Here is a 141,005-nt window from a genome sequence, read left to right on the forward strand (position 1 = left end):
GCCGCGATGTGTCAGCCCGAGCTTTGGCTGGGGATCTCACAGCTGCACGGCCTGGACGCAGCACTGGAGTTTAGTGTGAACTGTGAGGGAAGGACACAAACACATAAGGTGTGTTCTTTCTGTGGGGCTACTTTCAAATGTCCCCGAGGCAATGTTTTGCAATCTTCATTTTACAACATTAAGCATGTAAATCCAAATCGATTAACCCCGATTATCAAGACACGTATCATTTCTGCCACAACCCACATAAAAAGAAAAAGAATGAGGACAGAATAGACAAAAGAACAAGAAAAGAGTTCTCCACCATTGTCATCTCTGCAAATCTATCACTCAGTATTTGATTAATTTGTGCAGAAACATGTCAAAACTAGAATGAAACTCGGCTGAGGCCCCTGATCCGGATCCACACCAAGGATTAATGGGTCTTTCCTGACCCATCCTTCTACCAAGTTCTGTTGACATTCTGTAAGCTGTTTTTGTGTACTCTTGCTAACAAATAAATAACCAAACAAACAAATAAACCAACAAACAGTGACTTAATGAAATCACTGCACGACCATGAGATAATCCAAGACATAACCCTAACACCCCCCCCCCCCCCCCCCCTAAAAAAAAGGATTCCTTTTTAACAACAAGGTGTCAAGAATTTTCTGGTCACAAAACGCATGATTGGTTTTAAACTAGCAAACCTTAGTTTAAACCAGTTGTTTGTTTTAATATAACAAATGTAAACAGAGCAAATACAAAGTGTAACACCATCCACTGCAGTCTTCCAAAGGCCAAGAGGCTTGACGTCACCTCACAACACTGAACCTTTCACTGCTCTGTTTATATCAGTGTGAACTTCGGACGCAGGCCGAATATACTTGTAATTTAATTACCTGGGCAGGCAGGGGCAATCAATGCTGTGACCTCCATAGTGAATAAATCATTGACACTGATGATAGAGTGCTTTTTTTTTTTCTTTTTTAAACCTTGTTTCCAATTTAACTCCACCCTTCCTGTTGGTGAGGGAGTCATAGTAATCAGCTGAGAGACTGTGGCGTCACATCATAACTTTACCATTGTGCTGTGAGTGAGCGTGAGCCACAGAAGGGAATTCCTTTCAGCTCAGAGCTCGGTGGAAAAGGAGCGAAAGGTGTCACTTTTTCAGAGGAGTTAGGGAGGTGTGGCTGAAGGTGGTGGAGAAATGTCAATGTGAGTCACGAAAACCAAAGAAAAGATATCTAGTAAGAAATAAGTAATTTTTCCTGGAAATGAGATCCTCTTTCATCTGTCATCTCAAACTCTCATCAGAGCTGCCTCTGGCTGAGGGTGCTTATCTCCCTCCCTGCCCTTTTTTTTTTCTTCCCTCCTTACGAACTTTATAAGGCGCTTCCTGTGACTGATGACATCACAATGCAGCTCACACGCAGCGCAGGGAGGGGGGCCGAAGTAGGAGGAGAGACGGTTTGGACATGAAGCCTGTGTACCCTCCTGAATGTGAGTGTTTGGTGGAACACAAAGACAGTTTTCAGAGCAGTAAAGCAGGAATATATTTTAAACACGAACTAAAAAGAACTTTAAAATTGAACTGGCCAATTTTTATTTTATTTCCCTTTTAAAAGTATGCTTTGTTGTTTCTTCTGCCACGGAAGAAATGTTTTCACTTGTGGTTTTTTGCTGGTTTATTTGTTTGTTTAAACAAAAAAAAAGATTTCAGGTGTAGTGTAGTGTGCACTTTTGGAGTTCCGGTTGTAAACAGCGCTGCACCCAAATCCAATACAATTACACACAAGAACTCGTGATAGCTGCAGTAACTGCTGCAGTAACTAGGAAGAGGACAGAGGACATTCAGGCAATAAACATGGTGTAAATAACCCTGTTTTGAGTCTTTCTGTTTTGTCTTTTTTCCGTTATTTTTTTTCATTTGAAGAAGGGGTTGCCATTTACCCTCAATTCTATTGGATTTGCCTGCAACACTGCTTACCCCTGAAACTCCAAAAGTGGTTTGTGGGGGGAACTATCCCCCTGAAGCTGTGACTCCAAATTAGGATAAAATAATCACAATTCTCGACAATAAAAGCAGAATTCAATATAACAAACACACAAAGCAACACAACATAAGTTTGCATTTTACATAAACGATAAGAATCAATGAGAGACCAACAAAACCGACAACAATGCTGTGCAGCACCTGCAGAGATTATAAATGAGTGTGTCCTGCACCAGTCGGGACTTGAAACTTGAGCTTGTCAGTTGAAAATAATGTTTGTGATTACTACTGTAAATTTCACTGGGGAAAATATTCACCCATTGCTCTGCTGGTCACATGGTCAGGCGGAATCCCAAAAATGTGCCTGTGAAATTATAAAGCGGGATTAGTGAGAGCCCGGTCCGTGCAGGGGCCAAATATGTAATGATAAGCCCTTTGGGTTTGGGGGGCCCCCGTGTTCAAGCTGTAAAGGATTTACGAACTCTGGCACAACAGCACTCTGTTCTCTCTCCTCACTCCAAACTCTGCATTCTCCATTGATTCAACATACGAGTTGTTTGTAGTTATTGTATCGGGGTGTTTGGTTAGTGTGCATGTCAGTGCTGGGTTTGTTCAGCTCAGTAGACATAGTTAATGCAACACCAGTTAGGGTCTAAGCTGGCTAAGTTACTGGGAATGGAGGGAGTGAGGGTTTGCACGTCCCAGATCTTTCTTACTTTAATCTGAAGTGAAAAAAAACAGGGGGATGTGTGTCTCAAACCTTGATGTTTCACATTGTGTCAGTCAAACAGATCTTGTCCAGCAAAAAGAAAAAAGGCCCAGATTGATCTGATAAGAAGGAAGCTGAGCAATCTGGGCTCCATTCAGTTGACGGCAGAATGCTGTGCAGATAAGAGACTTTCTGGCTGTGAGTCTTTGCCTGCTGTCTGCCTTATCGCCCCTGGAGCCATCCCCATTACTGCCTCTGTCTCCCTGCACATCTCGCTTCATGCATTTCACTTCTGATTACAGCGTGCATGCTTGTTATTTAAAAAGCCACACATTTAAAATATAACACTGGTTATATTTGAAAGGCTAAACTTGCAAGATGTCGCTTTCTCCTGCAAGGAGCAGCTGTAAAACATCGACCTGTTCTTTTTCGAGAATGATCCGGGAGCGTGCCTAGAATTTAACAGCCTCCTTGCAATGTACTTTAATTAAATCACAGAGCAGCTACTGTTTATGTGTCTGCTCTGCTGATCCCACTGGAACAGTGTGTCAGCTGAGCGTGTATCCTTGTGTTCACACTTCCTCTGACTGCAGGGTTAAAGCCGGTGATAAATGAAGCTCTGCAGACTTTGAACACATCAAGTCGACTCATGCTTAAAGTAGCCCTGCGTGTATGTGTTTAGTTTATTTCATTCATTTCCGTGTAATTTAAAAGCAATTTTGCTTAACAAGACAATACACTTATACACCTGTAGGCATTCCATTAGTGAACAAGAAACCGGAAGAAGAAAAATCCTATATTACTTTCAACTTTCATGAAAAATAACATAACATAAATACAGATTGCCAACCCTTTTTAAAAATATGTTTTGTACTTTTTCGTCACTCTAGCTGGGGGAAAGGCTAGAGGTTTGATTGGTTGACCATTATGTAAACATAACTCAATGAGTTCATACTGTCAATTTGGTCATTATTTTTGCTTTAATATGTTTTGATGACTAATTAAAAATTCCAGCTTCACTCCACATGCAGTTTTGGTGCCTGTGGCTCAGGTGAAAGAAGGGGTCGTCCACTTACCAGAGGTTTCGTGTGCCAAATAATCCTCCGGCAAAATACTGAACCCTAAATTGCCCTTGATGGCTGTGAGTTATGAGTTCTGTATGATATAGAAAGTGCTTCACGCAGATGCACGGTGTGAGTGAATGGGTGACTGGCAAAACTGTGCCGTCAAGTGTTTTTGAGTAGTAGATCATTTTACCAATGTCGATGAAATACATATTTGCTTTAGAGTAGTGCGTTTGTGGCATTTTACGCATGACCAATAATATCTTTACGTCAATTACTAGGTGACTCTGTGCCAGTCCATCCGAAATCCAGCGTGAGCGGTTAAAGAGACCCTGGCCGCAAAAATGCAGACTGCGCCTTTAAGGGCAAGTGCGCAAAGGCGGAGCCACGGCGCGTCTCCAGGCTTATAAAGCTCCGCTCACGACAATGCTCGACTTGTCTGAAAAAGTGTCACAGTGCAGCCGGAGCGTCAACAATCCGCTGGCGCCCCGATCCTGATGCAATAGGAGTCTGAAGATTAGAGACTCAAAGTGAATCCCCCTCCCCCCCTCCCCTCCTCAACCCTCCAGCACGTCTCCACAGAGGAAGGCAGGAGCGAGGATCTGTATTTACCACGGAGGAGTGTAGGGGGTCAGCCGGCGGAGGGAAGCTGGAGAGTTATTTAGGTGAGTCCACACAGTGATCTGAAATGTCCTGGTGGAGGCTGCTGCTGCTGCTACTGTGGGGATCCTGCCTGTTGTTTTGTATGTTGCTGCCAGCTCCACACATGGATGCAACTTCAGGCTCCTTTAGAAAAAAAAACGTTCTGTCCACGTTTTAAATCTTGCTTTTTTAATTTGTATACGCAGAGAGCCAGAAGCATGGATGATGAATTTGTCTTTCAACTTGAGATTTTTAGGATCTGAAAAAAAAAAAAATCTTAGGGAATAACAAGAAAAAGATTCAGACCGGCTCTAAATTATATATATATATATATAAAAAAGTGAGAATATGTTTGTTTGTATATCTTTGAGGCGCTAGTAAATTATAAACTGGAGTAATTTTCTATTTGGGTCATATCTCAGCGTGTCCTTTCCGCCTAAAGTAAAAGGAAATGATCATTCATTGTGTATCATCATCAGGTGGCCTTGCCAGATAGCTGACTTATGTGTTGTGGTGTGAGTCACCTGCCTGCTAGAGGGATTTTTAACCATTACATTATCTCAATCCGGTAAAGTGAGGGGGTGTGCGCGCTCTTCGCTTGCCGCACAGGTAGAGCGGGTATGGTTGCTCGGAAACCGCTGCAGGGGTGACATGAGCGGGGTGTGAACTGCTGCTCTCGAGGCCTGTGTGTGACTCCACCACCACGCTGCTATCTGCTGGGGTTTGATATCACCGCTCACCCCAGCAGACCTCCTCTCTCCCCAGCAGCCATGTGTCTTCTGCACACACAGATGGAGCCACTCCACCAAAGAACCAGAAAGGCCAGACGCCTATACTAATTATGATTATGATTATAAAAGAAATGGAGGCTCATTCTGTGTTCAAATGGTCAGTATTGGTGACTAACACAATCCCCCCTTAAGAGGGTCAATGCTCTGCATGACTTCACATCATTTGTTTAATCCTGTTGCCTGTAAATGCTCCTATGGTTAACTGCCAGGAAGAACTGTCTTTGCACCTGTTGCAAGAGGAAGCACGGGCCCCTGGGGATTCATTATCGAGGATCATGTTGCTTCCCGTCCCCCGGCCGAACCGAATCGACGGCCCTGGGCGACGGGGGGTGGCGTGCCTTGTTGGGCAGTTTGGCTCGGGCTGATGCCCCAAGCCTTCTTGTTGTTTTAGAGCTTTGTTTCTCGCCAGCTGTCAGGACAGCACATAAATATGGCTCATAGGGGACCAGGAGCGAGGGGGGCCGTGTTCTGCTCAGTCATCACTCCCACATTATAAGGAAGACAGCGTGTCCCCGTGTGTGTGCACACACCTCGTTTGTGGTCTCCAGCAGAGATAACCATGCACCAGGGTTATGGAGGCACCTGTTTCCCTGCATTCTGTAAAACAGGATTAATGCTGTTAAGACTACTGCTGGTCCACTCAAGTCATGAGATTTGCTTCAGCAATGCACGGCTGGTGTCACACTGGATTCAGAGTTGGTGTACGACAAACACACCTATAGTTTACCAATGATATAATATTACACTGTAGACTTGAACATTATATTTTCTGATTTTCCTGGGACATCACAAATGGGATATTCCCCCAAAATGTATCCGGTCTATTGCTGAACCCACAAATATCTCCATGCTGCAGAGTTTCATCCTTTCTGAATATTGTATACATTGTTTTGCTCCACTCCGACACATTCTTGACGTGTCACAGACATTCAGGTGATTTGACATGAGGAGTTCTTGCAACATCAGGTATATCTGTGGTAACAGGAGAGTCCCATCCTCTGCTGTTCTGGACAAGTGAGATTGCAGCAGCAGAGCACAGCACATTCAAGTTTTAAAATAAACCGTAAACCTGTATGGATTCGGCGCTACAGTGTGTAGAAATGCAAATCTGAAAGCTGCTAAAGCTGATTTCCCATCTTGAAATTGAGGTTTGTAAGGGAGTATAGAAATAATCGATTTACTCGATATGCACCTACACCTTTCGAATGGAATACCACATCACTTGAACCATGAATCAATTCACATTCAAGCCCTTCTTGCTCTCTGCATTTACGCCTGATGAAATGTTTCTTTCTCTTAAAGTGCAACAGATCCTAGCAACCGTTTTACTTTGTTGGGGACTTATTTTCGCTGTTGATCAAGTACTTTAATTCTCACTCAGAACATTATAAACAACTCTGTTCTGTCCTCAGGGCGCGTTGGGACACAAGTGTATAAAGGTCCTTTGAAACCAAGCTCCTGTCCTCCCTCTGTTATATGAGATTTGTGTCCTCGCTTGTCATACAAAGACAAGCCCATAACTAAACATTTGCCACCATGGTGGGCAGCAGAGCAGGGGGGGCTTTCTGTGCCTTGTTTTGTTTGTGTAATATCCGTATTTTGTTCTTTCTGGCTTCACTACAGGATGTTATCATGTTCTGCCACATCATCTGTGTCTGTCCATCTGCTTTTGCTTCCAACTTCCTTTAACAGTCATTTTCGGTTGTGTCTTGGCTATGTTGCAGTTCCACCAGAGGCAGGGGCAGCCAGCCGGGCGATCTGAGTGATTCCTGATTTTTGATGCGACCCGAGTGTACCTGGAGCATGTCCACAGTGGGCCTGACTGCCCAGGAGATCTCTTTTCCCATAGAAAACCCCTTCCTGCGGGGCAGCTACTGTCACAGCATGGCTGGATCCAAATCCTCCTGGAGCTACCGCACAGAGCCAAACAAGTGAGTGTTAAGAGGCCAGGACTAGGAGTAATCCATCAGGGGAAGATTGTCAAAAAGGAAAACATTTTCTTTAATTCTATTCTGCATGCCATGCTTAGGTTGTATGGTATGAGTCTGAGTTTATTTGTACATCCCAATCAAACTTTATTAGGTTGGAAAAGCATCTAAAAAGATAATTTTTTTCCCTCTTTAACAGCTTCTACTTCAGTATGGAGAGAGCACACACAGAACACAGCTCTCCAACCCAACTAAAGGGCCGGCCTCCAGCATCTCTAAGTCATGACAGTAAGTGCATGATCAATCACCTTTATATTAAAAGGTCCTCTGAAATAAATACAAATAGGACAGAATAGATTTTCCAGAAATGGAGAGAAAGTTAACAAGATCGCTTGAAGTTGTATAAGTAACAATTGTTGTTAAGGACTCTCCCTCAATTTCCTTTATTTTCCTCTGACAGGACACAGTCCCAACACACAGAGATTACCTCCAAAGAAATGCCGGCCCTCCCATCTCTCCCTGTCCTGCACTGCTGAACCCTCCACCCCAAGTCCTGCCGACGATGACCAGGTGGTCCCCTCATTCCAGAGGCTCTCGGTGTACGAGTGCAGCAGCCCACCGCAGACACCGGGCAGATGCTCCAAGCCTCTGCCCCCAATCCCCCCACAAACAGACTTCTCCCATGAGCAGGCCATAGACAATGAGGTAGAATTTTTCACGAGTACGGACGACAGCTTGTGTCTGGTGTCCGATCAGAGTCCCAAATCGTTTCCTTTTCAGTATAGAGTCCTTGGCCGACGGAGCTTCAGGGACTGCGGGCAGATAAACCATGCCTACTCTTACTACGAGGGCCCATTGAGACCACAAAGCCAGAGACAGCCCCAACAGCACCATCAGATGCATCCTCCACAGGAAGTACGGGAACAGTATGAGCAGCAGCAGCCCCAGCAGCAGCGTCAGGAACCCCCTCAGCCGGTGGTCTGTCAGAGACAGCAGGACAAGGCTCAGAGGAGGCTACGGCGCTCTCACTCAGGCCCGGCTGGATCCTTTAACAAAGCCTCGCTGCGCTTCGCTTGCAACAAACGCTACACCAACAGTATGGATAAACCTGAGGTGCCCCCCCCTATCCCTCCTCGAACAAAGACAGGAGACTACCGCCGCTGGTCAGCAGAGGTCTCATCTGGGGCTTATAGTGACGAAGACAAACCACCTAAGTTGCCCCCAAGGGAACCTTTTTCCAGAGGCAGCTCTCGTACCCCCAGCCCCAAGAGCCTCCCAACATACACTAATGGAGTGATGCCTCCTACCCAAAGCTTTGCACCAGATCCTAAATACGTGAGCTTTCGAGGTTTACGAAGACAAAACAGTGAGGGCTCCCCCTGCATACGTCCTGTAATGGAAAACGGGGAGAAGGTCAGCAACACACATTACTATATCCTGCCTCAGGAGACTCACTTCGTGTAGAGACATTTTCTTCAGAACATGGACAGCTCTGCAGCTCGCAATACAGTAATGTCGGACTGTGACTGCAACACCGGAGGATTTACTCTGATATGAAGTTTTGTTGGAAGTAGCAGAGGACTTTGCTGTACATGAGCAAAAACCACTTGACAAAATGGTGAAACTGGACACTAACAACCCTCAAATTGCTGCTTTTACAGTTAACATTTTGTATGAACCCCTTATGTATTCTGATCTCACAGGGTATGTGCGCACTGTATTCAGTTACTGGTAATGTTGGAGTAGCCGTCACAATCGAGATACCTTACATACAAATCGTATCTCTGATGAGGCTGTGGGCAAAATTCAACACTGTAGACTTTATTTTTGATATGATTTTTATTTTATTGGATGACATTCAATAATGTGCTGTTTTTGCTGATGTTGTGGTTCAGTCAGAAAGGGACAAGCGGGCCTTGGCCCTTGTGTGCTCAGTATTCTGTGTCTGTAAGGTTGAGGCTGTTTGATGCTGCTTACGTATCTCACTGGGGACAGAAGGTCAGTAATGTCACCACAGATCGCTTAATCTATGAAGTCTAAACACAAGGCCAATTACTTTCTAACAAAGTGAAGGATGTTAGTACGCGATTCTCAATTCTGTTTGCTATTATATATCGACACTGATGGCTTCTCCTGCCTTGATGAAGATTCAGTCTTATTCCGGCCTATACTATGTCTGTGTAAAATTGTGTTTCCCACATGGCACATTGTCATGGTACATTTTGTCCTGAGAGAGGGGTACATTACTGGTAGCTATGCATGTTTCCAATGGAATGTCTAGTGCAGCTTACATGGTATAGTTGTCTGAGTGTGTTTGTGTATATTATTTGTGCGTGGACGTGTTTGTACATACGTGCATGTGAACAACAGTCGGAAAAGTGTTGCGGTGATTTGTAAAGGAGTGACATTCTACGGTGAAGTAGATAATTGTCACCATATATGTTACTGTGCTCTGCTTGTTGAGCTCAGCCCTCCTCAAAGTGCACACATTTGTTTGCTTTGTGTCAGTCCCCAGGTCCGTTCTCTCGCACAGAAATCGACCTGTTGATCATAAATGAATGAATGTATGCTCTTCTTACTGAAATTCCGTCAAACAGTTGGTGGAGCTTTTTCTTTTCTTTTTTTTCTTTTTTTTTTTGGTTTTGTTCAAGCTGTGAGTCATTGCTTGGAATGAATTTGCCTCAAATACTACCTCCCTTTGATATTAAATCCTATACTTCATATACTCCCCCATTTTAAATTGTGTCCTATGGCAAAATCATGACATCGTGATCTACAAAACTCGAGGTAAAGGGCTCCAGACGTGACCCGGAATGAAGCTTAAATACGAAGCTACAAAGTCAAGTATCACAGAGTATCCTAAAACCAAGAGTTAGATCAGGCAGTGCTCAGAGATGTAAGGCTAACCTGTTAATACAGACACATTACAAAGACAGTGCAGGGTTTACCTACCTGACACAGACTTTCCTGTTCTGCTCATGCATTCCTGCCTTACATGATTGCAGTGGGTGTGGTCTGAGAGACTTTGGCTGCTGGCAGCCTAGAAAATATATGAACTTTTATTGTCGTAGATTATTCAAGAGGCATCAGGATGATATCGTAAATGTAGCATATGTATTGAAGTAACCCTTGGTGTTCAAATTGGGAAACATAACTGCTAAGGTCAAACGGTCACTGAAGTATACTTCTTCTCTCCCTCCTGCTCACGGACCCTTGCCAACACAATCTTGCTTTTGACTTAAACGTTTTTTTGAGATAAAAAAAGTTTACATCACACACTGATACTATTTAATCTTAAGGTATTCACATGTCTTATTAGAAATGATGAAACTGAATGAAGTTTATTGAGACATAACTTCTCTGCTGTGGTGAAGACATGCACTGGGAGAGTACAGTATGCTGTGTACAGTATTTAACTATTCCATTTGTTATTATGAATAGTCGATAAGTATATAGTCTTTAAAAAAAGAAAGCAAAATAAAGTGACTTATTTATGAGCATGCGTCGTTCCGTTTCTTGAATCTGTCGAGAGTGAAGTGTCAACTCAGCTGTCTGGCCTGTTTTATCACCCACACACACCCTCATGCTGTGCCTTATTGTGACTGGCCTCTATCCAGAGAAAGGAGAGTGACTTACAATGGCCGACTGACAGGTGTACAGTATATGGCCTTCCTCTTCCTTGTTTTTGCAGTCTCCTCTGTCATGACTGATTAGATGCTCTGTGGCAGCCAGTTTTGCGCCAACAAGTTTTTGAAGTACTTAACAATGTTACAAACATTTTACTCCTGACTTGAGTCCATGTGGTTAGGCATGGAGCCGAAACCACAGCGAACGACACATGGCATCAGAGGCCAAATAATTACTCAATACACTGCAATTCAGCTGGACTTACAGCTTCCACCGTCACCTCTCAGCAAGGAAATGACCATTTCTGTACGTTTGCTGTGCGGGTATAGCATTTGATTTTGCATTATTCTCCCATTGAAAACAAGAGGCAGCAGGCGGTACTATCTAGGCCACCTGGCTGCAAACCCTGTCACTTGTTTCCTTCTTCAGCGAGCTGCTAGGGGACAGCATGGGTGGTGACTATGGCAACTCAAAGAAAGACAGGTTGCTCATTTTAAATATAGCCAGCTGGAGGCAAGAAAGATCAAGTGCCAGATGAATTAACTAGGTGTGTGGTTTTCTAAAATTAATAGAAAAGCAACACACATTGTTGCAACCATATACAACTAAAAGGTGCTGTGATGCCAGATGGAAGAACTCATTAGGACTTCACTTTCACTATTTTCATGACCTCTGATCAGAAAGGCACTAGGGATCATAATGATTCTGCGTTAAAGTGAGACCTTTTCTACACCATCTGAAATGTGTGGCTGTTGTCTGTTCTTTCTTTGTCTTTTCAAAAGCCGCAGGTAAATAAAAAACCCTCCTGACTGAGCTTTTCCTCTCTGTTGACACAACTTGAATCTTGGCTGTGTGTTGGCGCTGACTTGTGTTCATCTCAGGTATCGAGGACGAGAGATTTAACTTCCAGTTGACGACATCAAATATATTTTTTTTCCCTCAGTTAATTACAGAGAAATCCTTGGTTGGCACTATTGATGGACTAAACTCATTTTAATTACAATGATTATTACAGTAATTATGATTACTGCATTTCTCATTAATTGCTCCACAGGCTCTGGAGAGTAGTCGGCAGGAAGAGAACATTTCTCTTTGCTGTTTCCGGCTCATAACACAAGTCTGCAGTGCTGCATAGATCTACAGAAAGATTCACTGGTAGAGGGAATACTGTTCAACCAATAACAACCTAATGTGTGACAATGAGAAGTTATAACTAAAACACCAATATAATAAAACTCATATAGTAAATTAGGTAAATGGAAAAAGAGGAGTGATAGAGATTGATCTATATCTGCACTGAAAAACTCAGTGATGAGAAATTGATTTCTGAGTTCTGATACATAGGAAGAGCAAACCGCTATCTTAAGTAAAATGAAGATAATAAAAAAAGAGTTTATGCTCAGATTATTGTTATACTGAAGGATCTAATTCTGAAAGCAATTTGAATTGGAATAAGAAGAATCAAACACAATATACACGCAACAAAAACCATAGTGTAATTTTTGTCTATGCCCCAGATTCACTTTTATTTATTTATCTTGTTAAAAACGTTTACGCTTGTATCTGTTATGTACACGACAGATACTGTGTGCTATATCCTAACCTGTCATATTTCCAACGAGTGGAAAAACTGGAGTTTATATGCTCTGTTGCTTTTATGTGGGATATTTCTGGGTCTTCTGATCTTCATCCCACTTTCCAAATATGCACCTTGATTCGAAAATATGCAAATTGGTTACATTGGTTGCATTGACCAGTTTTTCTGTTTATTTTGGTGTAACTTTTCATTTGCTGTGAAGGGTGGACACAGTTGTGAATATTTAACTCAGGATGAAGTCCTGCTTGTTAAATTTGACCCAGGTCAAAGCGCTTGTTTTGAACATATAGTCCTTCTGTGAACGTAAAGAAACTGGTCACAAATCTGTCTTTGGCCACTAGTTGGAGACAAATTTCCCTTTAGCCTTTCATACGAAAAGACAACGAGAACTCTTTATTTCTGTTATGGATCAGCAACAGAGATTTACAGACGCAGCTTAGGGTGCAGTGGCTGTTTTTTAAAACAAGTGGTCGCTAGGTATAATATTGGACTGCCGTTGAGCTGGGGAACCTGGTTTGCTGTCACTGCAAATTACCACTATTAAGGTTATTTAAGCATGAAGAATTTTCAGATCACTCTATCAAATCATTACAAATTCAATGAAACTCACTTGATTCCTCTGCCTTTCAATATTCCTCCCTCCTAACTTATTACAAAGGCAAAACAGCTAAAAATGTTAATCCATGTATGCCATCTAGTGACAGGGGATAGTAATGACTCAGCGGGACGTCCATAAGCAACCATAACCCATTTTGTGGATAACCAAGCTAATTTGATATGGATCCAAACACAAATCCCCTAAATCTCTCTGACACGGTTGACCTATTGCATGGCTATTGTGTTGACCCAATGTATCAGAATGCTACAAATCAGGGCTACTCGAATATAAGATCTGCACTGGGTCACATGGATTAGACTGCATGAAAATCCATATAATTTCCACTCTCGGGTTTTCACAGTTACGAGCTAATTCAAGTTGTCTGTGTTGTTTCCCATTTCATGTAATTCCTAGAAATGATTCTGTGCACTCTGAGAAGATGTAGACTTGAGGTAAAAACCACCAGACCAAGAATTTGACGATAAAATGTCTGCATGTTCCTGTGTGAAGACGACGTCGCTGAAACAACTCCAGGACAAGCGTTTGAGAAAAAGACAGAACGAACTGTCATGACTCTGGACTTTGCCTCCTGAATGAAGATTGTCTTGGTTTTGATTGTGGAGTGATCTTCTTTGTTTAGCCTGTACCTGGTTTTCCTCGTGATTGGATCTGTGTTCCCCTTGAGTTTTCAGTTTCCTGCTTTATTTTGAAGTTTTGCTCCTTGTGTGTTTCCCTACTTTACTTACAGTCTTTTTCCTGTTTCCTGGGCCCCTGTCATTGTCTGCACCTGTTCCTCATGCGTTTTACCTGTGTCCAATCATCCTGCCTTCCTTGTGTGTATAAGTCTCTGTGCTTCCATTTGTCAGTTTGTCATCTTACATGGCCGTCTCACATCCCTCTCTTGTAAATTATAGTGTTTCCTAGTCTCTTTACAAGTTGTGTTGGGTTTTTGAGTAATTTTGATCACCGCGTTTTTCTGTTTTGGGATTTTGCCTTTTTTTGTGCATTTGGTTATACTTTTGTCCCTGTATTTTTGGTAAAGTAAATGCAAACATTGAAAAACATTAATAAAATAGTTTAAATTAAAACACTGGAGTCTGAATTTGAATGCTCAGTTTTATAGGACACAAGACGCTACAGTCGATTAAAATTGATAAAGCTTAAATAAAATCATCATAAATACTAATAAGTCACTTCATGTGTTATATACACTTGACAACTCTAGCAAATATTCTAATAAAACTATAATTGTCCAGACTAAAGCCTTCATCAGGGGTTGATGTCCCACACCTGTGGATCGTCTGTTGTGACCTGAAGAAACAAGAAGGATCCCATATTAATATCAATATGTTGTATCATGAGCTTACATTTAGTTATAGCTGAGAAGTGTAATAGGAGAATAATAATAAAAAAAAAAGAATTACCTGCACTTGAGTGTCAACATTTCCTATATGTGGTCTATAGGTCTCTGATAAGTAAGGGTCTTTCATTCCCAAGTTATGGTATGCTGTAAAAAGAATGTGATCACGTTAAACCTTGCAAATTTGAAAGTCCTTGCTGGGAAAATTCTAAAATATGCAAACGAATAGAAGAAAGCAAGAACACACCTGAATTAGTGAAGTCAAAGAACTCATCCTCTAAAATAGACAGTCTTCTGTTAAAGGAGCAGCTCCTTTTCCTAAAATGGAGACAGGATGATTAGTTTTACATGTCGGTGTTTGCAGCGTTGACCATCAACATAACTGTACTGGTAAATGCATTTAAAGGGATGGTTCATCCAAATATGAAAATTCACTCTATCTACTCATCCCTATGCCTAACACTTCTGGAGTCTCAGTGGTAAACTTTGTAAGACTAGAATCCAATACAGTTTAAGTCAATGGGGAGTCCATACAGCTCGTGTTGTGTCATCCAAGTGTCCACAAGCCCTGTCATTCATATTCAACTCGATACTCCGTCACTAACATCGTTTTTTCAGCCTTAATGTCCTCTGATATCTGTCAGATGCTAACGTCTGCTAGCATAGCCACTTCTGTCTGACTTTTAGGCTTTAAAACATTTCGAGTCGAATATGACTGTCGGGGCTTCCGGACACTTGGGAGACACTCCACGAGCAGGATGGAGGCATGTTATGTTTTTTCTGTATTATTGTGTCACTAAATTGGGGCACTAATCAACTACGCTGTTTACCCCTGAAACTCAAAGTGTTTTGTGGACTCAAACACTTCACCCACCCTTCCTTGGCACAGGGGCGGGTAGATATTAAGTGAATTTTCATTTCAGAATGAACTATTCCTTTAGGTAATCATAACTCACCAAATTCCTGTATATTTCTTTTTGGCATACACAGCAATGATAATGCCAATCAAGAGCAGGAATACTGCTGCCAATGATCCAAACAGGGCTCCATAGAAAGCTGGACCCCGGCGGAAGAATTCACACTGTGGACCATAAAACTGCTGCAGGCTTGACTCATAGCACCTGGGATGAGAAGAAACAAGAGTGAATTGCATAGATAAAAAGTATATGTTACGAGAATTCAAGTATATTGAATAGAAGTAAATGTTTTGTCTTACCGACATATAGGCCCTTTTTGAATTTCATTGAGGCACTGTCCGTGATGATTGCAGTAATTAGGATCAGTTTTACAATGTCCAGCACACTGCCATTGACCATTACTTATCACAGCAGTGTAATTAGCAAATTGAGTGCAGTCAACATAAGGCTTCAGGTCTGTAATATCTAGAAATACAAAAAAGTGGTTTTTATTTTGTTTGACACTTTTAGTACCATAATGCAAATGTGAACAAATGAAACATATTAAATGAAAAAACTAAAAAGCAGCAAAATGTCAAAGGTAGTAACACACTTACTGTTAACTTCAGGTGATAGGAAGGTGATTTCCTTTAAATTCACACTTCTGTTATCAAAGGCCTGAGAAATCTTATTGAGGTTACTTGTGTTGTTCAAGATATCAGTCAACACCCGCTCAAGCTCAGTGTTGACAAACTGGATTTGTGTTTCATTATTTATATAGCTGTATTCTGCCAGACTCGCTGCAACAACGCTTCCGTTTCTAAAGGAGCAAAATAGATAGAAATTAACCCAAAAACTCAGACTGGATTGAATTAAAAGGTCAGTTAAATCGCTCTAAGTTCAAAGAAACTTACGATAACTTGATGATTTGTACTTTTTCAAAGCTTTGTGGGTCCGCTTCTTTGCATAGGGGTTGAAGCTGGAACATAGTACAAACAGTATTAAAGTTACACAAATTTATGGCAGTAAATAATTTATAGCGGCAGTCACTATAAAACAATTATCTGCAATTATTTTTTAACTCCACCACTTTAAAGGGTAGGATATGAACCAGGGAAGAAGCCATTAACCTTTTAATAAGATTATAATAAGGGGGCAGATCCAGAAAAAAAAAAATCTCTCCCATGGCAAGATATGGCATTAGCCTTGATGGAGGTATGCACTCTCTGAGTATCCTTCAAGTTACAAAAGGATATCATATATCAGAGGATTGTCTTATCTTTTATTTCAGTTTCAATTATTTAAGTTGTGCAGTTTCTGTGTAAAACTGCTGACAGATATCGATTAGTAAAGACAATAAAACCTCACTGGCAGACGTCATGATGATAACATTGTGTAACAATGAAAAAACAATATTTACCTGCAGGACTAATGTGTTGATGAATTCTTGTGATTGAGATGAGTTTAAGTCCTTAAAAGCAAGCTGAAAATCCATCTGGATTGACAAGGTAAAATTTGTTTTTCGTGTTGGTATTGCCGCGGTATCTGCAAAAAAACATGAGACAAGGGGCATTGAGGTTAAAATGCCATTAAATGGACAGTAAAATAGAATATTTCTTTTAATAGAACATTGGATGAAAACAAAAAGGCAAAACACAAAGTATTGCATTATGGAATGAAAAAATCTCACCAATATGAGCGGAGGTGTCATTGATTCCGAAAGAGCAGATATCACCGTAGACAGTATCTAGACATTGGCAATGACAGCGTCCAAGTGTTGAATTGTATTTACAGACACCCATGGCACACTGACAGTCCTCATCTCTACAATGAGGAGTTGTAGATTCAATTACAGTGGTTGAAGAAAAGGTTGTAGAGGTTAAAGCACTTTGCAGGGTTGTTTTTGTAGTTTCAGTAGTCTGCATGGTTGATGCTGGTGTTGAACTGGTAGGTTTGGAAGATGTTGAAGTTGCCAAGGATTCAATTGTTGTCGATTTAGCTGTCGTCTGCTTGGTTGAAGTAAATATGGTTGTTGATCCAGAAGAACTGTGCAGGGTTGTTTTTGTGGTTTCATTAGTCTGGGTAGTTGATGCTGGTATTGAACTGGTAGGTGTGGTAGATGTTGTGGGCGTCATAGATTCACTTGTTGTGGATTCAGCTGACGTCTGCATGGATGAAGTATTTATGGTTGTTGATGGAGAAACACTTTGCAGGGTTGTTTTTGTAGTTTCAATAGTCTGGGTAGTTGATGCTGGTATTGAACTGGTAGGTGTGGTAGATGTTGTGGGCGTCATGGATTCACTTGTTGTGGATTCAGCTGATGTCTGCATTGATGAAGTCAATATGGTTGTTGATGGGGAAGCACTTTGCAGGGTTGTTTTCAGGGTTTCATTAGTATGGGTGGTTGATACTGGTATTGAACTGGTAGCTGTGAAGGAAGTTGTTGGTTTCAAGGATTCACTAGTTGTTGATTCAGCCGATGTCTGCGTTGATGAGGTAAGTATGGGTACGGATACCGGAGCACTTTGCAGAGTTGTTTTTGTAGTTTCAATAGTCTGGGTAGTTGATGATGGTATTGAACTGGTTGGTGTGGTAGATGTTGTGGGTGTCATGGATTCACTTGTTGTTGATTCAGCTGACGTCTGCATGGATGAAGTATTTATGGTTGTTGATGGAGAAGCACTTTGCAGGGTACTCTTGGTAGTTTCAGTATTATGGGTAGTTGATGCTGGTATTGAACTGGCAGGTGTGGTAGATGTTGTGGGAGTCATAGATTCACTTGTTGTTGATTCAGCTGACGTCTGCATGGATGAAGTAAACATGGTTGTTGATGGAGAAGCACTTTGCAGGGTACTCTTTGTAGTTTCAGTATTCTGGGTAGTTGATGCTGGTGATGAACTGGTTGGTGTGGTAGATGTTGTGGGCGTCATAGATTCACTTGTTGTGGATTCAGCTGACGTCTGCATGGATGAAGTATTTATGGTAGTTGATGGGGAAGCACTTTGCAGGGTTGTTTTTGTAGTTTCAATAGTCTGGGTAGTTGATGCTGGTATTGAACTGGTTGGTGTGGTAGATGTTGTGGGCGTCATGGATTCGCTTGTTGTTGATTCAGCTGACGTCTGCATGGATGAAGTATTTATGGTAGTTGATGGGGAAGCACTTTGCAGGGTTGTTTTTGTAGTTTCAATAGTTTGGGTAGTTGATGCTGGTATTGAATTGGTTGGTGTGGTAGATGTTGTGGGCATCATGGATTCACTTGTTGTTGATCCAGCTGACGTATGCATGGATGAAGTAAACATGGTTGTTGATGGAGAAGCACTTTGCAGGGTACTCTTGGTAGTTTCAGTATTCTTTGTAGATGATGCTGGTGATGAACTGGTTGGTGTGGTAGATGTTGTGGGCGTCATGGATTCACTTGTTGTGGATTCAACTGATGTCTGCATGGATGAAGTATTTATGGTTGTTGATGGAGAAGCACTTTGCAGGGTTGTTTTTGTAGTTTCAATAGTCTGGGTAGTTGATGCTGGTATTGAACTGGTTGGTGTGGTAGATGTTGTGGGCGTCATGGATTCACTTGTTGTGGATTCAGCTGACGTCTGCATGGATGAAGTATTTATGGTAGTTGATGGGGAAGCACTTTGCAGGATTGTTTTTGTAGTTTCAATAGTTTGGGTAGTTGATGCTGGTATTGAACTGGTAAGTGTGGAAGACGTTGTGGGTGTCATGGATTCACTTGTTGTTGATTCAGCTGACGTCTGCATGGATGAAGTAAACATGGTTGTTGATGGAGAAGCACTTTGCAGGGTACTCTTGGTAGTTTCAGTATTCTGGGTAGTTGATGCTGGTGATGAACTGGCAGGTGTGGTAGATGTTGTGGATGTCATAGATTCACTTGTTGTGGATTCAGCTGATGTCTGCATGGATGAAGTATTTATGGTAGTTGATGGGGAAGCACTTTGCAGGGTTGTTTTTGTAGTTTCAATAGTTTGGGTAGTTGATGCTGGTATTGAACTGGTTGGTGTGGTAGATGTTGTGGGCATCATGGATTCACTTGTTGTTGATTTAGGTGACGTCTGCATGGATGAAGTAAACATGGTTGTTGATGGAGAAGCACTTTGCAAGGTACTCTTGGTAGTTTCAGTATTCTGGGTAGTTGATGCTGGTGATGAACTGGCAGGTGTGGTAGATGTTGTGGGTGTCATAGATTCACTTGTTGTTGATTCAGCTGACGTCTGCATGGATGAAGTATTTATGGTTGTAGATGGAGAAGCACTTTGCAGGGTACTCTTGGTAGTTTCAGTATTCTGGGTGGTTGATGCTGGTGATGAACTGGTTGGTGTGGTAGATGTTGTGGGCGTCATGGATTCGCTTGTTGTTGATTCAGCTGACGTCTGCATGGATGAAGTATTTATGGTAGTTGATGGGGAAGCACTTTGCAGGGTTGTTTTTGTAGTTTCAATAGTTTGGGTAGTTGATGCTGGTATTGAACTGGTTGGTGTGGTAGATGTTGTGGGCATCATGGATTCACTTGTTGTTGATTCAGCTGACGTCTGCATGGATGAAGTAAACATGGTTGTTGATGGAGAAGGACTTTGCAGGGTACTCTTGGTAGTTTCAGTATTCTGGGTAGATGATGCTGCTGATGAACTTGCAGGTGTGGTAGATGTTGTGGGTGTCATGGATTCACTTGTTGTGGATTCAGCTGACGTCTGCATGGATGAAGTATTTATGGTAGTTGATGGGGAAGCACTTTGCAGAGTTGTTTTTGTAGTTTCAATAGTTTGAGATGTTGATACTGGAATTGAAATGGTAAGTGTGGTAGACGTTGTGGGCGTCATAGATTCACTTGTTGTTGACTCAGCCGAAGTCTGCATGGATGAAGTTTTTATGGTAGTTGATGGGGAAGCACTTTGCAGGGTTGTTTTTGTAGTTTCAATAGTTTGAGTTGTTGATACAGGAATTGAACTGGTAAGTGTGGAAGACGTTGTGGGCGTCATAGATTCACTTGTTGTGGATTCAGCTGATGTCTGCATTGATGAAGTATTTATGGTTGTTGATGGAGAAGCACTTTGCAGGGTGGTTTTTGTAGTTTCAATAGTCTGGGTAGTTGATGCTGGTATTGAACTGGTAGGTGTGGTAGATGTTGTGGGCGTCATGGATTCACTTGTTGTGGATTCAGCTGATGTCTGCATTGATGAAGTCAATATGGTTGTTGATGGGGAAGCACTTTGCAGGGTTGTTTTCAGGGTTTCATTAGTATGGGTGGTTGATACTGGTATTGAACTGGTAGCTGTGAAGGAAGTTGTTGGTTTCAAGGATTCACTAGTTGTTGATTCAGCCGATGTCTGCGTTGATGAGGTAAGTATGGGGACGGATACCGGAGCACTTTGCAGAGTTGTTTTTGTAGTTTCAATAGTCTGGGTAGTTGATGATGGTATTGAACTGGTTGGTGTGGTAGATGTTGTGGGTGTCATGGATTCACTTGTTGTTGATTCAGCTGACGTCTGCATGGATGAAGTATTTATGGTTGTTGATGGAGAAGCACTTTGCAGGGTACTCTTGGTAGTTTCAGTATTATGGGTAGTTGATGCTGGTATTGAACTGGCAGGTGTGGTAGATGTTGTGGGAGTCATAGATTCACTTGTTGTTGATTCAGCTGACGTCTGCATGGATGAAGTAAACATGGTTGTTGATGGAGAAGCACTTTGCAGGGTACTCTTTGTAGTTTCAGTATTCTGGGTAGTTGATGCTGGTGATGAACTGGCAGGTGTGGTAGATGTTGTGGGTGTCATAGATTCACTTGTTGTGGATTCAGCTGACGTCTGCATGGATGAAGTATTTATGGTAGTTGATGGGTAAGCACTTTGCAGGGTTGTTTTTGTAGTTTCAATAGTCTGGGTAGTTGATGCTGGTATTGAACTGGTTGGTGTGGTAGATGTTGTGGGGGTCATGGATTCACTTGTTGTGGATTCAGCTGACGTCTGCATGGATGAAGTATTTATGGTAGTTGATGGGGAAATACTTTGCAGGGTTGTTTTTGTAGTTTCAATAGTTTGGGTAGTTGATGCTGGTATTGAACTGGTAAGTGTGTTAGACGTTGTGGGTGTCATGGATTCACTTGTTGTTGATTCAGCTGACGTCTGCATGGATGAAGTAAACATTGTTGTTGATGGAGAAGCACTTTGCAGGGTACTCTTGGTAGTTTCAGTATTCTGGGTAGTTGATGCTGGTGATGAACTGGCAGGTGTAGTAGATGTTGTGTGAGTCATAGATTCACTTGTTGTTGATTCAGCTGACGTCTGCATGGATGAAGTAAACATGGTTGTTGATGGAGAAGCACTTTGCAGGGTACTCTTTGTAGTTTCAGTATTCTGAGTAGTTGATGCTGGTGATGAACTGGCAGGTGTGGTAGATGTTGTGGGTGTCATAGATTCACTTGTTGTTGATTCAGCTGACGTCTGCATGGATGAAGTATTTATGGTTGTAGATGGAGAAGCACTTTGCAGGGTACTCTTGGTAGTTTCAGTATTCTGGGTGGTTGATGCTGGTGATGAACTGGCAGGTGTGGTAGATGTTGTGGGTGTAATAGATTCACTTGTTGTGGATTCAGCTGACGTCTGCATGGATGAAGTATTTATGGTAGTTGATGGGGAAGCACTTTGCAGGGTTGTTTTTGTAGTTTCAATAGTCTGGGTAGTTGATGCTGGTATTGAACTGGTTGGTGTGGTAGATGTTGTGGGCGTCATGGATTCACTTGTTGTTGATTCAGCTGACGTCTGCATGGATGAAGTAAACATGGTTGTTGATGGAGAAGCACTTTGCAGGGTACTCTTGGTAGTTTCAGTATTCTGGGTAGTTGATGCTGGTGATGAACTGGCAGGTGTGGTAGATGTTGTGGGCGTCATAGATTCACTTGTTGTGGATTCAGCAGATGTCTGCATGGATGAAGTATTTATGGTAGTTGATGGGGAAGCACTTTGCAGGGTTGTTTTTGTAGTTTCAATAGTCTGGGTAGTTGATGCTGGTATTGAACTGGTTGGTGTGGTAGATGTTGTGGGCATCATGGATTCACTTGTTGTTGATTTAGGTGACGTCTGCATGGATGAAGTATTTATGGTTGTAGATGGAGAAGCACTTTGCAGGGTACTCTTGGTAGTTTCAGTATTCTGGGTAGTTGATGCTGGTGATGAACTGGTTGGTGTGGTAGATGTTGTGGGCGTCATGGATTCGCTTGTTGTTGATTCAGCTGACGTCTGCATGGATGAAGTATTTATGGTAGTTGACGGGGAAGCACTTTGCAGGGTTGTTTTTGTAGTTTCAGTATTCTGGGTAGATGATGCTGGTGATGAACTGGCAGGTGTGGTAGATGTTGTGGGTGTCGTGGATTCACTTGTTGTGTATTCAGCTGACGTCTGCATGGATGAAGTATTTATGGTAGTTGATGGGGAAGCACTTTGCAGGGTTGTTTTTGTAGTTTCAATAGTCTGGGTAGTTGATGCTGGTATTGAACTGTTTGGTGTGGTAGATGTTGTGGGCGTCATGGATTCACTTGTTGTGGATTCAGCTGACGTCTGCATGGATGAAGTAAACATGGTTGTTGATGGAGAAGCACTTTGCAGGGTACTCTTGGTGGTTTCAGTATTCTGGGTAGTTGATGCTGGTGATGAACTGGCAGGTGTGGTAGATGTTGTGGGTGTCATAGATTCACTTGTTGTTGATTCAGCTGACGTCTGCATGGATGAAGTATTTATGGTTGTAGATGGAGAAGCACTTTGCAGGATACTCTTGGTAGTTTCAGTATTCTGGGTAGTTGATGCTGGTGATGAACTGGTTGGTGTGGTAGATGTTGTGGGCGTCATGGATTCGCTTGTTGTTGATTCAGCTGACGTCTGCATGGATGAAGTATTTATGGTAGTTGATGGGGAAGCACTTTGCAGGGTTGTTTTTGTAGTTTCAATAGTCTGGGTAGTTGATGCTGGTATTGAACTGGTTGGTGTGGTAGATGTTGTGGGCATCATGGATTCACTTGTTGTTGATTTAGGTGACGTCTGCATGGATGAAGTAAACATGGTTGTTGATGGAGAAGCACTTTGCAAGGTACTCTTGGTAGTTTCAGTATTCTGGGTAGTTGATGCTGGTGATGAACTGGCAGGTGTGGTAGATGTTGTGGGTGTAATAGATTCACTTGTTGTTGATTCAGCTGACGTCTGCATGGATGAAGTATTTATGGTTGTAGATGGAGAAGCACTTTGCAGGGTACTCTTGGTAGTTTCAGTATTCTGGGTAGTTGATGCTGGTGATGAACTGGTTGGTGTGGTAGATGTTGTGGGCGTCATGGATTCGCTTGTTGTTGATTCAGCTGACGTCTGCATGGATGAAGTATTTATGGTAGTTGACGGGGAAGCACTTTGCAGGGTTGTTTTTGTAGTTTCAATAGTTTGGGTAGTTGATGCTGGTATTGAACTGGTTGGTGTGGTAGATGTTGTGGGCATCATGGATTCACTTGTTGTTGATTCAGCTGACGTCTGCATGGATGAAGTAAACATGGTTGTTGATGGAGAAGCACTTTGCAGGGTACTCTTGGTAGTTTCAGTATTCTGGGTAGATGATGCTGGTGATGAACTGGCAGGTGTGGTAGATGTTGTGGGTGTCGTGGATTCACTTGTTGTGTATTCAGCTGACGTCTGCATGGATGAAGTATTTATGGTAGTTGATGGGGAAGCACTTTGCAGGGTTGTTTTTGTAGTTTCAATAGTCTGGGTAGTTGATGCTGGTATTGAACTGGTTGGTGTGGTAGATGTTGTGGGCATCATGGATTCACTTGTTGTTGATTTAGGTGATGTCTGCATGGATGAAGTAAACATGGTTGTTGATGGAGAAGCACTTTGCAAGGTACTCTTGGTAGTTTCAGTATTCTGGGTAGTTGATGCTGGTGATGAACTGGCAGGTGTGGTAGATGTTGTGGGTGTCATAGATTCACTTGTTGTTGATTCAGCTGACGTCTGCATGGATGAAGTATTTATGGTTGTAGATGGAGAAGCACTTTGCAGGGTACTCTTGGTAGTTTCAGTATTCTGGGTAGTTGATGCTGGTGATGAACTGGTTGGTGTGGTAGATGTTGTGGGCGTCATGGATTCACTTGTTGTGGATTCAGCTGACGTCTGCATGGATGAAGTATTTATGGTAGTTGATGGGGAAGCACTTTGCAGGGTACTCTTTGTAGTTTCAGTATTCTGGGTAGTTGATGCTGGTGATGAACTGGTTGGTGTGGTAGATGTTGTGGGCGTCATGGATTCGCTTGTTGTTGATTCAGCTGACGTCTGCATGGATGAAGTATTTATGGTAGTTGATGGGGAAGCACTTTGCAGGGTTGTTTTTGTAGTTTCAATAGTTTGGGTAGTTGATGCTGGTATTGAACTGGTTGGTGTGGTAGATGTTGTGGGCATCATGGATTCACTTGTTGTTGATTCAGCTGACGTCTGCATGGATGAAGTAAACATGGTTGTTGATGGAGAAGCACTTTGCAAGGTGCTCTTGGTAGTTTCAGTATTCTGGGTAGTTGATGCTGGTGATGAACTGGCAGGTGTGGTAGATGTTGTGGGCGTCATAGATTCACTTGTTGTTGATTCAGCTGACGTCTGCATGGATGAAGTATTTATGGTTGTAGATGGAGAAGCACTTTGCAGGGTACTCTTGGTAGTTTCAGAATTCTGGGTAGTTGATGCTGGTGATGAACTGGTTGGTGTGGTAGATGTTGTGGGCGTCATGGATTCGCTTGTTGTTGATTCAGCTGACGTCTGCATGGATGAAGTATTTATGGTAGTTGATGGGGAAGCACTCTGCAGGGTTGTTTTTGTAGTTTCAATAGTTTCGGTAGTTGATGCTGGTATTGAACTGGTTGGTGTGGTAGATGTTGTGGGCATCATGGATTCACTTGTTGTTGATTCAGCTGACGTCTGCATGGATGAAGTAAACATGGTTGTTGATGGAGAAGCACTTTGCAGGGTACTCTTGGTAGTTTCAGTATTCTGGGTAGATGATGCTGGTGATGAACTGGCAGGTGTGGTAGATGTTGTGGGTGTCGTGGATTCACTTGTTGTGTATTCAGCTGACGTCTGCATGGATGAAGTATTTATGGTAGTTGATGGGGAAGCACTTTGAAGAGTTGTTTTTGTAGTTTCAATAGTTTGAGTTGTTGATACTGGAATTGAACTGGTAAGTGTGGTAGACGTTGTGGGCATCATAGATTCACTTGTTGTTGACTCAGCCGAAGTATGCATGGATGAAGTATTTATGGTAGTTGATGGGGAAGCACTTTGCAGCGTTGTTTTTGTAGTTTTAATAGTCTGGGTAGTTGATGCTGGTATTGAACTGGTTGGTGTGGTAGATGTTGTGGGCGTCATGGATTCACTTGTTGTGGATTCAGCTGACGTCTGCATGGATGAAGTATTCATGGTTGTAGATGGAGAAGCACTTTGGAGGGTACTCTTGGTAGTTTCAGTATTCTGGGTAGTTGATGCTGGTGATGAACTGGCAGGTGTGGTAGATGTTGTGGGTGTCATAGATTCACTTGTTGTGGATTCAGCTGACGTCTGCATGGATGAAGTATTTATGGTAGTTGATGGGGAAGCACTTTGCAGGGTTGTTTTTGTAGTTTCAATAGTTTGGGTAGTTGATGCTGGTATTGAACTGGTTGGTGTGGAAGATGTTGTGGGTGTCATGGATTCACTTGTTGTTGATTCAGCTGACGTCTGCATGGATGAAGTAAACATGGTTGTTGATGGAGAAGCACTTTGCAGGGTACTCTTTGTAGTTTCAGTATTCTGGGTAGTTGATGCTGGTGATGAACTGGCAGGTGTGGTAGATGTTGTGGGCGTCATGGATTCACTTGTTGTTGATTCAGCTGACGTCTGCATGGATGAAGTATTTATGGTAGTTGATGGGGAAGCACTTTGCAGGGTTGTTTTTGTAGTTTCAATAGTTTGGGTAGTTGATGCTGGTATTGAACCGGTTGGTGTGGTAGATGTTGTGGGCATCATGGATTCACTTGTTGTGGATTCAGCTGACGTCTGCATGGATGAAGTATTCATGGTAGTTGATGGGGAAGCACTTTGCAGGGTTGTTTTTGTAGTTTCAATAGTTTGGGTAGTTGATGCTGGTATTGAACTGGTTGGTGTGGTAGATGTTGTGGGCATCATGGATTCACTTGTTGTTGATTTAGGTGACGTCTGCATGGATGAAGTAAACATGGTTGTTGATGGAGAAGCACTTTGCAAGGTACTCTTGGTAGTTTCAGTATTCTGGGTAGTTGATGCTGGTAATGAACTGGCAGGTGTGGTAGATGTTGTGGGCATCATGGATTCACTTGTTGTTGATTCAGCTGACGTCTGCATGGATGAAGTAAACATGGTTGTTGATGGAGAAGCACTTTGCAGGGTACTCTTGGTAGTTTCAGTATTCTGGGTAGATGATGCTGGTGATGAACTGGCAGGTGTGGTAGATGTTGTGGGTGTCGTGGATTCACTTGTTGTGTATTCAGCTGACGTCTGCATGGATGAAGTATTTATGGTAGTTGATGGGGAAGCACTTTGAAGAGTTGTTTTTGTAGTTTCAATAGTTTGAGTTGTTGATACTGGAATTGAACTGGTAAGTGTGGTAGACGTTGTGGGCATCATAGATTCACTTGTTGTTGACTCAGCCGAAGTATGCATGGATGAAGTATTTATGGTAGTTGATGGGGAAGCACTTTGCAGGGTTGTTTTTGTAGTTTCAATAGTCTGGGTAGTTGATGCTGGTATTGAACTGGTTGGTGTGGTAGATGTTGTGGGCGTCATGGATTCACTTGTTGTGGATTCAGCTGACGTCTGCATCGATGAAGTATTCATGGTTGTAGATGGAGAAGCACTTTGGAGGGTACTCTTGGTAGTTTCAGTATTCTGGGTAGTTGATGCTGGTGATGAACTGGCAGGTGTGGTAGATGTTGTGGGTGTCATAGATTCACTTGTTGTGGATTCAGCTGACGTCTGCATGGATGAAGTATTTATGGTAGTTGATGGGGAAGCACTTTGCAGGGTTGTTTTTGTAGTTTCAATAGTTTGGGTAGTTGATGCTGGTATTGAACTGGTTGGTGTGGTAGATGTTGTGGGCGTCATGGATTCACTTGTTGTGGATTCAGCTGACGTCTGCATGGATGAAGTATTTATGCTAGTTGATGGGGAAGCACTTTGCAGGGTACTCTTTGTAGTTTCAGTATTCTGGGTAGTTGATGCTGGTGATGAACTGGCAGGTGTGGTAGATGTTGTGGGTGTCATAGATTCACTTGTTGTGGATTCAGCTGACGTCTGCATGGATGAAGTATTTATGGTAGTTGATGGGGAAGCACTTTGCAGGGTTGTTTTTGTAGTTTCAATAGTTTGGGTAGTTGATGCTGGTATTGAACTGGTTGGTGTGGTAGATGTTGTGGGTGTCATGGATTCACTTGTTGTTGATTCAGCTGACGTCTGCATGGATAAAGTAAACATGGTTGTTGATGGAGAAGCACTTTGCAGGGTACTCTTTGTAGTTTCAGTATTCTGGGTAGTTGATGCTGGTGATGAACTGGCAGGTGTGGTAGATGTTGTGGGCGTCATGGATTCACTTGTTGTTGATTCAGCTGACGTCTGCATGGATGAAGTATTTATGGTTGTAGATGGAGAAGCACTTTGCAGGGTACTCTTGGTAGTTTCAGTATTCTGGGTAGTTGATGCTGGTGATGAACTGGTTGGTGTGGTAGATGTTGTGGGCGTCATGGATTCGCTTGTTGTTGATTCAGCTGACGTCTGCATGGATGAAGTATTTATGGTAGTTGATGGGGAAGCACTTTGCAGGGTTGTTTTTGTAGTTTCAATAGTTTGGGTAGTTGATGCTGGTATTGAACTGGTTGGTGTGGTAGATGTTGTGGGCATCATGGATTCACTTGTTGTGGATTCAGCTGACGTCTGCATGGATGAAGTATTCATGGTAGTTGATGGGGAAGCACTTTGCAGGGTTGTTTTTGTAGTTTCAATAGTTTGGGTAGTTGATGCTGGTATTGAACTGGTTGGTGTGGTAGATGTTGTGGGCATCATGGATTCACTTGTTGTTGATTTAGGTGACGTCTGCATGGATGAAGTAAACATGGTTGTTGATGGAGAAGCACTTTGCAGGGTACTCTTGGTAGTTTCAGTATTCTGGGTAGATGATGCTGGTGATGAACTGGCAGGTGTGGTAGATGTTGTGGGTGTCGTGGATTCACTTGTTGTGTATTCAGCTGACGTCTGCATGGATGAAGTATTTATGGTAGTTGATGGGGAAGCACTTTGAAGAGTTGTTTTTGTAGTTTCAATAGTTTGAGTTGTTGATACTGGAATTGAACTGGTAAGTGTGGTAGACGTTGTGGGCATCATAGATTCACTTGTTGTTGACTCAGCCGAAGTATGCATGGATGAAGTATTTATGGTAGTTGATGGGGAAGCACTTTGCAGGGTTGTTTTTGTAGTTTTAATAGTCTGGGTAGTTGATGCTGGTATTGAACTGGTTGGTGTGGTAGATGTTGTGGGCGTCATGGATTCACTTGTTGTGGATTCAGCTGACGTCTGCATGGATGAAGTATTCATGGTTGTAGATGGAGAAGCACTTTGGAGGGTACTCTTGGTAGTTTCAGTATTCTGGGTAGTTGATGCTGGTGATGAACTGGCAGGTGTGGTAGATGTTGTGGGTGTCATAGATTCACTTGTTGTGGATTCAGCTGACGTCTGCATGGATGAAGTATTTATGGTAGTTGATGGGGAAGCACTTTGCAGGGTTGTTTTTGTAGTTTCAATAGTTTGGGTAGTTGATGCTGGTATTGAACTGGTTGGTGTGGTAGATGTTGTGGGCGTCATGGATTCACTTGTTGTGGATTCAGCTGACGTCTGCATGGATGAAGTATTTATGGTAGTTGATGGGGAAGCACTTTGCAGGGTACTCTTTGTAGTTTCAGTATTCTGGGTAGTTGATGCTGGTGATGAACTGGCAGGTGTGGTAGATGTTGTGGGTGTCATAGATTCACTTGTTGTGGATTCAGCTGACGTCTGCATGGATGAAGTATTTATGGTAGTTGATGGGGAAGCACTTTGCAGGGTTGTTTTTGTAGTTTCAATAGTTTGGGTAGTTGATGCTGGTATTGAACTGGTTGGTGTGGAAGATGTTGTGGGTGTCATGGATTCACTTGTTGTTGATTCAGCTGACGTCTGCATGGATGAAGTAAACATGGTTGTTGATGGAGAAGCACTTTGCAGGGTACTCTTTGTAGTTTCAGTATTCTGGGTAGTTGATGCTGGTGATGAACTGGCAGGTGTGGTAGATGTTGTGGGCGTCATGGATTCACTTGTTGTTGATTCAGCTGACGTCTGCATGGATGAAGTATTTATGGTTGTAGATGGAGAAGCACTTTGCAGGGTACTCTTGGTAGTTTCAGTATTCTGGGTAGTTGATGCTGGTGATGAACTGGTTGGTGTGGTAGATGTTGTGGGCGTCATGGATTCGCTTGTTGTTGATTCAGCTGACGTCTGCATGGATGAAGTATTTATGGTAGTTGATGGGGAAGCACTTTGCAGGGTTGTTTTTGTAGTTTCAATAGTTTGGGTAGTTGATGCTGGTATTGAACTGGTTGGTGTGGTAGATGTTGTGGGCATCATGGATTCACTTGTTGTTGATTTAGGTGACGTCTGCATGGATGAAGTAAACATGGTTGTTGATGGAGAAGCACTTTGCAGGGTACTCTTGGTAGTTTCAGTATTCTGGGTAGATGATGCTGGTGATGAACTGGCAGGTGTGGTAGATGTTGTGGGTGTCGTGGATTCACTTGTTGTGTATTCAGCTGACGTCTGCATGGATGAAGTATTTATGGTAGTTGATGGGGAAGCACTTTGAAGAGTTGTTTTTGTAGTTTCAATAGTTTGAGTTGTTGATACTGGAATTGAACTGGTAAGTGTGGTAGACGTTGTGGGCATCATAGATTCACTTGTTGTTGACTCAGCCGAAGTATGCATGGATGAAGTATTTATGGTAGTTGATGGGGAAGCACTTTGCAGGGTTGTTTTTGTAGTTTTAATAGTCTGGGTAGTTGATGCTGGTATTGAACTGGTTGGTGTGGTAGATGTTGTGGGCGTCATGGATTCACTTGTTGTGGATTCAGCTGACGTCTGCATGGATGAAGTATTCATGGTTGTAGATGGAGAAGCACTTTGGAGGGTACTCTTGGTAGTTTCAGTATTCTGGGTAGTTGATGCTGGTGATGAACTGGCAGGTGTGGTAGATGTTGTGGGTGTCATAGATTCACTTGTTGTGGATTCAGCTGACGTCTGCATGGATGAAGTATTTATGGTAGTTGATGGGGAAGCACTTTGCAGGGTTGTTTTTGTAGTTTCAATAGTTTGGGTAGTTGATGCTGGTATTGAACTGGTTGGTGTGGTAGATGTTGTGGGCGTCATGGATTCACTTGTTGTGGATTCAGCTGACGTCTGCATGGATGAAGTATTTATGGTAGTTGATGGGGAAGCACTTTGCAGGGTACTCTCTGTAGTTTCAGTATTCTGGGTAGTTGATGCTGGTGATGAACTGGCAGGTGTGGTAGATGTTGTGGGTGTCATAGATTCACTTGTTGTGGATTCAGCTGACGTCTGCATGGATGAAGTATTTATGGTAGTTGATGGGGAAGCACTTTGCAGGGTTGTTTTTGTAGTTTCAATAGTTTGGGTAGTTGATGCTGGTATTGAACTGGTTGGTGTGGAAGATGTTGTGGGTGTCATGGATTCACTTGTTGTTGATTCAGCTGACGTCTGCATGGATGAAGTAAACATGGTTGTTGATGGAGAAGCACTTTGCAGGGTACTCTTTGTAGTTTCAGTATTCTGGGTAGTTGATGCTGGTGATGAACTGGCAGGTGTGGTAGATGTTGTGGGCGTCATGGATTCACTTGTTGTTGATTCAGCTGACGTCTGCATGGATGAAGTATTTATGGTTGTAGATGGAGAAGCACTTTGCAGGGTACTCTTGGTAGTTTCAGTATTCTGGGTAGTTGATGCTGGTGATGAACTGGTTGGTGTGGTAGATGTTGTGGGCGTCATGGATTCGCTTGTTGTTGATTCAGCTGACGTCTGCATGGATGAAGTATTTATGGTAGTTGATGGGGAAGCACTTTGCAGGGTTGTTTTTGTAGTTTCAATAGTTTGGGTAGTTGATGCTGGTATTGAACTGGTTGGTGTGGTAGATGTTGTGGGCATCATGGATTCACTTGTTGTTGATTCAGCTGACGTCTGCATGGATGAAGTATTTATGGTAGTTGATGGGGAAGCACTTTGCAGGGTTGTTTTTGTAGTTTCAATAGTTTGGGTAGTTGATGCTGGTATTGAACCGGTTGGTGTGGTAGATGTTGTGGGCATCATGGATTCACTTGTTGTGGATTCAGCTGACGTCTGCATGGATGAAGTATTCATGGTAGTTGATGGGGAAGCACTTTGCAGGGTTGTTTTTGTAGTTTCAATAGTTTGGGTAGTTGATGCTGGTATTGAACTGGTTGGTGTGGTAGATGTTGTGGGCATCATGGATTCACTTGTTGTTGATTTAGGTGACGTCTGCATGGATGAAGTAAACATGGTTGTTGATGGAGAAGCACTTTGCAAGGTACTCTTGGTAGTTTCAGTATTCTGGGTAGTTGATGCTGGTAATGAACTGGCAGGTGTGGTAGATGTTGTGGGTGTCATAGATTCACTTGTTGTTGATTCAGCTGACGTCTGCATGGATGAAGTATTTATGGTTGTAGATGGAGAAGCACTTTGCAGGGTACTCTTGGTAGTTTCAGTATTCTGGGTAGTTGATGCTGGTATTGAACTGGTAGGTGTGGTAGATGTTGTGGGCGTCATGGATTCACTTGTTGTGGATTCAGCTGATGTCTGCATTGATGAAGTCAATATTGTTGTTGATGGGGAAGCACTTTGCAGGGTTGTTTTCAGGGTGTCATTAGTATGGGTGGTTGATACTGGTATTGAACTGGTAGCTGTGAAGGAAGTTGTTGGTTTCAAGGATTCACTAGTTGTTGATTCAACTGATGTCTGCATGGATGAAGTATTTATGGTTGTTGATGGAGAAGCACTTTGCAGGGTTGTTTTTGTAGTTTCAATAGTCTGGGTAGTTGATGCTGGTATTGAACTGGTTGGTGTGGTAGATGTTGTGGGCGTCATGGATTCACTTGTTGTGGATTCAGCTGACGTCTGCATGGATGAAGTATTTATGGTAGTTGATGGGGAAGCACTTTGCAGGGTTGTTTTTGTAGTTTCAATAGTTTGGGTAGTTGATGCTGGTTTTGAACTGGTAAGTGTGGTAGACGTTGTGGGCGTCATAGATTCACTTGTTGTGGATTCAGCTGACGTCTGCATGGATGAAGTATTTATGGTAGTTGATGGGGAAGCACTTTTCAGGGTTGTTTTTGTAGTTTCAATAGTCTGGGTAGTTGATGCTGGTATTGAACTGGTTGGTGTGGTAGATGTTGTGGGCGTCATGGATTCACTTGTTGTTGATTCAGCTGACGTCTGCATGGATGAAGTAAACATGGTTGTTGATGGAGAAGCACTTTGCAGGGTACTCTTGGTAGTTTCAGTATTCTGGGTAGTTGATGCTGGTGATGAACTGGCAGGTGTGGTAGATGTTGTGGGCGTCATAGATTCACTTGTTGTGGATTCAGCTGATGTCTGCATGGATGAAGTATTTATGGTAGTTGATGGGGAAGCACTTTGCAGGGTTGTTTTTGTAGTTTCAATAGTCTGGGTAGTTGATGCTGGTATTGAACTGGTTGGTGTGGTAGATGTTGTGGGCATCATGGATTCACTTGTTGTTGATTTAGGTGACGTCTGCATGGATGAAGTAAACATGGTTGTTGATGGAGAAGCACTTTGCAAGGTACTCTTGGTAGTTTCAGTATTCTGGGTAGTTGATGCTGGTGATGAACTGGCAGGTGTGGTAGATGTTGTGGGTGTCATAGATTCACTTGTTGTTGATTCAGCTGACGTCTGCATGGATGAAGTATTTATGGTTGTAGATGGAGAAGCACTTTGCAGGGTACTCTTGGTAGTTTCAGTATTCTGGGTAGTTGATGCTGGTGATGAACTGGTTGGTGTGGTAGATGTTGTGGGCGTCATGGATTCGCTTGTTGTTGATTCAGCTGACGTCTGCATGGATGAAGTATTTATGGTAGTTGACGGGGAAGCACTTTGCAGGGTTGTTTTTGTAGTTTCAATAGTTTGGGTAGTTGATGCTGGTATTGAACTGGTTGGTGTGGTAGATGTTGTGGGCATCATGGATTCACTTGTTGTTGATTCAGCTGACGTCTGCATGGATGAAGTAAACATGGTTGTTGATGGAGAAGCACTTTGCAGGGTACTCTTGGTAGTTTCAGTATTCTGGGTAGATGATGCTGGTGATGAACTGGCAGGTGTGGTAGATGTTGTGGGTGTCGTGGATTCACTTGTTGTGTATTCAGCTGACGTCTGCATGGATGAAGTATTTATGGTAGTTGATGGGGAAGCACTTTGCAGGGTTGTTTTTGTAGTTTCAATAGTCTGGGTAGTTGATGCTGGTATTGAACTGGTTGGTGTGGTAGATGTTGTGGGCATCATGGATTCACTTGTTGTTGATTTAGGTGACGTCTGCATGGATGAAGTAAACATGGTTGTTGATGGAGAAGCACTTTGCAAGGTACTCTTGGTAGTTTCAGTATTCTGGGTAGTTGATGCTGGTGATGAACTGGCAGGTGTGGTAGATGTTGTGGGTGTCATAGATTCACTTGTTGTTGATTCAGCTGACGTCTGCATGGATGAAGTATTTATGGTTGTAGATGGAGAAGCACTTTGCAGGGTACTCTTGGTAGTTTCAGTATTCTGGGTAGTTGATGCTGGTGATGAACTGGTTGGTGTGGTAGATGTTGTGGGCGTCATGGATTCGCTTGTTGTTGATTCAGCTGACGTCTGCATGGATGAAGTATTTATGGTAGTTGACGGGGAAGCACTTTGCAGGGTTGTTTTTGTAGTTTCAATAGTTTGGGTAGTTGATGCTGGTATTGAACTGGTTGGTGTGGTAGATGTTGTGGGCATCATGGATTCACTTGTTGTTGATTCAGCTGACGTCTGCATGGATGAAGTAAACATGGTTGTTGATGGAGAAGCACTTTGCAGGGTACTCTTGGTAGTTTCAGTATTCTGGGTAGATGATGCTGGTGATGAACTGGCAGGTGTGGTAGATGTTGTGGGTGTCGTGGATTCACTTGTTGTGTATTCAGCTGACGTCTGCATGGATGAAGTATTTATGGTAGTTGATGGGGAAGCACTTTGCAGGGTTGTTTTTGTAGTTTCAATAGTCTGGGTAGTTGATGCTGGTAATGAACTGGTTGGTGTGGTAGATGTTGTGGGCATCATGGATTCACTTGTTGTTGATTTAGGTGACGTCTGCATGGATGAAGTAAACATGGTTGTTGATGGAGAAGCACTTTGCAAGGTACTCTTGGTAGTTTCAGTATTCTGGGTAGTTGATGCTGGTGATGAACTGGCAGGTGTGGTAGATGTTGTGGGTGTCATAGATTCACTTGTTGTTGATTCAGCTGACGTCTGCATGGATGAAGTATTTATGGTAGTTGATGGGGAAGCACTTTGCAGGGTACTCTTTGTAGTTTCAGTATTCTGGGTAGTTGATGCTGGTGATGAACTGGCAGGTGTGGTAGATGTTGTGGGTGTCATAGATTCACTTGTTGTGGATTCAGCTGACGTCTGCATGGATGAAGTATTTATGGTAGTTGATGGGGAAGCACTTTGCAGGGTTGTTTTCGTAGTTTCAACAGTTTGGGTAGTTGATGCTGGTATTGAACTGGTTGGTGTGGTAGATGTTGTGGGTGTCATGGATTCACTTGTTGTTGATTCAGCTGACGTCTGCATGGATGAAGTAAACATGGTTGTTGATGGAGAAGCACTTTGCAGGGTACTCTTTGTAGTTTCAGTATTCTGGGTAGTTGATGCTGGTGATGAACTGGCAGGTGTGGTAGATGTTGTGGGCGTCATGGATTCACTTGTTGTTGATTCAGCTGACGTCTGCATGGATGAAGTATTTATGGTTGTAGATGGAGAAGCACTTTGCAGGGTACTCTTGGTAGTTTCAGTATTCTGGGTAGTTGATGCTGGTGATGAACTGGTTGGTGTGGTAGATGTTGTGGGCGTCATGGATTCGCTTGTTGTTGATTCAGCTGACGTCTGCATGGATGAAGTATTTATGGTAGTTGATGGGGAAGCACTTTGCAGGGTTGTTTTTGTAGTTTCAATAGTTTGGGTAGTTGATGCTGGTATTGAACTGGTTGGTGTGGTAGATGTTGTGGGCATCATAGATTCACTTGTTGTTGATTCAGCTGACGTCTGCATGGATGAAGTAAACATGGTTGTTGATGGAGAAGCACTTTGCAAGGTGCTCTTGGTAGTTTCAGTATTCTGGGTAGTTGATGCTGGTGATGAACTGGTTGGTGTGGTAGATGTTGTGGGCGTCATGGATTCGCTTGTTGTTGATTCAGCTGACGTCTGCATGGATGAAGTATTTATGGTTGTAGATGGAGAAGCACTTTGCAGGGTACTCTTGGTAGTTTCAGAATTCTGGGTAGTTGATGCTGGTGATGAACTGGTTGGTGTGGTAGATGTTGTGGGCGTCATGGATTCGCTTGTTGTTGATTCAGCTGACGTCTGCATGGATGAAGTATTTATGGTAGTTGATGGGGAAGCACTTTGCAGGGTTGTTTTCGTAGTTTCAACAGTTTGGGTAGTTGATGCTGGTATTGAACTGGTTGGTGTGGTAGATGTTGTGGGTGTCATGGATTCACTTGTTGTTGATTCAGCTGACGTCTGCATGGATGAAGTAAACATGGTTGTTGATGGAGAAGCACTTTGCAGGGTACTCTTTGTAGTTTCAGTATTCTGGGTAGTTGATGCTGGTGATGAACTGGCAGGTGTGGTAGATGTTGTGGGCGTCATGGATTCACTTGTTGTTGATTCAGCTGACGTCTGCATGGATGAAGTATTTATGGTTGTAGATGGAGAAGCACTTTGCAGGGTACTCTTGGTAGTTTCAGTATTCTGGGTAGTTGATGCTGGTGATGAACTGGTTGGTGTGGTAGATGTTGTGGGCGTCATGGATTCGCTTGTTGTTGATTCAGCTGACGTCTGCATGGATGAAGTATTTATGGTAGTTGATGGGGAAGCACTTTGCAGGGTTGTTTTTGTAGTTTCAATAGTTTGGGTAGTTGATGCTGGTATTGAACTGGTTGGTGTGGTAGATGTTGTGGGCATCATAGATTCACTTGTTGTTGATTCAGCTGACGTCTGCATGGATGAAGTAAACATGGTTGTTGATGGAGAAGCACTTTGCAAGGTGCTCTTGGTAGTTTCAGTATTCTGGGTAGTTGATGCTGGTGATGAACTGGTTGGTGTGGTAGATGTTGTGGGCGTCATGGATTCGCTTGTTGTTGATTCAGCTGACGTCTGCATGGATGAAGTATTTATGGTTGTAGATGGAGAAGCACTTTGCAGGGTACTCTTGGTAGTTTCAGAATTCTGGGTAGTTGATGCTGGTGATGAACTGGTTGGTGTGGTAGACGTTGTGGGCGTCATAGATTCACTTGTTGTGGATTCAGCTGACGTCTGCATGGATGAAGTATTTATGGTAGTTGATGGGGAAGCACTTTGCAGGGTTGTTTTTGTAGTTTCAACAGTCTGGGTAGTTGATGCTGGTATTGAACTGGTTGGTGTGGTAGATGTTGTGGGCATCATGGATTCACTTGTTGTTGATTCAGCTGACGTCTGCATGGATGAAGTAAACATGGTTGTTGATGGAGAAGCACTTTGCAGGGTACTCTTGGTAGTTTCAGTATTCTGGGTAGATGATGCTGGTGATGAACTGGCAGGTGTGGTAGATGTTGTGGGTGTCGTGGATTCACTTGTTGTGTATTCAGCTGACGTCTGCATGGATGAAGTATTTATGGTAGTTGATGGGGAAGCACTTTGCAGGGTTGTTTTTGTAGTTTCAATAGTCTGGGTAGTTGATGCTGGTAATGAACTGGTTGGTGTGGTAGATGTTGTGGGCATCATGGATTCACTTGTTGTTGATTTAGGTGACGTCTGCATGGATGAAGTAAACATGGTTGTTGATGGAGAAGCACTTTGCAAGGTACTCTTGGTAGTTTCAGTATTCTGGGTAGTTGATGCTGGTGATGAACTGGCAGGTGTGGTAGATGTTGTGGGTGTCATAGATTCACTTGTTGTTGATTCAGCTGACGTCTGCATGGATGAAGTATTTATGGTAGTTGATGGGGAAGCACTTTGCAGGGTACTCTTTGTAGTTTCAGTATTCTGGGTAGTTGATGCTGGTGATGAACTGGCAGGTGTGGTAGATGTTGTGGGTGTCATAGATTCACTTGTTGTGGATTCAGCTGACGTCTGCATGGATGAAGTATTTATGGTAGTTGATGGGGAAGCACTTTGCAGGGTTGTTTTCGTAGTTTCAACAGTTTGGGTAGTTGATGCTGGTATTGAACTGGTTGGTGTGGTAGATGTTGTGGGTGTCATGGATTCACTTGTTGTTGATTCAGCTGACGTCTGCATGGATGAAGTAAACATGGTTGTTGATGGAGAAGCACTTTGCAGGGTACTCTTTGTAGTTTCAGTATTCTGGGTAGTTGATGCTGGTGATGAACTGGCAGGTGTGGTAGATGTTGTGGGCGTCATGGATTCACTTGTTGTTGATTCAGCTGACGTCTGCATGGATGAAGTATTTATGGTTGTAGATGGAGAAGCACTTTGCAGGGTACTCTTGGTAGTTTCAGTATTCTGGGTAGTTGATGCTGGTGATGAACTGGTTGGTGTGGTAGATGTTGTGGGCGTCATGGATTCGCTTGTTGTTGATTCAGCTGACGTCTGCATGGATGAAGTATTTATGGTAGTTGATGGGGAAGCACTTTGCAGGGTTGTTTTTGTAGTTTCAATAGTTTGGGTAGTTGATGCTGGTATTGAACTGGTTGGTGTGGTAGATGTTGTGGGCATCATAGATTCACTTGTTGTTGATTCAGCTGACGTCTGCATGGATGAAGTAAACATGGTTGTTGATGGAGAAGCACTTTGCAAGGTGCTCTTGGTAGTTTCAGTATTCTGGGTAGTTGATGCTGGTGATGAACTGGTTGGTGTGGTAGATGTTGTGGGCGTCATGGATTCGCTTGTTGTTGATTCAGCTGACGTCTGCATGGATGAAGTATTTATGGTTGTAGATGGAGAAGCACTTTGCAGGGTACTCTTGGTAGTTTCAGAATTCTGGGTAGTTGATGCTGGTGATGAACTGGTTGGTGTGGTAGATGTTGTGGGCGTCATGGATTCGCTTGTTGTTGATTCAGCTGACGTCTGCATGGATGAAGTATTTATGGTAGTTGATGGGGAAGCACTTTGCAGGGTTGTTTTCGTAGTTTCAACAGTTTGGGTAGTTGATGCTGGTATTGAACTGGTTGGTGTGGTAGATGTTGTGGGTGTCATGGATTCACTTGTTGTTGATTCAGCTGACGTCTGCATGGATGAAGTAAACATGGTTGTTGATGGAGAAGCACTTTGCAGGGTACTCTTTGTAGTTTCAGTATTCTGGGTAGTTGATGCTGGTGATGAACTGGCAGGTGTGGTAGATGTTGTGGGCGTCATGGATTCACTTGTTGTTGATTCAGCTGACGTCTGCATGGATGAAGTATTTATGGTTGTAGATGGAGAAGCACTTTGCAGGGTACTCTTGGTAGTTTCAGTATTCTGGGTAGTTGATGCTGGTGATGAACTGGTTGGTGTGGTAGATGTTGTGGGCGTCATGGATTCGCTTGTTGTTGATTCAGCTGACGTCTGCATGGATGAAGTATTTATGGTAGTTGATGGGGAAGCACTTTGCAGGGTTGTTTTTGTAGTTTCAATAGTTTGGGTAGTTGATGCTGGTATTGAACTGGTTGGTGTGGTAGATGTTGTGGGCATCATAGATTCACTTGTTGTTGATTCAGCTGACGTCTGCATGGATGAAGTAAACATGGTTGTTGATGGAGAAGCACTTTGCAAGGTGCTCTTGGTAGTTTCAGTATTCTGGGTAGTTGATGCTGGTGATGAACTGGTTGGTGTGGTAGATGTTGTGGGCGTCATGGATTCGCTTGTTGTTGATTCAGCTGACGTCTGCATGGATGAAGTATTTATGGTTGTAGATGGAGAAGCACTTTGCAGGGTACTCTTGGTAGTTTCAGAATTCTGGGTAGTTGATGCTGGTGATGAACTGGTTGGTGTGGTAGACGTTGTGGGCGTCATAGATTCACTTGTTGTGGATTCAGCTGACGTCTGCATGGATGAAGTATTTATGGTAGTTGATGGGGAAGCACTTTGCAGGGTTGTTTTTGTAGTTTCAATAGTCTGGGTAGTTGATGCTGGTAATGAACTGGTTGGTGTGGTAGATGTTGTGGGCATCATGGATTCACTTGTTGTTGATTTAGGTGACGTCTGCATGGATGAAGTAAACATGGTTGTTGATGGAGAAGCACTTTGCAAGGTACTCTTGGTAGTTTCAGTATTCTGGGTAGTTGATGCTGGTGATGAACTGGCAGGTGTGGTAGATGTTGTGGGTGTCATAGATTCACTTGTTGTTGATTCAGCTGACGTCTGCATGGATGAAGTATTTATGGTAGTTGATGGGGAAGCACTTTGCAGGGTACTCTTTGTAGTTTCAGTATTCTGGGTAGTTGATGCTGGTGATGAACTGGCAGGTGTGGTAGATGTTGTGGGTGTCATAGATTCACTTGTTGTGGATTCAGCTGACGTCTGCATGGATGAAGTATTTATGGTAGTTGATGGGGAAGCACTTTGCAGGGTTGTTTTCGTAGTTTCAACAGTTTGGGTAGTTGATGCTGGTATTGAACTGGTTGGTGTGGTAGATGTTGTGGGTGTCATGGATTCACTTGTTGTTGATTCAGCTGACGTCTGCATGGATGAAGTAAACATGGTTGTTGATGGAGAAGCACTTTGCAGGGTACTCTTTGTAGTTTCAGTATTCTGGGTAGTTGATGCTGGTGATGAACTGGCAGGTGTGGTAGATGTTGTGGGCGTCATGGATTCACTTGTTGTTGATTCAGCTGACGTCTGCATGGATGAAGTATTTATGGTTGTAGATGGAGAAGCACTTTGCAGGGTACTCTTGGTAGTTTCAGTATTCTGGGTAGTTGATGCTGGTGATGAACTGGTTGGTGTGGTAGATGTTGTGGGCGTCATGGATTCGCTTGTTGTTGATTCAGCTGACGTCTGCATGGATGAAGTATTTATGGTAGTTGATGGGGAAGCACTTTGCAGGGTTGTTTTTGTAGTTTCAATAGTTTGGGTAGTTGATGCTGGTATTGAACTGGTTGGTGTGGTAGATGTTGTGGGCATCATAGATTCACTTGTTGTTGATTCAGCTGACGTCTGCATGGATGAAGTAAACATGGTTGTTGATGGAGAAGCACTTTGCAAGGTGCTCTTGGTAGTTTCAGTATTCTGGGTAGTTGATGCTGGTGATGAACTGGTTGGTGTGGTAGATGTTGTGGGCGTCATGGATTCGCTTGTTGTTGATTCAGCTGACGTCTGCATGGATGAAGTATTTATGGTTGTAGATGGAGAAGCACTTTGCAGGGTACTCTTGGTAGTTTCAGAATTCTGGGTAGTTGATGCTGGTGATGAACTGGTTGGTGTGGTAGATGTTGTGGGCGTCATGGATTCGCTTGTTGTTGATTCAGCTGACGTCTGCATGGATGAAGTATTTATGGTAGTTGATGGGGAAGCACTTTGCAGGGTTGTTTTCGTAGTTTCAACAGTTTGGGTAGTTGATGCTGGTATTGAACTGGTTGGTGTGGTAGATGTTGTGGGTGTCATGGATTCACTTGTTGTTGATTCAGCTGACGTCTGCATGGATGAAGTAAACATGGTTGTTGATGGAGAAGCACTTTGCAGGGTACTCTTTGTAGTTTCAGTATTCTGGGTAGTTGATGCTGGTGATGAACTGGCAGGTGTGGTAGATGTTGTGGGCGTCATGGATTCACTTGTTGTTGATTCAGCTGACGTCTGCATGGATGAAGTATTTATGGTTGTAGATGGAGAAGCACTTTGCAGGGTACTCTTGGTAGTTTCAGTATTCTGGGTAGTTGATGCTGGTGATGAACTGGTTGGTGTGGTAGATGTTGTGGGCGTCATGGATTCGCTTGTTGTTGATTCAGCTGACGTCTGCATGGATGAAGTATTTATGGTAGTTGATGGGGAAGCACTTTGCAGGGTTGTTTTTGTAGTTTCAATAGTTTGGGTAGTTGATGCTGGTATTGAACTGGTTGGTGTGGTAGATGTTGTGGGCATCATAGATTCACTTGTTGTTGATTCAGCTGACGTCTGCATGGATGAAGTAAACATGGTTGTTGATGGAGAAGCACTTTGCAAGGTGCTCTTGGTAGTTTCAGTATTCTGGGTAGTTGATGCTGGTGATGAACTGGTTGGTGTGGTAGATGTTGTGGGCGTCATGGATTCGCTTGTTGTTGATTCAGCTGACGTCTGCATGGATGAAGTATTTATGGTTGTAGATGGAGAAGCACTTTGCAGGGTACTCTTGGTAGTTTCAGAATTCTGGGTAGTTGATGCTGGTGATGAACTGGTTGGTGTGGTAGACGTTGTGGGCGTCATAGATTCACTTGTTGTGGATTCAGCTGACGTCTGCATGGATGAAGTATTTATGGTAGTTGATGGGGAAGCACTTTGCAGGGTTGTTTTTGTAGTTTCAATAGTCTGGGTAGTTGATGCTGGTATTGAACTGGTTGGTGTGGTAGATGTTGTGGGCATCATGGATTCACTTGTTGTTGATTCAGCTGACGTCTGCATGGATGAAGTAAACATGGTTGTTGATGGAGAAGCACTTTGCAGGGTACTCTTGGTAGTTTCAGTATTCTGGGTAGATGATGCTGGTGATGAACTGGCAGGTGTGGTAGATGTTGTGGGTGTCGTGGATTCACTTGTTGTGTATTCAGCTGACGTCTGCATGGATGAAGTATTTATGGTAGTTGATGGGGAAGCACTTTGCAGGGTTGTTTTTGTAGTTTCAATAGTCTGGGTAGTTGATGCTGGTAATGAACTGGTTGGTGTGGTAGATGTTGTGGGCATCATGGATTCACTTGTTGTTGATTTAGGTGACGTCTGCATGGATGAAGTAAACATGGTTGTTGATGGAGAAGCACTTTGCAAGGTACTCTTGGTAGTTTCAGTATTCTGGGTAGTTGATGCTGGTGATGAACTGGCAGGTGTGGTAGATGTTGTGGGTGTCATAGATTCACTTGTTGTTGATTCAGCTGACGTCTGCATGGATGAAGTATTTATGGTAGTTGATGGGGAAGCACTTTGCAGGGTACTCTTTGTAGTTTCAGTATTCTGGGTAGTTGATGCTGGTGATGAACTGGCAGGTGTGGTAGATGTTGTGGGTGTCATAGATTCACTTGTTGTGGATTCAGCTGACGTCTGCATGGATGAAGTATTTATGGTAGTTGATGGGGAAGCACTTTGCAGGGTTGTTTTCGTAGTTTCAACAGTTTGGGTAGTTGATGCTGGTATTGAACTGGTTGGTGTGGTAGATGTTGTGGGTGTCATGGATTCACTTGTTGTTGATTCAGCTGACGTCTGCATGGATGAAGTAAACATGGTTGTTGATGGAGAAGCACTTTGCAGGGTACTCTTTGTAGTTTCAGTATTCTGGGTAGTTGATGCTGGTGATGAACTGGCAGGTGTGGTAGATGTTGTGGGCGTCATGGATTCACTTGTTGTTGATTCAGCTGACGTCTGCATGGATGAAGTATTTATGGTTGTAGATGGAGAAGCACTTTGCAGGGTACTCTTGGTAGTTTCAGTATTCTGGGTAGTTGATGCTGGTGATGAACTGGTTGGTGTGGTAGATGTTGTGGGCGTCATGGATTCGCTTGTTGTTGATTCAGCTGACGTCTGCATGGATGAAGTATTTATGGTAGTTGATGGGGAAGCACTTTGCAGGGTTGTTTTTGTAGTTTCAATAGTTTGGGTAGTTGATGCTGGTATTGAACTGGTTGGTGTGGTAGATGTTGTGGGCATCATAGATTCACTTGTTGTTGATTCAGCTGACGTCTGCATGGATGAAGTAAACATGGTTGTTGATGGAGAAGCACTTTGCAAGGTGCTCTTGGTAGTTTCAGTATTCTGGGTAGTTGATGCTGGTGATGAACTGGTTGGTGTGGTAGATGTTGTGGGCGTCATGGATTCGCTTGTTGTTGATTCAGCTGACGTCTGCATGGATGAAGTATTTATGGTTGTAGATGGAGAAGCACTTTGCAGGGTACTCTTGGTAGTTTCAGAATTCTGGGTAGTTGATGCTGGTGATGAACTGGTTGGTGTGGTAGATGTTGTGGGCGTCATGGATTCGCTTGTTGTTGATTCAGCTGACGTCTGCATGGATGAAGTATTTATGGTAGTTGATGGGGAAGCACTCTGCAGGGTTGTTTTTGTAGTTTCAATAGTTTCGGTAGTTGATGCTGGTATTGAACTGGTTGGTGTGGTAGATGTTGTGGGCATCATGGATTCACTTGTTGTTGATTCAGCTGACGTCTGCATGGATGAAGTAAACATGGTTGTTGATGGAGAAGCACTTTGCAGGGTACTCTTGGTAGTTTCAGTATTCTGGGTAGATGATGCTGGTGATGAACTGGCAGGTGTGGTAGATGTTGTGGGTGTCGTGGATTCACTTGTTGTGAATTCAGCTGACGTCTGCTTTGATGAAGTCAATATGGTTGTTGATGGGGAAGCACCTTGCAGGGTTGTTTTCAGGGTGTCATTAGTATGGGTGGTTGATACTGGTATTGAACTGGTAGCTGTGAAGGAAGTTGTTGGTTTCAAGGATTCACTAGTTGTTGATTCAGCCGATGTCTGCGTTGATGAGGTAAGTATGGGTACGGATACCGGAGCACTTTGCAGAGTTGTTTTTGTAGTTTCAATAGTCTGGGTAGTTGATGATGGTATTGAACTGGTTGGTGTGGTAGATGTTGTGGGTGTCATGGATTCACTTGTTGTTGATTCAGCTGACGTCTGCATGGATGAAGTATTTATGGTTGTTGATGGAGAAGCACTTTGCAGGGTACTCTTGGTAGTTTCAGTATTCTGGGTAGTTGATGCTGGTATTGAACTGGTTGGTGTGGTAGATGTTGTGGGCGTCATGGATTCACTTGTTGTGGATTCAACTGATGTCTGCATGGATGAAGTATTTATGGTTGTTGATGGAGAAGCACTTTGCAGGGTTGTTTTTGTAGTTTCAATAGTCTGGGTAGTTGATGCTGGTATTGAACTGGTTGGTGTGGTAGATGTTGTGGGCGTCATGGATTCACTTGTTGTGGATTCAGCTGACGTCTGCATGGATGAAGTATTTATGGTAGTTGATGGGGAAGCACTTTGCAGGGTTGTTTTTGTAGTTTCAATAGTTTGGGTAGTTGATGCTGGTATTGAACTGGTAAGTGTGGTAGACGTTGTGGGCGTCATAGATTCACTTGTTGTGGATTCAGCTGACGTCTGCATGGATGAAGTATTTATGGTAGTTGATGGGGAAGCACTTTGCAGGGTTGTTTTTGTAGTTTCAATAGTCTGGGTAGTTGATGCTGGTATTGAACTGGTTGGTGTGGTAGATGTTGTGGGCGTCATGGATTCACTTGTTGTGGATTCAGCTGACGTCTGCATGGATGAAGTATTTATGGTAGTTGATGGGGAAGCACTTTGCAGGGTTGTTTTTGTAGTTTCAATAGTCTGGGTAGTTGATGCTGGTATTGAACTGGTTGGTGTGGTAGATGTTGTGGGCGTCATGGATTCACTTGTTGTTGATTCAGCTGTAGTCTGCATGGATGAAGTAAACATGGTTGTTGATGGAGAAGCACTTTGCAGGGTACTCTTGGTAGTTTCAGTATTCTGGGTAGTTGATGCTGGTGATGAACTGGCAGGTGTGGTAGATGTTGTGGGCGTCATAGATTCACTTGTTGTGGATTCAGCTGATGTCTGCATGGATGAAGTATTTATGGTAGTTGATGGGGAAGGACTTTGCAGGGTTGTTTTTGTAGTTTCAATAGTCTGGGTAGTTGATGCTGGTATTGAACTGGTTGGTGTGGTAGATGTTGTGGGCATCATGGATTCACTTGTTGTTGATTTAGGTGACGTCTGCATGGATGAAGTAAACATGGTTGTTGATGGAGAAGCACTTTGCAAGGTACTCTTGGTAGTTTCAGTATTCTGGGTAGTTGATGCTGGTGATGAACTGGCAGGTGTGGTAGATGTTGTGGGTGTCATAGATTCACTTGTTGTTGATTCAGCTGACGTCTGCATGGATGAAGTATTTATGGTTGTAGATGGAGAAGCACTTTGCAGGGTACTCTTGGCAGTTTCAGTATTCTGGGTAGTTGATGCTGGTGATGAACTGGTTGGTGTGGTAGATGTTGTGGGCGTCATGGATTCGCTTGTTGTTGATTCAGCTGACGTCTGCATGGATGAAGTATTTATGGTAGTTGACGGGGAAGCACTTTGCAGGGTTGTTTTTGTAGTTTCAATAGTTTGGGTAGTTGATGCTGGTATTGAACTGGTTGGTGTGGTAGATGTTGTGGGCATCATGGATTCACTTGTTGTTGATTCAGCTGACGTCTGCATGGATGAAGTAAACATGGTTGTTGATGGAGAAGCACTTTGCAGGGTACTCTTGGTAGTTTCAGTATTCTGGGTAGATGATGCTGGTGATGAACTGGCAGGTGTGGTAGATGTTGTGGGTGTCGTGGATTCACTTGTTGTGTATTCAGCTGACGTCTGCATGGATGAAGTATTTATGGTAGTTGATGGGGAAGCACTTTGCAGGGTTGTTTTTGTAGTTTCAATAGTCTGGGTAGTTGATGCTGGTATTGAACTGGTTGGTGTGGTAGATGTTGTGGGCATCATGGATTCACTTGTTGTTGATTTAGGTGACGTCTGCATGGATGAAGTAAACATGGTTGTTGATGGAGAAGCACTTTGCAAGGTACTCTTGGTAGTTTCAGTATTCTGGGTAGTTGATGCTGGTGATGAACTGGCAGGTGTGGTAGATGTTGTGGGTGTCATAGATTCACTTGTTGTTGATTCAGCTGACGTCTGCATGGATGAAGTATTTATGGTTGTAGATGGAGAAGCACTTTGCAGGGTACTCTTGGTAGTTTCAGTATTCTGGGTAGTTGATGCTGGTGATGAACTGGTTGGTGTGGTAGATGTTGTGGGCGTCATGGATTCGCTTGTTGTTGATTCAGCTGACGTCTGCATGGATGAAGTATTTATGGTAGTTGATGGGGAAGCACTCTGCAGGGTTGTTTTTGTAGTTTCAATAGTTTCGGTAGTTGATGCTGGTATTGAACTGGTTGGTGTGGTAGATGTTGTGGGCATCATGGATTCACTTGTTGTTGATTCAGCTGACGTCTGCATGGATGAAGTAAACATGGTTGTTGATGGAGAAGCACTTTGCAGGGTACTCTTGGTAGTTTCAGTATTCTGGGTAGATGATGCTGGTGATGAACTGGCAGGTGTGGTAGATGTTGTGGGTGTCGTGGATTCACTTGTTGTGAATTCAGCTGACGTCTGCTTTGATGAAGTCAATATGGTTGTTGATGGGGAAGCACCTTGCAGGGTTGTTTTCAGGGTGTCATTAGTATGGGTGGTTGATACTGGTATTGAACTGGTAGCTGTGAAGGAAGTTGTTGGTTTCAAGGATTCACTAGTTGTTGATTCAGCCGATGTCTGCGTTGATGAGGTAAGTATGGGTACGGATACCGGAGCACTTTGCAGAGTTGTTTTTGTAGTTTCAATAGTCTGGGTAGTTGATGATGGTATTGAACTGGTTGGTGTGGTAGATGTTGTGGGTGTCATGGATTCACTTGTTGTTGATTCAGCTGACGTCTGCATGGATGAAGTATTTATGGTTGTTGATGGAGAAGCACTTTGCAGGGTACTCTTGGTAGTTTCAGTATTCTGGGTAGTTGATGCTGGTATTGAACTGGTTGGTGTGGTAGATGTTGTGGGCGTCATGGATTCACTTGTTGTGGATTCAACTGATGTCTGCATGGATGAAGTATTTATGGTTGTTGATGGAGAAGCACTTTGCAGGGTTGTTTTTGTAGTTTCAATAGTCTGGGTAGTTGATGCTGGTATTGAACTGGTTGGTGTGGTAGATGTTGTGGGCGTCATGGATTCACTTGTTGTGGATTCAGCTGACGTCTGCATGGATGAAGTATTTATGGTAGTTGATGGGGAAGCACTTTGCAGGGTTGTTTTTGTAGTTTCAATAGTTTGGGTAGTTGATGCTGGTATTGAACTGGTAAGTGTGGTAGACGTTGTGGGCGTCATAGATTCACTTGTTGTGGATTCAGCTGACGTCTGCATGGATGAAGTATTTATGGTAGTTGATGGGGAAGCACTTTGCAGGGTTGTTTTTGTAGTTTCAATAGTCTGGGTAGTTGATGCTGGTATTGAACTGGTTGGTGTGGTAGATGTTGTGGGCGTCATGGATTCACTTGTTGTGGATTCAGCTGACGTCTGCATGGATGAAGTATTTATGGTAGTTGATGGGGAAGCACTTTGCAGGGTTGTTTTTGTAGTTTCAATAGTCTGGGTAGTTGATGCTGGTATTGAACTGGTTGGTGTGGTAGATGTTGTGGGCGTCATGGATTCACTTGTTGTTGATTCAGCTGTAGTCTGCATGGATGAAGTAAACATGGTTGTTGATGGAGAAGCACTTTGCAGGGTACTCTTGGTAGTTTCAGTATTCTGGGTAGTTGATGCTGGTGATGAACTGGCAGGTGTGGTAGATGTTGTGGGCGTCATAGATTCACTTGTTGTGGATTCAGCTGATGTCTGCATGGATGAAGTATTTATGGTAGTTGATGGGGAAGGACTTTGCAGGGTTGTTTTTGTAGTTTCAATAGTCTGGGTAGTTGATGCTGGTATTGAACTGGTTGGTGTGGTAGATGTTGTGGGCATCATGGATTCACTTGTTGTTGATTTAGGTGACGTCTGCATGGATGAAGTAAACATGGTTGTTGATGGAGAAGCACTTTGCAAGGTACTCTTGGTAGTTTCAGTATTCTGGGTAGTTGATGCTGGTGATGAACTGGCAGGTGTGGTAGATGTTGTGGGTGTCATAGATTCACTTGTTGTTGATTCAGCTGACGTCTGCATGGATGAAGTATTTATGGTTGTAGATGGAGAAGCACTTTGCAGGGTACTCTTGGCAGTTTCAGTATTCTGGGTAGTTGATGCTGGTGATGAACTGGTTGGTGTGGTAGATGTTGTGGGCGTCATGGATTCGCTTGTTGTTGATTCAGCTGACGTCTGCATGGATGAAGTATTTATGGTAGTTGACGGGGAAGCACTTTGCAGGGTTGTTTTTGTAGTTTCAATAGTTTGGGTAGTTGATGCTGGTATTGAACTGGTTGGTGTGGTAGATGTTGTGGGCATCATGGATTCACTTGTTGTTGATTCAGCTGACGTCTGCATGGATGAAGTAAACATGGTTGTTGATGGAGAAGCACTTTGCAGGGTACTCTTGGTAGTTTCAGTATTCTGGGTAGATGATGCTGGTGATGAACTGGCAGGTGTGGTAGATGTTGTGGGTGTCGTGGATTCACTTGTTGTGTATTCAGCTGACGTCTGCATGGATGAAGTATTTATGGTAGTTGATGGGGAAGCACTTTGCAGGGTTGTTTTTGTAGTTTCAATAGTCTGGGTAGTTGATGCTGGTATTGAACTGGTTGGTGTGGTAGATGTTGTGGGCATCATGGATTCACTTGTTGTTGATTTAGGTGACGTCTGCATGGATGAAGTAAACATGGTTGTTGATGGAGAAGCACTTTGCAAGGTACTCTTGGTAGTTTCAGTATTCTGGGTAGTTGATGCTGGTGATGAACTGGCAGGTGTGGTAGATGTTGTGGGTGTCATAGATTCACTTGTTGTTGATTCAGCTGACGTCTGCATGGATGAAGTATTTATGGTTGTAGATGGAGAAGCACTTTGCAGGGTACTCTTGGTAGTTTCAGTATTCTGGGTAGTTGATGCTGGTGATGAACTGGTTGGTGTGGTAGATGTTGTTGGCGTCATGGATTCGCTTGTTGTTGATTCAGCTGACGTCTGCATGGATGAAGTATTTATGGTAGTTGATGGGGAAGCACTTTGCAGGGTTGTTTTTGTAGTTTCAATAGTTTGGGTAGTTGATGCTGGTATTGAACTGGTTGGTGTGGTAGATGTTGTGGGCATCATGGATTCACTTGTTGTTGATTCAGCTGACGTCTGCATGGATGAAGTAAACATGGTTGTTGATGGAGAAGCACTTTGCAAGGTGCTCTTGGTAGTTTCAGTATTCTGGGTAGTTGATGCTGGTGATGAACTGGCAGGTGTGGTAGATGTTGTGGGCGTCATAGATTCACTTGTTGTTGATTCAGCTGACGTCTGCATGGATGAAGTATTTATGGTTGTAGATGGAGAAGCACTTTGCAGGGTACTCTTGGTAGTTTCAGAATTCTGGGTAGTTGATGCTGGTGATGAACTGGTTGGTGTGGTAGATGTTGTGGGCGTCATGGATTCGCTTGTTGTTGATTCAGCTGACGTCTGCATGGATGAAGTATTTATGGTAGTTGATGGGGAAGCACTCTGCAGGGTTGTTTTTGTAGTTTCAATAGTTTCGGTAGTTGATGCTGGTATTGAACTGGTTGGTGTGGTAGATGTTGTGGGCATCATGGATTCACTTGTTGTTGATTCAGCTGACGTCTGCATGGATGAAGTAAACATGGTTGTTGATGGAGAAGCACTTTGCAGGGTACTCTTGGTAGTTTCAGTATTCTGGGTAGATGATGCTGGTGATGAACTGGCAGGTGTGGTAGATGTTGTGGGTGTCGTGGATTCACTTGTTTTGTATTCAGCTGACGTCTGCATGGATGAAGTATTTATGGTAGTTGATGGGGAAGCACTTTGAAGAGTTGTTTTTGTAGTTTCAATAGTTTGAGTTGTTGATACTGGAATTGAACTGGTAAGTGTGGTAGACGTTGTGGGCATCATAGATTCACTTGTTGACTCAGCCGAAGTATGCATGGATGAAGTATTTATGGTAGTTGATGGGGAAGCACTTTGCAGGGTTGTTTTTGTAGTTTCAATAGTCTGGGTAGTTGATGCTGGTATGGAACTGGTTGGTGTGGTAGATGTTGTGGGCGTCATGGATTCACTTGTTGTGGATTCAGCTGACGTCTGCATCGATGAAGTATTCATGGTTGTAGATGGAGAAGCACTTTGGAGGGTACTCTTGGTAGTTTCAGTATTCTGGGTAATTGATGCTGGTGATGAACTGGCAGGTGTGGTAGATGTTGTGGGTGTCATAGATTCACTTGTTGTGGATTCAGCTGACGTCTGCATGGATGAAGTATTTATGGTAGTTGATGGGGAAGCACTTTGCAGGGTTGTTTTTGTAGTTTCAATAGTTTGGGTAGTTGATGCTGGTATTGAACTGGTTGGTGTGGTAGATGTTGTGGGCGTCATGGATTCACTTGTTGTGGATTCAGCTGACGTCTGCATGGATGAAGTATTTATGGTAGTTGATGGGGAAGCACTTTGCAGGGTACTCTTTGTAGTTTCAGTATTCTGGGTAGTTGATGCTGGTGATGAACTGGCAGGTGTGGTAGATGTTGTGGGTGTCATAGATTCACTTGTTGTGGATTCAGCTGACGTCTGCATGGATGAAGTATTTATGGTAGTTGATGGGGAAGCACTTTGCAGGGTTGTTTTTGTAGTTTCAATAGTTTGGGTAGTTGATGCTGGTATTGAACTGGTTGGTGTGGTAGATGTTGTGGGTGTCATGGATTCACTTGTTGTTGATTCAGCTGACGTCTGCATGGATGAAGTAAACATGGTTGTTGATGGAGAAGCACTTTGCAGGGTACTCTTTGTAGTTTCAGTATTCTGGGTAGTTGATGCTGGTGATGAACTGGCAGGTGTGGTAGATGTTGTGGGCGTCATGGATTCACTTGTTGTTGATTCAGCTGACGTCTGCATGGATGAAGTATTTATGGTTGTAGATGGAGAAGCACTTTGCAGGGTACTCTTGGTAGTTTCAGTATTCTGGGTAGTTGATGCTGGTGATGAACTGGTGGGTGTGGTAGATGTTGTGGGCGTCATGGATTCGCTTGTTGTTGATTCAGCTGACGTCTGCATGGATGAAGTATTTATGGTAGTTGATGGGGAAGCACTTTGCAGGGTTGTTTTTGTAGTTTCAATAGTTTGGGTAGTTGATGCTGGTATTGAACTGGTTGGTGTGGTAGATGTTGTGGGCATCATGGATTCACTTGTTGTTGATTCAGCTGACGTCTGCATGGATGAAGTATTTATGGTAGTTGATGGGGAAGCACTTTGCAGGGTTGTTTTTGTAGTTTCAATAGTTTGGGTAGTTGATGCTGGTATTGAACCGGTTGGTGTGGTAGATGTTGTGGGCATCATGGATTCACTTGTTGTGGATTCAGCTGACGTCTGCATGGATGAAGTATTCATGGTAGTTGATGGGGAAGCACTTTGCAGGGTTGTTTTTGTAGTTTCAATAGTTTGGGTAGTTGATGCTGGTATTGAACTGGTTGGTGTGGTAGATGTTGTGGGCATCATGGATTCACTTGTTGTTGATTTAGGTGACGTCTGCATGGATGAAGTAAACATGGTTGTTGATGGAGAAGCACTTTGCAAGGTACTCTTGGTAGTTTCAGTATTCTGGGTAGTTGATGCTGGTAATGAACTGGCAGGTGTGGTAGATGTTGTGGGTGTCATAGATTCACTTGTTGTTAATTCAGCTGACGTCTGCATGGATGAAGTATTTATGGTTGTAGATGGAGAAGCACTTTGCAGGGTACTCTTGGTAGTTTCAGTATTCTGGGTAGTTGTTGCTGGTATTGAACTTGTAGGTGTGGTAGATGTTGTGGGCGTCATGGATTCACTTGTTGTGGATTCAGCTGATGTCTGCATTGATGAAGTCAATATGGTTGTTGATGGGGAACCACTTTGCAGGGTTGTTTTCAGGGTGTCATTAGTATGGGTGGTTGATACTGGTATTGAACTGGTAGCTGTGAAGGAAGTTGTTGGTTTCAAGGATTCACTAGTTGTTGATTCAGCCGATGTCTGCGTTGATGAGGTAAGTATGGGTACGGATACCGGAGCACTTTGCAGAGTTGTTTTTGTAGTTTCAATAGTCTGGGTAGTTGATGATGGTATTGAACTGGTTGGTGTGGTAGATGTTGTGGGTGTCATGGATTCACTTGTTGTTGATTCAGCTGACGTCTGCATGGATGAAGTATTTATGGTTGTTGATGGAGAAGCACTTTGCAGGGTACTCTTGGTAGTTTCAGTATTATGGGTAGTTGATGCTGGTATTGAACTGGCAGGTGTGGTAGATGTTGTGGGAGTCATAGATTCACTTGTTGTTGATTCAGCTGACGTCTGCATGGATGAAGTAAACATGGTTGTTGATGGAGAAGCACTTTGCAGGGTACTCTTTGTAGTTTCAGTATTCTGGGTAGTTGATGCTGGTGATGAACTGGCAGGTGTGGTAGATGTTGTGGGTGTCATAGATTCACTTGTTGTGGATTCAGCTGACGTCTGCATGGATGAAGTATTTATGGTAGTTGATGGGGAAGCACTTTGCAGGGTTGTTTTTGTAGTTTCAATAGTCTGGGTAGTTGATGCTGGTATTGAACTGGTTGGTGTGGTAGATGTTGTGGGCGTCATGGATTCACTTGTTGTGGATTCAGCTGACGTCTGCATGGATGAAGTATTTATGGTAGTTGATGGGGAAGCACTTTGCAGGGTTGTTTTTGTAGTTTCAATAGTTTGGGTAGTTGATGCTGGTATTGAACTGGTAAGTGTGTTAGACGTTGTGGGTGTCATGGATTCACTTGTTGTTGATTCAGCTGACGTCTGCATGGATGAAATAAACATGGTTGTTGATGGAGAAGCACTTTGCAGGGTACTCTTGGTAGTTTCAGTATTCTGGGTAGTTGATGCTGGTATTGAACTGGCAGGTGTGGTAGATGTTGTGGGAGTCATAGATTCACTTGTTGTTGATTCAGCTGACGTCTGCATGGATGAAGTAAACATGGTTGTTGATGGAGAAGCACTTTGCAGGGTACTCTTTGTAGTTTCAGTATTCTGGGTAGTTGATGCTGGTATTGAACTGGTTGGTGTGGTAGATGTTGTGGGCGTCATGGATTCACTTGTTGTTGATTCAGCTGACGTCTGCATGGATGAAGTAATTATGGTAGTTGATGGGGAAGCACTTTGCAGGGTTGTTTTTGTAGTTTCAATAGTTTGGGTAGTTGATGCTGGTATTGAACTGGTTGGTGTGGTAGATGTTGTGGGCATCATGGATTCACTTGTTGTTGATTCAGCTGACGTCTGCATGGATGAAGTAAACATGGTTGTTGATGGAGAAGCACTTTGCAGGGTACTCTTAGTAGTTTCAGTATTCTGGGTAGATGATGCTGGTGATGAACTGGCAGTTGTGGTAGATGTTGTGGGTGTCGTGGATTCACTTGTTGTGTATTCAGCTGACGTCTGCATGGATGAAGTATTTATGGTAGTTGATGGGGAATCACTTTGCAGAGTTGTTTTTGTAGTTTCAATAGTTTGAGTTGTTGATACTGGAATTGAACTGGTAAGTGTGGTAGACGTTGTGGGCATCATAGATTCACTTGTTGTTGACTCAGCCGAAGTATGCATGGATGAAGTATTTATGGTAGTTGATGCTGGTATTGAACTGGTTGGTGTGGTAGATGTTGTGGGCGTCATGGATTCACTTGTTGTGGATTCAGCTGACGTCTGCATGGATGAAGTATTTATGGTTGTAGATGGAGAAGCACTTTGGAGGGTACTCTTGGTAGTTTCAGTATTCTGGGTAGTTGATGCTGGTGATGAACTGGCAGGTGTGGTAGATGTTGTGGGTGTCATAGATTCACTTGTTGTGGATTCAGCTGACGTCTGCATGGATGAAGTAAACATGGTTGTTGATGGGGAAGCACTTTGCAGGGTTGTTTTTGTAGTTTCAATAGTTTGGGTAGTTGATGCTGGTATTGAACTGGTTGATGTGGTAGATGTTGTGGGTGTCATGGATTCACTTGTTGTTGATTCAGCTGACGTCTGCATGGATGAAGTATTTATGGTTGTAGATGGCGAAGCACTTTGCAGGGTACTCTTGGTAGTTTCAGTATTCTGGGTAGTTGATGCTGGTGATGAACTGGTTGGTGTGGTAGATGTTGTGGGCGTCATGGATTCGCTTGTTGTTGATTCAGCTGACGTCTGCATGGATGAAGTATTTATGGTAGTTGATGGGGAAGCACTTTGCAGGGTTGTTTTTGTAGTTTCAATAGTTTGGGTAGTTGATGCTGGTATTGAACTGGTTGGTGTGGTAGATGTTGTGGGCATCATGGATTCACTTGTTGTTGATTCAGCTGACGTCTGCATGGATGAAGTAAACATGGTTGTTGATGGAGAAGCACTTTGCAAGGTGCTCTTGGTAGTTTCAGTATTCTGGGTAGTTGATGCTGGTGATGAACTGGCAGGTGTGGTAGATGTTGTGGGTGTCATAGATTCACTTGTTGTTGATTCAGCTGACGTCTGCATGGATGAAGTATTTATGGTTGTAGATGGAGAAGCACTTTGCAGGGTACTCTTGGTAGTTTCAGCATTCTGGGTAGTTGATGCTGGTGATGAACTGGTTGGTGTGGTAGATGTTGTGGGCGTCATGGATTCGCTTGTTGTTGATTCAGCTGACGTCTGCATGGATGAAGTATTTATGGTAGTTGATGGGGAAGCACTTTGCAGGGTTGTTTTTGTAGTTTCAATAGTTTGGGTAGTTGATGCTGGTATTGAACTGGTTGGTGTGGTAGATGTTGTGGGCATCATGGATTCACTTGTTGTTGATTCAGCTGACGTCTGCATGGATGAAGTAAACATGGTTGTTGATGGAGAAGCACTTTGCAGGGTACTCTTGGTAGTTTCAGTATTCTGGGTAGATGATGCTGGTGATGAACTGGCAGGTGTGGTAGATGTTGTGGGTGTCGTGGATTCACTTGTTGTGTATTCAGCTGACGTCTGCATGGATGAAGTATTTATGGTAGTTGATGGGGAAGCACTTTGCAGAGTTGTTTTTGTAGTTTCAATAGTTTGAGTTGTTGATACTGGAATTGAACTGGTAAGTGTGGTAGACGTTGTGGGCATCATAGATTCACTTGTTGTTGACTCAGCCGAAGTATGCATGGATGAAGTATTTATGGTAGTTGATGGGGAAGCACTTTGCAGGGTTGTTTTTGTAGTTTCAATAGTCTGGGTAGTTGATGCTGGTATTGAACTGGTTGGTGTGGTAGATGTTGTGGGCGTCATGGATTCACTTGTTGTGGATTCAGGTGACGTCTGCATGGATGAAGTATTTATGGTTGTAGATGGAGAAGCACTTTGGAGGGTACTCTTGGTAGTTTCAGTATTCTGGGTAGTTGATGCTGGTGATGAACTGGCAGGTGTGGTAGATGTTGTGGGTGTCATAGATTCACTTGTTGTGGATTCAGCTGACGTCTGCATGGATGAAGTATTTATGGTAGTTGATGGGGAAGCACTTTGCAGGGTTGTTTTTGTAGTTTCAATAGTTTGGGTAGTTGATGCTGGTATTGAACTGGTTGGTGTGGTAGATGTTGTGGGCGTCATGGATTCACTTGTTGTGGATTCAGCTGACGTCTGCATGGATGAAGTATTTATGGTAGTTGATGGGGAAGCACTTTGCAGGGTACTCTTTGTAGTTTCTGTATTCTGGGTAGTTGATGCTGGTGATGAACTTGCAGGTGTGGTAGATGTTGTGGGTGTCATAGATTCACTTGTTGTGGATTCAGCTGACGTCTGCTTGGATGAAGTATTTATGGTAGTTGATGGGGAAGCACTTTGCAGGGTTGTTTTTGTAGTTTCAATAGTTTGGGTAGTTGATGCTGGTATTGAACTGGTTGGTGTGGTAGATGTTGTGGGTGTCATGGATTCACTTGTTGTTGATTCAGCTGACGTCTGCATGGATGAAGTAAACATGGTTGTTGATGGAGAAGCACTTTGCAGGGTACTCTTTGTAGTTTCAGTATTCTGGGTAGTTGATGCTGGTGATGAACTGGCAGGTGTGGTAGATGTTGTGGGCGTCATGGATTCACTTGTTGTTGATTCAGCTGACGTCTGCATGGATGAAGTTTTTATGGTTGTAGATGGAGAAGCACTTTGCAGGGTACTCTTGGTAGTTTCAGTATTCTGGGTAGTTGATGCTGGTGATGAACTGGTTGGTGTGGTAGATGTTGTGGGCGTCATGGATTCGCTTGTTGTTGATTCAGCTGACGTCTGCATGGATGAAGTATTTATGGTAGTTGATGGGGAAGCACTTTGCAGGGTTGTTTTTGTAGTTTCAATAGTTTGGGTAGTTGATGCTGGTATTGAACTGGTTGGTGTGGTAGATGTTGTGGGCATCATGGATTCACTTGTTGTTGATTCAGCTGACGTCTGCATGGATGAAGTAAACATGGTTGTTGATGGAGAAGCACTTTGCAAGGTGCTCTTGGTAGTTTCAGTATTCTGGGTAGTTGATGCTGGTGATGAACTGGCAGGTGTGGTAGATGTTGTGGGTGTCATAGATTCACTTGTTGTGGATTCAGCTGACGTCTGCATGGATGAAGTATTTATGGTAGTTGATGGAGAAGCACTTTGCAGGGTTGTTTTTGTAGTTTCAATAGTCTGGGTAGTTGATGCTGGTATTGAACTGGTTGGTGTGGTAGATGTTGTGGGCGTCATGGATTCACTTGTTGTTGATTCAGCTGACGTCTGCATGGATGAAGTAAACATGGTTGTTGATGGAGAAGCACTTTGCAGGGTTGTTTTTGTAGTTTCAATAGTCTGGGTAGTTGATGCTGGTATTGAACTGGTTGGTGTGGTAGATGTTGTGGGCGTCATGGATTCACTTGTTGTGGATTCAGCTGACGTCTGCATGGATGAAGTATTTATGGTAGTTGACGGGGAAGCACTTTGGAGGGTTGTTTTTGTAGTTTCAATAGTTTGGGTAGTTGATGCTGGTATTGAACTGGTTGGTGTGGTAGATGTTGTGGGTGTCATGGATTCACTTGTTGTTGATTCAGCTGACGTCTGCATGGATGAAGTAAACATGGTTGTTGATGGAGAAGCACTTTGCAGGGTACTCTTGGTAGTTTCAGTATTCTGGGTAGTTGATGCTGGTATTGAACTGGTTGCTGTGGTAGATGTTGTGGGCGTCATCGATTCACTTGTTGTGGATTCAGCTGACGTCTGCATGGATGAAGTATTTATGGTAGTTGATGGGGAAGCACTTTGGAGGGTTGTTTTTGTAGTTTCAATAGTTTGGGTAGTTGATGCTGGTATTGAACTGGTTGGTGTGGTAGATGTTGTGGGTGTCATGGATTCACTTGTTGTTGATTCAGCTGACGTCTGCATGGATGAAGTAAACATGGTTGTTGATGGAGAAGCACTTTGCAGGGTACTCTTGGTAGTTTCAGTATTCTGGGTAGTTGATGCTGGTGATGAACTGGCAGGTGTGGTAGATGTTGTGGGCGTCATAGATTCACTTGTTGTGGATTCAACTGACGTCTGCATGGATGAAGTATTTATGGTTGTTGATGGAGAAGCACTTTGCAGGGTTGTTTTTGTAGTTTCAATAGTCTGGGTAGTTGATGCTGGTATTGAACTGGTTGGTGTGGTAGATGTTGTGGGCGTCATGGATTCACTTGTTGTGGATTCAGCTGACGTCTGCATGGATGAAGTATTTATGGTAGTTGATGGGGAAGCACTTTGGAGGGTTGTTTTTGTAGTTTCAATAGTTTGGGTAGTTGATGCTGGTATTGCACTGGTTGGTGTGGTAGATGTTGTGGGTGTCATGGATTCACTTGTTGTTGATTCAGCTGACGTCTGCATGGATGAAGTAAACATGGTTGTTGATGGAGAAGCACTTTGCAGGGTACTCTTGGTAGTTTCAGTATTCTGGGTAGTTGATGCTGGTGATGAACTGGTTGGTGTGGTAGATGTTGTGGGCGTCATAGATTCACTTGTTGTGTATTCAGCTGACGTCTGCATGGATGAAGTATTTATGGTAGTTGATGGGGAAGCACTTTGCAGGGTTGTTTTTGTAGTTTCAATAGTCTGGGTAGTTGATGCTGGTATTGAACTGGTTGGTATGGTAGATGTTGTGGGCATCATGGATTCACTTGTTGTTGATTTAGGTGACGTCTGCATGGATGAAGTAAACATGGTTGTTGATGGAGAAGCACTTTGCAGGGTTGTTTTTGTAGTTTCAATAGTCTGGGTAGTTGATGCTGGTATTGAACTGGTTTGTGTGGTAGATGTTGTGGGCGTCATGGATTCACTTGTTGTGGATTCAGCTGACGTCTGCATGGATGAAGTATTTATGGTAGTTGATTGGGAAGCACTTTGCAAGGTTGTTTTTGTAGTTTCAATAGTTTGAGTTGTTGATACTGGAATTGAACTGGTAAGTGTGGTAGACGTTGTGGGCGTCATAGATTCACTTGTTGTTGACTCAGCCGAAGTCTGCATGGATGAAGTTTTTATGGTAGTTGATGGGGAAGCACTTTGCAGGGTACTCTTTGTAGTTTCAGTATTCTGGGTAGTTGATGATGGTTTTGAACTGGTTGGTGTGGTAGATGTTGTGGGCGTCATAGATTCACTTGTTGTGGATTCAACTGATGTATGCATGGATGAAGTATTTATGGTTGTTGATGGAGAAGCACTTTGCAGGGTTGTTTTTGTAGTTTTAATAGTTTGGGTAGTTGATGCTGGTATTGAACTGGTAGGTGTGGTAGATGTTGTGGGCGTCATGGATTCACTTGTTGTGGATTCAGCTGATGTCTGCATTGATGAAGTCAATATGGTTGTTGATGGGGAAGCACTTTGCAGGGTTGTTTTCAGGGTTTCATTAGTATGGGTGGTTGATACTGGTATTGAACTGGTAGCTGTGAAGGAAGTTGTTGGTTTCAAGGATTCACTTGTTGTGGATTCAGCTGACGTCTGCATGGATGAAGTATTTATGGTAGTTGATGGGGAAGCACTTTGCAGGGTTGTTTTTGTAGTTTCAATAGTCTGGGTAGTTGATGCTGGAATTGAACTGGTTGGTGTGGTAGATGTTGTGGGCGTCATGGATTCACTTGTTGTGGATTCAACTGACGTCTGCATGGATGAAGTATTTATGGTTGTTGATGGAGAAGCACTTTGCAGGGTTGTTTTTGTAGTTTCAATAGTCTGGGTAGTTGATGCTGGTATTGAACTGGTTGGTGTGTTAGACGTTGTTGGCGTCATGGATTCGCTTGTTGTTGATTCAGCTGACGTCTGCATGGATGAAGTATTGATGGTTGTTGATGGGGAAGCACTTTGCAGGGTTGTTTTTGTAGTTTCAATAGTTTGGGTAGTTGATGCTGGTATTGAACTGGTTGGTGTGGTAGATGTTGTGGGCGTCATGGATTCACTTGTTGTTGATTCAGCTGACGTCTGCATGGATGAAGTAAACATGTTTGTTGATGGAGAAACACTTTGCAGGGTACTCTTGGTAGTTTCAGTATTCTGTGTAGTTGATGCTGGTATTGAACTGGTTGGTGTGGTAGATGTTGTGGGCGTCATGGATTCACTTGTTGTGGATTCAACTGATGTCTGCATGGATGAAGTATTTATTGTTGTTGATGGAGAAGCACTTTGCAGGGTTGTTTTTGTAGTTTCAATAGTCTGGGTAGTTGATGCTGGTATTGAACTGGTTGGTGTGGTAGATGTTGTGGGCGTCATGGATTCACTTGTTGTGGATTCAACTGATGTCTTCATGGATGAAGTATTTATGGTAGTTGATGGGGAAGCACTTTGCAGGGTTGTTTTTGTAGTTTCAATAGTCTGGGTAGTTGATGCTGGTATTGAACTGGTTGGTGTGGTAGATGTGGGCGTCATGGATTCACTTGTTGTTGATTCAGCTGACGTCTGCATGGATGAAGTAAACATGGTTGTTGAAGGAGAAACACTTTGCAGGGTACTCTTGGTAGTTTCAGTATTCTGTGTAGTCGATGCTAGTATTGAACTGGTTGGTGTGGTAGATGTTGTGGGCGTCATGGATTCACTTGTTGTGGATTCAACTGATGTCTGCATGGATGAAGTATTTATGGTTGTTGATGGAGAAGCACTTTGCAGGGTTGTATTTGTAGTTTCAATAGTCTGGGTAGTTGATGCTGGTATTGAACTGGTTGGTGTGGTAGATGTTGTGGGCGTCATGGATTCAGTTGTTGTGGATTCAGCTGACGACTGCATGGATGAAGTATTTATGGTTGTTGATGGAGAAGCACTTTGGAGGGTTGTTTTTGTAGTTTCAATAGTTTGGGTAGTTGATGCTGGTATTGAACTGGTTGGTGTGGTAGATGTTGTGGGTGTCATGGATTCACTTGTTGTTGATTCAGCTGACGTCTGCATGGATGAAGTAAACATGGTTGTTGATGGAGAAGCACTTTGCAGGGTACTCTTGGTAGTTTCAGTATTCTGGGAAGTTGATGCTGGTGATGAACTGGCAGGTGTGGTAGATGTTGTGGGCGTCATGGATTCACTTGTTGTTGATTCAGCTGACGTCTGCATGGATGAAGTAAACATGGTTGTTGATGGAGAAGCACTTTGGAGGGTTGTTTTTGTAGTTTCAATAGTTTGGGTAGTTGATGCTGGTATTGAACTGGTTGGTGTGGTAGATGTTGTGGGTGTCATGGATTCACTTGTTGTTGATTCAGCTGACGTCTGCATGGATGAAGTAAACATTGTTGTTGATGGAGAAGCACTTTGGAGGGTTGTTTTTGTAGTTTCAATAGTTTGGGTAGTTGATGCTGGTATTGAACTGGTTGGTGTGGTAGATGTTGTGGGCGTCATGGATTCACTTGTTGTTGATTCAGCTGACGTCTGCATGGATGAAGTAAACATGGTTGTTGATGGAGAAGCACTTTGCAGGGTACTCTTGGTAGTTTCAGTATTCTGGGAAGTTGATGCTGGTGATGAACTGGCAGGTGTGGTAGATGTTGTGGGCGTCATAGATTCACTTGTTGTGGATTCAGCTGATGTCTGCATGGATGAAGTATTTCTGGTAGTTGATGGGGAAGCACTTTGCAGGGTTGTTTTTGTAGTTTCAATAGTTTGGGTAGTTGATGCTGGTATTGAACTGGTTGGTGTGGTAGATGTTGTGGGCGTCTTGGATTCACTTGTTGTTGATTCAGCTGACGTCTGCATGGATGAAGTAATCATGGTTGTTGATGGAGAAGCACTTTGCAGGGTACTCTTGGTAGTTTCAGTATTCTGGGAAGTTGATGCTGGTGATGAACTGGCAGGTGTGGTAGATGTTGTGGGCGTCATGGATTCACTTGTTGTTGATTCAGCTGACGTCTGCATGGATGAAGTAATCATGGTTGTTGATGGAGAAGCACTTTGCAGGGTACTCTTGCTAGTTTCAGTATTCTGAGAAGTTGATGCTGGTGATGAACTGGCAGGTGTGGAAGATGTTGTGGGCGTCATAGATTCACTTGTTGTGGATTCAGTTGACGTCTGCATGGATGAAGTATTTATGGTTGTTGATGGAGAAGCACTTTGCAGGGTTGTTTTTGTAGTTTCAATAGTTTCGGTAGCTGATACTGGAATTGAACTGGTAAGTGTGGTAGATGTTGTGGGCGTCATAGATTCACTTGTGGTGGATTCAGCTGACGTCTGCATGGATGAAGGAAATATAGTTGATGATGGGGAATTACTTTGCAGAGTTGCTGTAGTATTTTCCAAATCCTTTGACCGTTCATCTTCTCTCATGTTGAGTCCTGATTGATTGTTCCCCTGAGGGTCGGGTGCTGTCTGTGATCTCTTCCACTGGTTCTCAGGTTGATCTTGTTTTGCATTTTGATTTCCTGTAGAAACAATGTTTGTGCAAGATGCATCAATTGGGTTGTGCCCTTAAGAGCGACTTGCTTCACATTTTCAGTTTCACATGGAAGATAACACATCACAAAACATTCTATTGTCATGTCATTCTTTTCAATTTGTCTTAAAAACCAAATAGTTTTATGTTACAATGTATAACAATGTTATTTTTGTTATCTCCAAGTGTTGGTTGAATTCCAAACTCAGTTCAATATTAACTAAGTTCACTAAATTGAAATGCATTTCCTTCAGCACTGTGCAACTGGTTATTTTACTTATGTCAAGATGACAAATCTATCATCCAGTTTCTGTAATGGTTCAATGGCACACCATTTATTTTTTATAGTTTTGAACTTCTAGTCCATTTACAGTCAGTATCACTGAATCCCTTGTTATGCAAACTCTATTGCCTCAATGGAATTTAGCTTTATGCCATCATGAGATACAGACGAGTACTAAGATGACTCTATCTGCTGAAAACCTAAATGGATGGATTTGTGGATTTGTATTTATATAGCGCTTTTCTAGTCTTGATGACCACTCAAAGCACTTTACAGTACAGTTTCACATTCACCCAATCACACACACATTCATACAGTGCATCTATCCCAGCACTTTGTTTTTCTATGGGGGGCCATTCAGGGTTCAGCATCTTGCCCAAGGACACTTCGGCATGCAGATTGTTCAGACTGGGGATCGAACCGCCGACCTTCAGGTTGGAGGACGACCACTCTACCCCTCAGCCACAGCCGCCCTAAAGCTGCAATAACTTTTCGTTATAAAGAAAGTTATTCAACTATAAATGTAAATAATATGAATCAGGTAGATTATGAGAAATAAAAGTGATGATTTGTAATGATTACAAAGGTTTGTCAAATATGCTTCCCTAAGTGCAGATAATTTTACCTCAGATGTCATAATTTAAAATAAATTAACAACCAGTAATTGTCAAATTTTTTTAACCATGCTTGAAAAATACATGCGTATGTTTAGTACAATTAACCATGAAATATTGTGCGACGAGTACCATGCATGTTAAGAATTAAGGGCAGTCATTTTTTTTTTATGTATGTACAGTGGATATAAAAAGTCTACAGTTTAAAAATGCCAAGTTTTTGTGATGTAAAAAAATGGGACCAAGATAAATGTAGAAAGAACTTTTTCAACCATTAATTTGACCTGTAACGAGAACAATTCAATTGAAAAAAACTAACCAAAATCTTTTAGGGGGAAAAATAAAAAAATAAATATAAAATAATGTGGTTGCATAAGTGTGCACACCCTCTTATAAAAGGGGATGTGGCTGTATTCAGAATTAACAAATCCCATTCAAACTCATGTTAAATAGTAGTCGGTACACATTTGCCATCATTTACAGTGACTCTGATTAATCCCAAGTAAAGTTCAGCTGATCTTAATTGCATTTTAGCACAAAAGCCATGGTCCGCAGAGAGCTTCCTAAGCATCAGAGGGATCTCATTGCTTAAAGGTTTCAATCAGAAGAAGGGTTCCAAATTCATTTCCAAGTCATTAGTGTTGGGACATGGTTTTTGTGCAAACCACAGGCCTCCTCTAAGTCAAACTTGTAACAAACATGCCGCATGTGCTGGAGTGGACTCAATCCCCCAAGATGCAACAGGTTCCATTGATCTTTGAAAGTCAAGGAACTCAGTCTCCCAGAGGATGTAACAGGATGCTGCATGTCCTGGGGTCAGGGCAATATCACACAAAGGTGTCAAGAGCCACCAGGGTCAACTCCTATTGGTCACTCTGGTCCAAGACCTGTGAGGTTACCGGGGCCAATATAAGGAGAGGTCTCCCCAAGATCTTTCTTTTTCTGCAATCCTTGGAAGGCCAGCAGGCTGTCCAGCCTCTCTTCTCCTACATCGCCCAGGGGGGGGGGGGGGCCTGGCTGATCCAGCTTCCTTCTCTATCCAACCCACAACTGGAGGTCAGAGGTGCAGCTCCCCTGCCCACGCCCTTCAAGGAAATCTCCTCGCCCTTCAAGCTCTACCAAACTCCTCGTAGCGACGCGATGTCCTGCAGGAAAACTTCAACCAGCATCTTAGCACACGGCTCGACAGAATCGCGAATGCAGAAATCTACGACCACAAAGCCAGGAGACGTCACAGAACTGCAAACTGAACAGCAACTTCTTTTCCTCTTTCCCTCGGACTGGTAACATAATCTGGGCTTAATAATTATACTACGCTAAGCAAGACTGTTTATTTGATCGGTGTGTGCTTATAAGTTTGATATATGCTCTGACGTTGTAGGCATAAGTTAAAGGAAGGTTAATAGTTAGGCTCGCCACAGGCTTTGTCCCTGACTATCATTATCTGATTAACATCCACACAGACACGCATAGCATCTCACCTAGTTAAACCTTCCCCCTGTGCCGTGAGGCAACCTCAGAAGAAGGGGGGGGGGCTCTTATCTTAGGGAGCATTCTTTAAAGCATGCTAATTTACATTCACACACACGCTCACACACCTCCTAGTTAGTTAGTTTGATTGTTTAGTAACTTGTGTTTTTATACTTTATTATGTTAATAATAAATGTTCTTCTTTCACAAATGTTCTGTCATTAATATTGCATAAGTGAATCTTGCCAACCGTTACACTGCTAAGAACTCCATAACCTTCATTGTTCATTATATAATCTTTAATGGTCAAATATTGAGATTTGTAATTGAACTAGATCTAAATGAGACTGATCTTAATCAATAAATTGGCTATCTTTTCCCTTCTATGAAGGGTGGTGCCCCGCGAGAACTTTAACCAATTAAAGTTATGATTTAATATTAATATTTTAAATATTAATGTTTTACATTTTATTTTGATAACCAAATTTATTGAGTGCCTAAAGGCACACCATTCTGTGGTAACTCTTTTCAAGCACTATTGCACAACATTAGATATACCATGGAACACAATGAAGAAAATATGGCACAAAGGTGACATTACCAAGAACTGGACATCCCTTCAAAATTTATGAAAAGACGAGAAGAAAACATGGTAAGGGAGCTTCCAAGAGGCCTACAGCAACATTAAAGGAGCTACAGGAATTTATGGCAAGTACTAGCTGTGTACTACATGTGACAACAATCTCCTGTATTCTTTGTATGTTTGGGCTAATGCGTAGTGTGGCACGACGGAGTCCTTTTCTTACCAAGAAAAATATCCAAGCCCGGCTACATTTTGCAATAACATACATGAAGTCTCCAAAAAGCATGTGGGAAAATGTTTTATGGTCTGATGAAACCAAGGTTGAACTTTTTGCCCATAAATCCAAAAGGTATGTTTGGCGCAAAAACAACACTGCACATCATCCAAAGAACATCATACCCACAGTGAAGCATAGTGGTGGCAGCATCATGCTTTGGGGCTGTTTTACTTCAGCTGGAGCGGGGGGTTTAGTTAAGATGGAGGGAATTATGAACAGTTAAAAAATACCAGTCAGTTTTGGCAGAAAACCTTAAGGCTTCCGTTAGAAAGCTGAAGATAAAGAGGAATTTCACTTATCAGCATGACAACGACCCAAAGCATACATCCAAATCAACAAAAGCATGGTTTCACCAGAAGAAGATTGATGTTTTAGACCGGAATTCAATTGAACATCTGTGGGGTGATGTGAAGAGGGCTGCGCGCAGGAAATGCCCTCGCAATCTGAAAGGTTTGGAGCCCTTATGCAAAGAAGAGTGGGCAAATATTGCCACGTCAAGATTTGCCATGCTAATAGACTCCTACCCAAAAGGACTGAGTTCTGTAATAAAATCAAAATTAAGAGACATTTATTCGTCCCAAACACATGCACAGACATGCAAAGGCACACTCATGCAGGTAGGGAAATTTAATCTCTGCTTTTGACCCATCTGGTGCAGGACACACAGAGCAGTGAGCAGCCATGTACGGCTGCTCGGGGACCAGATGTTGGGGGATTAAGGTGCCTTGCTCAGGGGCACTAGACAGGGTAGGGAGACTCTTGGATTTTTGGACAGATCAATCCAGGTTCGTCTTTTTGTTGTCTGTCCGTTGAGTCGAACAAGAGACGAACCAGAGACCTTCTCTGCCCATAGTCCAAGTTTCTGCCACTAGACCACCGCCTCTCCATAAATGCTTCAACAAAGTATTAGGTTGTGCATTTTTATGCAGCCAGGTTATTGTAAGTTTTGAATTTTTAATTCTTCTGCCTAAAAGATTTCAGTTTGTTTTTCAATTGAATTGTTCAAGTTATTCAAGGTGGAAAAAGTCAGGACAGGATTTATCTTTGTCTCTTTTGTTTACATCACAAAAACCTTGAATTTTAACAGGGGTGTGTAGACTTTTTATATCCACTGTGTGTATATCATTGAAGACTTAAACTGGGATTAAAATTAATTATATCAAATTGTATTGCTATAAATATACTGCCAAATTATATCAATTTAAAGATTGCATGCAAATTATCATTCTTAATTCAAATGGGTTAATTCTCTATCACTCGTTTATGCAATATGAATTATAGAAATCATAGACTTACCTCTTTTTTGTACAAAGAACACATTGACTGAAATTAGTATGATGACCACAAAAGCAAGAGTTATGAAAATGTTGAAAATCCTCCTCCAGTTACTGGATCCCAAATAAATCCACGTCTTCATATTCCAAGTCTTTCAGGTATTCATCCAAAAGATGCAAAGACGAAGTATTTCAACTGCTGCAATGCTCCTCAATCCATGAATACCTCCACTGAAGGCAGAAAAATGTAGACTTTTCTGTAATTCTCTGTCTTGCCGTAAATGTCAAATGATCTCCCCTAATAATCGTCAATGAACTGGCAGTTAAGTTTGATCCTGCTGGCAGTTGTATAAACATTTGTCTATCGGAGTTCAGTCTACCCCATGTGTCATCAATGATCAACTGGTAACTGAGGTTGAGACGGACTACCCTCCCTAAGCAAACCTCTTATTCTGATACGGCACTGCAAGGAACCGTAAAGTTTCCTGAGTGTACGTGCACACCCAGTGCGTGTGTTTATTACAGTCCAGATCACAGTAAAAGTGAAGTGGTCAAGGACTAAGGTGTGATTGTGTGAGGTAGGTGGGTCTGTTTCAAGGAAAACACAAGTGATACATTCAAAAAACATTGTTGGCACATGTTGTTACATTATTTTAGTCCAATATTTATATACTGAGCAACATGTTGATTGATATCCACTGAATTGAATAGGCATGCTATAAATAGATTGTTAAACACAACCCCAACCAGGTTAATAAGTGGTGTCAATATCTCCAACAATAAATGATCTGTGACGAGGGTAGGCACAAATATTGTGCTCGATCTCGAGGGCACAAGTTGTTTGACCCTCCAGACCTCTGTTTGCTCATTGCTAAATCATTTCTAAAGTCATTGTTACACATCAAACAATCTGGGTATTTCCTGCTCAATATATTATGGATTGCAATGATTTCATATTAGAAATGATTATTTACAATTTTTCCTGATATGTACAAACGATCATAGGTATTGGAAACCACAATGAGTAGAGCTGTAGACCAACGCCCTGCTGCTGTTATTAAAATACTTTGGGATTCCACAATCTTCATGGAAATGAAGACATTTCAAGAGCAGAACTGGACTTTGATGCGGACCCCTGGGTGTTGTCAGGTGTGCCTTTGCCTCGGGAGAGGCGGAAGTCTAGTAGCAGAAACTTGGACTATGGGCTGAGAAGGTCTCTGGTTTGTCTCGGTTTCGACTCCACGGAGAGACAACAAAAGACGAACCTGGATTGATCTGTCCAAAAATCCCAGAGTTTCCCTACCCTGTCTAGTGCCCCTGAGCAAGGCACCTTACTCCCCCAACACCGTCTTAATCTTAAAATAGTCCCTTTATCACCAGATGAATGACGCAAACAGCCCTTATGGTTTGGAGTATGACCCTACTAATGACCAATTCACAGGTAAGACAAGTCACCCATATAACATTTATCTTAATATTTATCATAGTTGAGTTTGGTTGCTGTGTTACTGGTGCTGAAATGGTGATATCTCTTTGGCTGTCGCTGGCTGCCACTTTTTTTACAATATGACTCGTTGATGATGAAGACAACAGCAATGCGATTATCTCTTTGAGCTCAATCTAATAAAAATAAATCTTTTTACGATGCAAACGGAAGTTATGTGGATTTTTGCGGTCACAGTTAAGAGCTTGAAATAGAATAAAATGGAAAATAGAAAACTGATGACTCACAACACTGCCCAATGTCATCTGACCTAAGTGACCTAAGTGAGTGATTCGTTTCCAGTTTACAAAGGTTTCCATAGCACACAGTACAGTTTATGGGTGGAAATGTTGGTTTTGATCCAAAAATGCATTATGTACTATAACCATAGATGATAATCTAATCAACCAACCATCCCACCCACTTATGTTTCTTTTGTTCGAGTCTGACGTTGCTGTAATTCAACAAAAGAGGGAGGGATGGATGCAAAGTTCACATCATTTTCAATAGAAAATAAATATTGGTGGTTATAGATCTTAAAGATTGCACAGAGCATAATGTAAAAAACTGAAACCTTACTACAAACTAGTTCAATGATAACAAATACTTTAATTAGGTCACATGAAATAGTAAGTACAAATAAATTCAATGAAGCATCAGTTGTAATGGAAAAAGTTTGTACATGGAGACCACTGAATCAATCAGGACTAAATGTGAGGTTGCAATGAGCTGTACAGCCAACAAGTCAGGAAACAAATGCATCCGTTCTCTTCCAAAAGACCTGTGGCCTCCTTTTGGACTTGGCAGTCAAACGGAGTCCCCAGCTTTGGTTCTCACACTTCAGCCTGCTCTTGTCCCACCTCAAGACCCTCCTCTGCTCCGGCTACAGTCTGCTCTGTTCGGGCTCTGAGACGCTCTGCCTCTGTGATCGTCATGGGGTGCAGAGGGAAGAATCCCGCCAACCCTGCCGAAAGAGAGTAGGGAAAGAACATGTTGAACGGACTCGAGGAGCTGATGGATCATCGTTTTATGGGATAGTTCACCCAAACATTTGAGAATGTATGTAAATGACCCAGTTTCTACCCGAATACTAATGTCAGGGCAGAAACGGCGTCATTGCAACGGGTTTTAAGCCAAAATGTCCACTGATATCTTCTGACGAGGTGCATTCAGGAAATGCTAGGATCCGCTAGCTTAGCCACTTCCTTAAAACACAATGTTAATTCCGCTGTTTCGATCAAATATGAACGTCGGGTCTTGCGGAGACTTGGGTGACACCAAACAAGCAGGATGGAGGAATGATATATTCTTTTCTGTTTTGTTACATCTGAAGAATAGCTCACCATTGACTTCAATTGTATTTGATCCTGCTGCAACAAAGTTTACCCCTGATACTCGTCAAGTGTGTTGTGGACTCAATCACTTCATCCATCCCTCCAACAGCATAGTGGTGAGTAGATGATGACTGAATTTTTATTTCCGGGTGAACTATCCCTACAAGATGATTCTTTCCCTTTATCCATCCATATTATATTTAATTTTTGGCACGTTATTGTACCAACTTGTCAATTAACAAAAACAACTGTGATGTATTAGATGCTTTCATAACCGTGAAAGGCAAATGTAATCTGAGGCTACAGTAATGGCAATAGATAGGATTCATGGTGTATGGTGGCAGATAATACATCAAACTAAAAGGTGTATGTGCTCAAATAGTTATGGATGGACCTCCTTCAATAAACATATCAATATGACACGCATAATTCCCTTCACAACCTGACAATGATATTGTGCAATGTTGATTCAACTTAAAAGAATGCTTATGTTGTAAATACACACCTAGAAGTTTGGACACAGGGTTTGTCGGGTGTGCGCCGCAGCCGATCCAGTACTTGATTCGGTCGAAGTTGAAGCTGACAAGTTTCTCGTTGTAGATGTTAGGGAGGGGGTCATAGGAACCCAGCTGCTCAATGTACTTGCCGTCTCTCGCCCTTTTATTGTACGCAGCTACGATGCGGTAAAAGGGTCTGTTGGCTTGTTTGTGGCCTGCAAGAGCCAATCGGATGACAACATAACCCCCATGGTACTTCTTCAGGAGGAGTGATGCTGCAGAGAGAGATAAGCACAGTAAGCATTATCAAAGGGGCAGTATTTTGTAACCCTTAAACAACCTAGTACACCAGTCAGAGATCAAATCATTTTCAACCCTGCTGTAGATTTATCTGAAAACACACCGCAATAAAAATTGTACGAGCTGAAGGGAAGAGGAGTGCGAGGTGGAGCAGTGGTAAAATGTTCAATACTTGCTTTTGCTCAGTGTCTTTCACACAACTAGCTAGTGTAAAATCCTATTTTTATTACATTCTGTTTTTAGAAGCCACAATGAGGTGTTCATTCAATCTAATTGTATTTTCAGAGGCTGTAGCCTGTGGTCCTTATGTGATGTTTAGTTGTTCCCTTATTGATATAAAAGGGAGGACAAAATTAAATTACAAAAAATGAGTTTAAAGCTATACAAATCCTTGAAAAACAACATGCAACTAGTTTTGCATTCATTTTATTGTCGTGTACCGTATACATTGTGAATTCGATGTATATTTATTTACAAATTAAGGTTTGATTTTACTTTCTTATCTCTGTTTTGGACTGTTGGCCAGCAGAAAACAAGACATTTGAAAAGCTTAAATGGATGTATTTGGATTTGTGATGGGCATTTTTTTCAAATCTAAATATATGTTGAAATCTTATAATCAAATAAATCTACTTGACTGTATTCTACAACAAGCTAACAGAAAATATCATGTTTGTTTTATTGTTTATTTGCAGTTGGGAAGTCATATATGTGAGGAAGCAGTCCACACCTGCCTGTACTAAATGTAACTCACACCGTCATTAATGTGAACTAAGTTTGGCAAAACATTAACTCAATGTAATATTGTGGAACACTTTTTAATACAGGCTGCGATTTTATACTTTAATTTCCTTGTGAAACATAACCAAAATATCCCTAGTGATACTTTTTTGTTACGACCATGTGAAAATTGACAGGATCAGGCATTTTAGAGGAAAGAAGAAATAAATTCAACTATGTGTTTCCTCAGATACTTGACTTAAACTCATTTTACAGTGCAGGGTGGAAATCTGAATTTTGGGGAAATGGACATTTTGTCTTACTGTGTAAGGGGTGGAGAGGGGAGAACAGCCACATCATTTGTTTTAACTTTCATACTGAGTGAACAAAAGGAATTTATGATTCAAATAAATGACTAATGTTACTATTTGCTTCTCAGTTATCATGACAACATGGGCGTGCCCAATAAAAAAAAAAAAAATGGAAAGAGCAACATATTGGACTATGGTTTATCTAGATAAAGACACAATTGCTCAATATAATGACGGAACATCATGATAATGACTGTGCGACAGCAGCATTACATCTACGTGATTATTGCCATGCGGGGTTTTGTGGATAAAAGCCTCTTGAAAAATTGGAGTTTGTAGTTCTTTTGTACTTTTCATCCCCTTTAAAATCTCCCTTAAGAAATGTATGTATGGTTTGTTTTCTCAGGACTTAGGGTCTGAATTCACCTTCAACTTCATATTATTATTTATCTATTTACTCATAATCTAGCACTGGTGTTACCAACTGTTTGAATCATTTTATAATGTTTGGTTTTATTTTGTTTTTAGTCTTTTCTCATCTGTAACATTTATATGGTCCAATGCTGTGTGATCATCAAAATGCATTCAATCATTGTCCATTGTTTGTACTCAATCCATTATTTTTCACTTGTAAAGAACATTTAGCTGTATTTTGAAATGTGCACCATAAATATGTTTATATCATTTTTATTCCGTAGCTCATTTGTAGATTCTCCATACTGTTTGACATGATTCTTGCTTTGGTCATATAATAGGTTAGTGATGTTTTTAGTCTGTTGTGGGAACCAGTCTGCAGCATAATTTGCAAAGTTCTGGACAACAATAGATATTAAATTTGCTGGTTGAATTTATCCAGATCTGTGTCATGTTCACGCTCCTCCATATTAGTTTCGATATGAAAATGTATTTCCTGGTGTAGAAGAACAATGTATTGTATATTCTCTCAGTAGTGTGATCCTAATCAGAAAGTCATAAATATAGACGTTCTGATACCAGCACCAAAGTCAAAGTGCCGATACAATGCTGAAATTGCCAGCTCAGGTCACGCAAGTACAAGAATCAAAGTACTGATCTGATACCGCGTTTTTTTAGTTTCACCAAGGTTAAACTGTAATCTTCTTTGCCCAGATCTCCCTTCTTCCATGCCAGTCATTACAGCAGTTGCGCCGTGATGCCACTGACTATTAATGTTTTTAGAAGGAGCCGAAGAAGAAATTATCTTCGTTACTCTGGCGTAAGCAAGAGCTTTCTAAAATTTTATTTTATTGTCGTGTACCTTATACATTGTGAATTCGATGTATATTTATATACAAATTAAGGTTTGATTTTACTTTCTTATCTGTTTTGGACTGTTGGCCAGCAGAAAACAAGACATTTGAAAAGCTTAAGTGGATGTATTTGAATTTGTGATGGGCATTTTTTTCAAATCTAAATATATGTTGAAATCTTATAATCAAATAAATCTACTTGACTGTATTCTACAACAAGCTATTGTATATTCTATCAGTAGTGTGATCCTAATCAGAAAGTCATAAATATAGACGTTCTGATACCAGCACCAAAGTCAAAGTGCCAATACAATGCTGAAATTGCCAGCTCAGGTCACGCAAGTACAAGAATCAAAGTACTGATCTGATACCGCGTTTTTTGGTTTCACCAAGGTTAAACTGTAATCTTCTTTCCCCAGATCTCCCTTCTTCCATGCCAGTCATTACAGCAGTTGCGCTGTGATGCCACTGACTATTAATGTTTTTAGAAGGAGCCGAAGAAGAAATGATCTTCGCTACTCTGGCGTAAGCAAGAGCTTTCTAAAATGTCAGTAATTTGCCAATATTCATTCTGGAAAGTCGCACAAGTAAAACAGCGACATGTACTTTATGCAATTCAAATTAAGCTATTTAAATAAAGTAATTGCTAAGTATTCCTAGATGTAGTCACCGCCATACAGAGTAGACAGCTGTGGAAATACTCTATGTAGCTTAGTATTACCACCATCGCCAAGTAGGTTGTTCTGGTCTTGAGTTGTTTGTTTGTTAGAGGGTTAACACAAACCCTACTGGAGGGATTACCTTCATTAAATGTTGGTGTGTTTGAACATTTTCATTGATTTCTCAGAGAATCAGAGGAACTTTGTTATAAAGAAAAAGTAAAGTAAAAATAGTATCAGAACGTCTCTTATTAATAAACGATTAATCCAGCATCAAACTAAACATAGGTTTCTATTTCCCAGCCCGAGCTGTTATCCTTGAGTTCTTTTATTTGTTGCTCAACCTTCCACGTTACAATAAACGTTTAATTTGAAACGCAGACACTTGCGTGGAACATAACAGTAAAGATAAGGTATGTGATGTGCTGTGTTGGGTGTGCCTGGGCTCTCCCTCTCTAGGGTTGCCTAATATGAACATTTTTATTGCGTTGAGCCACCCTCCAGTCTTTGCTGACACCCAACAGAATAACGTAAGATGTCAGGGTGTGCGTGTTGACAATGCATACTCACATAAATGGACCATCGTGTTCACTGGGTTCTCCTGTAACACACAAAACACACTTTTACAGCGGCTTGCCTTCCACTATATAACTTTATATACACTTTATATACACTGTCACGCAGTATAACACACGTGCACTGAGGTCAAAGCCTGTAAACCTCACAACAATGTCACTCAACGTTCACAGTGCAGCTCAGTGCGATGCTAGCGGCTAGCTGTAGCATCTGTTTGTGCGCCACGTCAAATTCGCTTAGATACCTCAGAGGACGTTGAAGGACATAAAGTCAAATCCTCCCGCGGCTGTCGCTTCTGTCTTAGAGCTCTGAACAGTTCAGGTGACAGATGTTCTTCACTATTTGTTTTCCACACGAGCAGTAGTGTGACATTTGTCAGGGGGCGGCCATCTTTTGAAGGCGGAAGTGACGTAAACGCTGCCGAGGCGTCTCTGAGTCGCTAGATGGCAGTGTTGTGCCGCTGCTTGCGACGTTAACGTGGAGGAGTCCAAATCAAAAAATAACACGTTGAGTAAATATGAAATAATTAGTTAAGAATCCCGAAATGTTCTTTAAAAAAGTTCCTTTAAATAAGATAGCAAAATTACATTTTTCTAGTGTCTTGTGTTTATAATATTCTGTCTTTATAGTTTGACATTTTATACATTTTTCTTAGATAAACATGCTACAGCAATTTCCTAGTATGTGTACACCTGTTTGCAAGATTTTAATTCTGATTGTGAATATGATAAAAATGTAAATTCAGATTCAGATTCAGATTTTAATTCAAATTTTAAATTCTGATTTTATTTCCTATTTGACTCTAATTCTGATTGTCATTTTGATTCTGATTTTATTTCTAATTCTGATTTTAGTATGTCTTCAGTATGTATCATCACTTTTGGTCAGAGGTGGTAGTAGAACTGAGATCCTAACTCACCCTAACCCTGTTTTCGGTGTCTTGCCAAACATTTGAACTATTGGAAAGTATACAAATTACATTATGTTACATTTCATTTAGCTGACGCTAACACGTTCAACTTGATAAACACTTGGTGCTGGACAGAATTGACATAAATCTAAAGATGAAAATTACCACACGCAAGTTAATGCTCCCATAAACGTATATTTATTTGTCTTCCAGGGTTTTGGTCACAGGCCCCTCTGCAGGCGAGGGAAAACGATACCTGCCTGTCAAGATAAATGGGAGAATTAACTGGACATTCTCGGCTGGCCCATCAACACAGGAAAACAGAACATGGTTATTTTATAAAACATGCAGCTTCCATTAATATATATATATATACAAAGACAAAAAAATGTAAAACTAGAAATATTTATGTTTTCTTTTAAATTACATATTCTGTTGGAATATAACATACTGCAAACGCTCTGCAAGCACAGATATGTCATCATACAGAATTACGCCCTTATCAGTGTTTTTGTTGATTTTCTCAGAATTAGAGGATCTTTATACATTATATATATATACATGTACATCTTGTACTGCGGCCACTATATTATACCACTGTATTAGTATTACTAATGTACATTTACATGAGCGCAGCAATTTATATTTGAACTGGTTGAAATGGTGCTAATCTTTAGTACTGTTTGTACCATTTGCTGTAGTTGTATTTATATCATGCTGAGATCATACATTATAAAGATCTCACGGTATATGTTGTTAGTCAAATCTTAAACTAGTCCTCCATACATCTGTAAATCCAATTTAGTGAGGTAAAATGTACAATAAATATACAATAACCTATGATATTACCCAGGAGTAGCGCAGTAGATGTATCAGGTATATACATTGGGAATACTGAAATAATGTAAAACTATTTCACTTAACTCTCAGTGAATGGCTCTGTGGATAAGTACATTAGCTACGAATGTGGCTAAATGCCTAAAATGCATGAACGTGTGAATGTGCTCACATTTACCTACTGTTCATACGGCAACGCTTTCTTTTGTTAATGAAAGTAATGGGGCGGAAATGAAGATGCTACAGAAACTGATTTATAATTATGATTAATGTTACGATCTACTGCTCAGTGTGAGTCCCTCTGTGGTCGTTCAATCCCTCACATTGTTGTGTGTGTATTTTCTATGCGACGTGTATCATGTATCTTACATTAGCACACGCACAGTTTCAAATATCCATTTCCACCGGTGACCCCAGAGGAGATGAGACACTGGCTCTTCTGAATGAATTCAGGGGTCACTGCTTAACACCCCCCCCCCCCCCCCCCCCTCCATCTCCACTCCCCTATCCTTTCCTACAGTCTTGGAACATGGTGATTTCACACTCCTGTTGGGTAAAGCTTGTTTTTCTCTTTCTCTCTCTCTATCTCTCTCCCTTAAGTGTGTGTGTGTGTGTGTGTGTGTGTGTGTGTGTGTGTGTGTGTTTGTGTGTGTGTGTGTGTGTGTGTGTGTGCATGTGTGTGTGACAAACACATGGTTTCTCTGTGAGAAGAGGTCACTGGAGACATACAAAAGAGACAGGCCCTTGTTTGTAAATTCTGAAAATATCCCACTGTCCCTCCATGACTCTTCACATATAAGGCTATGACTGATGAAACAACTGATAAAAGACACGTTACCTAAGAATATTCGCAAAATATGTCTGTTTACTCACGTTGATTAGATAGATAGATAGATAGATAGATAGATAGATAGATGGATGGATAGATAGATAGATAGATAGATAGATAGATAGATAGATAGATAGATAGATAGATAGATAGATAGATAGATAGATAGATAGATAGATAGATAGATAGATAGATAGATAGATAGATAGATAGATAGATGGATACTTTATTAATCCCGAGGGAAATTCAGATCATCCAGTAGCTTGTACACTTAACACATCACTGACATATATACATAAATCACATACATCACATACAGAGAGCATATATAAAGATTCAGGTATTCGATCAATCGGTGGGAAAAAATGCTCTCAGTAAAGGAAAACATCAAGGCTACTACTTCATTCTTCACAACTTCTTCTGTCACATCGTCCATCTAATTGTAAACCACTAATACAGCACTGTAGTCGTGATGTTTTTGCAAATTAACGCTCTATTCTCATGGGAAAACATGGGAAACAAATAAAACACTGCTTTAATCACCAGGATGAAGGGCACTGAATGGTATACGGTATGTAAAACCAATCCAATTGACAAAATGCATGCACCCTATCCAAACACTCAAACTCGTCTGTCATTGCAAAGAATAACAAGATTATAAGCGTATTAGTTCAAAAAGATTTGAAAATTTTGACAGTATGGTTTGTCACAGAAGTAATCTCAGCGACCAGACAAATAAAGCGACACAAAACCCGTTCTCCTCAGCGAGCCAGGGCTGAGATCTTTAATGGGAAAGCGTCATTATTGAGCTGACCACGTTTTTTCCGCGTAAACATCTGAAAATGAATAGAGGCTTTACACAGTTAGGGAGCAAACAAAATGCATCTTACATGGTGAATCAGCAATGCGTGATTATCTGAACGATGACATTGATTCTAGTTGTGGATAAGTCTCCCGTGAGGACCCCATGCTCTTTGGGATACCAAGACGAGTTGTTCCTCCTCTAATCGTCTGTGACAGTTCAGTTAGAGACGCTCAGATGACCAGATATTTTACTTGGAAAAAAAAAAGAGAAAGAGGAGTCTGCTTTAAACGTAGAATTTAATTGAATTATGTGGAAGATGCCGCTAATGTCTTCTAAACACTGAGCTTGCTCTTACGTGGTGAACTTACAAACACCTCTCACCACCTCTGTAAGTTAAATTAAAAAAGAATTTCAGATAATTCACGAGTTTATTTTTTAGGTCCTCGCGCTTCCTTTTGTTTTGTTTCAGAGTTTTTATTGTCCATTTATGGTTTTAAGTTTAAGATTTCAGGTGTTTGATTGTCCTTTTTTCTCTACAATGCAATAGATCGTCCTCTCTTTCTCAAGCAGATACAAGCAGATACATGTAACACTTGTAACACTCAGTCTTTTTGTTGAGCTTAGCTAACCAACAGCCACAATGGTATCGGCCTTCTCATCACACTCCTCCAAACAGTTTTGTTTCCCAAAATGCCATATCAACTGTCTTACATTGGATAGAGACCTTTGTTTGGCTTATTTGGGAGATTCTAAAGTGAACGGTTTTAGCACAAAAGTGTGCGTTGCTAAAAGCATAAATCCATCATCAAGAAGTCAACCACTCTCTACAGGAAAATGGTTTTTAGAACAATATATATCATCCATTATATAGATCACATACAATCAAGAAATATATTTACATGAAGGGCTATAGTAGGTTCCTAAAGACTGACAGATTATCTGTATCCGTGGTGAAACTTTTATAAACATGTAATCATTTTTAAACCCTGTGTTTCTTCTGTTTTTTTGTACAATTTGAAATTGGAAAATTGTAAATGGAAATGTATTATTCAAACTCGAATGGCTCTCATACTTCTGCCAATGCCCAACACTCCACTTAAATTCCCCCTCATAGTCCATGAATTACTCCGTTGTAAAACAGTGAAAATGTTGAAAAAAGTTAAAGAAAGGGAAAATAAATCCCAGATCCTCCCCCTGATCCAAATCTGAATGGTTTCTTCCCTGACCCAGACTGCATCCTACCACCAGGTTTCGTGGAAATCCATTCAGTTGTTTTTGTGTTATTTTGCTCACAACCTAACCAACAAACAGACAAGGGTGAAAACATAACCTTCTTTGCAACAGTAAAAAGCATCTGAAGACTTCAATGATCTCTTTATCCCCTCCTGCTTATTTTCAAAATGGAGCCAATTAAAGCTCATACATGTAAGGTAACAAGACATTTGGAGAGGAACATAAAAATACTACCTATGATCCGAGTCCTCTCCATTCCGCTCGCCGAAGTGTCCTTGTGAAAGATACTGAACCCCAAAATTGTCCCTTCTCATAGAGAAAGTGCTGCACATAGATGCACTATATAAATGGGTGTGTAAATGGGTGAATGGCAAAAACTGTATTGTACAGCGCCTTAACTGGTCATCAAGATTGTAAAAGCTCTGAATAAATACAGACCATCTACCATTCACATTTATTAATACTGTTTGAACAATGTTGGATCTTCAGGTCTATCGACGGCCCTTGAAATGTGGGATGAAGCCATTTGAGTGCTCATTAGAAACCCACAACACTCGGAAGGTATGAAAACATGCACTACACTCAGAATGAGGCAGGGAACCATCCAGATAATGTAATAAATCACAACAAGGAAGATTTTCTGTCCTGATCAAGCGGTGAAAAAACATGATTTTTCATGTTTTTAGTCTGGGAAACATTAGAATACCACACAGAAAATCACCAGTGATCAATCCTGGAACTTCGTGTCAACCACTGAATCACTGTATCACCCCAACCTCTTCAACAGCTTAAAGTATTTAATGCTAATTACTTCTAACCACCATTTCTGCACCAAATAATATGTTTTCTAAGGCAAATTATCAGGCAAACAACCAGTCAAAGTGTCTGCTCAGACTGAATGACAAGCAGGGTCTTTCTCATGGCTCGTTGCTTGGGTCTTGTTACAATAACTTTGGTTTAACATTGTTTTAGCTGTGATATATCATAATGTTATGATTTGTTAACATTCATCAGGGATTAATGCTCTTGGCAACAATATCAAGAAAAACCTGTTTAAAACTACCTTCCAATGCTGTTTAAAATATTCATGTTTATATGTTCTGTTTGAATTGAAACGTTAATGCTTTATATTGGTTTAATTTATATTAAGGGATGTAAGAGTTTCTCAAGTCATGAGAGAAACTAAACACTTTAGTTCATCTGAGCACTGCTCATTAGATCATTCTCTGATATCTGTATTTAATGCTTTATAGCAGGTGTTCATAAAAACCCACCTCCATTTATGCTGCTGTATTGAAGTGCAGTTGGAATGTGAATTGTGCTCGCATGTAAATTTGAATTAAGAATGTTTCTTTTTTTACATCCGCAAATACTTCCTCCGCACGGCAGTTGTTGTTCTTTAACTGTTTGTGTTGTTGTTAAAAGAAAGAGTATGTGCATAATATTCTTCAGTTCAGTTAGTTGGAATAATGGACCTTTTCAGTCACAGGCACCGTGTGACTTCTACTCTGTGAGGTCTTTGTGATGCCCACTGCTTTTTTAAGCATCTGTGTCCAGCCCGAGTGGAGAGAGACGTTACGGTTGCGGAGAGCACCTAATGGAGAGACAGGGCTCGGTCACAGATGGGGGGTCAAGTGATCTCCCTTCTCCGGAAAGATCTTGCAGATGGTTGCGGTGAGACTAATTGTGATAGCATGCAAAATGGAAGCATTACTTTTATCTTCATTAACAAAGAGACTTCTTCTTTTTCTCTTACTTTTTTTTCTAAGATTTGTCCACTTTTGCAGCCACTGATTAAAGCAGAAATGTTGTGTCTTCTTTGGAATTGAGACATGTGGTCGTTTGCCTCGGGCAACAAAGTAGTAAAGGTTGTGGCTGACACACAATCATCTCAGTTGTCATTGAGCTTTAGTCCCAACATTCAGTTTTGAGTTTCACTTATATTGTTATTTAAACATCACATTTGACCAAAGGTCATTTTTTGATTAAGCAATTGTTTCTCTTTCTCCTTCCTCATACATCAGAACAGAATGCATATATGAATGAAGTATAGTTGTTTTTTGGTTACAGATGGACAGTGAAGAGTGACACGAAGGAGAGAGAGAGATGAAATGCAGTAGTTTGTTCAGATGGGAGTTGAACTGGGGACTCGCCGCTCTAACCATTCAGCTCTTAGGTCACCCTGTATGGTTTGTTATGTGGGTTTTAAACAGACTCCAATGGGTTCGTCATTTCTGAAAGTGACCTTTTGAAGACCCAGATGATTGGCGATATTGCAGACATCAGTGAAATCATGATATTCAGGATTATGTAAGATGGAAAATCCCATTTTATTTCGTAATTCTGCTGAAGAAAACAACATCTCAGTCAAATACAGAAATAGAGAAAATGTATGTGCGCAGCTTGGGAAATGCCATGCTCCAGTTCAAAAAGTACATTTACTGTATGAATTACACTCTTTATGCAAAAAACAAGATGTGAACAATTGTTATATATCAACACTAAACTCTCTGTCCCAAGCAGCTACAAGTTATATGTTCATGTATGATTTATAATCATCCATTTATATAATATAATATATAATATAATATAATATAATATATGTAAAATAAATAAATAAATAAAAGCCTGACAAGGAGGGTTGCACTACATAATATAAACTTTTAATTGAAGTACATTTTGCTGGTATAACTAACGCTAAGTTTCCTTTTTAATACAACACTTATACTTGTAGAGAGCTGAATACTTCTTCCACTTTCCAACTCACACAAGTGGACAAAAAGCCTTTCACACACACACACAGAATAATCAGAATACAACATGCTCAAAGAAAGACAGTAACTGCAATAGTGATTGAATTATATGTTTTAAGATCGCAGTTAAACTATAAACATGTCCTTTAATATTGAACAGAGACGGCTGAATTTAACATTAAACACATATCAGATAATAAAATAACTTACCAAAAAAAAAAAATATATATATATGTATATATATATATATATATATACATATATATACAATAAAGGTCAGTGGAAGCAGACAGAGTGAGTCTAGCTGGCTGAGATTAATATGGAATTGGTCAAACTCAGTCAGCACATCACAGTGTGACTTGTGCTAGACGGGGTCGTGACCTGCTTCCTGTGCCGCTGCTCTCCACAGACCTCTGCTGGCGGAGCCGAAGCGGCGGAGCCACACTCGTAGTTTGTGTGAGAGGACAAGTGGATTTGCCATGCACATCAGAGCGTGATACCCAGGCATTTTGCTTCTATCACATGCCACACACACTCACACTCACACACAGTACAACACACGCACAGAGCATTCTTGGTTGCGTAAAATGGATTGCAACACTGGCCACTGTAATGAAATGATAGCGGCAGCCCCACAGTATTCCTTTACAGCCAAACCCGCTGAGGGGTTCAGTGCCCTCACAGCGTCCAGTGTTGTCGTCTCAGCCGACCGATGGAGTTTCAAATGTGTTGTAAATAATCGGCACGTTGCGTCCTCTCACTGCAGATGAGGTGATACTAAGGCAGCCATGCTTTGTTGTTCCCATTTTCAAGTCAGTGGCCCTGAGTACCAAGAAGTTTGAATTTGATAAATGTTAAAGCATAAATAAAGTTTTACCAGTTTCCCCACTAAACAGAATTGTGATCAATAGAAAAAAAGCTTCTGGTTATTTCAGTTTAACCTTTGATTTTCTTCTTAATTTGCTGGTTCACTGATTTAGTCTCAGAAGCTTTTGTGCACGCTTCAGGGAAATTTGCTCATCTCTGATCTTTCACATTTGGGTGTTGGTGGAACCTGTTTATTGAACACCCAGTAGCAACTTCAAAATGTCTCCTTATTTAACTGTTGTGAAGCCCCATTTTTTTTAGAAAACTGACACTAAACCAAGAGCCACCTTATCTTGGGGACATCGTAGGCGGCCATGACAGGTTATACACCATTTAAAATGTTGCTATTTCTCAATGCGGCCGTGCCAGTCTGCGGCGAATCATCAAAGACCCAAGATCAGCGGCTGGCTGCGACATGGTACCTTGTTTACGCACAAGTCAGAGGGAGCGGGAATCGCGTTAAACTCTCCAGCGCCGCCCCAACAAAGACAAAGGTTTAACAAACTGCGCTCGGAGAGGAAGTGTGATCTGAAGTGACAGTAGCACAGAGCGCGGTGCTTTATTGGTTCCCTTTTGCGTTAAACAGAGGAGGACAGGTGAGCTCTGCTGCGCGGTGATAAGAGCCTCGGGATACACGGACAACAGGTTTCTTATTGTGTTGTTTAACGGGGGATAAAGGAGCACTGTTGAACATCCCGAGACGCTGAGGAGGACAACGGCCATCAGCAATGCTTTGTCATGTGCCTTGTATTTTCTACTTGTTTGTTCCCCGTCGCTCCCCGGCTGCGAAGCGTGAGATCGCTCTCATTTTCAGACCTCAGATTGTCCGTGTTTGTGCTGCACATTGTCCCCCGACTCCATTATCGTCCACCTGTTCCTCAGGGATCAAACTGGATTTGCGCTCGCTCCCTCCCTTCCTCCCCAGACCTCTCTCTCCAGTGTCACATCGCTAGTTTTGTGCTGCTCGTGCCAAGTGGAGGTGTTACACGGAATTCACACTATAATGAGCAGTGACAGGGTGTCACCCGCTCTGCCACAGATCAACCCCCACCAGCCTGCCCCTGCACCCACCTGCACCCATGCAGCTGAGTCTGCCTGTTTGTGCGATGTCACCTGCAACCTCCCGGCAATCTTTGCAGAACCGATCAGTCCTGCTGATGGTGTTGCAATGAGGAGGCAACATCTCCCTGCTCCCAGCCGCTCCACTGGCCTCCTCGTTTAACACCCCACCGCTTTACCATCTTTTGTTTTTCATGTGTGCTTGTCCAAGTTTGACCTCACACTGATCTCTGATCTCTTTGGGAAGATCCACAACGCTGCTCCCCTCTCTCTCTCTCTCTCTGTAGCCTGTGGCTGTGTTTGATCCCTGGCTGAGTTATAGTTGTCACCATGACTCTTAACTCAACACACCAGACTCAGTTGTCAACATAACATATGTTGCCTTCCCCGCTCCTCTGCCACACATTGAGTGCGTAAAGAGATAATTCAGGACAGAGTAACGTTGTTTTGTCGGAAATCTTGTGACGAAACAAAAAAATGATTTTGGTTCCAGGAGGTTTTTTTCAGCTCTCAAACCGTGTACATATGGTTTCGGGACCGTTGCTCCTCTAAAGCTCTTTATACTGGGGGTAAAATGGGATCCGCACATTTTCTGTGGTTTGTCTTTCACATATGATGAACGCGGCAGGAGATTTTCCATTTCAGACAAGTTCACAACAACAGAAACATTTCTGGAACATCCAGTGTTTTTCTTGACAGCATAGCGATCCCAGCGTTGGCTCCCATCGCCAATAGCTCTTGAATTTCATTGTCTTTCCCAGTGGTCTTTTTTTTTTTCGGGTGTCATAACACCCCTTTTTCATTCGGAGAAATTGGTAATCTTTGGTTTTGTGTCTGTTTTTTTGCTCACTGTTAATATCCGGGTCCTGTTCCTGCTGTTTTCTCACATGGACTAACTCTGAATATTTCTGGATAAATTTACTTGAACATTTGCATTCTAACACACCAGCCCTCTGGAAAAGAGTCCCCAACCCTGGAGGCCGAAATGGTTTTACACACTCTAGAGTCTTTATGGTTATGTAAATTGACTTGAATTTTTTCAAAAACCTTACCAGCCTTGCCTTTGTCCAACTTTATCTCGTCATACTTCTGTGTTTCCTATACATGTCCTGCATGGAGCCACCTCGGAGGAGACGGAGCAGTGCGAGTTCAGGCAAGGTTCACACCTAGGCTAACTTGTTCCAAATGACGGTGAGGAATTCCTGGGCCTTTGCTCTCCCTATTAACCAACATCACCTTGTCAGACCCGGCATGCCTCTTCAGAGCTACTCCCTGTGCCACACATAATGAGACGAGTAACTCAAATCACCTTTCTTTAATTAAAGGTACGACACAAAATAAGCTTTTTCGCCAGTCTCCTCCTTAGACTCTCTCTCTATCGTGATGAAATAACTCCCATGAGGAAGTGATTACACATTTGGATAATGCCGAGCAGATGTGAGAATGTCTCAACAAGTTAACAAGGCGCTGGTGGACGTGCACTTTGTCACCGGTGAAGCAGTTTGTCGCGGCATCACAGAAACTGTCGCACAAGCCTTGAGCCTGGCAGGGGACGTGATCTGATGATTTGAAATGGGACCGACTGTTTGGTATTTCTTTTTTTTGTTTTCTATATAAATGATTGGTTTTCATCCACTGAGCAACTTCCTCCTCCTAATATTTTTGGTGGCTTTAGCGGCCACAGAATCAAGACGTGAAAAAAGTGGTCAGTCATTCAGAGTTTGACTTTCATGTAGGACACAGCGGGACATTGTGCGTGAATGACTGGTTCACAACAACAGGGACATTTTCATAACATTGAGGCGAGTGGATTGGAAGAGCTCTCGAATTTTGGCGGGAAATCAATAAACCGAGTACCTGCAGCGTCGCCTTATCGTTGTCTTTCCATTTTGACATTGTTATCGGCGTCTTCTACGTTTATGGCTCCTGACTTTCATCCTGAGTTATTTGTATTCTTTCAGCTTCACGTCCATCACGTGTAAGAGGTCATCAATGTTTATAATCTGAATTGTATAATACAGCAGTTTAGTTTTACTTGTGTGTTTTACATATTTAATGTCTGAGTTTAAACCTAGTTCCTTCAAGGTTGTTCCCTTTTAATTTCATGGAGTTTATCCATCGTGTGGAAACAGTGCAGCACAGAGGTTTATCAGCTCTGACAGATTTCATTCAGAGCAATGTGAACTATAAACAATAAAAAAAATCTAAAAGACAGAATGTATTGTTTGTTTGGATCTATCGCTTCACCCTCACCTTCTGGAAGATAAGAGAAGTGTTCAAATTCTAATCAAAATAATGTTTATATACACTTATCGTCTTTGTTCAGCTCGGAAAAAAGATAAAGATGAAATTGGCGATGCCTCTAAACCAAGGTGTTTTCTCTTTTGTGCTTCTGTAAAGCGAAACTACACGTTAAGGAGAGAGAGGAGGGGGAGAGGGTTCACCTACAAGCAAGAAAGAAACTTTGGTAATTACCAGAACACAAATAATGAGAGGCTATGGGGGAGAGTGTTTGAAGAGAGACCCTGATCAAGATAAGATTGCAGACTGTATCGTGAGAGAGAGGAAGAGGGTTTTTTCTGTCTGCTGCAGCTGAGAGGAAACTTAAGTGACAGAGTTATATACGTGAACCAGACGCCGAGCTGAACCCTGCAGAATCCACCACAATGAATGTGGTTTAGGATGGGAAGAGGACAAGTGAGATTCAGATGCTATTCGTGGTCAGACAGTAATGAAATATGATGCACACACATCTCTACCTTTGCGGGTCTGTTGTTTGGAGCTGGAGAAAAACTCCAAAAGGTGCCAAGTTGAGCTTTTCTGTCCTTTAGGACATAACTCGACTGACAGAGAAAAGATGAAGCAGTCGTCGCCCACTAGTGGACATAGTGCCTAATGCCTAAATGGGAACTTATCCCTGCAGAAATCACAGCAAAACCACAAACGAGCATTTGTAATAGAACAAATTCGCTGTTTTTGTGATACACTTTTTGTTACTGGGGGTCTAAATTTTACTTTATTAACCTGCTAATAAACTATAAAAACTTTTAATAAGGAGCCTGTGATAAACTGATTGTGTGGTACATTTTTTTTTTTTTTTATGGGTAAAAGCTATTATTGTACACTATAAACTATAAAAACTGTTAATAAAGAGGCTGTCATGAAACGTTTTTGTGATATACTGTGTTTTTGTCAGTCAAGATAAACTGAAACCTCTTAAAAGGATATTGTAATAAACAGTTTTTGTGTTAAACCCAATTTGTTTGTTACCAAAGGCCTAATTTTACAAAATAAACCTGCTTATAAACTACACATTTGTTAATAAGGAGTTTGTAATTGTGCTGAGTTTTTGCTCAAGGTTTAATTTTACTTAATGAATCAGCAGAAAAACTATGAATTTCCTCAATAAAGAGGTTATAATAAACTGCTTTATGGACTAAAACTATAATTTATAAACTATAAACTAGCTCATAAACTATGATAAGTCATAATAAGCGGGTTGTAATAACCTGTTTCTTTTAAGACAATACCAATAAACATCTTGGACTAATTTAATTTAACCGGCCATTGTGTCTTTGAATGGATCATTACATCTGGAAAAATGTCCGCACAAACACAATTACAATGTAGTGATTTCCAAGAGGTAATAACGGCTGCATTAGATGAGCTCTGTTTTCATTCCGCTCTGAAGTCTCGTGTACGTTATGAGGTTGTTGTCCTCCTCCTTTATGTTTGTCTGAAAGGAAATCTTAAATTAGACATTTGGGGAATCATGTAAAACTTTTTGGGGGATAACAACATTAAAGCTGAACATAGATCTTTAAAATAAACAAACACCAAATCAGAATCTATGTAATAAGCTGTGGCAGTGACCTCCAGATGAGAAACACATCTGCTTTTATGTTTAACAAATATTACAGACCTCACACAACTAACTCACAATAATGTAAATGATGCACATTTCACAGCCCACTCTAAACTCCTGTTTGTTTTATCAGCAGCTGCATAACCAATGAATACCAGGCTAATAACAGAGGCCAGACCTGGCGGTGGCGAACCAATGGTATTTGCAGGGATACGGGATTATTAGCTTGATGTGCGTATCCGTGTGATTCTTCTTCTTTTTTTTTTAAAGAAAAGAAAAGAAGGAAAGAGTATACCTGTTGCAGCAAGGGAGAGGAAGACAGAAGCAGGGGAGGTGGAGTATTTAGAGGAACATGCTTCCCCATAAAGAGAAATTGGCTATTGTTTGGATTTCACATGATTGATGCTTGACTTAATCCAGTGCTCTTTGCGCCTTCCCAGGAGGGCGAGGCGGCCTCTTTGTGCGCCCCTGTCCCATGTGAAGCTAACCAAAGCGGGAGAGTGAGGGTCAGAGCTATTCGGCAGGGTACCAGATCCTTCCCACCGGCGCATCTGCATGTGAAATCGCCATTTCACCCCTCCACACTCCCTAATTGTTGCTAAAATTATTTGTGAAATTGCCTTCCACCAGGAGTGTTTTCCACGGCAATTGTCACGATTTCATATGCACGGTGGGCCCACCGAGTCGCCACACGCACCTCTCCTTTCTCTGCCACATGTGCGCTTTTTATCCCACTTTAATAGTAGCGCATCATTTCTCTTTCTTTCTTTTTTTTCTTTTCTTTTTTTTTGTTGAACAATTACCTTTAAGCAATTACTCTCGTGTGTACTCCGGGGGCAAGTCAACCTGTTGTCGTCAGTGGCGGGTCGATCCGATGGTGTAATTACCACAAAGGAAGAGCTATAGGAGCGATTCAGATGTCCACGCTGCGCACATTTACTTAATTGAAAGGTTAACAAGCCTAAAAGCATCTGCTGGACCAAACCTCCGCCGTTAAGCAGGCGTGCAGCCGCGTACACGTGGAGCTCGGTGTGTCCAGCCGCACGTCGCAGTCCTCACCTCAGCTGATCCAGGTGCCATGTCTCTTTTTTGGGGGGGTTCACACCAGGCGATGGGTGCACACGATTCAATATATTTAATCGAAAATATGGCAATATCGGAAATATATATATATTTTTTCCCAAATGTATTTTAATCGATGTGTTATTATATACAAGCAAACTGTTTCTTTAAAGGCTTTTTGTTTTTTACTCATGGATATGCTATTGTGGCTTATGTGTTTTTCATTTGTTTTGTTTTCTTACATTGACTGTGATGTTCAAAGAAGGAAAGAAAGAAAGAAAGAAAGAAAAGAAAGATCGAATATCTTCTTTTTATAAACGCATTAATATTCCACAGGTTTGAGCGGCTGAATATCAAGGAGGCAGACACACACTTTTTTTGTTAAAGACGGGATTTAGAATAACATTTAGATTTAATAACATTTTGAACTGGGTTTGGTGTGTTGGGGTCTTTTTCTTATGAGGGAGGCAGCAGTGAATTAAAAGTGGAATGCGCGCCTCTGATTGGTCCCCCGGCTACTGGATAAACCCAGGGGAGGCCAGGGAGCCAATGGGAGCACGCGGCTGTCTCCTCCTACGACATGCACGAAAGTTGGCCACTTAAACTACTTCCAACCAGCCAGCAGACATTATACTCAACCCAAACTACAGCAAGGGAAAATAATAACATTGCCGTTTTCTTCCCCAAATTCACATCCCTAACTTGTGGTGCCTCTCCTCCGGTCTGCAGACTTAAGGGTGTTTCTACTCCATTTGTTACTGACTTTTTATTTTATTTCGTACATTCATCGCACCAGAGGAGAGCATCAATTCCATTCTTCCCCCGGTGGAAGAAGGGCTCGTCCAGATTCTCCGCCTGGGATTTGGGATCTGACAGCGCTTAGAGAAAGAAAGAGAGAAAGAAAGAGAGAGAAAGAGAGAGAGAGAGAGAGAGAGCATCTTTTTTGAAGCATTTTAAAAGATATTCAGTTTTTTATTCTTTTGGTCTTGGACTTAGTCAGCGTATCGCAGGTTTCGAACAGAGTCTGTGTTCTGTGTGAGTAACTGTGGGATGGCTACTTTGCCAGGAACAGTGCCTCGGATGATGCGCCCTGCGCCAGGACAGAATTACCCAAGAACCGGCTTCCCCCTGGAAGGTAAGAAAAACATGACACGCATCTTGTGACTCTGTCAATTTGTTTTTGTGTGGTGGTCAAAGTGTTTATTGCTAAGAAATAAAACACTGGGCGAACAAATGCAACCTCGATTTAATGAGGATTAAAGTTTACAACCAGAAAAAAAAAACTGGCATTTCCTGTCGCTGCAGATCAGCTCACAGCTTTAAAATAAAATTGATTTATTAATATTATGTTTTGTTTGAGCTTTATGGTGTATGGTGGTGTTTTTATTTTGTAGCATATTTTAGTTTAAAGCTGCACACACCCAATAATTCCTGATTTTTTATACAAAATAAAATTCCTATTAATATATTTTATTTTACATTTTAAAGAAGCTGTGTTCATAAGTCATGTAATTAAAATTACAAAAGAGTAGATTTTAGATATGAAGGGCCTGGAAAAATCATTTTATTTTCGAAATTATCCTCTGTATTAAAATCATTTAATACAGCTCTCTTTAGGAGAAATTAAGCTAGATAATAATCAATGCTTTGGTTCCTTATTTCAAGGAGCACTTTTACAAGTCCATCCTCGATTGTTACACACACAAATACATGCACGCACACACTCTCCCAAGCACACACAAGCAATTTAATTGGTAATTTCTGAAAACTTCCAATCCCGCCACACTCCAACCGGCTGAACATATGGGCGGAAAAAAGATCACTTTTGTATTTGCATGCATTTACGGGAGCAGTTTTCCCATTACGCCCGCTGCGTGCTCAAGTGCTCTGGAGTGAAATGGACAAAAACCACGTAGCTCGCAAGTGACTCGAGCTGCGGGGATTTGTTCAAGTGTCCTGCTGCTGGAAATGGCAATAACACACACGGCAAAGAGACGGCTCAAAGGATCACATCAATATTTGTACAGCATGACTAGGAATAATCAAGGTGGGAAGTGTCACCCTGCTCAGTGTCTCTTGAATGTGGAGCTGCAGCCTGGAGTGGCCTCGGACACATCCTGTCGCTGAGGCTGGATGAATCTGGCTCTTGAAAATGTATGAAATGATAATGTGCGTAACCTGCGTCCTGGTCAAAGTCAGCCACATGGCAAAAACAACGCTGCTGCTCCACCACATCATACAAACTAAAAGTGCATCCTCTCAGAACATCCTGCCCTTTGTGTGGTTGTTGTTGTTGTTTATTTCTGAGGCTGATGTTGTTGTTTGTTGTGGCGCAGTGTCCACTCCTCTGGGCCAGGGTCGGGTGAACCAGCTTGGCGGAGTGTTCATCAACGGGAGGCCGCTGCCAAATCACATCCGACACAAGATAGTGGAGATGGCCCACCACGGCATCCGACCGTGCGTAATCTCGCGACAGCTGCGGGTATCTCACGGCTGCGTCTCCAAGATCCTCTGCCGGTACCAGGAGACCGGATCCATCCGTCCCGGGGCCATAGGAGGCAGCAAGCCCAGGGTGAGTGGCGGCCCGTGGTGATCGGGCTCTGTGGGGGGGAGAGGGGCGAGGATTGGTGGGTCAGAGGGGGCAGCACACCTGAGGAGCCCTGGTCTGATGTTAACTGGATGGAAGATCAAGTTATAAAAATACTCTGTATTTTGCATCTGAAATTTAATAATATTTATATCAACAATTCTTATTAATTTCTTTTCACCTGAAATTTAAGTTACACATACTAAATCCACTCTTTTCCACTTCATATAACTTAAGTGCAGATGCATTGTTTTTTTATATTTGTTTAAATATGTTATATTACGGTATACATCATTTTTTTAAACAAAAAAGAATGAAAATATTTATTCAAAAACAACCCTGAAGTTTTAAAATGTAATACACTGAAAAGTAATTTTTTGTCAAATAGTTTTTTCACAGGGTGTTTTTGGTAATCAGATGAATTACTTATTTTAATTTATTATTGTATAATTAGAGCATTTAATTCTAAACATTAGACGTATTTTACCTTTCTCTATTAGAGCATAGTTGTTGATATACAAATTATAATACATGGGGGCATATGGTTTTTCGCTGGTGTCTCATATTTTGTTCATATTTCATAAGACATGTGAATGGGCCTATTGAAATGATAGTGTTTATAATACTGATATTTAAAAATTATACATCATTTATAGATCTGTTTATCTTGTACACTGCACTTGCTTATTTATCATGTTCCTTCAATTAAAAGTGTCTGTAAATTTGTCCCCCCCCCCCTCTCTCTATCTCTCGTCACGTTCACTCGCCATTTCACACCTGAAGCAGGTGGCAACTCCCGACGTGGAGAAGCGCATCGAGGAGTACAAGCGAGAGAACCCGGGTATGTTCAGCTGGGAGATCCGGGATAAGCTGCTGAAGGACGGGGTGTGCGACAGAAGCACTGTTCCTTCAGGTGAGGCATCATCTGGTAAGCTGCACTTTTTTCTCCCTTATTACCAGCGAACACTGCAGCGTCACCAGCAGAATAGCCAGCACCAACATGTTTTTAAGCCCCGTTAAGTTACTGATAATAAAATGTTGGACAGTGCCATGAGAGCTCACCCTCAGCTGGTCGACACAGAAAAAACAAAAAGTCATCCTTTTGCTTCTGCACTAGTGAATCTATCGCTGATTTTTGTATTTGCAGTATAACATTGCTCCTTTTCTTTTTCTTATACAATTTAATTTTCAACATTTTCTCAACTGAAAGACTTGACCTGTGCTTTATATTTATATTATTTATATTTTTGTCCTTCTAAAATAAATGTATGATAGGATTATTATGGTTCTTCTATGGGTTTTAAGGGCTAATCACCCATTTACTTTTTTATTTGCCATTAGTGAGCTCCATCAGCCGCGTATTGAGGGCCCGATTTGGCAAAAAAGATGACGAGGATGACTGTGATAAGAAGGATGAAGATGGAGAAAAGAAAACAAAGCATAGCATCGATGGCATCCTCGGTGATAAATGTAAGTTAACAGCAGATAGTATATGGCCCTTTTTTTGTACATGTCTGGAATAACAAATTATCATTCACACTACACAGATATTATAATTACTGTATTGTTATCATTATTATTATCATCATTTAAAGTAAATTGCAGCCTTGCAAGCAGGAAGCAAATGTTTTCCTTCCTCCCTTCAACGTCCTCTTGGGAAAATTGTCCCACATCCGAGCTGCAGCTAAACGGAGAATTTACTCCTGCTTTTAACTCCGAGCCAGCAGTTGTTCATTTGCTCAATTATTTATGAGAGCCTTGGCAGAAGGTATTTAAACTGCAGAAAATTAATTTGTGTGGCGAATGCCTTCCTCATCCATTCACTCATTTAACGAGCCCCTAAACGACAGCTGACAGTTTGACCCATTTCACAATCGATGTCAGTTCACTGACATTTCACCACTTGTCAGTTAAAGAGGAAATCAATGTCCACATTATTATTTGCTCTATTAGTAATGCTTTGCGAGGAGGGGGAATAAAGCTTTGATGCAGGTATTCACTGTCACTATTTGTCAATAGAATTTATAGGGTTTTAATATCCTTAAAATGTGTTGGTATGCGATGTGGGTTTCATATTTTCTGTGGCATGTTTGGTGGATTTAATTGTAACTATGATATTGCACCCGGGGACATAATTAGACTCTCAATTAACAAATGTGAGGATTTTCCTATTCTATATTATTTCCTAACATGAGTAGTAGAGTTTAACATTTTAACTCACTGCCAGTGAGCCTTTAGTTTAGAGGTTCCTTTGGTTATGAGGAGGGAAAATGGCACAATGCTATAAAGCTGTCTGGTGATCAAAGATGTGTGAATGGAGTTTAGATAAGAAAGAAACGCCCTCTCCTTTCCCCACCTCAAATAAAAAAAGGACACTTCCAAAAAAAATTTCAAACTTGAATTTGGACTTCACAAGCAAAACCTCCCCTCTATTGACGCCTTTCTCAAAGTGAAGAGTCCGAGGTACAAAAGCAAATCCTGGAAAGATGGCAGCGGAGGAAAAAAAAGAGGAGAGTATGGGCCCGGCCATTCACATTCAAAAAACCCGGCTAAAAGAGAGAGAAAAGTTTGGACAAAGGGCGCGGAGAGACATAAAAGGAGATGAATTATTCAGTGCGCCCCGCTGCTAGATAGTTTTGTAATTTTATATAATAGCGTTGGAGAAGAATCAGTTGATAGCGTGAAAACGGTCTCTCTTTTTTTCTTCTGTCACACCACGCATTAATGTTATGAGAAAAAAATGTCACCGTTTTGTTGGAGATGTCTCCAGTGTTCATTTTGGATCCTGCTGGTTACAAATCACCAGCGTTTTTTTTTTGTTCTGGAGAGTCTGTTCAGCCGCTCCCAGGACGCGTTTCTGGATAATGTGATAGTTTGACTTATGAAGGGTTCAAACACAGAATATCCTCATAATGTCCCTGCTCCTGTGTGTTTTTTTTTCTCGTAGCGCTGCTTATGTTTTTAATTGGGGCGGCATTACGCTGCTATAAAAAGAGACGCACCCTCATGCGTAATGCAGTGTCGACTACCAGCATCCGGATGGCATTTAATAATGTTAATACTTATTAGAGTAAGCAGTGGAAACGATGGTTGCTGAATAGGTGGCTGTGTTCGTGCCGGGTGTAATAGCTCGCAGGCATGGTAAGAAATGTATTTATCCCCAATCAGCCCCTCACTCTCTGAGTTTGAAGCACAGCCCTTATGTGGAGAGGGGTTTTAAAGCAGATTAAATAGAGCCTTTTATTTCTTTTCACTTTCATCTCAGAGCGGAGCTCACAGTGGCTCGCCCTGGGCACAAAATTCATGAGATTTTTTTTTTCGTTTACTTATCCAGATTTTAAGACTTTATTTATTTATCTATTTGTTTATTAGGTCTGTGTATTTGATTTTCTCGGAGGTTATATCACGGATTTATCCGCGCTCTAATCTAGCTTTATTAAAACGTGTATTTAAACTGCTCAGCACATTACAATATTTGTAAATTCTATTTTTGCTGCATGGATTTAAGTGTTATTTCTACGAGAACAGTTCCACCTAATCGGCCTTTTTTTTTTTTTTCACCGTGTGGCGATCACCAAGCAGAGATCCTGCTCCACCCACCATTCTGTTTGTGCAGGGACAAGTTCCTCATCCATGGTGCGCACATTTGCGCGACTGTTTAAGTCTGTGCCAAAGTTTAATTACGCGCAAGGAATGGGGTAAAGGTTGCTGCGCAAACTTGGGCATCCCTTTGTTTCGCGCCATGCGCACTCAGGGAGAGAAGAAATTTTGAATCAGCTGTCCCGCGTCCCACCGCCACTGCACTGACGCATCCAGCCTGATCGAAGGATGAGGTGGAGACAGGCGATGGACACTTGAGCGAATCGCAGGCTTACCTGAGTTCTTCAACCTAATTAAACAGATGCCACGTGGGATTATTCCCGAGCGTCAAGGATGGAAAGTGACAGCCCGGTGGAGACGCGTGAGGGAGTCAGACAACCCAGAGAGCCAGGTTAGGAGTCAAGGGGGAGGAGGCTTCTGTTAATTCAAATATAATTTAAGACTTAATATAAAGCACACGCTTAGTTTAAACATATTTAGAGAAAAGAAAGGTGTTTTCATTCCTGTATCACTTTTTCATGTAAAGTAAACTACATGTAACGGCTTGGAAATTTACTTCATGCGTCAAGCAATTACGCTCAGATTATTCCAGGTTTATTCTCAATTACCGGGTACAGCCATGTTTTACAGCAATAGTAATTATAACATTGACAATAATTATAATTTCTAGCTGGTATTAACACTCAGCCTAGAGTGGCGAAGAGTGAGGAAAGCTGCCTCTCATACTCCACGTCACAAACACACATGAGGGCACTCGCGCACGAACACACCAACCATAACACACACTTCCGCGCGCACTCAGCCGGTCTCTAAGTGTATGGTAATATAATGTAGCTATATTTCGGGTCTAAAGCCGTGCTGAATGAGAAGGACAGGGGAATGAAGCGAGAGACCACTTCAAACAAATCCATCTGGAACAGTGTGTGAGAGAGATTCAGTGAAAGTATGGGGAAGTTATTTAGCTATTAATAACGTTTTTTCCTCAGGCATTGAGAGTGACTCCATCTGCACTTTCTCGCAGCTATTTGGCTGGGTGGAAATTGAGGGAGACCCAAATGTTGGGCAGAGATAACATACCCATCATAGCCCAGACCCTGCGCTGTGCTTCACTGCATTAAACTCGGATTAACCTCCCCTGTCCCCGCAGCCACTCAAGCCACATTTCACTGGAATTTACATCAGTGGGCCCTCATTTTTTTTCAAAAGGGGGCAGGAGCTGAAAGACAGGATGTGATCGATTAAAATAAAATAAAATGAAAATAAAATAAAAATAAAGCAAAATAACATAAAATAAAATAAAACAGAAATTTAAATAGGCTAAATTTAAAAATTGGAGAAATTATTAAAATTAATAAATGTGGCAAAATATTTAATTAAATGTTTAGGTTAATTAGATAATTGGCCACTGACATGTTTTACACTTAGGAAAAAACACCATTCCACGAATCAAATGAGTTAGTTTTGTGATATTGCAGTTAAAAATCTGACATAACTCACATTAAATCCGTGAACCTATAACTTCACCGGCAGGTAATTTAGTAACCTAGTCCGTTGCTTAGTAACCACTAACTTGATTAAACGGTTTCTCAGTGAGCCGCCTGTCTGCGCCTAAAATGGCGTGACAAATTTCAATTTCAGTTAAGTAATGCACCAAAACTGTAGTTTTTGTTGTCACCCTTAGCATTTAATTGAGAGCCACTTTTTGGGGTTACACAATAAGAAGACTTAAGATGATACATATATAATGATGAATACGATTAATATAAAAAAAAAAAATACTTGCAAGTATTTCAAAAGAATATTTTTGAAGATAATGAGAGCAATAACTTTATGCATTAAGCTCACACTGTAATGGGCCTAAATTGTATTTTAAGTCAATCATTAGGCCACAAATTTCAAAATTACTTAAATTGAGCAAAAAATGGAATGTTCGCTTTTGCAATCTCATTTATTTCGTCAGGGCTACTACAATAATGAGCTTTTCTGACCTTAAATAATTCATTTAAAAATAAGTTCTTAGAAATAAATTCAAAAGTATTGAATTGTGACCGTTCGTGACATATCGTGACATTTGATGACCAGCGGTACAACCTGTGTAAGGACTGGTCGTGTTGGCTCCAGGGTAACTTGAGCAAGCCCTGCAGCGTAATAACACGAAACCCTGCTGCTCATATGAGTATAATGGGTAACGCATGAATGTGAAGGTGTGCACTTTAAGCTCGCAGGCCCACCACACCACAGACACGTGTCAGAGTCGGGGGCTTTAAGTGTCCACAGCATTAGGCTGAGTTAAAAAAAATGGAGCAGGCTTAAATTCAGTCTGTGCTGGCATTTGACTTTGATCACATCAGAAATATTCATGGAAGCACAAACAGTGGCTCTGCTGCCATTATCCAGGCTGACAGTGATACCTCTCAAGGCTGTCTATTAATTAAAGTGGCGCTTACCATGTGGGACGACTCCCTATCTGGGCGCAAAAATGGTTTTTCCATCTCTTGTGGGGCTCTTGAAAAGGAGCAATCTTCCCTCCCCAGCTTCTAGTGGGAAATTTAAAAGTGTACAGAGGAAGACATGGGGATTTCTAGCTCATTTATAAAGACGAGTTTATAATCCTTTCCTGCTTAATAACTTAAAAGGATTCAATTTCTCCCCTCATTTATGGGGTTATGATCGCACATTGTTACACGCAGATAGTAGCATTTCAAGGTTAACATTTCCTGTTCGAAAATATCAGAATATAAGCTGTAAGCCCATAGGTGCCCTTTGTTTAGCCCGCAATTTCCCCCGCACATGCTGTTCGACCCGTTTTAGATGTTGTTACTATTAATGTGATAACAACGAAAGGAGACGAAGGAGACCGAGTTGATAAGATGCCTCCACGCCACTGAGCATTATTTTTCCAACATGATATGATATTTAATTATAGCCCGTAATTTAACCATCGAGAAATACATTGCAGGAGGATTATGTAGACTCGGAGGATTGGATGTGTGGTTGGGGGTCTCAAACCATACGAGACAAATTAAAGAGGAAGCGTTGCCCTCCAGGTATCCTGTCACAACAGTGGGGTGCTTCAGCGCGTCTCCCGTTCCTGTCTGTGTTTTATTCCGCCAATTTTCACCGTGGGGCTGCGGGACCCTGGACTGTGCCTGCGGGGCTCTGCTCCAAAATAAACACAAAGCTCACAGTCTCCCTTCCATGCTGATGCTGCTGCTGTCTCTGGTCAAGTTTGACCTGACGCTCCCTCTCACACAAAGTCACACTCACACACACTCACACACACACACACACACACACACACACACACACACACACACACACACACACACACACACACACACACACACACACACACACACACACACACTCACACGTCCCATCGGCATCACACATTGTTGTCCACAGGTGAGGGCGTTAGCAATGAACGCACAGGCCTAAAGGAAGATGAGATCCCTTTTTCATCTGTTTGTTTTGTTTTCGGTGCAGTCTATCAAAAGTAGTTATGTTGGCTGATTTATTTTGAAAACGACAATTTAAAAACTATTTGCTAACCTAATAATGTAGAATAAAATCAATTTCGTGGTATTTCAGGGGAATTTGGGGAATTTTTTTTGTGGTGCTTTGGTTGAAATTGGGTTAATATTTTGACAAATTCAATGTAATTAATTAATTTATTTTAACTATAAAGACTTGGTCAATTTGTTTATATTTATGATTATATATTTATGATTATGATTATGACTAAACTTGTGAGCCTATATATACCGACATCACGTTAGATGTTTGCATTTCCTCTCCGGGTACTTAACGCAGCCTCTGGCCCGGATTGGCGTCGCTTTGTGTGCAGTATAAAGTTTAATTGGCTGGAAGAAGATGAATGAGGCTGACAGGAATCAGCTGTCCACAGATTCCCCCTGTGAGTCTGACTCGGAAATCATAACCTGACCAGCTTTTCCTCCTCTGGAACCAGCTCGTTGAACTTGTCACATCTAATTAGGGTGTTAACGCGCTCCGAGAGCATCGGTGGGAAACAGTAGGTGGTGGGGACGGGACAGCCAATGAGGCCTTTTTGGGTCAGATGGTGGAGGGGTGGTGGTGGTGGGGGGTGCAGCCTGGTTGGATGGTGTTGTTGTTGAATTGAACCGCTGCGGGCTTTTATTTCTAAGCAAGCTTTTTTTTTTTTTTACCCCCCTATGCTATTACTTCAATTATGGCCATCCAGCGGGCTAAACAGGCAAGTCTGCACGGACTGTAGCCTTGCTTTAATTAGGTATGAAATTAATTAGAACAGACATCTATTAAAGACTTTTAAGTTTGGCTAATTTTGTTTCCACAGAGTTTAAAGGTATGACAGTGGATTAATGGCTTACAGCCAAAATTATATTTTATTGCATCCCATCATTTTCTCCTGCTGCCTGTCTAACAGGTGTCAGGCAATCACCAGCAGAAAACTATTAATTTAATACTATAACTTCCTCTGTTGTCCTCCTCCAGCAGTGTTTTAATTGAGAAATTCACACAATGTTCATGACTTTCAGCAAACAGCAGGTCATGCAGTTTCCGCAAAAATGTTAATGTCATTTGAACTCCATGTTCTTACAAAACAAACGAAAACTTAAAAAAACAAACAAAAAAACTCAACAACTCAACATTCAGCTCACTCAAAAATCATTTTGTCGGAGTAGACTTAAACCTCCCGTGCAAATGTGAAAATTCAATATTCCTCCATTTCCATTTTAAGAGGTCGCTTTCTCTGTTTATTGAATACCCCCCCCCCCCCCCCTTGTATTGGTACAAAAAAGCCCTGTGATGTCTGACAGGCTGCTCTCACCATTGTTAGATGAACAGCCACTAGAAAAGGACGAGAGAAAGAAGAGGGAGGAGAAAAGGCCCCTCTGTTATTTTCTGTCTTGAGACTTGCGGCATAGGCCATTCAGGCGAGTTGATGAACTCCTCCGAAAAGTTTATTAAGGGGCCGAAAACAATACGAACTAAAGCCTTTGGGTGCCCGGGCAGACAGTTTATAAACTAGCTGCTATTGTGCCTCAAAGGCAGATGCATGAATACTTTTCAATGGGGCCTTCAAACTGACACGATCAGGCTGGACAGCAGCAGTTTTAAAGGAAGAGAGGGCGCTTCTGCAGCAGCTCACAACGCTGCCTTCTTTTGCATTAATGTACATCTGCAAAGGAAGGAGGAGGAGGAGGTGGAGGAGGAGTAGGAGTTGAGCACTGTCTGTCATGGCCTTGCTCGTTTACTGGTTTTCTCTTGGTCTTTATTTATGTTTCTTAAGAGAGAAAAGTCAGTATAATTTCATATTTATTTATCCTCAAAGAGGTCATATGAAAGAAAACTCCACAAATTCTGGCTTTATGTGCTCCATCAAAAATGTTTTCCTTTACCACAAATTGTATATTTTGAGTGTGGAAAACTACACAATCTGTTGTGTGCAGCCCGTGGCAATGAGTTTCCTGTTAAGGCTACATTTTAAACAAAGATTTCAAATATTCCTGCTCATCTGTGAGCCCATCAAGCGGGGCAGAAGTCTGCTGTGTGCTCTGGTGACGTGGATCCACTGTTGATTTCTTTGGACGGGACACACCAGCTACGCACACTCAAGAAGATACATTATTCCCCTCCTTTTCAACAAACAATAGACTGTCACTCTTTATCCCTCTTCCCTCCTCTGTTCCTCCCTCCTCAGCTTTCTCTTTTAGTCCGCTCAGTCTCTGGCTCTGTGCCTCACAACATCAGAGGGAGTCCAGTGATTTGTGACCCCAGCAACCCACACTTAATCTTGCTAAAGAGGGGGAGCATCCAGTTTGCAGCTTGGCGGGCCCCAAATAGGCCAAGCCTGCTCTGGCAGGTGTCAACATTAGCAAACAATTGGTCCCCAGTCCCATGCCCCGTACCCCAGTGCGACACTGAACCTTAACTATTTGAGGCGCGCTGAAAGAAAACCACATAATAGGGAATGTGGAGGGGAGGAGAGGAGGGGGAGGACAAGGGAGAGATTACACTCTCAGACAGCTATTAGCAGGGATGAGGCTTTTCTAAACAAACAAAAAAAAGAAGACGATCAATACTGTGTTAGTTTACAAAGTGGAGCCATCATTGTGGCTTTGGAGTATTTATTTTCTGCTCCATTGTTTTTCTCGACTTCTGAAATGTCTGTGGGCCGTATTGGCAATCCAATTTAGTTCTTCTCCCGGGCACTCGTGTGTTTGTGCCTGCGGTGGGCAGTTCATTGGCAGATTTGGTGTTGTAATGAATCCCGATTGGTGAGAATTACCTTCAGTGGTGGTGGTCAATGACTGGGCTGTCCAGGGGGAAAACAGCACTCAGGGATGACAGACCCTGTGGGGTTGCAGCGCCCTCTCCTTCATTAGACAGAGGTGTCTCGGCGACGAGAGCGCAGGAAATGAGAGGAGAACGAGTTGACATGTGGCCTGTTGCTGCTCTCGAGTGGAAACGTTACTCGACAAGAGGGCCAATGTTTTTCTTAGAGGCCATTTATTTATCTCTCACTGCTGATTCCTTGCCATGCCACCAGGAGAGACAAGTGTTCTCAGCAGGGGAGATTAGCTGCAATGGGTTTAATGGGAAAAAGAAAAACTTTAGTGTTCGTTATCAGACAAAAATCTCATTCAATTGCTTTGAGATGTGTCTTTATCCTATCGGCATCTGGAATAAATACAAACAAGTGTAGTTCAATTCAGGTAACATCCACCAAAACAAACCTCCTGCTGCAGTTGTTCTGTTATTAGAAAAAAATGCCATTATTCTGCCACAATAAACAAATGTAATTAACTGACCTTGTCACCTTTACAGACAATGGTGCCTGTTGTCAGAAAGCACCAGTAACAATGTTAACAGGCAGTAAAATTATTCCCTGGAGGTTTCTAGTTTTGTCTCCACTTAGGTGACCTGCCAAACGATGACAGACAGTGTACAGAGTAATGTCAGCTGTAAGCAATATTTAAGTAACCATGTCATTTCATAACTCGTAGTCATTTTTGCCTAATAACTTATCCACCAAACGATATAAATGTTGTCACAGATTAAATAATGACGAAGCCCACCAGTGATTCTGCACAGTAAAGGACGGAGTTGTCAGGAGACCAGAGCTCACAAGTGAAGTTACATCTATGATTTAAGCCAAATACAAATTGAAATATATTAGTGGGCTCAACTTACAATATTATGTCTATTTGTAAATTTGCTTCTCAACCCTGTGAAAGGGTTTTGCAGATATCACTTTGATCCCCTTTGATACACACATTTAAACGTGTTTGACAAGGTTTTTTTTATTATTTCCATTACATTTTTCCGGAGTATTAGTTAGGATGCAGTCCGGTAATTAACAATATCTGTTTCTAAGAATAAATTATTGGTGCATTTTGACGATGATATAATAAACTGTATGGTCTAATTGAATTCCTCGCCTGCCTGAAAAAAATCTCAGGACAATGTTTAAAATGGACAGTGTAATAATGACAAAGACCTTTGGCAGGCAAAGGTCTTTGTCTTTGTGATTAAGCGCTTGTTATATTTCCAAACAATAAAGCGGAGTGTAGCATGAATGAGTGTGGAGCCCATCGGGACATCTCCAGCTTTATCATTCCCCATGTTAAATTCGGTAATAGATGAGCAGGTCAGAGCCACGTAATTTACTGAAAGAAATGTAGTTTCCTCCAATTTGCCTTGGCGGCTCGGGGTGTCAAACTCTGACAGCTGGCACAGATCACGCTGGTGTTCTGCATTATGACCGTCCACTGGTTACCATGGAGCTGCATTAGAAAAGACAAAAAGCATTTCTGGCTAATTTTATTACAATACAGGAATAGCCCACATAATGTGCAACAGTAATTACGTTTCGCACAGTGCTCTCCCTCAGTGATAAATGAGAGACACTGACCATGGTCTGCTAGTTTAAGAATCGCCATTAGCCTATGCTACTTAATGCCAGAACATTTCACATTTTATGCTCTTGATGTGCTTCACCACTGAAATATTCATTTGTTTTTAATTGTGCATGTTTTTTCCCGCTCCACAACCACAAAGACAATAAACACGTTCCCTTAAGTGTTGCGAATCAGAAATGTGTTTTTTCGCCACCGAGTTTAAATTTGAAAGCTGTTGTCCAAACAGTGGGGCGGGGCTCCCGTCCTGCAGCCGACAAAATAACAACTTCAAATGTTGTTCCCCCCCCCACATTTTCAACTAATGGGCTTATTTCTGCATCGTCAGTCATTCTCTCCTTGGGGAATATGTAGTCTCAGTATAAAAAGCTTTGCTACTGTGCCATATTACAAACCCTCGATATGTGAGGAATATCTCAAACCAATGCCAGGCACTGTGATGCTTCACTCTGCCCAGAGAAAACAGGACTTAACAGCAAATGTTCATTTAAATTCTGACAACAGTTTGTTCACTTGCAACCAAGGGACCATAATACAGTGTAGAATAATAGTATTTTTGATAATATACTACGTTATTTTATTTCAAAGCAAGCTATATTGTTTTTATTTTATTATTTTTCAAATTTAAAAGACAGGATGTACAAAGGAGTATTCAAATATAAGAAGCAGAAGCTATAGTAGTTTAAAAAAACTTTTATTTTACTGCCCGTTACTGAAGCGCTCCGTTCACATGAACCCTGAGTTTTCATTAAAGTTTCCATCAGTCCTCACAACTCGTCCTCCCTCCATAATGTCCTCTGTATCACTTAAAACTTTTCCACAATATTTGCTGCCCAGCCTCGTCCAGAAAATTAGGAAACTTCCCTTGGGCACATAAAAATGTCCGCTGTGCATTCCTATACTGTGCCCAGTAATCTCTCTTTGGCTTTGTTGAGAAAATGATTTGTTCCTCCAGGAGACCTCAGCTCATAGCCCTGAGACATCACTGTTTGATTTCCTGCGTAGGTTTTTAGAGCTTTTTGCTGGGGGACCGGGGCTCTGGCTCCAGTGCCATTTGGCAGAGACCCCCAATGGGCTTTCTTTTTTACTTTCTTGTGCTCTCTGTTAATTTCATTACTTTCGCTGTGACCTCAATTAGTAAAGACTTAAGCTGAGGCGATGACATTCTGCTCTAAATAAGAAGGAGACGGAGAAGAATCCTGGAGTGAAGCTCAGTCTTGGGGAAGTGACGGCTGGAGACAAGGTTCACATTTAGTTTTCAAGTCTCTATGTAGTTTTGTTAGATCCTATGTATTGACTTTATTTTCTAAAAACTGCCAAAGTAGAGAAGCATATAAGTAAATTCAAGATATGATATTACCTGAATGCTGGAAACAAACACATTTTATTTGCATTTTCCCTCATGTTACCTTACAATAACTTATATATACAAACTTTTTTTTACAAACTTAAACAATAGCCCGGTGAACCACAGTGTTTCCTTCGTGTAAGAAAAGAGCCAAAAGCAACAAATCATATTGCAGTTAAATTACTCTTTTTAGTCAGTAGTATATTAAAGAAAAAGAATCCCACCCTCAAGCCCTTCACGCTTTCACACTCAGTGCAGTGCAGAGGCATGGGGAGTCAATATGTCAGCGTTTATGGATGCCCTGCGGAGCTGCACAGGGCTGTCAGGCCCCTATTCATGCTCTAATGGCCCCCTGAGGAGCTCGTCTCTCCAGGCTGAAAAGGCCGGGAGGCCCAGTGGACGCCCTGTTGTTGAAGGTGAGCGTGCGCTCTCATGGACGCGCCGCGCCTTCATCCATATGACAAGAGCCATAAAAGAGCATCGCTCTCGCTGCTTCTCCCTGTCCGTCTCCTCTGCCTTCTCCCGCACCCCCTCCTCTTCACTCTCTCTCACTTTCTCCCCACCTCGAACACAGGAAAGGGGGCTAATTGTTTGTTGTGAGAGCCAAAGATTATAGAGCCTCCCATCTTTCTTCCTCCCTTGCATTTTTTATCCTCGAGCCCCCGTTCTCCTTTTCTAAAGAATGTGATTCTGTCCAAGAGACAAGGGAAGAAAAGTATAGGAATTTTCTGGAGGAATGTCGATGTAAAAGAGTCTAAAACTCTGACACCGCCACTGAGGGGTTGTGCGCTTGGTAACAAAAGCGAGGCAGCATTTTCTAACATTTTCATCACTCCACCTCAAGTTTCTTTACAAAGTGTAATTTCCGTACAGGTAGAGCACACATTTTAGTTCACTTCCACTTGTCCTCTCGCAGCGGGTACACTCTGGGACAAGTGCCCTTGGCCCGCAATCACCTGCTAATGAATTGACACAAGGTATGAGACAAAACTTTATCCCATGACATCTGTCCCTTAAGGTGAGAATGATTTTATTTTAGATAGGTGCATTTAAAATATCCTTATATGTAAACTTACACCTCTCCTCCAGATTCAATTTCAGCTAAATGTCAAATCACTGCGCAGAGAAGGTCACTGACAACCAGTGGAAATTGATTATGTACTTTGGCATGTCACCAAACCAAGTAACGGATAACTTGATCGGCCACATACACACTCTTTTTTTGGTGGGGGGCGGGGGGGTGTATGTTGATCTGAATATATCTAATATACAGAATTAAATCTCCAGGTTGCAGAGGCTGTGCGCTCACGTTGAGAGTTTTGTTTTTCGTTAGCAGGGAGATAACTAGGGGAAGAGATTATTCACAGGGAATTTGTCTTTAAACCATTCTGGTTATCGCTGTCGTCTATCTTGTATTCACATAAGGTTCCTATCTCAGATACATCCTTCGGTAAATGCCTTGAATCGCATGCCTCCTTTAACTTGGCAACCCCTTTGGGATGAACAGGCGAGTGCATTAAGCAGAGATGCTGCACCATTCTCGGAGAAATGCAAATTGGGAAGTTGTTAGCTATTTGATGTTGCTGCGCGATCCCCCACCCCGCCCCCGAAAAAACATCCCTCCACTCCAGTGTTAGCGGTTGAATTGCGTGCAGTCCCGGGGACAGGCAGCGCTGTTTATATGCAGGCCTGGAGCAGCAGAGACAGCACAGAGACAGATGCATGTCAGAGATAGCAGATCCCATCTCAGGCAGATGCCTCTTATCACAGGCCTGTTTGCATAATTAGGTCTTTTGATATTCACCCCCTCTGACTGACAAAAAGTATAATTGCAGCATCAACTACGACAAAAGGTAGGCACAAAATAAACAAGTCAACATAAATAGGGAGAAAGGATGCGGTGTTATTTTTGTCCCGTGGGGGGAAAAGAGGGAGGAAAAAACAGCATTTTGAACTAAATCTGCTGTCAGTCACAGTCAACTGGTGTGACTCGGTGCTCAGAGGCTGGTCCTGTGAATGCCTGCAAAACACTGAGCGCGAGGCCTGATTGTAATTATGCTGGAACTAATATGCTTTTCAAAATGAGCCATTATGAGCTAATGCTGCACTGCCAAAGCCCTGTCTGTTTTTGTCCCTGTGTCTTGGATAGTTTGTGAAGGTACGGCTGATATGGAGGCCATGGGTTATGATATCAGAGACAGTCTGACAAGGTGCAGCTCGAGAGTAAAACTCTACTTTGAGTCAGTGCTGCTCACAGGTGAAGGATGAAAAACACAACATCTTATGGTTTTTCAATCTTTTTAACACGGACATTTTTGGTTTGTATGTTTAAATGCAAAAATATAATAACTCCCCGACCTTATCATTTGCTAAATGCATTCATATTCAAATCAAATCAATAAACTTGGATTTGATTTGATTTGATTTGAATATGGTTTTTATTTAATGATCTTTTGTACTGGGATTCTATCCTAAGTGTTTTTATTCATTTATTCTTATTGTTATTCTCACTCTTAATTTTTTCTTATAATATAAATGCTACATATGAAAAGGAATAAAGCAATAATTATTACATTAGATTACATTAAACACATTAGATATTAGTTTTCATGCTGGTGACAGTAAACGTCTTGTGAACGTTCCCTTGAGGGCCAGCGATGGGTTTAATTCAAAACCTCTTCACAGTATCGTGTGTCCTGATGCAGTGTTTTCAGCCACCGAGCAGACATGATGTTCATTGGTGTTGTTATGCATCGTAAATCTGGAACTTTAAATATCACTTTCTTTAATTGCCGGTATTGAATGGACAGCTGCCTGTTTAATCGACGTCACCTCAGCATCTCGGGGGTAAAGGTTTGAGGGGTTGAAGGGAGACGAGCTGAGCAGGGAGTATATAGGTGGAGGGGGGGGGGGGGGGGTCGATATGAGGAGGTGATGAGGATCCCATCTGCCTGTAGTCTGAGGAGTCTGTCTGTGAGGTCAGCGGTGAACTCTCCGGGGAGAGAGAGCGGCCTTTAAACCTCAGAGTCACTTCGAAACTATTAACTAGCTGCTCGAGTCCTTCAAGAGTGTAACCCAGTTTTATCCAAAAAGTCTGGTCGGAGTTAGAGCTTCATTAAAACAAAGTCACATCAGGGTCAATGTGTGCCTCTCCACATCCATGGGATACGCTAATAACTGCACATTAATTAACAACACAATAATCTGTGTAAAACTGAAGTACTCCAGGAGAGTGATGTACCCATAAAAACATGATATTTATCTAAAATAAAAAAACTGTTTTAATTGTGTAGAGACAGATTTCACGCTTATTAGCTGCTTGTCCTAAAACCTCACTCCATCCAAATCCTGAACCAGCTTTGAGTATGTAGAGCGAGTACACTTGAATGCTGTTAATGCACAAAATTCTCTGAAATGAAAAGAAAACTTTATCACAGCTGGAAAACATTTCAAACAAAGCGTGAACGATGATGCTCCAGAAACACTTGAGAAAAAATGTGGTAAAGAAAGTATTTTGCTTGGAAAGTGAACAGTAAGGTTGTTGTTCAGTTGACATCTGGCCGAATCAGTGCTCTATCATCACCTGTTAGTATGAATCAGTGCATCATGGTGATTTATACCATAGAGATCAGTATAGTTTATAGAATGTTAGAATGTAATTTGCATTTGATCCAAGCCGGTTATGTTTGTTTACAGAGATTAACATCTGTCCCGATATTAGTTTATCAATATTCATTGAGTTATTCATCGGTCCTCTTTGGTACTGAAGCCGTGTGGCTCAGTCATTTCACTCCCGGCATTCCTGACAATTTAGGTTAAGGTAGTTTTTTCATCAACAAAACCCGATGTTATCTTCAATCTTAATCAAGCTCTTACCTCCACAAAGCAATGTGTAAACCGAATTAACTCCTCCGATTCATAATGGGCAGAATATTAAATCAATACCGGGGCAAAACCTCAGAGGGCCCCTGGAGGAGAGTACACGGCAGTAATCATGCCCACTGGATGGCACATAATTAGATTCTAATTGGACGATAACTAATGAGACAAGGCAGGAGCTGTTTATCAATATCCCCTGAACCTTTAAATGGAAATTACACCAGTTGTATTATGCGAAGGCGTAATCACAGTGCACCTTTTTGTGCAGAGAGAACCATCAAGCAAACGGACCTCAGCTGCCCTGCAGGGATTTCGCTACCTTCGCAGGGAGGGGGTGTGTTCATTGCTATTAAATGGTTTGTCCGATTGGTTTAGCAAAAACTACTGAGCCGATTTTATGATACTTGGCAGTAGGGTGGGATATGGGCCGAGGGAGAATCATGGGGGCGGATTCAGGATACTTTATTTTCACTTCCTTCAACTCAGTGTAGAGATAGATAAGGTGTTAGCCTTGGCGCAGGTATCCGTTCTACTGGCATCCTTCCAGTTTTCATATTTCCTCATTTTGTCTCCGATAATTTACATTGGCATGTGGGTGAGATGAAAACAGACTAACATGTTATACACATATCTATATCTTGAACTGTTTCGTTCAGAAAACAGACATTATTTACTGTCATGCAGCCTTTGAGACCAGTTTCTAAACCATCTGCTTTCTATGGACGGACTTGGTCCTTTATGTAACACCACTGTATGTTAACCAGAATGAAGAGTCTGGACAGCAGACATGTGTTTTCTGATGTCCTCTGCCTTTTAACTCACCAGCATATTGATGAGCTTTACATTCAACCCCAATCCCAGTTGGCCCCCGTGCATCATGGGCCACTTTCCATTTTCCCTTACTCATTACAGGCAGGGCTGTCGATCTTGTGTCTGGTTCATGTTGAGGCAGATGTGTTGGGCTCAATTGAGAGCAGGGTTATGCGCCATTGTCTGTTGAGGTTTGTCAGTCATTGGCCTGATAGCATGCTGAATGTGACACAGATTACCGCAGTGGTGTACTTGCTAAATAAAGTCTGCAAGAGAACCTTGAACAAAGGAAGAGGAAAAGAAAATAATTTGAACAGGAGAAGACTTTGGTGTCTTTCTCCGAGCCCCTTGAGTGCGAGACGACTCGAGAGTCTCCCTGTAGGACACAGAGGTGACTTTGGAAAGTGATCTGTACACTGCTGGGCCGGTCTCAAGTGTCGTCACGGCAAGTTACCGGGCAAATGGATATACGCATCCTCATGAAAACCAACAAAGGGATATGTGGTGTATGTACATATTCAACTTTGTATGTTCAAGGGTGTTCTGCAGTGGAGAGAGCCTGTGCTTCAAGAATCAATCTTTATTAAAAAGGATAAGACTGAAGAATTGATTTAATGAATGCGGCCTCATGTCCTGCGGCCGCATGTAATCCACAGAGAATCATTGAGCATGAGCTCAGGGGGACAAAAATGTTCGTGGAAGACTCATGGAGTGGCCTGTAATGATAGCTTCCATATAATCCCCTAATTCCTTGTTTAATTAAACTCTGGAGCTGGCCTTGAGACTCCGCCAGCTCTGTTGCTCTTTTGTTCTCACAGTTGTTATTTGGAGGCGCGGTCTGAGTATTCTTTTGTCCACTTACGCTGAAAGATTTGCTGTTGGAGTGAGCTTGAAACAGACAAATCGGAGCAGTGTGACAATGAGTCAGGCGACAGGAACTCACTCAGGCAAAACATTCAGGTGAGCGTTTTCAGTTTTCATTTGAGCTGAATAGCGAGGGGCCACTGTCAGCAGCGCAAATCTCTTCTTACACCCTCTCCTTCAATAACTCCCTTTATTTCCCCTCTCCCACACTTTCTGGACGGTGCGTGATGCAATCCAAAAGGGGCCTGGAGCAACACTGGCACATCACGCCGCCTTGTCAATGTCTCAATGAGGAAATTATGAAAATGTGAATTTTCTGACATGAAATGAAAAGGGCCATGTAGTTTGAATAGACGTGCAGAGGAGGTGAAAATGATGCAATTTTCTAAATTCAGTTATAACGGTAATGTGCAATGGTAATGCGCATTTGCTGTCAAGAATTTCCCTGTCGGCCCGGATTGTGCATCTTTGTGCTGTATCTATGTTCCTCGAGCAAAAATTCAGCTTAGTTGAATGCCTAAAAAGTAATGTAGAATATGTTGTGATTCATCTAATGACAGCAGATGGAAACACATGGCGCTGAATGGTTTCGGTGTGATATTGTGTTCTATTTTGTACACCCTGGCTGTGCTGTGTATGAGCACTGTGCCCTGGGCCACTGAGAGAGAAAAGCAGGGTGAGGAGCAGCAAGGTGGCCTGTGCAGATTAACCCCTCTACCCACCAACACCCCCACTCCCCCTCAGCCCTCTGCCTTCACAGCCTCTGGGGCCCCTTTCAGAGGCGGGATTGTGTATCAGGGCCTCCTCTACATTAAATAAATATCCACAGATTAAGATAATATTCTCCCGGTTGTATATTGAGAGAGGAGAAGCTGTCATTCGAATCTTCCATGTTGCCAGTCCCCCTCTCTTCTGCAACAAAAGAGGCTCCAAAACGCAGATAATGCCGTTAGAGCTAGTTTATGATCACTTTCAGCTCACATTTGATGCCATTTTTTCCTCAAAGACCCCTCGGTTAATTCAGACAAAAGACTTCTCTTTACTTGTTTTCACTCCACGATCACACACATGACCCTGTGTCCCTTTAACCCACCTCAGGTAACCGCACAGATGAGGGCTCAGATGTGGACTCGGAGCCCGACCTGCCCCTGAAGAGGAAGCAGAGGCGCAGTCGCACCACGTTCACTGCCGAGCAGCTGGAGGAGCTGGAGAAGGCCTTCGAACGGACACATTACCCCGACATCTACACCCGAGAGGAGCTGGCTCAGAGGACGAAGCTCACAGAGGCCAGAGTACAGGTCAGACTTCAGCAGCAGCACACGGACAGATCTGAGCAAACACATTGTTCTATGACAGGCCTGCATGAAAACACATATTCGCACATCTCTAGTGATAATGTGCCATGTGGAAATCCTTTCATGTGATTTTGGAGAAGTCCAAGGGTCGATGGGAGGATTTTGCATCTTAAAAACTAGAATCGCACTAAAAAGATTATATACCTCCGCAGAGGCCGACATTTAATCAAGCTGCACCACATCAGTTTCCTAAATATTCTTGATTTTCTTAATATATATATCCATTAGTTATTCCCTGGGAAATCAATGAAAACAAAAAAAAGAAGAAAGAAAGAAAGTGCTTAAAAAATATTTGTGATCCAGATGTGCATAGACAGTTTAAAGGTTCTCCTCTGACACGTTCTACATCCTTCCACCATTTTGTAGACGTCTGTCCAGTACTTTTATGTAATGCTACTAACTAGCAGAAAATAAGCGTAGATGAGAACCCTAACCTGTCTGTTTAAAATTAAACAGCAACTTGTTTTTCAAAAGAAATGAACATGGATGGATGGATGGATAACTCCTGGAGCTCACTCAGATTTTTCACAGGAACTATTTCGTTGGGAGAACAAAGCTCTAATCAATCAACTGCTTTGGAGTGGGACACAGAAAAACAGGTTGTCAGTAGATTTTCTTTCTTTTGTGTAAACAAAATTACATTTACCTCCATGGTATCAAGGTGGGGGTGGGTTGAGAAATCTCAGAACTAAAATAGCTGCATGCCTACAGATCCCACTCGAGGTAAGTGAGGCAACACTTGGTAACCGTTTCTTTGTTATTTGAGTGCGCCGATCCTTTAAACACATGTGTAATTGGACATTAGCCATGCTAACTCTAAAGACTGCACCTGTCAACCTTAATGTGCTGCAGTAGCTCAGTCCTGAGCATCACTGAGGCAAATATCTGGCTTCTGCTGCAGCCGGCTGTAGACGCTCACACTCTATCACACCTGGCACATGCCTCGCAGGGCTCTGCGCTGCTGTAATTCCCCTAAACACACCCATAAAAAGCAGAACACCTGCCTTCACTCACTTACTCAAGGTTGGGAAAATATTAGTCTTTCAACCACGGCAATGCTGCATTCATCTCTCAGGAAGATGTGACCCCCTTTTTACCCGTATCAGAAAGTGCATGTATGAGAATTTGCTTCTTCCCCTTAGACTCCATGTTTTAAGTGTTTTGACAGCGATCCTTCCCATCTTCTCACCTCACACCCGCAAAACTATTTGACAGCCTGGGTGCCCTGTGGTTGTATGTAAGATTGAAGGAAGATGTGTACAGTAGAGTTATAGCAACAGCTGTTCTTCCAAATACTGAGAGAGGGGGTGTGGGGGGGTTGTGGGACAGAGGAGAGAAAGGGAATGCATTCCTGATGGATTTCTCATTTCGGCCTTTGGCCAGGATCTCATCCCCATCACTTTCAAGCTCGCCGCTGCTTGTAAAATCTTCCACATATCACACAGAGTTCCTCATCCTCTCTTGGGAACCCATGCCCCGACAACAACATTAATCAATCAGCCGCTAGTAAAAAAAAAAGGTCTGGGGCACCGCTCTCCTCTTACCACAGTCGTTCACACTCCCTCTGAACCCCCCCGAACTCCTCACCGCATGCTAACTGTTCATCACACTCCAAACATGCAGTTGGGGGTAACTGATTCCACACATGTCTTTGTCCATCTTAAAACCCCCAAAATGCAGTGATGTCCTAGGTCTGAGCGTTTAATGCCTCACTCAAGGGAAGACTATGTCTGTTATAGAGCAATGTATTGCTGTTTTTTTTGCGTGTATGAGAAGTAAATGTGGAAAAAAGGTGGGATGAATAAAGGCTGCATCAATAAATCTTAGACAAAATCTACTCAAGGACATTCTGATAGTATTGATCTAAAAGTAAATTTAGTTTTGACTTTGCTTGATTGGGTTCCAACACTCTAATATGATGGAAATTAACCACACAATTACGCAAAGCAACATTTTTATTTGATCGTTAATGCCACGTATAAATACATCATTCTTGTGCGAGTCATAGTGATCACAGAGGACAGTGAAACCTCGGGTCTCAAAGAATAATCCATGCCTTTATTAGAACCTGTGTATTTATGGAGGCGAACAAAAATATCCTGAACGCGAGAGAAGAAAAGGAAAACGGAATGGCTGCAGTCTCTCTCTGCTGTCAGAAGATAGACTTAAATGATGTCATGTGAAGACCTGAGGAATTTGAGTCATGGCTTTAATTTGTTAATGCTGTTTTCCTCATAATCTAATTCTGAAAGTCTTTGAAAGTCTCAAAAGGTCAACTCAAACTTAATTTTCCAGGAAGGTTACGAAGCAGTACTGGCCAAAGTTGCACTTCAGTTCGAACGTGTTTACGAAAGGATATTCTACAACAAGAGTCTGATAGCTGCTCGATGGAGTGCTTGTTTTTCAGGTTCTGACGCTACTGTAATATCACACTCACATAGAAACACTTTTAAATTAATACAATTATTATACTAAAGATGATAAAAATGAGCTAAGTGCAGATTTTGGGGGGTTTAAAAGGGAAGTTTCTAGTGTGTGAGTTGTCTGTATCGCAGTGTTCGGAAAAATGTCCACCAGCTGCGCTTTCCCATGTAGGTGCCCAAATGGCCCATCACAGGGCAGGAGAGAGGAGACCCTTTGGCCTGAGAGCAAAGCTTCTCCAGCACAGCTGCAATGACGCATCTTCCAGATGTCGCCCAGAGACTAATCTGTCTGAGGCTGAGGGAGAAGCTTCAGGCCGGGGGTGTCGGAGGGGTTTCACACACTCATATGTTCAGTTGAATTTGTGTCCACAGTCATGGTTCACTCGCGTCCGTTTGTCATTAAAAACGGCGTTAATGTGGAAAGTAGTTTCCTCAGATGGAGGTAAACGGTGCTGGTGAGGTGCAGACACCGGCTCTCCACCTCTGTGTAGTAAATTCAACTGGTCCCTTCTTGTGGAAGTGTTTGGCTTCGCGGTGACTCCCAACCCAAACTCATAAACAGAGCTAATTCCCTTGTGTCTACCCTCGCCTGCCATTTAAAGACCTTCTCACCATCCATCTTTATCAGTCCCGCTGCCCCATTTCAGCAGAGCTGCCAGCGCTGCTCCACCACCACAAGCCTCACAATGGTTTTATCACCCCAACTGACAAATTGTGGGATATGATCCATATCTCCCAGCGATTGGTTCCAGGCTGTCTCTCGGTGGGAGGGGATGCTGCCAACTTCTACCTTCAGTGTACGCTGCGCTGATGCAGTGAGCGCTGCCACTTTCCATCTGATAGCCCCTAAGTTTTAACTGGAGCTGGCGGCAAAGCCAATCCATGAGCTATTAGAGAAGAGAGCAGCGTTTGTGTCCGATCCCTCTGTGGGCCGGACCAGGTGGGGGTAGCGGCGAGGAGGATATGGGCTGCAGGCCGCTGTAAATCAGCACTCACAGATGAAGCAAATTACATTCTCCTCCATTTAGACTGAAGTTTTTAAAGAGACTGACTTCTGATTCACGGCTGAGGCTCCTCTCCGCAGCACGCCGCCACCGGCTCACTTTACCAAATCTGTCACATAGATCCTCTTTCATTACCAATAAACATTCTGCATGTAGCTATTATAGTTGGTGGAATCTAATAAGGGATAAGCATTGCTTTTTAGGAAGCGTGCAAATCAATTTGGTAAAAAGTTTCTCTCTTTATCTGTGGCTTGTGCTGGCCTGTTGATGTATGGAAAGAGCACTGCGGCAAAGAAGATCTAAATGGAGTCTGGCCTTCTCAGCTTTTCTGTGAAAGACCAGTGCAGCCAAATTCAAACTCACGCTGGTGCTGTTAAACCACTTTTCAAAATAGCTGCTGAACATGTAATCCCATAGGGAGGTATGAGGAGGTAATACACAGTTTCCTGATTGTTATAATATTAGTCAAGTACCAGCGGCAAGAGAGGGAATCACAATGGAGCCGTGTGCTGACAAGCAAACCCAACAGGCAACTGTATTCCCGCCAGTGTGGGTTTATGTTTCATAAAGGAATAAATAGGATTTGTGTAGATTGTCGGGGAGAAATTGTTGCAATGCATCAGTGTGAATGTTCTAACAGTTTTCTTATTATTAGAATTTAAATGACTTTGGTACAGTGCTTCTGTGCTCCTGATACTTATCAAGCTAATCCCACTCTCCTCTCAAATTCATACTCCTAGCTACTTTAATTAGCATAGTGCCAGTCTGGAAGGCAAGCAGGGAGGGAATCAGAGAGAGAGAGAGAGACAGAGGGAGAGAGAGAGAGAGAGAGAGAGAGGGGAAAAGAAAAGGGGAAGGAGAGAGGAGAAGGGGGAGGTGTGCGAGTTCGGGGGGGGGGAGGTATTGCGTGGTATGAGACAGAAGAGGATTTGTATGTTGAGGCTGGTTGCATCACCCCTCTGTGTTTTTTGTGGATATGAAGTCAGCTGCACATTTTGTTTTGTCATTATCTCGGCTCTCGGTATTCATCTACCGAATGTTGCAAATTGGCTCCTGAAAGGCGTCACACGCATTCAGAACTCGTCTTTGACAAAATAATTCATGGAGGATTGACTGAGTGGGGGGGAATTCTGAAATATGAGCGATCCTGTTTAAGAGAAAACAACACAGAGTGTTTTTTATTTTCCCACCGCACTGCAGTGTCACGCGTGTTTGCAGTGTATTATCGCTGATCAGAGGTGAAAAATGCAAAGTGCCTCTCGATCGCTAGGAATCGATTCTTTTGGCGTGGAGTGAATGGGAGATTGAAAGCAATGAGCCGATGCAGGCAGCCAAACCCGAGCTGGAGACTGAGACGTGTCGCTGAACTGAACGTCGTGTTTGCAGGTTTGTCATCCGATTGCAGGTTGGAGGTTTTTGTCTAAACCCTCCTCTGCTGTGGAACAACCTTCACCCTTTGCCCACCTCCAACTGGATCCTCCTTCCAGCCTTCCTCTTTGGTTCACAAGCAGCTTGACTTCTATAAGATGCACTTATATTCCCCTATTCCCGCTCGAAAATATTCACTCCACAACGATTCAGAGATATGCTGCCAATATGTTCAAGTGTATTGGCCCTGGGAAACCTCTAAGTCCAAGACAGCGAGACAGAAGTGAGCCACATGCATGAGCTGCACGCTTGTAGGTAGGGGGGGGGGGGGGGGGGGGGCTCTCTGTGCAGCAGCGAATTAAACCGGATTGGGGAAAGCAGAGGAGAATCTGTGGTCCAAGGTGACTTTGTGATCAGGTTCCAGAGCGCAGCCTCAAATCCTCAGCTCCGGGCTGTGTGATAGTCTGTGTGAGAGCACATGTGTTTGTGCATGTGTGTGATATGAGCGGCTGAGCACATATGCATCACCACTGGTTCACATGTTCCCAGTCTGTGCTGAGGGCCCGATGATTACAGGAGAAAACACTTGACATGAACTCGCCTCTTGTGACTTTTATCAAAGTGGACACAATGCAACTGGAGTTCATGCACAATAACTGAGTAGAGCTGGAGACTCATTGGTGTTTTTAGCCGAGTTAAGTATATTACCATCGCAGGAAGCCTGTTCGAGGCCTAAGAAAACTGCCAGGCCCCATACATTTTGAGTGTTGACTTCGCACTATGGCCCTTTTCATATCTGCGTATTGGTTAATATGATCAAACTGGGGCAGCTCTGGATACAGATTGCACCCACGACACATTGAGATCCAGTCGCTCTGACCACATCTGGACAGGGTCTGGGACACATGTGGCCACATTATTTTAGTTGCTGAACAGGAATATATCAACTCATGTCCTCTGTGTAAGACAAAGAACATCAGCGATGACTTCCATACATGTATTTACATTGCGTCCAATGGGTGCTTTGATTTACCTGGAACACACACTGTGTCTGATTTGTTTAGATTTCTTCTTCTTTTTTAAATATCTGGCACGTAGCCAATTAATCAGCCAATTATTTTCACCTTTTCAGTAGTTTTATGATGAGAGGCCCAAACATCTCGTGATTGATAAATGTTTGTTTAGTGTCTGACCTCATAAAGACTTTGTCAAACTTAAAACACGGAGCTCAGTGTTTATGATGGATTTCATTATCAAGATTTAAATTGACTCCACAGTGATGGTAAATTATTTTTAAGTAATATTTGAAAGAGAAAATAGTGCAAATGGTTTTAGAGCAGCCATGAATGAATAAAGGTGTTGGAACTTCACTATTTTAGTAAAGTGAGGGACTGAAGGAAAAAAAACTGAAAATTAAAACGATGAAAGTTTAAAAATAAAAGAAGAAAAAAGCGACTTTAGCGTTTAAGTGTTTTGTGTTGGCCGTGATTGAACACCTCCTTCCTAAGCCTGGATGACAAAGGGGGAAGGAAGTGAAAGTGCAAACATAAAAGATGGGCGGGGGTGAGTGGATGAGGTCGGAGGTGAAGTGGCACTGTGGGGTGCGTAGATGGGGGTGTGTGTGGAAGGAAGGGGTGTACCCCACCGAAACCCCCCCCCCCCCCCCAACCCTATGCAGGCAGCTGTTTGTCTGGCCCAAGTAGAAGCTTAGCTCAGACCCTGGTCCACGCTCCATTACATCCCAATAGCGGACATTTCACCGCAGCCACACACCACATTTGTTTTGGAAAACTCGATTGAGGGATTCAGCCGGGGGGGCTTGAGAGGCGACTCGACCTCAGATAGAGATTTTCTTGTTGGTTTTTCAGTTGTACGATTGTCGTCGCCCGTTGAATCCCGTTTTCCTTCGAGTGAGCGCTCAACACTAAACTTTTACACAAAGAAAAAGTTTCTCACAGCGTCATTGACCGTGTGGGAAAAGAAACACATTCAAATTGAGATCTCTGTTGGACTGAGATCCCTTGTAGGCCTTCACGAGTTTATATGTATGTTTGTGTGTACAAAAAAAGAGGCAGCCCCTGAAAAGCAGCGAGTATGTTGCTGTGTAAGTCCCCTTGAAAGTGTCCCTCTTTAAGACCTGTTTAAAAGGGACGCCCTCCCTTTGTGTCCACTGTTCTCCGTGGCGTATGGAGGGGCTTTTGTCCCCCCTCTTTCATGTGTCCTCACAATGGCCCGGGCCGTTTGAAACACAACAGTAGATGAACTGCTCTGACAGTGTATTAAACTCTGATGAATTGCCTGTGCGAGGCATAGATCAATGTCCTTCAACCCTCGGCACACAGTGAAGCCGGGGCCTTGTCTCGGGCTAAATGGAACAGGTTGCTGGCTCCTTTCAAAACAGCCTGATTATATTTGTGTTTTGTTGGAGCAGAAGCCTTTTTAAAATGTGTAAATCTTTGCGGTTCAAAAGACTCCGACCCACCCCCCTCCTGTCTTTCAGGGAGTTGACATTGTGTGTCTGCGCTTTAGTGCTGCTCATTTTGGGAGCATTTTGCCATTTGCTGGCTCAGAACTCGAGAGTCTCAACTCTGAGGTTAAAACACTTTCTGGAAAGTGAATTTTAAAGCTTTAAAAACAACCATGCTTGAGACCGCACGGTGTAGCAACTCAGGCAGATAATGTCGCCCTTTGTCTCCGGAGGTGTGATGGCCTCTCGCAAAGCATCTAATAGTTTGAGGTGTGGGATGTGGAGTCTGCTCACCTACGTCTGACCTTTGAATGACTTCTTCCCTCTGAAGGAGGCTTAGGGCAGCCTGTTTACACAGATCACAGCTTCAGCCACTTAAGAACAACAGGGACAGACCACTGAGCGCCTGTGGCAGCTCCCACAGGGACGGCCGCTCTTAGCCACCACCGGCACTCGCACTAACCGGCAGATTGTTCACAGGTGGCAGGAGCCGGCACACTCTGCAGAGGGTCTGCATGCTCGCTGCACTTAGTGCACGCAAGATGAAATAAAAGTATTTGTGAATCGAAGAATTTGTGTTGAAATCCTGACGTTGATGTCTCCTGTGTAGGTGTGGTTCAGCAACAGGCGAGCTCGGTGGCGCAAACAGGCCGGGGCAAACCAGCTAGCGGCCTTCAACCACCTGCTTCCCGGAGGATTCCCACCGACCGGCATGCCCACTTTACCCACGTACCAGCTGCAGGACTCCGGCTACCCCGGCACCACGCTATCGCAGGGTAAGACCACCACTTCTGCACCTAGGCACAAACCCCCTTCCATTTTGAAACTCACAGCAGGATCTGAGGTTAATCTAATTTTGGTACAGATTACATTAGTGCTATTTATTTGGGGTATGCCATCCATATTTTGTGGTTATGGTAACATCATTATGAACCATGTGCTGCATATAAGAACCATGCAGCAAGTAGTTATCTTTACAATCACAGCTTTGTCACAGTGGGACGAAAACAAGCCTTCTCTTCTTCCCCTGTGAGTCGCAGGTCATTTCTGCAACGCTTTTAATGTTCAGCCTTGTGTTTAATGGCTGAAGAATTTGTAGGAAGGACATTTAATCTGTGACTTCTGAACTTCTGAACTGGTGATTCATGTTGTTGCTTCAGCGCAGAATTTCAATTTCTGACTTGTTCTTACCTGGGCACTGTTTTGTGTATTTTATTTATTTTTTTTATCAGAAGGCGGCACGTTGCACAGACCCCAGCCCCTGCCTCCATCCTCCATGCACCAGGGAGGTCTGGGTGCCGACGGCAGCTCTTACGGCCTGACGTCCAACCGCCACAGCTTCTCCAGCTACTCTGATACCTTCATGAGCCCCTCGGCGTCCAGCAACCACATGAACTCTGTTGGCAATGGCCTCTCCCCACAGGTCAGTCCCATAGGCTTTACCTCCATACATCACGGCTATACCTTCCACTATAGGTAGCGCTAACATCCCTCCATCCTCCTCCTCCTCCTCCTCCTCCTCCTCCTCCTCCCACTGCTCAGACTAATTGCATTTGACTGAAATTAAAATTCAGAAACAGCTTGTTCAGCAAAATAACTGCCAGTGTGGGCTTTTATGTTCGCCTTCCAAAGCCCTGGATTTACTCTAGCAATTCCAAATTGCTACATTCGTAAAACAATTGGATTAACATCAACAAATTAAAATTCATCTAGATAGCAGCACAAGTGCTCAAGCTGCTCCAAACAGCGGTTTTCCGACTTTCCTGGGACGTCTTAAATCCGGCACAGCGCAGTGAGAACACATGCAGATGAAATAATTAGCTAAAGCTTATAAATGTAGACCCCGTAATCTGCTGCATATAATTGTCTGCAGCGGGAAGACTGCGGCGCCGTACATGTGATTTCCTTCTTGTAAAGCTGCATGAGTTCTCCATGCCGCTCAGTGCACAGAGTGACGGAGGTGTCGTGATCTCGGCGTGAGGTTTTTGTAGACCTGCTGTTCACTCGCCGCGCACTTCCTCTTCTTCTTAGGTTAAGTCCTAATTCGAATCTGCACCAGGCCCTAAACTATTTCCCCCTCCCCTGTCATGGAAGCCGTCATCTCTGTTCCCTCGGCGGCAGGCTCCTTTGCATCCTTCTGCTGGATTTTGCATGTTAAACCCTCTTTGTTAATGCGTCCATTAATGAGCGTTTAAATTCAGCTCCTATGCTCAGTAAGTAGCGCCGAATAAAAAAAGTAATTTGTGTTGACGCACATCATGTGTACAGAGTGAATTACACACAATTACCCATCAACACTGGCCAGTCTTGCCCACCCTCACCGACAAGATGTGGTTAACAGGCAGAAAATAAGATTGAAATGGTGTGTAAAGAGTTGAAAATGAATTTCAATGCTGCATTTGTCCACAATTACCCCGTCGTTCACACGTGTTTTATTGGGAGTTTTTTTTTTTCTTCTTCTTCAAATATTTCTCAAAGCAGATTGGAAACATTCTTGGTATTACCCTCTTTCTTCTGAGAAAAAAAGAATTAAGGATTTTGTGACAAAAAAGAGATTTTCTCTCCTGCCGGAGCGACGGAGGATAACATGGAGGCTCACAGCGTGTTTGATTGTTAATCGTGGCACAGGGGCTTTAACTGCTAATGCTCTCACTGCAAAACCTGCACAAAAACACCAGGAACATGGAGTCATTTTTTTTCCCATTAATGGCTCTCTCTAATACTGGCATGGGGCGCACCGTCGCTTTCTCTCCCTCTCTGCACAGGCATTCAAGAATGTGTTGGGATATTGAACATTTCCTGTCATAGCGAGGATTAGAACAGGAGCCTTTGGGCAACTGTACAGCTTGAATTTCCAGTATTCAATTACCCTACCAAGTGGGTTTGACGGAAGTCTATAGAAACCCACCTGAAATGCAGTTTATTTATATATTTTTTTTTAAACTCATATATTTTTTATGAAGCTGAGATTGTGGATTTTGTATCATACTTTCAGAGGGGTGGTATATGAGTGTGGTGCCGATGTTTTGATGTGTCACACCATGTTTGCACTGCACAGAATTGAAATGTACTGAATGCATGCAGAATGCTGTGTGGCATTCCTATCAGTCTCTCAGCATGGAGATGAATGTTCCCACTGACAGCAGAATCAGAGTTCACTCCACGGTGCAGCGTCCCGCTGGGCCGGTCACCCCCCCCCCCCTACCCCCCAGCCCCCTCTTTCTCTCTCCCCGTTACTCCACAAACACACAAAACTCACTCGACACAACGTTCAGTTTCCCGTGTACAGAACTTGCGTCGTCTTTCTTTTTAATTTCGCTCGGTTTCAGTTTAGGAGAACTGTCGATCACACATCTGACTGCTAGCCGTGTATTTTTCATTATTTACAGCATGTTTTTCACTCGCCTGCTGTCCCTGCCCCGTAATGGGAAAAAGGGCCGAACACAAACACGCTCTCTATCCAGATGGAAATGAGAATCTTGATATTGTAAGTTGCAGACAGCATCTGCTTGCTGGAGATATGCTTGTTCATTTGTATGTGTGGAGCTTTTTTCTGCAAGTGTCCGGCATTGATGGCCTCGCTGTACAGAGATTGACAAAAATTCTCTGATTCCCCGGTAAATGGGCCGGCGGTGGCGAGGTGCCAAGTCTGTAATGGAATCCTGCAGCGTTCAGCGGCCCCGACAGGAGCTCGCGTCCATCCCAATCCCATAACCTATCCCGACAGCACACATTTTCCCATTACAGGCGGCGGAGAAGCTATCCACTCTCCAAACTGGTTACCGTCATTGTGGGATATACAACATGGTTTGGCTGGTTGAGGGAGGCAGCGTATTAGAGGTGGTGAGAGTGAAGCTGTGCATGGCTGGGCAAAAGGTATGAAAAGCAGAAGTGTGTTTTGTTGTTGGTCTTGTTTCATTTAGCGACACAGCGGGTGTTGGAAAAGAGGAAAGGCAAGGGCATGGAGGACAAGCATCCAGGTATTTTTCAGCCATGTGCACCTGGGGATTTAAGCTTATTTCTGCCTTTTTATCATGGTCCTTCTCATCCCTAATATTTCATTTGAAATGAGTCTCTGTGTCGACCTCCTTCGAAGCTACTATGATGCTTCCAATCTGAACTTTGCATAGTCCACACTAGAAAAGAAATAAGCAAAATTTGCTTTGGACAGACAGCAGAGCTTTAACTGAAGAGGTCACACTTAGAAAGACATTTATGTCTAAAGAATATCGTATATTTTCCACAAAACCGGACGAAAAGAGCCTGTTAGATACTTCTCCAGTGATTCCTAGAAGCCGTGTTCATTGGCATTTCATTTGCAGGGAGACATTTGGCCTGCATTCCTCTTTACTGCATGACAGGGACACCTGCTGGGAGAGGAAAGAAAATAATTGAAGTGCACTGGAGGGCTAAAGCCATGCAAGAGGAGCTCGGTGGCAGAGCTTGGGTTTCATTCCTCAGAGAAATGGCTGGAAATAATGGCTGGGAAAATAGGGCCAAAAAGCATTTCTCTTGCATTGTAGAGGTGGGAAATGCACTGGTGAACGCATGCGGCGATTCGGTGTGCTCCCCCGGTTGGAAGTCGGTGACATCTGAGGTCGGTGTGGTGGGTAGAGATTTTATTGCTGTTTTGATGAGGGAAGTTTGCGAAAGTTTTGTGAGGAACTTTTTTTTTTCTGTTTTGCAGTTTTTATGAAAGTGTTATGTGTTTTGGAATGACAAGGATGTGTGTGTGTGTGTGTATCTGAGGAGGGCCTTTGGGCTGTGTGAGTGGGCCGGGCCTGCACACACACACACACACACACACACACACACACACACAAGCGCACACACACACAGACACTCACACACGTACACGGGATCAGAGGCAGAGCGGCTCTCAACCCTGCCTCCCTTTGATCTGTGTCCCCAGGCCTGCCTGCCCGCGCGGCGCTGCACCGCACCACGCACGCTGACACCATGCTCACCAGCGACTCCCCACAACTGTCTGAGAGAGATAAGCCAGGGGAGACTCCAAACTGTGCTGCTGCTCTTCCATTAGCCAGTGCAGACGCTTCTTTTAAAAGCGGGATGAATTATTTTTTAAGAAGCAAGCTCTGCCGTTGCCAAAAAAAAAAAAAAAAAAAAAATGGAGAGGGGAAAATGTACGGAACAATCTGGAGCTCTGGCTTCATTCCGCCTCCCTCCCTGACTTCTAACAAGACATTCTGCACCTGAATACCAATGAGAGGGGGAGATTCATGTAGTCCCCCACATTATTAAAACTTGGGCATTAAGCCTCTCACCGGGCACTGTGTCAGCTGGCAGGCTCCACTGACAACAAATCAAAGGGGATGAGCACATAGCCTGCATTCACGGCTCAGCCACTCGCAGTGCAAGAGGGGGAATACATACTGGTTAATTAGAACTCCCATTAAAACAAATACTGTTTCAATTTGGCAAGTATAAAAAAAGATGTAAGAGGCTTTCAGAAAAAAGAGTCCCGCTGTCGGCTGCTGCCAAGAAAATCCAGGGACTGTAAATCATATCCACTGGCGATACTGTTTCTGAACAGATTATTAGTGTTCGCTGTTGTTTTGCAACACTTTTGAACTCTGAGGAAAGATTCTGCATCTGTGACACAAGAACCCAAGTTGGCCTTTGCCTCTACTGTACACGATAATGCTTCTTGGTTTGTTTTCCACTGAGTCGCGTCTGCCGCTTTTATGACGTGAGATAAAACTAATAAACCAGCACTTTATCAGCACAAGCTCAAAGGGTTGACAGAACCAGAGAGCGCCACTTGTGGAGCACACCGCGGTTGCAGATGCTTCTTTACATGCAGAGACAGTTTTGTACTCGTTTTTTTTATACCAGTGCCATTTGTTGCTCGCTGCCTCTTTCAGGTCTCGGCAGAACCCGAGTGAAGCCATTTCCCTCACTCTTCCAGAATATCTTTGGTCGGAGCTTTGTGTATTCATCGTCTATTTTTCACCTTCCAACCTTCCTTCCCTCCGTGTGGCTTTTTGTCATCCCATGATGCCTTGCCAATAGTGCTTTGCTCGCTCTCTCTCTCTCTCTCTCTCTCTCTTTCCCGCTCCCTCTCTCTCTCCCCACCTTCCTCCCGTGCTCCAACTCTCTCCCCTGGAGAGGCGGCTCTTCTCCCATACGCCCAGATGAAAGGCTATGGCGGACAATAAAAATGCTATTTAAATGCAAGGGTGTTTGTGTGCGGGTGAGAGATATTTCCTGCTGAAAGTGAGCTGCTGCATCCTGATAAATAGTAAATATAAGGGAATGTGATTTACATTTATCTTGCAGAGGCAGCCAATATGAATTTCAGTAAATCCTAGAAGATGGGGATTTAAGGAGGAAAATGACTGAGACTGATTCACATGCTGTGTCCCACGCAGTCGAAATGCCTATAAGGTGGATAGTGGCGCTGCCTTTATTAAAGCATAGGCACAGACATCGATCCTATCTGAAATAACTATTACACACGGAGCCTAATACATACACACATTTTGAAGGTGACTTGCACCGGATAGAAATAATAATAATACTAATATTAAGAATAATAATATCTTCTACTTGTAGTAGGAGGCTGCAGGGCAGGTGAAGTGTCTGGGGTGCATACGCTGGGTGACCTATCTCTGCAGGGTCAGGGGTCAGGGTGCACAGGGTTATGGGACGGCTGGGGGAAGTCGGAGCGCTGGCTCGCTGTGAACCTGCCCAGCTATAGCCGGAGGTTTGGGATGTTGTCGAGCTGCACGTGGTTCCCGTTAGTTCCAGATGCCACTCTGACAGGTGCATGGCCGTGATTAATACTCTCTCTGACTCCTTCTCTCACCCACGTTTTCTCATTGCTGTCCCTCCTTTCCCGTTCGGTCTCATCCTGCATGTCCTGCACTGATCTTCTGCGGCCTATGTCCTCTCTCACCTCATGACCCGCAGGCAAAGTTTATCCAAAAATTGTAGTTTCTAGTTTGCTAGAAATAAGAGAATCCACAAACCGCATGCTTCATTTCACCTGTCTCTTTTCTTCCTCCTTAAAATAAGATGAGGCTATGGGAGGCGGGTGGGTCCTCAGCTGGTTGTCTCATGCAGAAGCTCGCCCCTCTCAGTCTCCAGCTGAGAGCTATTTCACTATGTATTTACATGTAATTATGGCTATGAGGTGCAGATATTAACACTGTCAAGAACAATTTGACCTGACATTTTTCACTAGACCTGGCCCCTGCTGTTTTTAGCAAACAACCCCCCCCTCCTCCTCCTCCTCCTCCATCTCCTCCTCCTCCTGCCGCTTTTTTCTCCTTCCCTCCCTCGATCTGCCTCGCTTTTCCTTCTGGGGCTGCTACCTCAGTTGCACACACACACACACACACACACACACACACACACACACACACACACACACACACACACACACTCACACGCACACAGGCCCTGCCTCACTGAAACCACTCTCCTGGAATCAGAAAATCTTCCGTTTAATTTAGGAGAGGCGTCAGGGCAAGGTGCGAAGAGTCGAAGGCTGTGCATGTGTGCGTGTGTGCGTGTGTGCGTGTGTGTGTGTCTGCGAGAGCGTGCACTTTGAAGGGGCCTCTCTTGTTCCCAGTGGCTGAATCCATCCCATAGTTACTCAAGCATATCACTAGCAGAGAATAGAGGATTGCTCCCCACACGTTCTCCAATTGCAGTCCAATAGACGGCATATTAACCTCTGGTTAGTGCAGGGCCAAGTTTATAGCTCATACTGTGGGATGTTTAGGAGCGGGGGGGGGGCTTCCTTCCAACTCCAGCAGCTGTGCTTTCTTCAACACTTAACGCCAGCGTGAGCTAAAAGTGGTCTGAAAAGAAGACGGCTTAATGGAAATTTGCAAAGAGACACAGAAGATGTGTAGATGAACCTAAAATTAGAAACATTTCCTCTTTGTGTGAGTGGAGGGCTTGGTGGAGCCGGGGCAGCAGAGACGCAGGCGCACGGCGGCTAACACGTTGTGAGGAGTGACAGCTTGTTCCAGTGCCCGCTAATCGTCCTCATCTGTGCCTGACTTGTCAATGCCCAGATTCTGTCAGTGCCAATCAGCCACTTAATTGAACACAATTAGCGCCCCGCCCCAGCCCCCCCCTATACACACCATATTCTTCAAAGGCCAATTTCTCCCCCTTTAGCACCCCCCCCCCCTTCCCAACGCCTGCCGCTCGCCCGCCGCCCTTCCTCCCACTCCACCCTTCATTCCGCCTCTGTCTCTTCATCCTAAAAGGCGCACGGTGGAAGACACTTTTCAGTTTTTATTAATGTGCTGCGGCCAATTAACGCAGTGGCATGCAGGCCAGAGCCCGTCATCTGCTGCCTGCCACCGCCCCGGCTGTCTGCTGTGGCCCCGCGCCACCCCTCGCGCCACCTCCACCGTGACCAAAACGCTTTAATTCAATTTATGCAATCACTGTTATTTTTAAATAGTCATTTTGTCTGCTCAGATGAGGGGCCTTACTGCCCGCTGGGCCGGCCCTCTCATGTGAGGGATGGGGGAAGGGTGGGACGTGGTGGGAGCAGGAGTCGACCGACTTGAGTGTGTGTGGGTTTTGTGTGCGGCTGGGTGGGTGGCTGGTGGGGTCCCTGATATTTTCATTTCTTATTCCTTAATTTTTTGTTTTGTTTCTGGTTATTAGATATTTGATTCTGGTTTTCTGAAGAGGGGATTTGAGGCAATAAAACATTTTTAGTTTACAAAATATCTACATTAACTCCACAGTTGCATATTGTACGGGTCTTAGCATTTTGGCTGTTCTCACTGGGTGTGTGTGACTCTCGGGGTCACAGATTTAAACACAATTCTTTTCCTGTAATCACACCCTCAGGACTGGCCTTCAAATATTGATCTGAAATTCAGTGTCATCACTGTGGATCTTTAATCACTCTGCTGGGACGGGTATCAGCCGGGCAGATCTGCTAAGGTGCAAGATGCTATTCTGCAGCGCCCAGATAACTTACAGACATTTGGAGTGCTCATTTTTCCCCGTCTGCCCCGGTGACCTCTGCCTAACTTAAAGGTACATCTCGGGGGCATTTTGATTTGGGCAGAACGGGGAGCTATCGGTGACAGAGGAACTAATCCAGTCTTGCGCAGATTAAGAGTATTTGTGGAGTGGGGTGTGTTGGCGCTGGCGCCGGGAATGGAACAGAAGGGGCTCCTATCAGCTCTCCAGGCAGGCTAGCCCTCAGGCCAGTGCAGTCCTACAGGAGTCTTTGTACTTCCCAAAGCCTCCACTTTCCCTCTCACTCGCTCTATATTACTTTCTCTTCTCTCCTCTGCCCCCCTCGCCCTCTTTCTAAAGGCTCTCATATTTTTCGCCACTCCATTTCCTCCACTTACATTTGTGTATTTGTGTTGTTTTTGTCCGACACTAAAGACCATGCGCCCAGTTGTTATCTCCACGTTCTTGACAAACAGTTGCGGTCTGAATTTTGAGACATAGACATAGAGAGGCAGAGTTCAAGAATGAATTGTTCAAGTGACAACACAAACTTAATATTCTGGCACGTCTGCAGTTTCTTTCTTCACCGACTTCTCTCCCTTTCTTTTTGTTTGTGTTTTTTCTTGTCTCACTCGCAGTGTTTCTGTCTCCGTCACATTGTTTTATTCTGGAAAGAAATCCAACAACTCGTCAAACATTAGCACAGACAAAAAAAAACTGTAATTTGACTGTTGAAGAAATTAGGGAGGTATGAGAGAGCCCCTTTTTGTGTCTCAAATGTACTATTTATTTATCTGAAAGGATGCACATTGTATCAATTTACACTTCCCCATTCACTTCGCCACAGGCTGGAGGCTCAGAAGTTGTGAGAATTAATTACTTTTTTATTATTATTTATAAAGTAATCTATCTGTAGAGAGGCAGAGGAGGAGAGGGTGAGGGGAGTGTGTGTGTGTGTGAGAGAGAGAGGGAGAGAGAGAAGGAGGGAACGCCCTGGAGCATTGTCCTTTAAACTGGGTCCTGGCTCACATTATCTCCCAAGCCAGCACTCACACAACGTCGAACAACAAACGAACTCTGGGCTGCTGAGGACGCTGTGTGCAAGGATAGAGAGAGAGAGAGAGAGAGAGAGAGAGAGAGAGAGAGAGAGATGGGGGGAGAGAGGAGGGGGAGGGAGGGACAAGGAGAGGAGGAAGTCGCAAGAGTATGTTAGGAGAAATATTGTGAATAAAGGTTTTTTTTCTTCCTTTTGAATTTTAAACTCCACAAGTCCTTTTGTTAAATTACCTTGTTTCATAGAGAGATGATGTCATTCAAATGTTGAGCCACAAGCTCAGTGCCACAGATTCAGTGAAACAACATCAACAATAACCGATCATCTCATCTTGCTTTTTATAAACTTATAAACAAAAAGCTTTTTATCCCTCTGTGAGAGTAAAGGTGCTGAGTAGGAGTTTTAGGGGGATTTTGAATCAACGACACAGGGAACATTATACTTTACACCAGAATTTAATATCTATAAAGTTTTGTTAAACATATAGTGAGAGAAATATGTGACGGTATGCAGCTGCTAATGTTTTTTTTATGACCTATGTGACTTAGTATCAGTTAACACTTAAAGATCTTTATGGGGACATCAAAGTAGCAACTATAGAATGGAACGCGGTAGAGTTCATGAAACCACATTTAAGTTCACCAGATCAGACTTTTTATTTGGATCTGCACTAGAGTTCTCACACTCATAAATATCAGTCACCAAAACATTACAGATTTTTTTCCCAATCAACTCCGGGAATTATTATTTGAGGTATCAATGACAATAATGGAACAGTAGTTTTTGCATTATCTTGTTTACATACAAACAAACTGACCAATAAACAAACAGGGTTGAAAACATATCTTTCTTGTCCATGGATAAGAGTCGTGGGTAGTGGCTGAACTGACTCTTAGTCTGACTTGGCACCTGACAGATTTTTATTTTGCTGGATGATCAAAAAATACAGACTAAATAAAACCCCATTACTCGAGAGGAGCTTGTACCTTTTTCTCCTGCAATAAAACGTTTAATCTTTATGGTCCTCTTCTTTTTGGGGAGGACGTGTGAAGGGTAACTTCATCCTCGCAGGTGACAAACTTGACAGACTCTAAAGAGGCCGATCCGTCCTAATTGGCTAAAATAGCAAAACTGCAACATTGTGGACGATAAGGAGTCATTTTCTTTTGAAGAACTTTCATGAGCATGAATTATAATAATCGAGCCGTTTGTTGGCTCTTCTATTTCACAAGGAAGCGATGTAATCAAGCTTCAATTAAACCAATGACTAAAATGGACTCATGCCCTCCAGCTCTCGCTCTCAGGACACATAAAGAGCGCCCCGCCCCCCCCCCCCCCCCACCTTCGCACTCAGCCATCACGTATACTACTCCTCGTCTTCCTCGAAGTGTGCAGCTCGGCTCCATATGGGAGGGAGCATCGCATGTGTCCGACATGAGGAGGGCCATGAATCTCCCTCTTATGGATACATGTCACATGCTCTGTCTGCAGATGTGGAGGGGACGATGGGGGTTTTCCATACTGATAGAATTAACATGTGGAAATGACTAACCAGCCGTTATGTTTCTGATGTGCTCCGAGTGCTGCGGATTTCCTGGGAGGCCTTTTTCTAAAGATATGATTAATTTGCAGAATATGGTTAATTTTCCCTCTGTGGGATATTCCTGGCTTCGTGCATCCTTTGTGGACTGTTTGGCTTGCGTTGCCTATATGGTTGTGTTATAAGTGTGTGTGTATGTGTGTGTGCATGCGTGCAAACATATGTCTGCATGTGTATCACCCCTGTGTAACCACCTCCATGATGGGCTAATTGGTTTAGCAGCCAAAGGGCCAAAGGCCAGTGCAGCATAGCGAAGCTCAACATGAACCTGATGTTGAAAGGAAGGCTTCCCTGCAATAGGAGGGAAGCATGTGTGGGACAATTCCCTTCTTACCACCCCCTCTCTCACACACACACACACACACACACACACAGTCGCTCGGCACTTTCTCTTTTTCACTTAAAGAAACTCGCAGCATAAGAAAACAAAATTCTTCACAGTGTTCTGGGCCTCTTCAGACTGGAGTAGCACCAGAGGTAATCTCTTCCATTTTAACATATTTTGAGACCTTCTTCTGACGAATGTCACATGCTATTACAGTAATCTAGAATATTGAATTGGAAGCTTTTATGCACTATGAATAATATACACACTGTAATATTGCAGCGAGCCCCAACCTGCAGTATCAGCGGGCCCCTCAGTAGTGTTTGTGCAGCCTACTTTGTGTGGGGATCTGAGGGGATCATTTACCAGTTCCAACTCCATTACTATTCATGAGATGGGTAGGCTAGGGGCGAGGGATTAGGGACTCCCTTGGTGCTTGTTGTGCTGTAGGCTCGGGCTCAGGCCTCAGGCTCCAGGACAGGGGCTGTCTGGCACGGATGGTGGGTCTATTATCACCCTGGGACCCTTCTGTCCCACAGCAGAACACTTACTGGCACCGCCAACTAATGGAAACAGCCTCTCTTGTTCCCTTTCTCCTTTTTTTAACCTCATCACCCTCCATGTATCCTTTCCCCTGCTCTCAAAAAAAAAGAAAAAGATTGGGAAGTTTTTCCCTTTCCCTATTTCAAACTTGAAATGGTGTATTTCTATCGCCATCTTTACCGTGAAGTGCTAGGATGGCACTATATTTCCAGGAAAAAAAGTACTTTCCCTCAACTCTGTCAATGCTTTGATCCTCAATTTTCCAAACGTATAACATCCTCTGTTCCCCCCTTACCCCCCAGGTGATGAGTATCCTGAGCAACCCCAGCGTCTCCCAGTCCCAGCACGACTTTTCCATTTCCCCCCTGCACGGCAGCCTGGACGGCTCCATCCCCATCTCGGCTAGCTGCAGCCAGCGCTCCGACACCATCAAGAGTGTGGACAGCCTGGCCTCCTCCCAGTCATACTGCCCCCCCACCTACAGTGCCACCAGCTACAGCGTGGACCCCGTCACTGCAGGCTACCAGTACAGCCAGTATGGCCAGAGTAAGTAAACCCCTGCATGCACATTTCATACTGAGAGACTTGTCTGTGTGGGCGAGAAGAACTAGAGCAGGTCATTTGTTTCTGCAGCCTCCTTTTGACTAAATTTAAAAAAGCCTCTGCAGTGATGCCCAGGCAAGAGGACCTCCTGACCTTTGCCCCCTGGTTGGTGGAGGCAGACACGTGCTCTTGATAAAGACCCCCCCCTCTCTCATCCCACCACCTCCATCCTCCCAGAGAGCTGCCTTAGTCACACCCCACTCCACTTGGATGGGAAAGAGGAGAGGGCCACTTCAAAGAACGGCACACCCTCAGGGGCCACAGTGTCCTCTTGTCCACCTCTCTCTTTCCTTCTCTCTCGTCTCCATCCCACACACACACATACACACAGACACACACACACACACACGCACGCACCCTCAGGGCAGGAAAGAGTTTGCTTTATTAGATTAGCATAATTGACTGATGCTGTCACAGCCATTCATAAGAGGTAAAATGAAGCACACTTCCCCAGCAAGTCAGCCAGCGTCAGCAGGCCAACATTTGTTTGTGTTTATGTGAAGGTTCGAGTGCAGATCTGTTTGCATTGTGCCTCTCCTGGTTTTCCCTTTTTTCCCTGTTATAAATCTCCCTGGCCTGTGCTGTGGATGCACGTGAGCGCGCTCCGATCCGTCACGTTTCCGTGTGTGTGCGCACCAGTGTTTTTGTCAGCAGCACGAAACTGATGGCAGCGCGGATGTGAGCTGATGTGAGGTTAATTAAGATGGTGATTGAGCACAGTGGATGGGTAATGAATGGAGGAGAGAGGAGAGAGCTGCTGTCGGCGGAGGAAAATGATCGGCCGTGTGGAGTGTGGAGGGCATGAAATCAGAGATGCCAAGTGTAATGAAGACTGGCACATAGAACACACACAGGGAGCCGTGTGAGTGACAGCATGGAGACTTTACCAGGATGCACATGCTCTGTGCCAGCGGCGTGCCAACCTCAGACAAGGGACCGGGGTGGAGCTTTTTTTATCTCTCTCTGGGAATTGTTTTTTCATTTGACTCACCAGTCTCTGCCACAACTTATTTCAGCCTCGATCACAGGAATTAAAAGGGAGAGAATAGGAGGTGTGTCTCAGGATTCTACCACCTGTCTGACGTGTGTGCTTTTTTGTCTTTTTGTTTTTCCTGTGCAGCTGCTGTCGACTACCTAGCCAAGAACGTGAGCCTGTCCACCCAGAGGAGGATGAAACTCGGAGACCACTCTGCCGTGCTGGGACTCCTGCAGGTGGAGACGGGACAGGCCTACTGAGGCCCATCGGGACGCAACCCCCCGGACCTCTCTCCTCCACCCTCTGCCACCCTCCTCCATGCTCCATCAAGTCTGGACTCCCAACTCCAGCTCACCTCTTCTGCAGCTCGATGCCATGACATCAGCGCACAGACACGCAGCCATGCAGTGTTATCAGTGAAAAGTCACGCTTGGGGGTGTGAGAAGGATCCTCTGGGAGAGATGAAGAACACTTTTCACACCATCGTCAACCACCAGGCGGCTCGGAACCTGCTCTCCTCAAATCGGTGGGCACCCCTGCCCGCTCCTTGTTCTCACACCCCCTCCCCGAACCCTGTTTTGTTTCTGCGGGGCCAGACAGGACCCCAGACGACCCAAGAAGGGTCGGCCGCCTTGGGCCGGTTTCCTCTTTGTCATGGCTGCAGTCCAACACACATTTCGAGCCATCAACAACATGTACTCTGACCTAGCTGTTCATAGTAGTTAACAAAGCCAATATCATTTCAGTGACTCTTCTTCTCGTTCCTTTTTGATATTGTTAAGATTATTGTTGCTGTTATATGATTATGGTTAATGTGATTTACGTTGTTCTTTGATTCCACTCGTATCTCTTTTCTCTGTTAGATGTCGGTGTGTAAAAACACAGTTGGATGACTGAGACCATTTGGGAGTTGCGTGTCTTTTGCGTGTGCATGTTTGCGTGTCGGCACAGTCCCACCAGAGAGGATGATTGTTTTCCAAGCTGCTGCTCCTCTGCCTGCTCCCTGAGCTCTAACGCTCATGAGCGATTTGACCTTCCCACTTTCATATTCGTCTTGACATTCCTAAAGAACTTGGCCACTCTGTGGGAAGTCTGGCTGGATGGATTCTGCAGGGAATTCAAGCGGCGTTTTGGCGGCCAATAGCTTTCCCCTTCTAACCTCCATCCCATCCTTAGCCATGGTCCGTGGGGAGGCGCGCATTGTTTGCAAAAACAGGATTGGGGAAATTAATGTATTTTGTTTAGAAATATGGACCTTGCCAAGGAGGGTTAACTGGATTCCCCCCTCTGCTCCTCCCAAATCCCCCTCTGCCAGGGAATCTGTGTGACTTAAACAGTGTAAAGCAGATTAAATCACACAAATATAGCGTCGACACTAATTCACAGTGACCCTTCCCATCGCCAGACAGGATTTCCATTTTTTTTTTTTCCTCATAGAATATTTAGCACATTCTGTAAATGCACCTTCAGTCGTTTTTCCACCCTCAGACTAAATAATCATTCCTTTTTCCAAACATTCCTCAGGCTCCATTTACAAACACGTACTATGAGCATTCCAGCGCTCTCTGTTATGAGATTAAAATGCACACAAGCTGAGCCATTCACATGCACTCTGGAAAATCATATAATCCAGTCAGTTGTGAAAGGGCACAGGTAACAGCACTGATTGGCCCCCCCTCCCTCGCTCTATTGTTTGGACCGTAGCCCCCCCCCCCCCCTCCCCTCACCTCTAATCCTCCACTTTGCAACCTGTGTGAAATGTACAAAAAGAAGAAAAAAAAAACTTAAAGAATAGTGAATATGAGACGTTTGTGTAGCACTCATAGTTGACTTGACCCGACCCAGGACCTGCTGTCCCCCTTGAGATGTGTGTAATTATTATTTTCTTTCATCGGTGCGATATTGACGATGTTTGTAAACTTCATCTCGAGACAGAATTAGGTCCTTGGTCACCTTTTAAAAACTGAAACCTGTACAGTAGCTGGAGCAGATTGTGTATTGTTTGTTTATAAAGAGTATGTTTTATACTAAAACAACATTATGTGGAGTGGTAGGTGAGGGATCTGTGGAAGTATAAATGTTTGAGTTGACTTTTCATTTTGAGTTTCTTTTACTTGTATTTAATTGGTTTTTAGCTGTTTTGACCAAAAGTTTTTGTTTGTTGGTTGGTTGTTGGGCCCAGGTGAGAATGAATTTGTATAAATTTAGTAAAATATAAATTCCATGAAAAAAAATAATAAAAATTGTATAAAAGGGGATCGGACTGAAACACAGAGATACTCCCTGGACCACAGGACCGCTGTATATTTGAATAAGTGTCCGGATGAACGGCTTCGCCCATCAGAGGGTTTCGAGGGTGTTCATGACCACGGACTGATTATTGATGCAGATCGGACGCGACTGGACCCTGGACCTAACACACCTGAACTCCTGAGCCTGTCGGTGTAAGGCGGGGACCAGTGATGAGGAAGCCTGCGGAGTCGGCCCCTCGGCTCTGAGGGGAAACTGAACCTGAGTCCTGTTTGATTTGTGGACCAATGAGACTTCACGGAGGAAAAGTCCAAGTCGACTCCGCACTGAACCGCAGCAGTTTCCGGCTGCTCCGCTTAGTCGCCTCACTCATGTGTATATTTTAAAAAGGAAGAATTTTAGAATTGTCTTTAGTGTATCAAACCCATTTCTAACACTTGCGTCAATAAACATTTGGATATTTAAAAGCATACAACTCCTTATCCCCCTCCCGTCTACGTGACCCTTAACCTTTTTAGTTCCTTTCTGACACCTGTGCTTTGCTTTAGTCCTTCTTTCTGTTCCGCATGTGTATATATTATCATGGTATAATTTATTCTGCTGTATGAAGTATTAGAGTAGTGGGAAACTTGTATTGGTATTTACTACCTTCAGCCTGTTGGTGTGTTTACTGTAACACTGGCGTAACTGTTATCAATTAAAGATCCAAAATTTCTGCCATTTGTCTCCTTTCTTTATACTTTGTGTTTTTATAAATTAACACTTTCAGTATCTACTGCTGTAAATGTGCGTATCAACCCACAGGACAATCATTTACAACTATTCTGATAATTGAAGAACTATTAAAATCATAGATTAAGCAAATTTTTTGGTCCCAGCTTCTCAAATCAATCTGTTCGTTTTAGTTTAACTTCATTGTGAATTGAACATAGATGAGTTCTGGGCTGACAGAGTTCTAACAGACAGAGTTCGACAATTAAAATCAGTATTTTTACCTCCACCACAGAGGTGATGTTTTTGTGCACTATCACACAAATCTAAAACACTACACTATGGCAAATTTCAACAAAACTTGTTGGAAGGATGCGTTGTGGGTCAGAAAGTAAACGATAAAATGTTGGTGCGCATCCGGATCAGAGGTTAGATCCAGTTTTATTTTATTTTCTTTCATTTAACAATGACATATTTTCATTGATTGAAAAAATAAAATCAGACTTGTTTGGGGGACTGATTTTATTTGAGCTTGTGCAATTTGGTGTAGATCCCAATTAAAATGTCACATATACACATGAAAAGCGGTCTCGTTAGGAGACTGTTGGGCCCTCGTGGAGGTACAAGCTCTCTTCCCTTCTAGTCATAGTAATTGAATAATAAGTAAATAATAATAAAAGTAACACATATATGCATGTACTTAACTAAATGCACATGCGTGTTCTCATGTTTGCGCGTCCTCCATGTGTTCAAGTACATCAGTGGAGCCAGTGGTGTCTGTTCCAGTGGTGGTGATGTGATTAAGGAGTGATGAGAGCTCAGACGTCCCAGACTCACAGACACAGAGTGTGAGTGTGTCTGTGTGTTTCTGTTTGCAGCTGTAGGAAGTCACTCATTCATGCTCACTGACCAGCAGCGCTCTCCTCTCCCCCTCTGCTGCTGCTGCTGGCCGGGGGAATGTTGTCTGCACGTCTCTGTGGTATGGCGTGCATGCAGGGGAACTAACCGGTGTGGTATGCAGGCATCGGTTGTGCTTTACTTTCACTGGAGCTCATTCAGGTTTTCACCCTTAGCACTGTCGGAGGTATGTCGGGCACGTCGGAGGCATGTTCACTCAGTGCTGACTGATTTTTAAACACATTTCAAACATGCTGGACATGACTGATCAATGCAGACACACAATGTCGACACGTAAGCATGCCAAATTATACCATGTGATAAGGTATTTCAATTTTATAAACAACAAAACAACCACTAATTAGTTATTTACAATTACATGAAACAAGTAAAAGGCATCATTAATCACAATGTTTGAGATTTTTACATCAAACTGTATAAGCACGTACATTTTAAGCTTAATAAAGTAAATAATGATCTGGATAAACTTCTATCCGAATATTTTATTCTGAGGTAGCTGTCATTGATATTGAATAGATATTTGAGTGATTTGAGGACAAGCATGAACAGATGCAAAAATATTAAGTGTTCACCCAGGATGAATTGATTCAAAACCACTAAACTGCAGTTTTATCACTATGTTAAATAATCAAGGCTCAATTAGAAGATCTCTGATTCCAAAAAAACTAATTTAAAACAATGTGTGTTTTGCAGAGTGGGTTCTGCAGAACTATTTCAATGAGGCAGGAGGATGGCAAAATATTAAATTGATTCCAAAGCATACTTTCTGTCACTCCGAGGAGACTGACGGGTTCCAGTGGATCCCCTCAACACTTTTCAATAATATACATTATGAGGTGGCTTTTTTGCCTGCCATGTGTCATCCCTGATATATTCCTCTAAAAGTTTGTGTCCTGGTTGTCCAGATTAGACCCTGGCATGTGCCATGGTTGTCCCCTTTGCTCCAGCTCGTCTCCTGAGGTGCCAGCCCGGCAGTTTTGTCTCCCTCTGGTTTGCTGTCAGTCAGACTGGACAAGGTGGCAGCTCAGGCGGTGTTGTGTGGGAGAGCTTTATGACACTTCGCTCATCTCCCCCTTTGATCCCCTAATTGATTGACTACAGGAGCAGGGGATAAACAGAGCCCACAAGAGCCGATTCCACTCGCCTCTCTGGAGTGGTTTAGATAAAGTGCAGGGGCCCGAGCTCTCCGTTCTTCCTCTCCACTCTCTATATGGACACGCGGCCATTGAAGGTGGCTCTGTGCCATGGTAGCTTAGCTTTGGGCTGTGTCCTCAGGCCCGGGGCTTGCGTACTGCCCCTGTGCATAAATGGCTGGCGGTAATGGGTTTGTTTAGATCACAGGGATGGAAATGAAACTCCTGAGCCTCGCTGTAGAGACCAGGAGGCCCTATCGCTCAGGAGGCAGTGATAAAGGAGTCCCAACCTCAGCCTGGTCATACTCACTTTCAATCTGAGCCATGGAATAGGAGCTGTGATTCAGATCTAATTTAGGACCGAGCTCTTCAACCTGACCATGCTGTGATAAATAACTGGCTGCTGAGGAGCAGGAAACCCGTGAAGACGAGGAGGAAGGAGAGGGAGAAGAAGAACACAAACAGCCACGAGGGCCTTCTGAGGAGAAAAATAGGCCAACAAATTTAAAGAAATTGTGTCTGAAAACATGACTTTAGAATGATTTATACGTGATATGATAATCATATTCTAATTTTACAAATCTGTCTTCAGAAAGTGAGTTCAGAGCCGTGTGCAGGTATGCTAAGAAATGATTAAGAGATGCTCTGGGGGTCTTGGTTTTATTCTTTGAGATTATGTGTCACAGGGAGTAAAAAGCTCCCAGCTGTCGCCATGAAAGCACTTACAGTATAATAATCCCCCAAATCCTGTAATTATGCCAGCATACGCCGTGTACCTGAGCCTCAGCTTTGTGCTCGTCACCTCAAGGATCCCACTGACACAGACGCACAGCTTGCTGTGCATATATCTTCTACACAACGGTGTGTTTTGCATAGGGAGAAAATCATATTTTCAGAACATTTGAGGTATTTTGAATTTCACGGTTGCCCCCCTCATGTAATAGACAATCTGTCATGTATAAGTAATAAGTAGGGGCTCAAATAAGGTATTGTCGTAGCTTAAAGTGGTCTGATTTAGCAGAAACTCACAATTGTAAAAATATTCTACCTATATTGCGTTTGTTCGGTCACATTTAGTTTATGAGAAGAGTCAGACTTTTTTGTTTGGTATTGCAAATACATGTCTGTACACAAAGACCCACGCCAATGCACTCACCTCCCTCAAAGCAGTTTTAAAAAAAAACGAAAGGAGGCAGGAAGAAAAGTCCAAGTAAAGTTATAAATCTAAGAAATCTGAGTGAGATAAAAATCACTGTGAAGCCAAGCTTGATTTACATTTAAAATCTGAGCTGTGCTCTCAAACTAATTAATATTAATAACAAAAATGGAAATGAGTGCAGTGGCGGCCCTAAGTGAAGAACAAGCTGGGTGCATTCAGTCAGGAGATTCATATATAAGCCCTTTCTCAGGAGAAGTGGGCTCTAAACAGGCGTGACGGCAGGGCATAGACCGCCATACACAGAGACAATTTTTCTAGATAATAGCCTATCACGCAGGATACAATTTAAATTAAAAAATGCAATTTTCACCTTGAAATGAACAAATGATTACAATTTCTATACAAATTAAGGCATCCAGGCTGTGCCTCAGTACTGTGCCAAGGCCATGAAACCTGACATAATTACCATGAAATACATTTTCAAATATTTGTATTTTGTCCATCGCTTTAAAACATGCCACTCTGCCTTCTGTGGGTTTGTGATCTCACCTTCTGGGGGAAATACATAAAAAAGAGGGGAAATCATCAGAGATGAAAAGCTCTTCAACAGGAGAGATAAAAATGTGGAAAAAAACAGCCTCCCATACACACAGTAAATCAGCGCAGCTCAGCACAGCGGCCCCCAGAGCTATCTCTAAAAGCCAAATTACTGCTCCTTATCTAAGGAATCATATCTACTAGTTATCTGCTCCTGAGATAGGCGCCCCTCTCTCTCTCTTGTGCCTTGTACTCATCGCCAGAAATGCTATTTATTTGTGATTACAGACTCCCTTTGAATAAAAGATGTTTGTGTTTGAGATCCAAAGTTTCGGCAGATTCTCAACTCCTCAGATTCTTCAGAGAGGAGAGCACTGAAGGCAGAACACCTTATTTGGGCAGGGTTGCTAGGGGTGGTCTACTACAGAGAGAGGGATGAAAGTGTAGCCGATGGGAAATATGAGACAAGACCTCAAACTTCTCCGACTCTTCATATCACATATGCTTTCGGAGGGGATTCACACTGAGATGAGGTGTCGAATTGACTTTAAATGCAGAACCTTATGTTTGAAACACACAGAGGTAGGACGCTCTGGCATGTATTTTGCAGTAAGCTGCCAAGAGCCACAAAGTTTGAAGTTTTCCGAGTTTCTCGACTCGGAGAAATGACTGCCCTTGACTGGGAGGAAAAACATGAACATAAGGTTTCCGGCACAGAAATGGAGAAGCTAAGCATCTATTTACCCGAGTGGGAGTGATTAAAAATGAAAACAAGGCCAAATACAAACGCTGAGTCCAAATATTGAACATGACCTGGAACAAATGGACACAAATTGTGATGATAATATTCAAATTCATGATCCCATGCTCTCTGCAGTTCACAGCAGTCAGGTGAAGTCACAGGAATGTTTCTGATGAGAACATGTCCGCCTCCCCTCAGATGTATTCATTTTAACATCATCTGTCGTGTTTATTTTCCATTTCCTTTAAGATGGATTTTTTTTCCCCAGGTGAAAGCAGATCACGTTTCAAAAATGTGACTGTGGCTGCAAAATTGTATTTCTCACTCCTCTGACGTATTCTTTAACTTTTTATTAGAGAGAGTTTTTTTTTCTAAGACACAGCCCAGCAACCCACATCTTGTTATAAGATGGTTCTTTCCCTGTATTTTACCTTCCCTCTCTTTCCCTCCATCTGTTGAAGTCCCTCAGCCAGAGAGGCGCACATCAGATTTCAATAGTTGACCTCTTAATGCTGAGGTCAGTGCTGCACCGGCAGCGATTTCACACTCAAGATGAAAGGGAAATGAACACTGAGGATGCGAGGGGTGACATGGGGCCCTGACCACACCAGCTATTGCCACTCTAACCGCTTCACCGCACCGGGCTGAGATGTGAGAGGAGCTGAGGAGGAGGAGGCGCTGTAAGATGGAGGTCTGCCACCTGTATTTTATTGGTTCACTGACCTAAAACAGATACGCACTGATTGGTTCGCTGATTGATGTTCAGTGGTGGAGGAAGTACTCAAACGTTGTATGTAAGTACAAGTACAAATAAATAGACCAAGAAGCACCACATTAACTTTGCTACGCGAGTAAGTTGCTTTTAATTAAAGTATTAAAAGTCAAAGTACTTGCTGAGTGTAGCCTATATTCCCTAATGCAATCATCCATTTCATCTTTATTATATATTACTACCTCTTCTGAATTCATTACCTCATTGCAGGGGGCTGACCCAGGAACTTTCTTATCACTTTCTTTAACATATCGAGATGAGTCTAGATTTTTTTGGACAATTTGCTGCAGCTTGACTGAATTGAAGGAGACTGGCGGGTCTTGGCGGAGGTATTTTCGATAAAGGAGGCAGGTTCTGGTGTTGTTTTCCCGTCCTGATTGGATCAGTGAACTACTAACCTCTCAGTATTTATTACTTTAGTAAAAAATATAACGTGAACATGTTACGCATTTCATTGTATAAACGTAGTGGAGAGAAAGCGCAGAGATCTGTTGATATAAGCAGTGGAGTAAAAGGGAAGAGTTCCTCAAATAAAAAATCTGCTAAAGTTAAGTACAGATGCATGAAAAAGCGAATGTGTCCCTTTACTATCAGCAGGTCTGGAGAGCTGATCTCCCATCAGACTGAAACACATCTCAAGCTCCTGGTGTCTCTAACCAGGAGCACATTTCCCTCCTCCACCAATGAGCCTGCACCGTCTACAAAGTGTCCTGGTGCTCAGCGCCGGACTCACCGGCCCGCCTGCTCGGCTACAACGCCTCATTACTGGTGCATTTCTCAGGGGCCATTATTGAATGAACACTGAGACAAGGCCAGCGGTGAATGGACAGTTTGGTTACACCGCCGTGAGGCTTGAGCTCCTCGGAGTAATGTACCGCTTAAGTACCTGTCAG

The 141,005-nt window shown here is 42.7% G+C and overlaps 5 protein-coding genes across 7 annotated transcripts; 2 read left to right on the forward strand and 3 right to left on the reverse strand.

The window, feature by feature from the left end:
• Positions 1–4,172: 4,172 nt before the first annotated feature.
• errfi1a (ERBB receptor feedback inhibitor 1a) lies at positions 4,173–10,606 on the forward strand. Its single transcript, XM_062404677.1, has 4 exons — positions 4,173–4,413; positions 6,906–7,112; positions 7,309–7,397; positions 7,570–10,606. Exons 2-4 carry the CDS (start codon positions 6,961–6,963, stop codon positions 8,571–8,573), a joined length of 1,245 nt encoding a protein of 414 aa, XP_062260661.1. The 5' UTR covers positions 4,173–4,413; positions 6,906–6,960; the 3' UTR covers positions 8,574–10,606.
• A 3,439-nt stretch (positions 10,607–14,045) lies between these two features.
• LOC133968567 (uncharacterized) lies at positions 14,046–18,047 on the reverse strand. Its single transcript, XM_062404692.1, has 9 exons — positions 16,878–18,047; positions 16,608–16,732; positions 16,102–16,166; positions 15,805–16,007; positions 15,508–15,673; positions 15,248–15,412; positions 14,539–14,609; positions 14,356–14,438; positions 14,046–14,242 (listed from the first exon to the last, which is right to left on the reverse strand). The coding sequence occupies exons 1-9, from the start codon at positions 18,007–18,009 to the stop codon at positions 14,201–14,203; spliced, it is 2,052 nt and encodes a 683-aa protein (XP_062260676.1). The 5' UTR covers positions 18,010–18,047; the 3' UTR covers positions 14,046–14,200.
• A 3,313-nt stretch (positions 18,048–21,360) lies between these two features.
• LOC133961750 (uncharacterized) lies at positions 21,361–61,470 on the reverse strand (the record flags this gene model as incomplete). The annotated part of the gene is made up of 11 exons (XM_062397080.1): positions 21,361–21,405; positions 26,821–26,892; positions 28,102–28,149; positions 31,075–31,119; positions 34,804–34,866; positions 39,136–39,183; positions 40,507–40,557; positions 50,053–50,109; positions 50,506–50,559; positions 59,563–59,610; positions 61,423–61,470. Coding segments are annotated over 11 exons (579 nt in total), but the record flags the coding sequence as incomplete, so codon positions are not given.
• A 7,435-nt stretch (positions 61,471–68,905) lies between these two features.
• On the reverse strand, positions 68,906–74,399 carry mrps16 (mitochondrial ribosomal protein S16). The gene is made up of 4 exons (XM_062404705.1): positions 74,226–74,399; positions 73,976–74,006; positions 70,156–70,422; positions 68,906–69,280 (listed from the first exon to the last, which is right to left on the reverse strand). Exons 2-4 carry the CDS (start codon positions 73,986–73,988, stop codon positions 69,150–69,152), a joined length of 411 nt encoding a protein of 136 aa, XP_062260689.1. The 5' UTR covers positions 73,989–74,006; positions 74,226–74,399; the 3' UTR covers positions 68,906–69,149.
• Positions 74,400–88,921: 14,522 nt separating this feature from the next.
• On the forward strand, positions 88,922–134,851 carry pax7a (paired box 7a). 3 transcript variants are annotated; one of them, XM_062404718.1, is made up of 9 exons: positions 88,922–89,336; positions 90,538–90,773; positions 91,572–91,716; positions 92,130–92,258; positions 110,310–110,509; positions 118,439–118,604; positions 119,061–119,251; positions 130,614–130,857; positions 132,035–134,851. In XM_062404718.1, exons 1-9 carry the CDS (start codon positions 89,252–89,254, stop codon positions 132,148–132,150), a joined length of 1,512 nt encoding a protein of 503 aa, XP_062260702.1. In that variant the 5' UTR covers positions 88,922–89,251; the 3' UTR covers positions 132,151–134,851. The 3 variants fall into 3 exon arrangements, with proteins under 3 accessions (XP_062260702.1, XP_062260710.1, XP_062260717.1); XM_062404726.1 differs by having other exon boundaries at positions 91,572–91,701; XM_062404733.1 differs by lacking the exon at positions 132,035–134,851 and having other exon boundaries at positions 130,614–130,865.
• The last annotated feature ends 6,154 nt before the right edge of the window (positions 134,852–141,005 follow it).

Source organism: Platichthys flesus, chromosome 2, assembly GCF_949316205.1.
Source record: "Platichthys flesus chromosome 2, fPlaFle2.1, whole genome shotgun sequence".
Lineage (NCBI taxonomy): Eukaryota > Metazoa > Chordata > Actinopteri > Pleuronectiformes > Pleuronectidae > Platichthys > Platichthys flesus.

Coding starts and splice junctions, on each gene's coding strand:
- LOC133968567 (XM_062404692.1), bottom strand. CDS start 18,009: ATGTTTACTTCATCCATGCAGACGTCAGCTGAATCAACAACAAGTGAA. Junction 15,674..15,804: donor CCTATCACCTGAAGTTAACA/GTAAGTGTGTTA, acceptor TTGTATTTCTAG/ATATTACAGACCTGAAGCCT. Junction 14,610..15,247: donor AAGAAATATACAGGAATTTG/GTGAGTTATGAT, acceptor TCTCCATTTTAG/GAAAAGGAGCTGCTCCTTTA.
- pax7a (XM_062404718.1), top strand. CDS start 89,252: ATGGCTACTTTGCCAGGAACAGTGCCTCGGATGATGCGCCCTGCGCCA. Junction 91,717..92,129: donor TTCAGGTGAGGCATCATCTG/GTAAGCTGCACT, acceptor ATTTGCCATTAG/TGAGCTCCATCAGCCGCGTA. Junction 130,858..132,034: donor GTACAGCCAGTATGGCCAGA/GTAAGTAAACCC, acceptor TTTCCTGTGCAG/CTGCTGTCGACTACCTAGCC.
- mrps16 (XM_062404705.1), bottom strand. Junction 69,281..70,155: donor CCCTGTGTCCAAACTTCTAG/GTGTGTATTTAC, acceptor CTCTTTCGGCAG/GGTTGGCGGGATTCTTCCCT.
- errfi1a (XM_062404677.1), top strand. CDS start 6,961: ATGCGACCCGAGTGTACCTGGAGCATGTCCACAGTGGGCCTGACTGCC. Junction 7,113..7,308: donor TACCGCACAGAGCCAAACAA/GTGAGTGTTAAG, acceptor CCTCTTTAACAG/CTTCTACTTCAGTATGGAGA. Junction 7,398..7,569: donor AGCATCTCTAAGTCATGACA/GTAAGTGCATGA, acceptor TTCCTCTGACAG/GACACAGTCCCAACACACAG.